The 111,540-nt window shown below is 37.1% G+C and overlaps 12 protein-coding genes and 1 pseudogene across 12 annotated transcripts; 8 read left to right on the top strand and 5 right to left on the bottom strand.

Moving 5' to 3' along the window:
* The first annotated feature begins 3,878 nt into the window (after positions 1 to 3,878).
* On the top strand, positions 3,879 to 8,004 carry LOC137713861 (cytokinin riboside 5'-monophosphate phosphoribohydrolase LOG7-like). Its single transcript, XM_068453213.1, has 7 exons — positions 3,879 to 3,989; positions 4,969 to 5,066; positions 5,792 to 5,822; positions 5,921 to 6,020; positions 6,263 to 6,333; positions 7,080 to 7,223; positions 7,909 to 8,004. Exons 1-7 carry the CDS (start codon positions 3,882 to 3,884, stop codon positions 8,002 to 8,004), a joined length of 648 nt encoding a protein of 215 aa, XP_068309314.1. The 5' UTR covers positions 3,879 to 3,881.
* A 3,683-nt stretch (positions 8,005 to 11,687) lies between these two features.
* Positions 11,688 to 14,162, bottom strand: LOC137712850 (2-Cys peroxiredoxin BAS1, chloroplastic-like). Its single transcript, XM_068452024.1, has 6 exons — positions 13,762 to 14,162; positions 13,341 to 13,422; positions 13,143 to 13,222; positions 12,326 to 12,451; positions 12,103 to 12,216; positions 11,688 to 11,952 (listed from the first exon to the last, which is right to left on the bottom strand). Exons 1-6 carry the CDS (start codon positions 14,056 to 14,058, stop codon positions 11,836 to 11,838), a joined length of 816 nt encoding a protein of 271 aa, XP_068308125.1. The 5' UTR covers positions 14,059 to 14,162; the 3' UTR covers positions 11,688 to 11,835.
* Positions 14,163 to 15,284: 1,122 nt separating this feature from the next.
* On the top strand, positions 15,285 to 16,587 carry LOC137713683 (protein SEEDLING LETHAL 1, chloroplastic-like). The gene has a single exon (XM_068453016.1). The coding sequence runs from the start codon at positions 15,533 to 15,535 to the stop codon at positions 16,568 to 16,570; it is 1,038 nt and encodes a 345-aa protein (XP_068309117.1). The 5' UTR covers positions 15,285 to 15,532; the 3' UTR covers positions 16,571 to 16,587.
* A 2,027-nt stretch (positions 16,588 to 18,614) lies between these two features.
* On the top strand, positions 18,615 to 23,420 carry LOC137713216 (transcription factor E2FA-like). Its single transcript, XM_068452494.1, has 14 exons — positions 18,615 to 19,113; positions 19,924 to 20,107; positions 20,346 to 20,393; positions 20,498 to 20,583; positions 20,679 to 20,767; positions 20,873 to 20,927; positions 21,199 to 21,251; positions 21,336 to 21,386; positions 21,503 to 21,551; positions 21,637 to 21,702; positions 21,793 to 21,869; positions 21,962 to 22,193; positions 22,626 to 22,692; positions 22,818 to 23,420. Exons 1-14 carry the CDS (start codon positions 18,898 to 18,900, stop codon positions 22,952 to 22,954), a joined length of 1,410 nt encoding a protein of 469 aa, XP_068308595.1. The 5' UTR covers positions 18,615 to 18,897; the 3' UTR covers positions 22,955 to 23,420.
* Positions 23,421 to 25,218: 1,798 nt separating this feature from the next.
* LOC137713008 (putative HVA22-like protein g) lies at positions 25,219 to 28,296 on the bottom strand. Its single transcript, XM_068452236.1, has 7 exons — positions 27,926 to 28,296; positions 27,736 to 27,813; positions 27,524 to 27,622; positions 26,466 to 26,522; positions 26,318 to 26,381; positions 25,799 to 26,014; positions 25,219 to 25,578 (listed from the first exon to the last, which is right to left on the bottom strand). The coding sequence occupies exons 2-7, from the start codon at positions 27,765 to 27,767 to the stop codon at positions 25,324 to 25,326; spliced, it is 723 nt and encodes a 240-aa protein (XP_068308337.1). The 5' UTR covers positions 27,768 to 27,813; positions 27,926 to 28,296; the 3' UTR covers positions 25,219 to 25,323.
* A 10,835-nt stretch (positions 28,297 to 39,131) lies between these two features.
* On the top strand, positions 39,132 to 45,172 carry LOC137713374 (uncharacterized; annotated as a pseudogene).
* Positions 45,173 to 45,926: 754 nt separating this feature from the next.
* Positions 45,927 to 46,623, top strand: LOC137712052 (transcription repressor OFP6-like). Its single transcript, XM_068451201.1, has one exon. The coding sequence runs from the start codon at positions 45,956 to 45,958 to the stop codon at positions 46,502 to 46,504; it is 549 nt and encodes a 182-aa protein (XP_068307302.1). The 5' UTR covers positions 45,927 to 45,955; the 3' UTR covers positions 46,505 to 46,623.
* A 16,354-nt stretch (positions 46,624 to 62,977) lies between these two features.
* LOC137711915 (transcription repressor OFP15-like) lies at positions 62,978 to 64,097 on the bottom strand. Its single transcript, XM_068451067.1, has one exon. It carries the CDS (start codon positions 63,986 to 63,988, stop codon positions 63,044 to 63,046), a length of 945 nt encoding a protein of 314 aa, XP_068307168.1. The 5' UTR covers positions 63,989 to 64,097; the 3' UTR covers positions 62,978 to 63,043.
* An 8,730-nt stretch (positions 64,098 to 72,827) lies between these two features.
* On the bottom strand, positions 72,828 to 73,973 carry LOC137713762 (probable CCR4-associated factor 1 homolog 11). Its single transcript, XM_068453110.1, has one exon. It carries the CDS (start codon positions 73,774 to 73,776, stop codon positions 72,928 to 72,930), a length of 849 nt encoding a protein of 282 aa, XP_068309211.1. The 5' UTR covers positions 73,777 to 73,973; the 3' UTR covers positions 72,828 to 72,927.
* Positions 73,974 to 78,010: 4,037 nt separating this feature from the next.
* On the bottom strand, positions 78,011 to 80,537 carry LOC137712780 (ubiquitin-conjugating enzyme E2 variant 1D-like). Its single transcript, XM_068451941.1, has 4 exons — positions 80,368 to 80,537; positions 79,579 to 79,718; positions 78,817 to 78,942; positions 78,011 to 78,419 (listed from the first exon to the last, which is right to left on the bottom strand). Exons 1-4 carry the CDS (start codon positions 80,399 to 80,401, stop codon positions 78,279 to 78,281), a joined length of 441 nt encoding a protein of 146 aa, XP_068308042.1. The 5' UTR covers positions 80,402 to 80,537; the 3' UTR covers positions 78,011 to 78,278.
* A 1,899-nt stretch (positions 80,538 to 82,436) lies between these two features.
* Positions 82,437 to 86,368, top strand: LOC137713372 (uncharacterized). The gene is made up of 11 exons (XM_068452661.1): positions 82,437 to 82,577; positions 82,687 to 82,789; positions 82,966 to 83,041; positions 83,299 to 83,395; positions 83,525 to 83,627; positions 83,761 to 83,894; positions 84,459 to 84,636; positions 85,241 to 85,395; positions 85,443 to 85,634; positions 85,760 to 85,886; positions 85,980 to 86,368. Exons 1-11 carry the CDS (start codon positions 82,437 to 82,439, stop codon positions 86,129 to 86,131), a joined length of 1,458 nt encoding a protein of 485 aa, XP_068308762.1. The 3' UTR covers positions 86,132 to 86,368.
* Positions 86,369 to 90,933: 4,565 nt separating this feature from the next.
* Positions 90,934 to 93,475, top strand: LOC137713901 (G-type lectin S-receptor-like serine/threonine-protein kinase At2g19130). Its single transcript, XM_068453253.1, has 2 exons — positions 90,934 to 92,067; positions 92,104 to 93,475. Exons 1-2 carry the CDS (start codon positions 90,934 to 90,936, stop codon positions 93,265 to 93,267), a joined length of 2,298 nt encoding a protein of 765 aa, XP_068309354.1. The 3' UTR covers positions 93,268 to 93,475.
* A 15,141-nt stretch (positions 93,476 to 108,616) lies between these two features.
* On the top strand, positions 108,617 to 111,124 carry LOC137713825 (G-type lectin S-receptor-like serine/threonine-protein kinase At2g19130). Its single transcript, XM_068453182.1, has one exon. It carries the CDS (start codon positions 108,665 to 108,667, stop codon positions 111,011 to 111,013), a length of 2,349 nt encoding a protein of 782 aa, XP_068309283.1. The 5' UTR covers positions 108,617 to 108,664; the 3' UTR covers positions 111,014 to 111,124.
* The last annotated feature ends 416 nt before the right edge of the window (positions 111,125 to 111,540 follow it).

Below are 111,540 nucleotides of genomic sequence, written 5' to 3'. Positions count from 1 at the left end.
AAAAACAAGTAGAGGGGTCGATTAAACAAAAATACCTTCAATTTAAGGGCGATTTTTTTATGAAATGACTAAAATAATTTATGGTAAATAAACTCAGGGACCATTTCTATCTATTTTCAAAATAAAATACTAAAGTGACACATTATGCAATATATATCAGAAAACAATTTGTCTCTCTTTGTTTGGTTGGTACAAAAAGGATTGTGCTATTCACACTTTCATTTTTACTTTTCAAGCATTTCTTTCAATTTTTTATTGTTAAAATCGAATCAGTGAAGAAGATCAATAAACAAAAATTAACAAAGGTGTGTAGGAGGTAAAACTAAGTGTGGGAATAGCACTACCCTATAGAAAATGAGGATTTATTAAGGGTTAGTTTGGTATTATTGTGCTTTAAAAAAAAAAAAAACCGTTTATGCTGTGTTGTGAGAATAAATAAATGTAAACTAAAGTTTTTGAGTGTTTGGTAATTTTTTTTTTTGTAAAACTGCTTTTAACAAAAACAAAAAAAAAAAAAAAAAACTTTTACAAAAAAAAATGTTTGAGTGTTTGGTAAACTTTTATATAAATTGTTGTGAATATGTTAAATGACTAAAAATAATATGGTCTTTAATGTGATATAATAATTTTCAAAGAGAATAATATAAGGACAATGATTATAATTATGCAAAATACATGGGGGCTATACTTTCTATTTACAATTTTCATTACATTGACATTGATTACTATGCTTTGGGAAAAAAAAAAACACGTTTTTAGAAGTATGAGTCATGTGCAATGGGGACAAAATTTATTCTTAATCGAAATAGATGGAAAAATAGTAGTTTTCGTTAAAACTTTTATTAGAGTTAGTATTTAATTGGAATTTTCCTTTTATTTTTTCACATTCTCTTTTGGCTTTTTTAACAAAAATAGTCCATGAAATTAGCATAACTCTTCATATTGATCTCTAATATTGAAAATTGATACAAGTGGTCACTAGATTTGTACACTCTCAAACATTTTATTTATTCCGAGAAAAATCTCAGTTAAATGAAAAAACAAGTAAAGGGGTTAATTAAACAAAAATACTCTCAATTCAAGAAAGATTTTTTATGGAATGACTAAAATAATTTATAGTAAATAAATTTAGAGATCATTTCTATCAATTTTCAAAATAAAATACTAAAGTGACACTTTATTCCAATATCATAAAACAATTTAGCTATTTTTTTTTTTCACATTGTGACAGCCCGTTCCGAAAATTTTAAAACGTACGCGTGAAAAGACGATTTTGCCCCTAGTGTGAAATTTCGTTGTGTGGGTGTTTTTGAGCTTGGTGTGGCTGATTGTGGACCACACATATATCCTCCCATATTTTCCCTCACCCTTTCCCCTATCCTTGCACCTGTCCCGTGCCATTTCCCTTCCCATTTTCATATCCATGTGTACGGACACACTCCAAAACCCTTGTAATCTTCACAGACCGAAGAAACAAAGTACATATCCATGCTCGTGAGGTCCGTAGGAGTTCAACCATACCCAAGTAAGGATACCTTCGTTTTCACGTCGAACTCGGGATACCTCGATTTTGTTACTGTTCATGCACACGTAATTTCTTATGTTTTTGGGAATTTCAAGTTTGTAGGAAGCTTGGTGAGGTCCTTAGGAGGCTCGGGGTGGTTCGTTTGAAGGTTTTGGACGTCGGGATCGCGAGTTTCGAGGTTGGCCGGAGTTGGGGGTATTTTCCCGGCGAGATTTCGTGGATTTTAGCACTTGAAAGTGGTATGATTTTGTTCCTCTCGTTGTAAGCTTCAATTTGGTACCAATTTTGTGAAATTTGGTTGAAAAACGAAGAAGATAGGACAATTTAAAGATTTCTCGATTTTCCGTTGCCGGAGCCTCGCCGGAGAAGACGACGGAATATTCCGTCAGTTTGGACGAAATATTCCTCACGCCGTTGACGGATTCCGTTAAAGTTAACGGAATATTCCTGACGGCGTTAACTGACGCCGTCAGCGTGCCAGACACGTGCCTGCGCGTGGCCGGCGCGTATGGCCGTGCCTTGGCCAGCGCGTGGGGGTGCGTGTGGCGGTGAAATTTTTTTCTAAAAGTATGGGGATGTTCCTGAGGTTGAGTAGATCACGTTGGTGTATTCATGCACCCCATTTGAGCATTGTATGAGAAGTTAGTTCTTAAGGTTGGTTATGTGCTTTAAAATTAACGTTTTTATAGTTGTTTTGCATATAGATGATACCTATCCCGAGGACGAGCGTGGTCACTCGAGGCAAGGGGGTTACGACCCTTCCACATACCAGTGAGTGGGCTTTTGGTTTTCCGTATATACCTATATACTTATACTTTTCCCAGAAATTGATTTAGAACGTTTATTCGTTTATATACCATGCATTATATTGCCGTTTGTTTACGCATCGTTAGTTGTGTATATATATATATATATATATATGTTTGGTGCTGCGGACGCACAGGTAAGTGCCAGGTGAGTATGATTACGTTTATGTTTACATTTAGTAGTGATTTGAGATGCATAGAGAGCTCATAACCTGCACCCCCGGTGTTAGTGCTCCCTCCCAGAGTTGGGCACAATCCTTCACGTGATGTTCACCTCCCCACCACACGCTCATCTTGGATCCAAGTTAGGTGCACATTCCTGTCGTACAGACCACTTTAGGTGGTTCCGACTCGTAGGTGACCCGCGATTATTCGCCCAGCCTTTACGTGATCGTAGCACTTGAGCGTATATATATATTACACCCAGGCTTGTCGTACAGACCACTTTAGGTGGTTTCGACTCGTGTGCAGGTCTAGCTAGTGAGATGGAGATTTGAGCTCTAGATTCAGCCGTACAGGTCACGTTAGGTGACTCCGGTTGATAGATTATATGGTATTGATGCGATATTACCTGAGTACTTGCATTTTACTTTGAGGTTTTGGCATAGCATATTCCTGAGCATGACTTATATATATATATATTCTATTTTATGGGAAGTATACAGGTTTTACGACGAGGGGTTAGAACTTATTTATTAAATGGTTTTCGAAAAGCTTTGTTTTTGCCCACTCACGCTTTTGTTTTGCGCCCCTCCAGGTTCTAGTTGGCTAGCACATTTGGTGGTTTCCCTGAGGATTTCCCCGGCATATCTGACAGACCACCACCAGTGTAGGACCATCTTCGGGTGTGCTTTTGTTGTGTCGTTTTCTCCTAGACTGCATTAGGCTTTCGTGCTCTGAACTTAGTGTGAACACTTACGCTTGCACTTGTTCGTTATTACCTTGTGTAAAGCTAGTTTTTATTTATTCATACTATTTATATTATTATTTTATTAGCTTCCGTACTGTGCACATGATTATGTCACTTCCACGTGATGCCCAGTATGCCCTGATCTCGATTGGGGTGTGTCACACATAGTAACCATTATATTTATAATAATGCACCGGAAACCCAAAGGTCCAAAGTGCTGATCATATGGCACGCCTAATTTACCCAAAACCGTAATGCCCAAACTGACGATGCGAAGCATGGAATCACTACTCCAACTTATTACTAAATTCCCATCGGATTGAAATTTTTTTTCCTCCCTTGGAAAAACAACTTTCTACAATTCTATTAAAATATTCCTCAATACATTTAATATTTATTCAACCTTCTAAATAAGAAATTGAGTGCTCTGGACTCTACAGAGCCCTATGCCTATATACATACAAATATAAATGTCAATTACTTGGCCAAGGCGTTACATATTCTTCCCATATAAACAAATACTCACTTTGTTTTCATTCCCAACCATCCATCGCCCTCCCTCAGTTGCTCAGAATATCATTATCATTATTCTCTCTGAGATCACAGAGAGAGAGAGAGAGAGAGAGAGAGAGAGAGAGAGATGGAAGAGACAAAGTCCAGATTCAATAGGATTTGTGTTTTTTGTGGTAGCAGTTCAGGGAAGAAAGCCAGCTACCAAGAATCTGCTGTTGAACTTGGGAAGGAGCTGGTAAACAACGTTCAATTCATTTTATAATTTATCTTTCAATTTCTTTCCTATTTTTTGTTCGTCCTATATATTCATCCGTTCGGGTTCCAAAATTCCTGCACAAATTGGAACGTTTCATCACCAAAAGAATGTCTCCTAGAAATTGTTTAATCGTATATATGTGCATATATGCCAAATTAATCTATGTTGGTTTTCTGCAAACGATTCTACTCTTGGGATTCAGAAAAGCCATATTTTCTTTGATATTTATAACAAGAAACAGAAGCAAGCTAAGGGAATGGGGATACGAACGTGGGTTCAGAGCGGAAGGACACTGCTTTGGCCAACTTGGTTGATTTCAGGTCTAAGGTTTGCTTCTATTTCTCAAGTAGTGTGGGGGGTGTGGAGGGTTGCGTGTTGCAACCAAACAAGCGTTCAACGTGGGCTTATGATTGTTCAAGACCTGGAGCTAGCTAGCATTGATCCTGATTAGGGTTTATGTTTGGCATGAGAGAGAGAGAGAGAGAGAGAGAGGGAGAGGGAGGAAGGAGAGTGCAAGCTGTAAACTGGCTGTCAGTTAAGCAGCTTTCTTGCATGATCTGAGTTTTGATTTTAATTAATTCTTTCTCTCCAGGCCAGGAGGGAACCAAACGTGCTCTCTCGGTATCATGACTCTTTTAAGCGTGTTCACAAGCTTCCATGACTGAACCTCATCTCCATGATTTTTGTTTATGGGTTTCCATGACAAGAAATATATATATAGACACACACACATGATTTAAAAATTTTAAATAAATAATTTTCACTCAATAGCCTCTTTTAGCTAGCTAGGGTTTTATTCATTCATTCATTCCATCCACTGAAACATACTATTACTTATTGTTGCTGCCATCTCTTCTAGTTTGTTTCAATCAAATCATGCACTTCTTTTTTTGTATTTTATGATGAACTCGGTTTCTGACACGTGTTGATGGGTTTTGAATTTCGATGTGTTTTGAAGGTGGAGAGAAGGATTGATCTGGTCTATGGTGGTGGAAGCGTGGGATTGATGGGTCTTGTTTCTCAGGCAGTTCATGATGGCGGGCGCCATGTCCTAGGGTTTGTTGTTCTCTCTCTCTCTCTCTCTCTCTCTCTCTCGTACACACACCACACGCATAGGTTACCCTAATGAAATGATTGGCCAAATTGGTTACATTCTTATTTTTTATTGAATTTGAACCATACCATGCAAAATTAGTCCCAGTTATATGTTAATTAACTGGGTTCACAAAGGCAGACAACATAGGAATCTAGGATCAAATGCTCCCCCATATTATATAATGAAATTTGTGCATTCCCTTGCCCTTTATTTTTCTTATTGGGACAAAAAGGTTCACATATTTATGGAAAATTATTGTGTCTTCTAGATATTGTGAACATGGTTCGAAACCACTTAAATTAATGTGATCTAAAGTAAGCCTAAAAGTTAACGTCCTTTTAAGTTCTTACAATGTCAGTTCCCTCTGGAGTTCCCAGTTAGAAAGATTTATAGAACTTGAAAAGCTATTTAGTAAAAGTATGGAAACTTTTAGAGGAAGTGACACTGCATTTTGTGAAAAGCCTGCTTTCCCTGTTATGTAAGAGCTCTTGGTCTGTTAAAAATTTAAACACGTTCTATAAAACACAACCGCAGAAAATTAGTATGGTCCATGCCTCTTGCCAAATGTTTGATCAGTTAATTTTCAAGTATATGTCTATTCGCCCATGTGAAACATTTTGTAAATTCTTTTGTTAATATATAGCAGTTTGCTCGTAAATATATGTTGATGTGGTGTTTTTTGCAGAGTTATTCCAAGGACCCTAATGCCTAGAGAGGTACATTTAAAAACTTAAATGTGATTTGAAGTGATCATTTGGGGCTTTGCCGTCTCTAAATGATTAATTAATAATGTGATTTGATTAAATTATTGTAGATAACTGGTGAAACTGTTGGAGAAGTGAGAACTGTCTCAGATATGCACCAAAGGAAGGCCGAGATGGCCCGTCAAGCTGATGCTTTTATTGCCCTCCCTGGTATGGTTTTGATCCATGAACCGGACATGTCACAAATGTCATTATTAATGTTAATGAATGTTAAAGTTGGTCTTCCTCGTGTGCATAGGTGATTGTTAAATGTTGATGTATGTTGATCTTACTCTGATTTTACATGGATCAAGGGTTGAAAGCCATCCATGTGCATGTGAAGTTGTGAACCATTATCCAAATCAACTCTCAATTGTTTTGTAAAACCCTTTAATTGCAATTATTATGTTCAGGTGGCTATGGTACCCTGGAAGAATTGCTGGAAGTCATTACCTGGGCTCAGCTTGGAATCCACCGCAAACCTGTAAGAAATACTCTTAATATTTATGCACCCCTTTCTATACAAGGGTTTTGAATGTCAAAAATAATTTTATAAAGCATTCAAAACTTTACAAGAAAGCAATCCCTCACATGATGCCATGTTTCTTGTTTGTTCAAATGTGGTTATGATGTTGTAGATGGTTGTTGTTGATATCCTCAAATTTTCTGTTAAACACTAATTAACAATCATTTTCTTCATATTAAAGAATATTTTATCATGTCTCTTGTCTCCACGACTAAATAAGTCTATCATATGTCTATGATTAGTTAATTTATCATGTTTCTAAGTTCTAAGTACACGACTCTCTCTCTCTCTCTCTCATCTATAATTCCATACAAATTAAGCTAGCAAAGCTGAAGGGAGATGATATTGTGATGATGTGAGTCAATCTAATTGTGTGGTATGGATGTATGAGGAGGTTTGATATAGAGAATCAATGCATGTGGTACTTAATTCTAATTCACATGGAAAGATAGCATAAGATTAGGTGGTTTGATTATTTGGAGGATCTCCTTTTGAATGGGAGAAAGCCTCGCATTTCTTATCTTTTTAGGTTTAAAAAAAGAGAGGTTGTTGGTCAAAGAAGGGTGTTGTTGGTCACAAGACAATGAGGACATATGAACAACATTCATATAATATGGAGATTAAATGGATGTTTGAAGTTGGATACTATTAATTAATTGGTTGATTGATTAAATAATTAAGTGAGAATTACTTGTTTTTTGTAGGTGGGGCTTTTGAATGTGGACGGTTACTACAATTCGTTGCTGTGTTTCATCGATAAGGCCGTTGATGAAGGCTTTATTTCTCCTACTGCACGTCACATTATCGTGTCTGCTCCAACAGCCAAGCAATTGGTCAGACAACTGGAGGTATGCTTCGTGCCTCTTTTCATCATATCATATGCATCATAGAACAGAATATGATCATCAAGATAAATATTAACGGACCTGATTCATGTGTTACGGATTGTACACTCCAAGTCCTTGTAGTGTTCAAACTATGCCACATTGATGCTCATGGATTTCCCACTGATCCTATGCATGTGCTGAAGTTTCAGTAATATAAGGATGGTCTGGACAAAGTAGACTTTAAGCTTGGATTTTTTATGTAACCAAAAATGGAGAAATTTCCTTTGTACAATAAAATGAGAACCATTTTTTTACACACTATAACATCATGCTTATGGGTTGGTCCGGTTCAATCTGGTTGAAAATTTGGGTCCTTCCCAACCCTATCCGGCTAACCTTGGCGACAATGCTGGGTTGGGGAAAAGGCGTTCTTGTCACCGGTTGCATGCAATTGGGTTTCTCAACTAAAGTTGGCTATTATCAATACCTAGGTTTAGATTTGTTAGAAGATTTACCAAGGGTTTGTCGGAAAGAGTTGTTGCTTAGTTTTTGTAAGTTGTGCTTGAGCCTTCCACGTTACCGAAAGAAAATGTATTTTCGTATAGTTTCGTCAGGGAAGATTAGTACGAACTAACCCTTTTTGTTATTTAACTACACCTTAATTTACAAATTTACTTAATGATATGTTTTGGTTTTTTGGCCCCAGGAATATGTACCAGAGCTCGATGAAGTAACATCAAAGTTGGTGTGGGAAGAGATGGACAGAATAAGCTATGTATCTGAACCAGGAGTGGCCACGTGATGTGTTTGCTCGATTGATCATGCAGAAGTCTTTATTTTTTGCGTTTTGGTTTCACAGTATATACGGTTAATATACGGTATGACACCGTACATCATCAGCGGCAGCAGCAGCAGCATAGGAACTTTGGGTTTTTGTTTTTGTAGCTGAAGCCAGAAACTCTCTCAAAGTCCTCTTATAATATATTTAGTTCGAAGGAAAAGAGGAAAAAAAAAATTAGAAAATGAAGGAAATGCTTGCCCTTTTTGTAAAACTCTGAAGGAATCAATTCAAGTTTCTTCTTGGCTAGCTACATGGTTATTCTACCGTGTCGATTCTTTTGTGACGATGTCTTCTGGGCATCTACAGTTTCTTTAAATTTGTGAGGAAAATGTCAGGAGAATATACGAAAAGATGTGTTGCAAACTTGTCGTATGGTCCTCAAAACTTCAAAAGTGGATATTGTTGTTTTTGAAGTTGACATGAATGCATATCACAAGAGACTGAATAACTATTTTATTTTCGGTAAAGTATTCAACTACTAGAGATTTGTAGCTCAGTTGATTAGAAGTATTCACTCTTCCAACCATATGAAAAAATAAGAAAAATATTTGACCGATTACGCATTAATCATTAAGAAAAGGGCTTTTCTTTCATGCATATATAGCATATTAAGCAGACTTCTTGTTACAGCAGCTTAAGTAACATGACAACTGAATTGACAGAAGACCACTTAACCAATTCAATTCATAATTTTGAGTTTAAATTTACAACAAATAAGAGATATGACGGTTGATAGTTGAATTCTTTTTTTAATGATTTAAATAAAGGATTCAATTATTAATCGTCACATAATGTGATTTTATAAAATATGTTCTCTTAACATTTTCTAATTAAAAATAGTTTGTCATGAAACTTGAGGACAGTTTGTTGACTAGGTTCTAAAAGCCAGGTGGTGTCAGCATGTGAGGCACATGAAGTTTATTAATGTCCAAATTGCAATTGATTAAGGCTTTAAGATAAGGTATAGATCTAATTGAATCAGAATAAGATCCTCACCCTCAAAGGTCAACTCAATAGTCAATAAATCTTAAGGCTTCCCTTGTTGTTGGTAGTACGAGAGAGGGGGGAGGGGGTGGGGAAGGGAGTTTTAACAAAAGTCTGTGATACTGTTCACTTTAACGAAAAACCATATTTTTACATTAAAAAGTCAAATATGATACTATTCACTTTACCCTTTATTTTGTCCTTACCGTTAAAACTCAAAGTTTCCAAGCTTTTTTCATTAATTTTCCTAAAAAAAAAAGGTTATCTGCAAATATTTTGCTCAAGTTCTTAGATACTTTGGTGGCTTCTAAATTTCTATTACAACTGGAAAAAATGCCAAAAAAGAAAGCGGGAAAATGCGAAACATGTTCATTTTATTTAATAAAAAGAATGACGAGTTCAAGAAAATGTAAGTTGCTTGCTTATGTGCTAATTCAAGGGTGTACTTGATCTTCGTAAGAGACTTGAAATTTAACATAACTATAAAGAGATTTGATTGATGCTTGGTTCCTACCAATCAACGATTGTGAATCACTTGCGCACGGATGCATAGACACTTAACGTGTATTAAATTGTGTTAAAAGTATAATCGTGATCGATCTAGTGAGTGTGAGGAAACACTTGAGTTTGTTCTCCTTCTTCTTTGATGGTGGGAATCTTGTGGCAACTTGACAACAAAGCTCATATTGAGTGAACATCTTAAGTCCTTGTCTTTGTGGGATTGGTTTATTTTTGTATTTCTTCGCGTTTGCATTGTTTTGCACTTATTATATAAAGGGAATCCACATTAGAAAAATTCAAAATCATAATCATGATATCAGCTTGAAATTTCTCTATTGACCTAAGGTACTTTTTAACCACTTCTACGTCGGATCCAAATATTTAGATATAAACACAGAATTTTAAATGCGTGGATAAACGCTCTTAACTACTTGAACAACTAATCCCTTACTATTACAATCGGACTGACATATAAAGTTGTACCTTCTATATCTAGCTTAAATTTCTCTCTGAGAAACATATACTACTCTAATTTGATCGTATGTGGTAAAACACACACACACACACACACACACACACTACTCTCCTTGGAAAAATTTGATACAACTGTTGACTTAAAAATACATATGATTTCTGCCCAAAGCTGTTTTTCTAGTGTTTGGGGAACCATAGACATAACGATAATATAATCTACTCTAATTTGCAAGGAAGGGAATTCAAACTTTGGGTTGTCAGGGAGCGTGCATGCACAAACCTAACCAACTGGCCGAGTCCACATCTGCTGGAAACCAAATTTAAGATAATTTAGCATAGTACAAGTTGCTGCTGTTTTGTGTAAGCTGCAGTGAGTACCTCTAAAAGTTTGCAGGGCTGTCATCCAATTGTTTCTCATCTTCTATATCAACCTCCAAAATTTCCTGAGATCGAACAAGAACAAGATTTTCATCACTGAAAGACTAAGACAGTAATGTTCAAGTGTAAAAAAATAAAGTGATCCTGATCAGTTGGGGTTAACTAACCCACAGGGATCCTCTGCTTCAGATAATTGGCCAGTCTAGCCAGAACCACGCTCCGTTGGTGCCAAAACGGGCCTTTAAGACTGATCTTCACAATGGGTCCGTCCAGTTCCGTGAGTTCTACTTGTCCTGCAAGTCATCTCCTTATCTTAACTGATTTCCCACCACCAGAAACTAAACAAAATACATAGAAGATAAAGAGTTCAACTTGTCATGCCAACTGAAGTGTTGAAGGGCTGCCCGAATTCAACCCTTGCATCGGCTAAGACCTTTTAAACGTTGTCTTCTGTTAGATCAAGAGGCTGCGAAGGCTTAACGGCTGCTGCTGCCGATATTGTTGGGAATTTCTTGCCAGTTTTCGTTCCCTGTGTTGCTGGGAACGTGGAGATCCTTAGCCTTGGGCTTTGTGTGTGGTTGTGGTTTGCTGTTTTCAGGATTTGGGTTTTGGAGATTTGATGACAAGTAATGGGAAGGGTTCGTGTTGAAGAATGCAGGACTCCTTCCATTCCAAAAGCTTTTCCTTCAATTTGCCTTCCAAACTCCAAAGACGAGCTACAGGGATTAGTAGAGAAATGGATAATGGTCACTTCTCTTTCGTGGATACAATTTACTTGCTCAAAGTCTTTAGCACTGCTGCTATACTAAGCAGTCATGTGAGATTCCTCAAAAGTTCAGACTCCACCAGAAGTCGTAAATTCGATTTTCGTGTGCTACTTAACTCACTAGGTATAGAAACCAAGGTGAGGTTGAAACAACGCCAAATCTCAATTGTTTGAAAGTATGAATCACACATCTCAGAACTAAAGGACCTTACATGCGCTTATAAAGATCTAAGTTGCTCCGCATTTTTGCGACTGGCTTTACAGCGGAGCTCCATACTGAACTAACTACTTGAGTAATCAAATTGCACAACGATACTAAAAGTCACCGGTTGAACGTATTCAATGACTATTCAGCTTGTATTATCTTGTCCTCCCTTCAAATGCTGAATAAGATGACGATTTGAAGATTAGTCAGACCGCACCAACCTTTGCCCGGAAAATGCAAAATAGAAGAGGAATGATGATTATTCCATCTTACAAGTTTCAGATCACAAAGTTACATAGGCTTGAATACGCTGCTTGAATACGCTGAACAAACGTGTCGTGCAAGCCCCATCGATTGGGTTTTATTGTGACATGCTGATGCTCAAAATAACCAAGGACTGAAAAAAGAGATTACACAAATACAAAACTCGTTTACACCTCCCTATTTGAATCCGACATGGATAATGATATGCAATGTATTAGCTTTATATTGCCGAGAAGTACTCTTTGCTGCCCTTGGGGTCTGGCTTCATGGACTTCTCCCCAGGCTTCCACCCAGCAGGGCAAACTTCATCCGGGTTGTCCTGCACGTACTGCAAGGCCTGCGGAATCCAACAAAGGCGACGAAAGGAAGCAACAAAAACCGATTATAAAATGTAATAGGAAACATGACGAGGAAATTCTCAGATGTATGGCAGATCTTGGAAACTAAAGCATCCTATTTCTATTTTGGACTTGATGAATATGTTTACCTGGAGCGTTCTCTTAGTCTCATCTACACTACGGCCAATGGCAAGATTGTTGATGGTGGAGTGTTGAATGACGCCTTCCTTGTCAATAATGAAGAGTCCTCTCAAAGCAATTCCCTATCACAGAGAAACCGAACATCTAAATAATCCAGAATATCACAGCACTGAGTATTTCACAAGTTTATCATTCATTAATTTCAGAATCAATTATAATTACATATCATACCTGATCTGGGATCAGCACATCATAAGATTTTGAAATTGATTTGGTGACATCAGAGATCAGTGGATATTTCAAGTCTCCAAGACCGCCAGATTTCCTATCAGTTTGGACCCATGCAAGGTGGGAAAACTACAACAAAAAAAGAAAAAGAAAAAAAGTGTAAGGCCAACATAAATTCATCTTACCAATCTAAGGAACAGCAATTTTAAAAATATTTTACACCGAAGAGAGACACACAGACACACAAGGTAGATGTACATAGGAAAAAAAATTGCAGAAAATACGTAGATTCACATCATTCATCAACCATCAGCTAGAACACAACTCTCCAATGTCGCCAATCTTAGTAACTCTGTTTGATTAACCTCAATTATAGTATTCCAGATGATTCAATTTCTATTTAAACTTTGCTATTATTTTTCTTGGTTGAATATCCTCCTTGTCTATTAACTATTCTTTCTCCACCAATGGGAATTGATCTTTTGGCTCAACCAAAACCACATGCATTGTCTACGACCCATACCACAAGTCCAGTTTCATTTCGAAGTCAAAAATCCCAATGCATAAAATTGACACTTTTAGAACTCATGTTACGGTACTTATTTGTTTACTCATCAAAAGAACTAAGCATGCATATAGTTCAAGGTGCAACTTAGCATATCATCGCATGTGCGTTATGCAGCTATTGACCTTTGCAAGAGAACACGGCTACAACATATCTAGGCCGAACTTTTTCGTGGTATATAGGCAGAATATTGACTTTTTGTGGTATGTGTGGCAAATTGTGGTATTGAAGAAAGTGGGGAGCAGGGCAACATACCACACTGTCAACTGAAACACCCAAGATTTCAGTGTTGAGCTCTGCAAACTCAGCATGGCGGTCGCTGAAAGCGGTGATCTCTGCAAGACGGGTTTATAAAATTTTGAACAAATCAATCAGATTCAGTTAGATTCATCCAGAATCCAATAAAGATTAAAAATTTGTATGCAGAAATGTTGATTGCGAAACCATGCTTACCTGTAGGACAAACAAACGTGAAGTCCAATGGGTAGAAAAAGAGAATCACATACTTCTTCCCAATGTACTCAGAGAGCTTGACCTGAAATCCAAAACCAAATCTTCAATTGAAATGAAACAAAGGGCTCACTAGTCATTTGGAACCCCTTCTATAGGAAGCACTTCTGCTCAGAAGCGCTTATGCTAGAAGTTATTTTATTTGAAACATGTTTGAAGTTCCTATCGAAGTCCAAATGCTTCCTTAAAGAACATAGAAGTGCTTCTTGACGAAGCATCTGGCAGGTCCTTCTCTAGAAAGCACTTGTATGAACCAGAATCAATTTAAATCTCTCAGAAGCAAATACCAAACAGACCGGAAAATCAAAATACAGATGCGATTGCAAAACAAAACAAAAACGATGAATTAAATTAAAGATTGGACCTTGACGAATTCCTGGTCGAAAACAGCCTCGGCTTCGAAATCAGGAGCAACATTTCCGACGAGGGGAAGCTCACGGGCGGAGGCTTTGACGACGAAGGACTTCCTGGCGTGAGAGCCGCCGCGGGAGAGGGAGGCGGAATGGGCGACGCGGGGGAGGTGGAGGCCGTGGATGGATTTGGGGAAGTTCAGGGTTTGGGAGATGGGTTTGGAGGAGGCGGCGACGAGAGGGGTGGATTTGGAGGAGGAGAAAGCGCGGGAGGGGGCGGAGGAGATGAGGGCGGCGGTGGAGGCAGCCATGGTGGTTATGGAGAGCTCAGCCACTCAAGTGAGTCAGTGGCCAATAGTGGGTGATGTGGGGTGAGAGGTGAAGAAAAGGGTTGGGGGACAGTGCGAGGATAAGTAGTAGGGGGGTCGGTAGGAGAGGGAGGTTTGGTAGTCTTCAACTGAACCGGCCAACCGGCTCCATACATCCGGGGCAACCGGAAATCTAGGTAATAATACATATAAAAATTTGGGTGCAACTTTTCATATACTCTTTTTTATCTCTTACACACTTTGTTATAATACATTAATTTTTTTTTTAAATTCATTCAATCTAAATACTGATTTTTCTCTTTCTACCCACATTTTTTTAAAATTTCTTACTATCGAATTTAACATATCAAACAAAAACATCAATCAAGATTAAGCAAACTGGCAAGAGAAATGCTAAGGAGACTATTTCAAAATTAGACTCTTTTATGTTTTTTACACAATGTTTTAATATGTTTGTATAGGAATTGTGCCCACTACATGAGGTGATGGAAAGTCCATAGAGAGTTTCACTTTTGCAAGAGCCTCCTTAGCATTTCCTGACTAGCAAAATATGCAGGAAGAAAAAAAAATGTGCAGTTATCATTTTACTTCAACATATTTCGAGGGAGGCAAATTCTCTGCCCTCCCACTTCTCATGCTCTCCCGTTTTGTGTGGTCACGATTAAGCCACGTCAACATTTTATATTGTTTTTTTTATAGAGATAATAAGATAAAAAGGAATAGTAATATAAAATGTTGACATGACTTAACAGTGACCACACAAATATAAAGGCACGGGAAGTGGAAGGGGCAGAGAATCTGCCTCCTATTTCGAGACTAGTGGTTCTTTGTACACCTAAATTTTGTCTCAAGACATCAATCAAATTTATTTGAAATAAAAAACTCTTATACCTATATATAAAATTACCACAAATAACTTACTGATTTTTTGGAGACGTATATAGAGCCTTCCTTTGTAATATCCGGAAAGAGATCTAGAGATGATCTCTTTCATCAAAGCCTATGGATCAAGTGATTCGGGCCCTTAAAATTTGATTCGACAGTTAAAAACAAAGACCATTTTTAAAATTATAATAATTTTAACCGTTGGATCGAATTTCAAAATTCCGGATCACTTAATATGTGAGCTTTATGGAAGAGATCTCTTTCCTTAATATCCAATCATGACCATCAGTCTATCAATGAAGAATAAAAAGCCCAAAATATCCCTCTTAGGCAAAGTTACTCTGTGGCTGACTAGATTAGACTGGACTCGGGTAATATCCAATTTATTAACCCGGCCCATTCGTGGTAGATTACTGATTTCTCCCTCTATCCCTGACCAATCACATTCTCCACAATGATATTGTTTGGAGAATATTAAGCCTTATCTTCTTCTTCCCTCTTTTCCCCCAAAACAACACTCCTCAGTCCTCCGCCATGACCAGCTGCACCAAAACAACTACCAAGCAACCAAATGCAAGAAACCCACTTCCTCTCCACCGCCATCGCCGCCACCAAACAGCCCCTTTTCTCCTCCATTTCCAATCCCGTTCCCGTTCCCAAACCCCAATCCCCCTCCTCCTCTCACCATGACTCTTCCCATTCCTTTCCGCCGCCGAAGAAAACCCCCCACTTCCCGATCCTCTCAGCCACCAAAACCACCGTCTCCCTCCCCCTCCACTCCCTCAAACCCCCAACCACCCCCAACCCCCACTCCGACTTCCAAGAAAAAGTCCTCTACCTCGACTCCATCGGCCTCGACTTCTTCTCCCTAATCAACCACCACCCTCCCATCCTCTCCTCGCCTCTCTCCCACATCAAATCCACCGTCCACTTTCTCCTCACCTCCATCGGCTTCACCTCCCCGGAGTTCCGCCGCCTCATTGGCATGTGCCCCGAAATCCTCTCCTCCCGCGTCGCCGAAATCGTCCCAATCCTCACCTTCCTCCTTCGGGAAGCCCACGTCAACGGCTCTGATCTCCGCCGCGTCATCAACCGCCGCCCCAGACTCCTCGCCTGCAGCGTCAAAACCCGCCTCCGCCCCACCCTCTACTTCCTCCAGAGCATCGGCATTTCCCAAGTCAACAAACACACCTCCCTCCTCTCCTGCAGCGTGGAAGACAAGCTCCAGCCCCGAATCGACTACCTCGAAAAGATCGGCTTCTCCCGCCGCGACGCCCTGTCGATGTTCCGGCGGTTCCCGCAGCTGTTCTGCTACAGCATCGAGCAAAACTTCGAGCCGAAATTCAATTACTTCGTGGTGGAGATGGGGAGGGAGATGAAGGAGCTGAGGGAGTTTCCGCACTACTTCTCGTTCAGCTTGGAGAATCGGATTCGGCCGCGGCACCAGCGGTGCGTGGAGAAGGGGGTTTGTTTTCCGCTGCCGGTGTTGTTAAAGACGAGCGAGGCAAAGTTTCGCGATAGGTTGGAGTTTTGTTGTAATTCTTCTATTCCTTTGACAACTTCTCCTTTGTGGTGTACAAATTCGGTTTCCGATGATTTAGAAAATTGAAAATATATTATATATAAGGTCTATTTCCAATTTTACAAATTTACTCTAGTGATTAGGGTCGGGAGTCGGTGCAGAATGATTTTTTTGGATTGCTAATCATGATTTTCGTCAACTACTTTATTTATTAATTTGAGACGAAAGTTTGAAGATTTTCTCGGCTCAAAAGCAATGCTTAAGGTGTGTTTGGTCTCCTATTAATTTTTTTTATAATTATTTTTAGAAATATTTCCTAAGATCATGTCTTAGGAACAATTTTTATAAGATTAAAAATCTTGTTTGGTTTGAAATTGATTTTTTTTTTCAAATCTTGAACAATTGAAAAAAGACCTACCAACAACTCCAATTCCTTGGTGGAGCTGCCAAAGGAGAGTGAGTAAAGTGATGACATCAGAAGAGAGATTGTAGAAATTCGGTCAGGATTTTACCGGCGAACGGTAGGGGAACACCATGACTAACGATACGCAAACACCGTGACATACCGTCTTCATCTATCACGTCTCGAGCCGAGGAACTCAACCTCACCTTTGATCGAAGATAGAAGCACATTAGGGAGAGAGAGAATCCCACGTGAGAAATGAGAGATGAGAGATACGAATTGATAATACATAAATTAGAGTATTTAACAAAAAACTCTAAAACTTGACTTTCGTTGTTATCAAATAATACGGGCTGTTTTAAATTTTTTTTCAAGTTCAATTTTGTAAAATAGACTTGTTTGATAATTTGCTACACTCTGAAAGTTAAAAATTGTTTTTTAGTTAAAAAAAATCTAGACTCAAATCAAATACCAAACAAGCCCTTAACTTTCCGTGAAATGGTAAGTTCACAAAAGTATATGTACGTTGTTGTTAGCTGAAGTTAGTTGGGGAAGTTAGGGTTGGAGGAGATGTGAGAGACTGTGAGAAATGAGCCGTCAAGTGATCAGAAAATAAATTATTTAAAGCCAAATAAAGGCGCGGATCGGCGATTCTTCTTGTAGTTTTCGTTTGTTGCCTTTTCTATTAGCACGTTGCACTTTTGCCCCATCCTTTTGGGATAATTCGAAAATGGCCATCCTGTATACCATTTTTCCCCTTTTGGTGTTTTTTACATTTTATTTCTCATTCGTGTCCCTGTATGTGCCTCGACTTAATCAACTAACTTATTGTCTAATTGTATCTTTATTTTAAAATTGAAGGATGTGGCAAATTCGAGTTATAATTAGAATAACATATTTTGGATTACTTTGTTTATGTTGGTCTTGATAAATCTATAATATCTAAACGTAGTTTTTTGTATCTTATTATAGTGTAAATATCGCATTCACGTTAACTTTAGTCATATCTCTTTCGTTTGCTTTGCGGACTAGAAGATTGTGAATAAGTATGTGAAAAAATCCCATGTTTGGTACATCAACAATAAAATTAGAAAACCTACAACATACCTATAAAGAGGGTATTTCATGCGTTTGACCATCTTTTGAAATTTTTTGTCCACGACTTGGGAAGACATTTAAAGCATTTTTTTTTTTTTTGTAATTATCCAAGTTGTTTAATATACCACTTTTGAATGTGAAACGTTCTTATTGAAAAAAAATATACGCATTTGATTCTTATTGCCCCATAAACTAGATGTGGAAATGAAATAAAAATGGTATTCCCTCGTTTACATTTTTCAATTATTTCTAAACATTGAAAAGAAAGTGTTCCCTTCTCGCATAGGAATGAGCATGAGAAGTTTATTCTCGAAGAGCTCATTCCGCTAACCAAATGAGTTCAAGCTACAACTCGATTTGATAATTTTTTAAACCATATATCATGGATCTTCTTTAGTTATATTTCAAACTAAAACTATACAGATGAAGAGAAATTGACCCAGTGACAATTTTGTACAAGTCAACTTTTAATTGTTTTGATATTTTCTTAAATCGTTCTAATTCTACTTTATTATATATTCTCCTAGGGCCACAACACAAATAGGAAAATTGCAGGGGTGGAAAATAGGAAAAAAAGTTAACAAATTAATTTTTTTCGCCGTGTTCCCTCCACATCTATCCGAAACTAAAAATTCCCTCCCTTCCCTCGTTTTCTGCTTGCTCTTCCCCTAACCCCCATAAACACACTTTCCCTCTCTAACCCTCACTTTCTCTCTCTAAACCTCCTCTCTCTTTCTCTCTCTACTCTTCTCGGATCCCATTTCGCCTCCCCATAAACCCTAAAGCCCCGCCCTCCTCCGCCCTCACTCCGATTCTATCCGGATTCCCCAAACCTGAAGATCCACCTCTCTCCTTCTCCGGTCGTCTCTCGGCAATCGGAGAGCGCCGCTAGTTCGAGCCGGTCGATCCCTCTATGTCCGGCTTCGCTCGAGCTCCCAACCGCCAAGCACCGCCGGCGACGGCAGCTACCGGCGGCGGCGGCTCCCAGATTCTGCCGCCGTTGAGGCGTCACCTCGCGTTCGAGTCCACGAAGCCGCAGCCGTTCCCTTCCGACAATTATCATCGATTCGCCGGCGGTCCTCGCAGAGCTGGGGACCAAGAACCTGAAGCTATTCTTGTTCGATCTCCTGTGAGTTGTTGTCTTTTCCATGGATACCATTGTGTCAATCTCACTGCGTTGGTTTGTTTGGGTGAATTGCGTTGTAATTGTTCAAAGAATTGAGGGTAATTCTGGTGATTGTGATTGATTTTTGTGTTTAGGGTTTTGTATGAGATTGGGAACAATTTGTAATTAGAAGATTTGGATTAGCTCATAAATGCTAATTTTTAGGTCATAAGCTAATATTGTTCACTTACCTCTTAAGGTAGTGCTTCTTAAGATATATTGTAACTTGGTGGTACTTCTAAAAATATTTATAATTATGTTGTAAATTTGTAAGTTTGGCTAACCCAAAACTGCAATTGTTAGTCGCAACCGGAAAAAACGACAATTGTAAGTCTAGTGCATAATGCAACTTGTCAAGGTGAAGTATTGTGCTAAATGTTGGCGATGAGGGGCAGACTGAGAAATGATATGGTGTTGAGGTGCATCACACTTAAATGTGTTGCCTAATCTGGAGTGAAGGTACTGATTTGGAAGTAGACTTTCAAGTTGTAGTATTTGGCTCCTTTTTAGAATCAATTGTTGCTCATGGGGTGTGTTAGTTTCTTGATCAGGTGTATAAATCAATATTATATTAGGGTAATTGGGTATAATGACAACGATAGAAGTTCCATTCTCCATCCTCCATTTCATCTAGATTGATTTCCAGTGTTCATCTCACCAAGATCATAATGTCGCATAGCCACTACAGTTTTGCATTTTAACTAGTATGGTTGCTAAGTCGCCTTGTGCCTATTCTTTTAATGAGCATCCTTTGACTTCACTGGTGTTTTTCAGCAACTTACTCGGAAGGACAACAATGAAGTAGGATACAGTGATTGGACCAACAGTCCTGGAAATACTAATGTTATACAGAGTCCCCTTCAGACTCCTGTGTCTGCAAAAGGAGGAAGGGTAAACAACAGGTCAAAGGCTTCCAAGGGCGGTAGATCCGGACCTCAGACGCCTGTGTCAATTGTTGGTGAGTCTTCTTATCTCTTAAGTTTTTTGCTTGACCTCTACAGTTTTGACCTAACTTGAACGAATCACCAAGATGAGCTTTAGATGGAGCCGTCCACGAGAAAGAGCTTGCATAGCATTATTGATATTAACAAAGTCTTCTTTCTCCCTGGATTAAATACAACTTGAACTGTCGACTTATCTTGTTCCGTAGATATTAAGAATCTAATTGGATTGCTTCTGTCAACAATAACATGCAGGTTCCCCTTCTACTCCAGCCGGAAGCTGTCGTTATGACAGTTCTCTAGGTAATTGGAGAATGAGTTTTCTTCTCTTTGACATGTGTGGTTTTTAGAGTTCTCAAGGCTGTCGTATGATGTCACTTTGATATAACTGTGCTTAAATTGTCCAGGTCTGTTGACAAAAAAGTTCATTAATTTGATTAAGCGTGCAGAGGATGGAATTCTTGATCTAAATAAAGCAGCAGAAACTTTGGAGGTAGTCATTTTCTGTCAGGGTGTATATATATACACACTAACACAAATTCTCTGCATTTGGTGGTGTACTGATTGACGGTTTTACAAATGAAACAGGTTCAGAAGAGGCGGATATATGACATTACAAATGTTTTGGAAGGAATAGGTCTCATTGAAAAGAAGCTGAAGAACAGGATACGTTGGAAGTAATCTTTGATAGTTTATTATAAAAATTTCCTTTCATTTTCAAGTTCTAATAAGAATTGGTACACATGGAAACTTACACAAGGATGGGTTAAATGATTGATTAGGGGATTTGATGCTTCAATGCCAGGGGAATTGGATGGTGATCTCTCTATATTACAGGTATTTCAATGTTGCAAGTTCTTGTAATGCAAAGGTCAGGAACTTATTTATTTATATATTAATTATGTTGTTCTTTGAATTGTCACGAGCAGGGATTTGTCTGTAGTACATAAAAACTGCTGAACTCAGGTTCACATAATGTTTCTTAATTTATAGACCAACAATGTCAACTGTTTAGATTGCTACAAAAATCATGGTGTTAAAAGAAACTTTGACAATTTAGTAGCTTCTTTAAGCAAGTTGAAAGCCTAAGTTGTGGTGTGTCCTGCAGGCAGAAGTTGAAAACCTATCCTCACAAGAGCGCAGATTAGATGATCGAATAAGGTTTATGCGGTTAATTTTCTTTTTGGACTCCAATTTTCTGTCTTGAGACTTTTGAAAAGTGCTGACGCCTCCACCTTTGTGCAGAGAGATGCAAGAAAAGTTGAGGGATTTGAGCGAAGATGAAAACAACCGAAAGTATCGTCTTGTCCATTGATTTTCTCATATAATTTGTCTTTCTTTTTTATGTTTGTATTGTTAGTCACTTGCTTCTATGTATACAAATACATTCTTATCTTCTACTCTTACTCTAGGTGGCTTTTTGTGACTGAAGATGACATTAAGGGCCTACCTTGCTTTCACGTGAGTTCCACACATCAAATCTAACACTGATTTCTATGATGGTTTAGTGTTTTCCATTAGGTTAATTACGCCTTTTCTTTTTCAGAATGAAACCCTGATAGCAATTAAAGCTCCACATGGAACCACCTTGGAAGTCCCAGATCCTGATGAAGTAAGTCAAGCATAAATTTTTCTGAAGGTAAATGTTTTATATTCCTTTTCTCTTTGATACATAACTGAATTCTTCTTCAATATGCACCAGGCTGTTGACTATCCGCAGAGGAGATACAGGATAATACTTAGAAGCACAATGGGGCCCATTGATGTCTACCTTGTCAGGTACGGTTTCCTTTTTTTCTTTTGTGGACGAATATCGTTTTACATTTGAGGTCCTCTCCCTTTTTATTTTTTTGTGTATTGTTTTGTGTTAGTCAATTTGAGGAAAAGTTCGAGGATGTGCATGGCGCTGAACCACCTGTGAACTTCCCAATTGCTTCTGGTTCTGGGTCCAACGAACACCCAACAACAGAAGTGGTAACTGTGGAAAGCAGCGGGAAGGAAATTGAGCCTTGGCTGCAGCAGGCTCATCACGCGTGCTCTGACATGAACCCTTCTCAGGAGTTTGCTGGGGGAATGATGAAGATTGTTCCTTCTGATGTTGATGTAAGTATTGTTGTTCTGACTGATTTGTCTTCTTATGTAACTTGCAAAGGTAAAAGAGAAAAACATCATTCCAAGACTGAAAGTCAACTATTGACAATGACAAGAGAATTAGTGTAGCTTCCGTATAAGTCTCAGATTTGAAGATTGTTAACTGGACTACTTATCATATAGTTATACGAAGGTACAACATAAGACGTACGCTTTTATTTGTTTGTATAATGATATCAGAAAGCTGAGCAAAATATAGGAAGACTTGTTACGTGGATGCTTTTGTCGGACCTAGTGCAACCTTTGCCAGAAAAATAGAGCAAGCGGAGTTCCATATGCTCCCGTAAAAGATTTTTCAGAACCATGTATACGCTCAACAACGTATACATAGACAAAATATTTAGAGTCTTGCTAATACTAAATATTTTTTTGTTATTGTTACAGAATGATGCAGACTACTGGCTTTTGTCTGATGCTGAAGTTAGCATTACAGATATGTGGAGGACGGATTGTATCCTTTTTCAAAATTGTTCCCCCTTTTTCTTTTCACTCTCTTCCCGCTCTTTCGGTTTTCTTTTCAATTAAATTAATACTTCACTGTGTGAATGATCAGTTCCTTCACTATAACAACTTCAGCTGGTGTTGGATGGAATGGGACAGACATTCTTCATGCTGACTTTGGAGTGACTGATGTTAGTACTTCAAGGCCGCAAACTCCGCCATCTAGGGTTGTTGAAGTCCCATCTCATGCTGTTAACTTCGCTCAAAGGTGAATCTTCGTTTGTGTAACGGAGTATCCGTAGAAATGTCATGTATCTACCCCATCGGCTGCCTTCCATCACTGTCGAGTATTGCGAGATGCAACACCGGCAATGCATTTGGAAGAAGTTGATGGATGACAAGCTGGGAGTTATTGTTATACTGTACAGTTCAGTATGTCTTAGACCCCTGTTGTAGGAATAAAGAGTTGATCGTTAAACTGTAGAAGCGGCGGATGTTCAGCAAGGAACGAAACATTGAGGGATGGCACATCCAATAACGGTAGGCAGCGCTACATGCGGGAGAAAAGTAATGCTGAATCTAAATGGCATAATCTAGTTGTACGATGCATGCTCATTGTTTACTGCATGCATACACCGTGGGGGGTTCTGTTTGGAATCCTTGTCTGTAAATGCTGTGCTTTTAAACGTGTCGCAGGACAGGCATGCTGGATATTGTTACGGCAGCAGAGATTTTCTAGTCCTGAGTTTAATCTGATTCTATTTTCTTATGAATGTTATTGTCCGGATTTCGCGTCTCTTTATTCCAACACTAATCGGTTTATATCCATCGTGCACCAATGCTGCCTCTATTTTTTCTCTACCAGCACCTGCTTTTACAGGTCCCAACAATACGCGGTTATCTTGTCAAGTGTTTCGACCCTTGAAATACAACCCTAAGGTATAGCTGTAGAACTTGATATACAATTTTCAAAAACATTGATACATTTTAAGTATAGATTTGTGATAATTGTGATAGTTAGTGGTGATATTTGTGCGTGTGATGGTGCTAATGGTGATATGTGGACACCCGTTGACCATCCCTAATTCATATCTAATTCTTTTAGAGAAATGCAATGGGCGTCTTGTGCATGAAGAATTGTTCCATGAGAAATGCTAAAGAGACATTCTCAAAAGCGAGACTTTCTATGGACTCTGCCACCTTATGTTTTTTACACTGTATTTTATAATATTGACGCTTTATTAGGGTTCCCTCATTTGGGATCCCTGAAGAAGATGATCAAGCTGGCCTTTGCGAACAACTTGATGCACTAACTCACTTCAACCGTTTGAAAGAAATGCGGCCAAAAGAAGAAAATCTATGGACATACCCCATCGTCTCCACCCCATATGAACTACGAGGTCACTCCAAGAACGCCTTCGGACAAAAATTAACGTTAAAGGGCCTATATGACATGACTAATCAATATAAATACTTTAACACTCCAACAATTTAAACTCATATTCAAAAGCTTTTTCGCCATACTATCAGTTTCGATATCTATAAAAAATCTAATTTTAAGAGAGTTTCATTAGCATTTCTCTTGTTCCATTAGTTTCCAAGCATCACTTCCATCCTAGTATCGAGTTTAGTTGTTGACTAGTAGTGTGCGCAGCCTCCCTCTGTTTCAAGTTGCAACTAGGATTTGAGCGCATGCGGGTGGCCCCAACCAGAAATTGGCGGGACCGCAAACATCAATCTTTTAAAACAAATAGTAAGATAAGATAGTGTCCTGCGCGTAGAGACAAAAACGACGTTTGTTTTAGGCCAATTATTGCCAAAACGCACCCCGCCGGAAACCCAACCCCGCGTTTCACGTTCCATTCCCTCTCTCTCTCTCTCTCTCTCATTTTGTTGTTGCTTCTTCTGCTTTGCTTTCAGCTGCTCTACTATGGACGATTCCACCCTACTCAGCTCACAACCGGCGGGCCCACTACTCCCGTCAAGCAAGCTCGGCCGCAGAAACTCCATCTCCACATCCGTGGTGGTCCCCGCCAAGCTCAGCCTCCTCTCCGACACCACCACACCCACCTCAGCGACCAAGCATCTCCAGCGCCTCCACAGCTCCACCTTCCCAAACGGTGACGTTTCGCCCCCAGCACCGCCTCAACTGGACCTGGAGTTCCTCTCACTCAAGACCTCCGAATCCTACACTTCTCTCAAAGACCTGCTCCCCTCCTCCGCCGTTAACTCCCCCACCGCCGCCTCCGCCAACAACTCCGGCTACGAAATCTCCATCCGTAACCGCCTTGTGAAGCAGGCCGCCTGGGCCTACCTCCAGCCCATGTCCTCCACCTCCGACCCATCGGGCCCAAACTTCCTTCGCCGCCTCTGCCAAAAGCTCTCCCCCTGCCTCTCCTTCTTCACCAACCGCGTCGTCCCCTTCCTCTCCCGAGCTCTCGGCCACACACTCCTCTGTATCGGTCTCGCCACCTAACCCAGCCTGCCATTTTTGTTCGTCTGTATATATTTTGACTCAAAAGAAAACAAGATTGAATGAAAGAATTTGAATTCGGAGTTCGATGAATCAATCAATCGATTTCTGTTTCTGGGAATTGTACAATTTTTGTTCTTGTTTTTTGTGATTACAATCTAATCTCTCTCACTGGATTGGCTTAGAACGCCTGAGCCGGAGCTTCTCAGTCAACTCGTCAACCTGCCCACCATCCGTTTGATGTCGGGGATGAACCACCTTGGGGGACCTCGGAGTCTCAGACATAGCGCGGTTGATTGTGGTGGCTCTGCCATTTGGTGTTGCTGTTGGGTATTCTGGCTGCCACTTGTTCTTCCCGCTCGGTTTACGTAGCGGCGGTGCTGGCGCTGCTGTATCCAGCTGATCATCATCGACTGTCTGGGACTGCGAGGTTGGTTTAAAAAAACAAACAAAAACAATGAATTTTCAGTAACTTGTTTCCCAGGAGAATTCAAATCTTTGTTTTCGTGTACGAGAAATTGTTTCTTGCTGAGAATTTTATGGGATCACGCATAACATGAACCAGGTAAATAAACGACTGAACGTGCGGTCAAGGATTCTGGGGCATACATACTAATTGTATTGCATTGTGAATGCGGCGTACCTCGTTGGTGGGTTTGGTGGCGAACTTTGTGGAGTTAGCAGCCATGTACCGAAGGGCTTGGAGGAAAGCAGCGTGGCCATATTGGGCGAAGTTCTGCCAGTAGAGTACCGTCAAATCCCAGGCTCTTGCTCTCATCTCCAGTAACTTCCTGTCTATGTCTGTCTCATGCTTTGCTACATATGGCCTCAGGAAGGTCTTGTACACAAAGAAAGTTCCCTGCAATCGCATTTCAAACGCCATTCCAATGAGTCAAATTGGAAATCCGTGCAACTGTCTTTATGTTGTCAGACTGTGAATGTGAACCTCTAATCAGGTTAACTGTTATCTTAATGTTCGTGTGTCGAACTTATAGTCTGCTAGCATAAGTCTAGCACAATGTTTGCACATTTCAAATTGTCATGTTATGTTGTCAGACTATGAATATAAGTATTGCCTAAATATTGATGGAATGTATGGTCGATCGTCTTCAAATTCACAGTTTGCTAACATAAGTCTAGCAGGGCGTTATGTGTTTCTTACCTTGGTCTTTGGATACCATAGGTATATAAAAAGTGCCACCTTCCCTTCACCATACATAGGCAACCTTCAAATTTTCACAATTCAAATGTCAAATTAAATTTAAAATGTGGTATGTAAAATGAGTTTATAGTAAGAGAGTGACTTGTACCATGAGATGAATACATCTCCAATCCTCTCAAGAACTGTGAGCATTGCCACGATTATCCTGTGAAAACGACATGTCGTTATTGCATGTTCAACTTGACATTACCAATTTAGAGCTCAATCAAACATGCCCATAACATGTAACTATACATCCACATAAGTCACAAAATGCTATAATGATATGTTTACAATGATAGGGACTCAGAAAAAGAAGGAACTCGGATAAATAAAAACATTAATTTCATCAAAAGTAAACTTCAAATACGTATAATTATTTAGATAAGGTAAAGTTTATTTTTATGTTAAAATCGAATCTGCAACTTTTTATCTTTTTACTTTTTCTTCTATATTTTTTTAGGCATTTTAGTCAAAATTGTTTTTTAAATTGGCATAACTCCTTACTTTGGTCTCTGAGATTTGGAATTGAGTGAAGTGGTCCCTGAGTTTGTCTACCATAAATTATTTTGGTTATTTGGTGAAAAATCTCTGTTAAATAAAGATAAAATGACAAAAAAACCTTCAATAAGGATAAAATGACAAAAATACCCTCAATTTAGTAAACAATGGGCCAAAATGATTTGACAAAAATTGGGGGTATTTTTGTCATTGTATCTTTATTTAATGGAAATTTTTTACTGAATGACCAAAATGATTAATTGTAGTGGACAAACTCGGAAACCAAAATAAGGAGTTATGTCAATCTCATGGATCATTTTTAGATTTAAAAAAAAAAAAAAACCAACAAATTATTGGTCGAATTGCTACCAAGGATCTGAACTTAACCAATATGAGATGACAACCAAAACATGAAAATACTCTTCCAAAAGGTAACCAAAATGAGTTTCAAACATCAACCATACCAACCCTATAAGGGGAAGAAGAACATAAATCGAAGATGGCAAAACAATAGTGTCCCAAACCTATCACGTGTTGCCTTGTGCTTTAATTTTTTCTCACGTCACATGGTTGGTTTGAAATATCGTCATATTGACATCTTCGATTCATGTAAGTCTCTTGCCATACTGGCATATGACTAAAACGACTGGGTTTTTAATTACGTACCAGTATTGGCACCAAAACCGGAGTTCTTCAATCTCAACTCTGTTCTTCTCCACTGTTTTGTAGCACTCAAATGCTGGGTATGCATACCCAAGAAACAATCTGCACAACCCCAACAAAACATGTCAAAAAACAACCCAAAAACAAAACCAAAGGTAAAGTCGAAGATCAAGATTCAAAACTGGATTAACATTAATTAAACAACATTAACATACATAAGAATTCTGGTTAGCAAGCTTCCCAACATCTTTCAATCCCTTCACATCAAACACCAACACACAGAAATTATATCCCTGCAACACGAAACCCAACTTTTAAATCAACCCCACAGTTGCATTACTTCGAACCCCGAAACGCGTAGAACGTCGAGATTTCAGAAAGACGGGCCAGCGTTGATCGACTCACCTTCTCGTTGAGAACAAGTTAAAAAGGAAGAAATAGAACCACAAATGCCCACCAAGTGAGGAGTTCCAATTAAACAGCAAGAAGGAAGGGATTAATATTATTCTTTGAGAAAAAATGGGGTTTTATTTACTCTGATTCTGTGAAGGAAAATGTATTTCGAGGAGAGAGAAACAAGAGGGGGGGGAGAGAGAGAGAGAGAGAGAGAGAGAGAGATTCGCAGGAGTTTGGGACGGGAAGGATTGCCAAATTTCTAGAAATGCTATATTTGTATATGTATCGATTCCTATATATACACAATGGAGTTTTGGGGAGTTAAGCTGTTAATCCACAACAGGATCAGATTTAGATTAATTAATTAATTAAATTAATATATGAGAGATGAACAGAGATTTGGATTTAAAAAAAAAAAGAAAAAAAAAAGGAGGATTTCTTGCGATGGACGCCTCCTTACGATTTTACACGCAATTCTGTGGGGAGGGAGGGAGGGATTTCTCGGGATTCCTCAATTACCGTTTGGCAGTTGGTTCTTCTTAGGGGTATTTTTGTCGTTTGACATATGTACCCAGTCGCCAGAGGGTGCGAAATTGTTTTTTACTTTTGCCTTTTTTTTATTGGAAGTTTTAATGAAAAATCGCAGTACTGTCCACTTTAACGAAAAATTATATTTTTACACTAAAAAGTCAAACATGGTACTATTTACTTTACTCTTTATTTTGTCCTTATCGTTAAAACTTAAAGTTTTCAAACCCATTTCATTAATTTTCCTTTTTTTATTTCCATCGAAAATAAAATTTGATTTTTCTGTTAGATATTTTGTTTTAACAATTAATTAAGAAAATAAAATTCCACGTAACTAAAATGAAAATAAAGAGAAAAAGAGGGAGGGAGGAGGTTCGTATGGAAAGAAGTAAAAGGTTGCATCACATTGCAAAAAGTCACATATTTGAGATAATTTCTAATATAAACAATATTTATTTAGACAATTTTGTAATAAATTGAAATTATAAAGGAAAATGAGATAATCTATGTATATTATTGAGGAATAAGAGTTTGGTGAAACTGTTTGGACCCAAATTTACATCATCGGTCCGTGTAATCAAGCCATTGAGTGAGCATAGCTCTCAACCGTCGGATGAAAAGTGAAGATAATTTTGTTATTATTGAAAGATAATATTTTGATTTTTATCATAATAATTTTTGTTTAACAAATTATCTTGATATTTTCTTATACGAGATAATAAGATGCAAAGTAAGTTTCCAAGCAAGCAATACAATTCAAATGGACTTGGGGACTCCTATTATCAGAAGCAGGATGGTGATGGTGCATTAAGATGAGGTTTCAATAGTCAAGATGCATGGTTTTGGGATAATATTGAAGTCAAGATAATGATGCAAATTGGAATGTCATTGGTACATGGAATTTGGATGACAGAGATCCATGACATTTAAATATTATAACCAATCTTCCGAGGAATCTTGACTTTGAGGGATATTATCAAAAATGTTCTTTATCACAATATATAGACGCTGAGAGTTAGAATGGAACTGGAATACTTTATTTCAGTGGTTGAGCATTACAAAATCTATAAATAGAGGCAGTGGCAACGACAAAAATGACCTCCAATTCAACACACAATTGCCCTGCGCAAACCTCTCAAACAACTTGAGATTTTTTTTATTTTCTTTTTCCGCCGACACACCTTCAGTTTGGATAAACAACACTGTGAAGGCAACCGGCAAACACATTCAGTTTGGATAAATAGCACTGTTGCGGTAGAATCAATCGTTCCCGAAGCACATTCAGTTTGAATAAACAGCAATGCGTCAAGGCTGACTGGTTATCTATCCAAATCTCGGTCGAGAAGGATTTTCGAATCCTTATTGGCAGAGGTCATCTCATTAGCCTTCTCGGCGAAGTGAGGTGTTACCAGGTTACTACATTCGGCACCCTGAGAGCCGAATTTGATATTGAATTTCACAGAACTAGTAGCCTTGTCTTTAGGCTCGAAAATCCAAAGGCCGAGATTTGTTCCTTCCTTGGCTGCGATCGCAAGATCAAGAAGTCAGCAGCGCACTCAATGCAACATCAACACATTTTACTCCTCGGCCGAGCTCGGCCGACAAGTTGGCACGCCCCGTATTGAACCAAATGACGTAGTTAGCTTATTAGTTACTCGGCCTGCGCGCCACGTAGGCTTTGTAATTTTTAGGATCAACATTTTGGCACGCCCGGTAGGACCCAGTGCTAAAACTACAAAATTCATATGATATATCAAGATGTCAATCCAGCTCCATTTAGCCGATTGCACGAGCTTCTTGTGCAATTGAAAATAATCAGTGAGGAGAATACACAACGCCTTGAAGAGAATAGAAAACGCCTAGCGGAGGATAAAAAATCGTGGGAAGTGGTAAAACTTCTTCGTGGCATGAGAGCCAGGCAAAAATCATTCACCTATATGTTGAGAATAAAGGCTCCTATTACCCTACAAGAGCAATGGGTAAAAGAAGACAGGGCTCGATTTAATGCCTAGCTAGATGAAGAACGTTTTCCTTACGTTTCTGACTATCGATCAATTCCCCTTGAAAAATGGTTAAATCTAAAGGCTGAGGGGGGGGGCAATTTTCCACTTTGGCCACAATCAAAATTTGGCCTAAGAAGATTGTCGAGACGGCCGAAGACGAACCTAGGCCACCTGTTTTCTCGGTTGAGACTGAAATTGTGGTAGGCCTAGAAGAAAAAGTTCCAGTTTCTGAGCCACAAATCAACTTGGAAAATTATTCGTCAGAGGAGTGCTCCAATGACGAACAGGGCCAAGACATGGTCTTAGATGTCGAAACCATGACAGTCGATATGGTTATTGGCAATAAAGCCGATATGGAGAAACCTCGTTTGGCTAAGTTGTTCGAGTTAAGAGCCGAAGTTGGCGAAATTATTATGCCTAGGGGGCATAATAATTGTTCCATACGTTCGGCGGCCGATGATAAAAAATATTTCGTCAAGTCAAAAGTATTTGGCAATGATTTTTTATTCGGCCCTAGAAAAAGGCAAATTGAAAATTTTGTTGTTCCAAGATCTCGACTTGGAATAAAGCATTGTTGGCTTCCTCATTTTCATAGATTGGCCACTTTTATTCCCGTACGTTAGATTTCCATTTTCTTTTTATATATTCTTATCCATCTGGCTTTTTGAGCCGATGCTGCATAAGAAAATAAGGGGGAAGCCAGTTTTGTACCTCGTAAAAAAAAAAAAGAGGGAAGAAACTTTTGGCCGAAGGAGTATAAAAAATGTCATTCGACTGTTGGCCGAAAGAATGGAAGTTGTTGGCCGAAGGTGTCAAAAAAAAAAAAAAAAAAAACGCAAAAGAGGCCGAGGATATTAACCTATTTAGCCGGCTCAGAAGGAATCATTTTGACCGAAGTGACCGAAAGAATGCTTTTGGCCACAGGAACAAAAATCACATGCGTTGCTGACATTGGATATATAGTATCATCACATCAATCAGGCTACCTATTTAGTCATGATTGCTGACAATGGGTTGTGTGTGATGGTCGAGGAACGAGCTGTCAAGGAAGATTTTTCCCTCGGCCCTTCATCCCTAACTCTTCTCGGCCCTCGACAGCGTTCGGTTTTCCTCGGTCCAAATTTTTTCGAGATGGTCGAAGAAGTTATTTATTAAAGTGGCCGGGCCTTGTATAGAATTGTGGCAGCTGAGGAAGACCATAGCGTTAGCAGTGCAGAGATGTTGTTGTCGAGTAAAAAGTTTCATTATCGGCGATACGAGAGTTTTTCGACTGTGCTAATTTCCTTAACCATTCGCCCTACAAGCCGAAGTTCAAGGAAATTGGGGGGCAATGTTTGGACCCAAATTTACACCATCAGCCCGTGCAATCAAGCCATTGAGTGAGCATAGCTCTCAACCGTCGGATGAAAAGTGACGATAATTTTGTTATCATTGAAAGATAATATTATGATTTTTATCATAATAATTATCGTTTAACAAATTATCTTGATATTTTCTTATACGAGATAATAAGATGCAAAGTAAGTTTCCGAGCAAGCAGTACAATTCAAATGGACTTGGGATAAGGTTTGAATAGTCAAGATGCATGGTTTTGGGATAACGTTGAAGTCAAGATAATGACGCAAATTGGAATGTCATTGGTACATGGAATTTGGATGACAGAGATCCACGACATTTAAATATTATAACCAATCTTCCGAGGGATCTTGACTTTGAGGGATATTATCAAAAAGGTTCTTTATCACAATATATGGACGCTGAGAGTTAGAATAGAACTGGAATACTTTATTTTAGTGGCTGAGTGTTACAAAATCTATAAATAGAGGCAGTAGCAACGACAAAAAGGACCTCCAATTCAACACACAATTGCCCTGCGCAAACCTCTCAAACAACTTGAGATTTTTTTTTATTTTCTTTTTCCGCCGACACACCTTCAGTTTGGAAAAACAGCACTGTGAAGGCAACTGGCGAACACCTTTAGTTTGGATAAACAGCACTGTTGTCGTAGAATCAGTCGTTCCCGAAGCACATTCAGTTTGGATAAACAGCACTGCGTCGAGGCCGACTGGTTATCTATCCAAGTCTTGGTTGAGAAGGATTTTCGAATCTTTATTGGCAGAGGTCATCTCATTAACCTTCTCGGCGAAGTGAGGTGTTACCAGGTTACTACATTCGGCACCCTGAGAGCCGAATTTGATATTGAACTTCGCAGAACTAGCAGCCTTGTCTTCAGGCTCGAGAATCCAAAGGCCGAGATTTTTTCCTTCCTCGGCAACAATCGTAAGATCAAGAAGTTAGCAGCGCACTCAACGCAACATCAACAAATTTTACTCATTGACCGAGCTCGGCCGACGAGTTGGCACGCCTCACATTCAACCGAAGGACGTAGTTAGTTTATTAGTTACTCGGCCTGCGCGCCATGTAGGCTTTGTAATTTTTAGGATCAACAGAAACATTCAAAATATGTTAAGAAAGTTTTTTCTTTTTTCTTTTTTTTAGTACATTGATATTTTTACATTAAGAAGAGGGGGAGTTCAGCAAAGTCACACAATAGGCAATCTAATTTGTTATCAAATTTGCCATTCACGAGATTTGAACCTAAGACTTCTCACTTCCAAGTGAAGAGGAATATCATCAGACCATAGTACTAAGTGGTAAGAATGTCTTTTTGTTAATTCAAATTCTAGAAGAAGATGACTTAATTTTTGGCAAACGGGTCGCGTTTCTCGTGTTCAATATTCATATTGTTTTCGTGTCATACACGTTATCTTAATGTATTGTGTTGTGTCAAATCTTTTATCTTAATTAGTTCTTAACAGGTGACCCAACAACGACACAACTTGTGACGGGTTATGTCATTTCATGTCGGGTTTATGGGTCACGCAAGAAATTATTATACCTAATTCGTTAACGTGTTATGTCTCATACCCATTATCTTAACAAGTTCTTAAGTGGTGACCCAATTCGTTAACGTGTTCTTAACATGTAACTCGATAACGACTTGACTTGCTAATAGGTTGACCCGAAACCTGTTGTTTTTGTGTCAAGTTAACGAGTCATACCAAAAATTGCCAAATCTAATTAATAGCAAGATAAATGTATTTCTATTTTGCTAGCTTAATAAATACAAGTTCCTATAACCGTATAGTCTCTAAATAGGGACAACAGACCTCTAGTGGGTTGGAATAGAAGTCCTCAAAGTATCCCATATATAGGGACTCGCCGAATATCTTAAAGAAATCTTCAAATGTGAAGACTATATATAGGGACTCAAAGAGTGAGTCCCACTATGTATTTTGAGTGGGAAACAAACCTACTCATGTATGAATGTTGCACGGCAAATCCTTTTTTGTTTGTTTGTTTGTTTTTTTTTTTTTTTTGAACCCACCCACGTGAATGATTTCTACAACTTCATTTTTTTTAACTGTTGGATAGGTTATTAGTTTTTATTAACGGCCACAATACTACAATGAAGTGAAGAATAATTTTCTTTTAATCCTTATATTTAAGAATTATACCATAAAGACCTTCATTGCGGACAATATTCTTTTAGGAACCCTAATATTCCCTTCAAATGCCTAAATAAGTCTTTAAAGTTAGCGATGTGAGTCATTAGAGATGCTCTTAAATTTACACACCTTGACCTTTGCAAAATCCAATCCAATCCAATTCCATCCCAAATACTATATATATTCTCGTCCTATTCCTTCTGCCACATCACATTGCATAACCTTCTGGTATTTATAAACGTAACAGTTTTAATCATAAAAAAATGCATCTTCATAGAGTGGTTATTGACACAGATGTATACATTGCGATAAAAAGTTAAAAAAAAAAAAGTAGACATTTTTATGTGATACAGTCTAAATTTAATTTATAACGTTGTTAAATTACACGATGATTGACTGGTGAGGTTGAAACACTACTAACTCGTTTGTTTAAAAAAAAAAAAAAAAGAATTATTAAAGAACTAAATACTGCAAATAAACATAATAGCGAAAGACAAGATAAAACAAAACAACAAAAGTGAAGCTGACAGACAAATAACTTTAAAAATCAGACGGAACAAGGGTGTATTTGACATTTAACATTTGGTTGACCTATCTTTTTAAACGTGTAATACTATAATACTAAACTCAAAACATGACTAATAACTAATACTATCTTTGAACTAGTCACATCCACGCCACATCACAAGTTTACAACAAAATGCTCCCCACGCCAAGCCTTGGGTCAATGATCCCACACTAACGAGAGGAAGAAAACTTACATATATCTACGGTCTATCTTTTCTTTTGATTGTCAAACTGATCGGACGTTTTAATATATTTGTTATATTATCTTTATAGTCCCATCATTTCATCTGTATAAACGTATCATTTTTTCTAAATTGGTTAATTGTGCACTTAAATATTATATAATCATTAGAACAACCAATTTCCCTTCTTAAAACAATAAAAAATTCTCTTCAATATGTTCTAATCTTTGAAGTTTACCAACAAAAAATAATTTTTTGGAGTTAAATTGGGGATCAAAGCATGAAGGTTAATGACCTGTTGACCGTCTAAACTCCATTCCAAGTAAGTAAACATAAGTAAACGTTTGAAACGAAGGAAGAATATTTCAAAACAAGTTTGTCATTTCGAGGAGTTAAGATTTGAAGGTATTATCTTCAGCTGATAGCTTCGTCACGATAATTTATCTTTTTGAGGACGTGAAAAACTTACAGAGGCATTTTAGTCTCCTCTTGGCTACTATCGTGTGATTCACTAGCAGTAGGAATCAAACCCAAAATATGCCGTGTAGGCTACGAGCTTAGATATCGTCCCGAACCACTGAATCATCCTATAATGGTTGCAGCTGGAATCGAGTTCAGGTGATCAAATTGATATTGGATTATGGATAAGTGGACCCTTAATTAAAGTTGTTATATTAGGCCAACAAGACAACAACTAATTAATAGTTTTTTTGAACAAATTATAATCTTATTACTAGTCAACATATTATTAAGTAATGGAAATTATTATTACGATTCATAAACTAAATTTGTATAAATGTTTTTATATAAATGATTATGCATTAGTTATACGATTCAGTCGCGCTTGTGCATAACCCACAGTGTAAGACTGAGTAATATAAATTAATGGAATTATTAACTATAGTTGTTCCTAAATATGTATCTTCAACACAAGCAACTTATAGTATATAAAATAAAAAATAAATATAATATTATATGTAGGTGAATGAAACCAAGAAGCAATTGTTGATGTATGGTGTGCATTTCAATTTCCTGCAATTTCCTTGAAGATGAACCGATGAGAGTTCCCTTTTGTCCTTTCTTTCCACTACTCTTCCCCCTTCTATTTTATTAATTGGGTTAATTAAATGGTCTTAAATATAATTATAATAATCCACGATTTCAATTTCCTGCAACTTCCTTGAAGATGAACCGATGAGAGTTCCCTTTTGTCCATTTTTTCCACCACTCTTCCCCTTTCTATTTTATTAATTGGGTTAATTAAATGATCTTAAATATAATTATGATAAGGAAAATTGTATTTGAACCCATATAACCATTCTCTACACCCACCTTAAATTTTAAATGTGAATTATCTTTTTTATCTACCATCAAATACAAGGTGAAATTAATAATAAAACTAAAATTTATTAATAAACTCACTGTTGATTCTAAGGACAACTGAGGGTTTAAGGCTCCTTCGAATTGGGGAATCAGGAATAAAGAACTTGGATTTAAGAATTTGGACAAGCATAAAACCATCCTCTCCTACTCCCCGCAACCTTAAAATCATCACTCTCTCTTCTACCAAAACAATGCCAATGAGGTTAAAACTGAAGACAGATCTCAACGGCTAGATAAATTGCTCTTGCCGGCCTTAGCCCACTTCTACCCACTTTCCAGAAGAATAAAAAATAACAATTAACATCTTCATAAAGATGAGGGGGCTTGTGACAACCCGTTCCAAATTTTACGTTTTTATTTTATTTTAAAAGTGTGAATTTACGAAAATGCCATAGAGGCAAAGATTTTGACTTATGTTGACCATCGTCTAGAGAGACGTATGACTTATTCTTTTAACATATTCTCGTAGTACTCGTGGATGTGAACGCATAGGCGAAAGCCGTTTGCGAGTTCGGATTATAACGGTATAGTTATGTATGTTTGAAAATGACTATTTAAAATTTAGTTATAAATTATTTGAATTCTCACCTTGTGGAAAAGTGGCCAATCTGATTTTAGGCACAAGTAGGAAGGAACCAATTAAATTAGAGGGAGAGAATGAGACCCAATCAGAAATAGAAAGAAGAAAAAAAAAAAAAAAAAAAAAACCCAGCTTTCCCGTGGGTTTTTCTAACCCGCGACCACCCATCTTCCAAGGTCGATTCCTGCCAACTCCAGTGGAGTTTTTTGATGCCACCACCACCATCTTGAAGCTCTCATTCCCCTCTACAAAACCCACCCAAGAACCACCTTGATTAACCATGGTATGTGGCGGTTTGAGGCCACGAAAGTTGACGAAAATCAATGGTGCTCCGGTAACCCTTTTCGATTTTCTGGCAAATCGGCAAAGCGATGGCCGATGCCACCACTTGGGCTTTGTAGCCCATCATCCCAGGAGCAAAATCCAACCAACCTTGACCCCGTTGGACCACCGTAGACAACGAATCGACGTCGGGAAGTTTTAGGCACCCGCTGGCTTTGTGGGCAAAATTGACCATCTTCCGTCCACTTTTGGACTTCGTGTCAAGGACCAATCATTCAGGACGCCTCGATGCGTGCGCTAGAGAATTATAGCGTGGACTCCAGGTTTTAGCTGCTGAGTTTGTATCGACAAGAATCTGTGGCGAATCTTAGTATTGATGGATATTTCTGAGGGTATGATTCTTACCCAAAATACTGTACCTTACCTATACTCTGACATCGCGTGTGAAATGGGTTCGCTCCCACTCGTAGCGCACTCTGGTACTTAGACACTTTTAGATTCAAATTTATTCACTTTTTATACACTATCACATTTTATGGTTTCGTCACCTTCCAGGTGTCGGCCAGCACAGCTCGGTTCAGGGTCCAAGTGGACTTTCTGGGTCAGGGTGTGTCAGGGCTAGCTTAATAAACATTACAAACCAGATAGTAATCATTCTATGTAATTTGTCTTTATGTAATTATTATTACTACTCTGTGTGTATTTATAAAATGATTTTGAGTTAGGGAGTAGAGTTTAATTATTGTGGCAATGGGAGTGAGTGAAGCGGCAATGGGATGAACAATGGGATCCAATTCAGATAAAGCACACTTTGAATGAATTGGGATGAACAATGGGATCCAATTCAGATAAAGCACACTTTGAATGAATTGCAGAACAGTGATTTAGAGTTTTTGTTTTCTAAATGGGTCTAAAGATAAATTTACATATTAAATTGGGTTTGTGAGGGTAGTTTAGGTATTAAATTTGAGTTTAAAGACATATTGATAGTTTAGTTAATAATAATATAGGTGCAGAGAGTAAGTTGGGTGTAGAAAGAGGTTACATGGGTTCAAATAAAATTTCCCTTATAATAATCCATAATTTCATGCAAAACATTGTTTGGTGTTATGTTTTGAAGGACTATGAACAATTTCAATAGCGACCAAAACCGTTTGAAGGTCGTAAACAAAAAGTTTTAGCGATGAAAACCATTTCTATTTTCTTTGGTTTTTATAAATTTTATTTTTAAAATTTTAATAATCACATGCTTAGTATGTGTGCAACTGCTAGTTATAACAAAGCAACGAGTATTATCTATATTTGACAAAAAAAAAAAAAAACAAGTATTATATACACAAATTGACACACCTGGCTGATAACCAAGGGGACACCAAAATCGAGGCATGTTGGCTAACATCAAGAACGTGACGAGACCATAATATGCAATTGGTGTGTAAAAAGTACGAATAAATTAAAACTAAATCTAGAACAAATTTAATACAGGAGTCAGAGACTGCATTGTGGTAAGAACCCTTATTACAATGCATCAACATCGGAAAATAGATAAAAGTACAGCAGAAAAGAGGATATTCCCGTCTTGGGTAGGATAAATATTGTACAACTAATAGGAAATAAATTTCCTACATTGTCAAAAGTAGATTGTCATCCGCCAACAAACTCTTTATCACCACAAAATCCAACTACTAAGTCATAGAGGAGAGCGAAACAAAAAGTGTAAGTGAAAAAAAATGAAATTACAAAAAAAGACCTTTGTTTTTCGCAATAGTAACCCCTTATTGTAAAACGCATGTAGTTTTATAAAACCATACAATAAATAAGTATAAAAAACCAATACGAATAGTATAAAAGTAGTTCTATAAAGATATGAGTGAACCACAAATATTACAAATGTACATAATATGCTCATTAAAATGTAAACACATAAGCCCATGCACAAAATAACTACATAAATAAGTTGAGTGTAATAATCTACACTCGAGTATTACGTATACGTGAAATTAGCGATAAACACGTCACATATAAGTCCTAGATCCAAAAGTAACTAATAAAGCCTGCCACTTAGAAATAACAAATTCAATAAGAAACTCTCGAAGTATATAAAGTAACAGAGATGCTTCTTCGACTCTTTCCTTCCATTAGCCCACCTCTCTCACTCTCCTCCGGTTTCACGTACGTCTCCATTTTCCTCACCTTATTTCTACTTTCCATTATCCAGGATTAACTCTTTTAACAGGCAATAAGTATTAAGTACCCACCCACCCACAAAGCCTAACTTTGGTTTTCACGTTAACAATTAATTGTCCTAAACAAGTACGAGGCTTTCATAATTTCATACACCTTTCAGAGGGAATTAGCTAGCAGTAGCAAATTAGCAATAGGATACTTTAAGTTCTATTGCACTGATATTGTCCTGTAACTTGTATCTTGCCACTTACACAACATGATAGGTTGAATTTTATCACAAAAGGCATTGGCGTAATTAGTACCGTATAAGTTGATATTTGATTTTGTTTTCCGATGTGAGATTTTTGTATTGTCGAACATATAATTGCGGAGTGAACAGTTATTGATGTTCTTATGTAGTTATATAAGGCCAAGGGCAAGCTACAGATTATACTGTGGAAGCAGAGAAATGGGTGAGCAGGAAAATTCAGAATCTGAAGTAATTCAAGTGAAGAATCGTGCCACATTTCGTCCGTGCAATTTGTCAAGGTTCTTACTGTTTGGCTACAAATTCTTTGTGATGTGTGATAGTTTTCGTGACGATTGTTTTGTGAATTGGGTTTTTTTTGTTTTTCTTTTTTGTTTTGTTTTTGCTGTTTGATATTTTGTTCAGTTTCACCACTGATGTACTGCAGATACCTGCAGACAATCCAACATTGCATGTTCTTGTTATACCTGGAAATCCAGGTGGGTTTTTGTGTTTATCTGGCTGGGATTGATTCAATTGTCAGAGCTTACTATTTGGATTTTCGGTAAATTGCAGGTATTGTTTCATTTTACAAAGACTTTGTGGAGTCGCTGTATGATTTGCTGGGTGGAGCTGCGTCTGTGACAGGCAAGAATTGGGTGTTTTTTGTATGTCATTTTCGGTTATCTATTTTGGAAGTTGTAAAGTTTATGCTAATTTGTTTTCAATCTTGTGTCTATCATCAGCTGTTGGGCATATATCTCATACCAAAAAGGTATTACAATTTTCTTATACGAGGTTCGGTCATACTTGTATTGATCTTTGCATCAATTTTCAGTACTTGCCCTTTGTTGCTCATGATTATCAGTACATGGTACTGTAATTTGGTTTCCTTTCCAACCAACTAATCACCTTTAGAATCGGCAAGTATTATGTTCGGGAATATGTTAAATTATGCTAATAGTGAGGTTAACCCTGGGTTTCTAATGTGAAGAAACTGGAAACTAGGGTTCTGACAATTATTGTAAATCATTGAACCAACTCAAGGGCTCTTTGATCTTTGTTTTTTGAAGGTAATACATATGGACAGATCACAGATGTGAGAACCGAAAGCCACTAACAGGTCTTGTTGCCTTTTTCTTGGAGAGAAAAGCTAAACCAAAATGAGTAGGAGTGTCTATGAATCAGTTATATTTTAGAGGGCACAATGATGTATGTCTTCGGTAGTTAATAAAGGGGTGGTGGGCATCTTATGGTCCTCAGGTTCAAATGTTTCTGAATCTGAAAGATACAAACTTTGTTAAGATGGTTGCAAGAGTAAATTTCAACCAATTATGCATGCAAGTGCATACTTTGACCTTCCATTATGTATATAGTAGTCCTTGCAAGTCTCATTTCACCCATTTGTTTAGTTGAAGAATTATTTGATGACTTTCTATCATTTATCATGTAAGATATTTGATCTTGCTTGACACTCTGCTTCGGTGGTCTGGGGCATGGTCATGATTGTTATATGATATTCTCTTCTTGTTAGAACTGGGAGCATAGAAGGCTGTTCTCATTACAAGAACAAATTGATCATAAGGTAAACTGTGCTTGCTTTATGGTTTTGTTTAAATGGTCGGGCAGACAAAGGAGACCAGAGATCTGTGATACATCTTCAAGTTGTTTGCGTGGTTGTTTAATGTCCTGTACAATGAAGTGAAGCATTTTGAATGTCATTTCTTCCGAAATCAATTGCCTTCCAGTTGATCTGCTTGTATTAATAATATCAAACCGTGAAATCCAAATTACTGAATTTAGCATCTGAAATTATAAGTTTTCATGTCATTCCATGCGTTTGTTTTATTTTAAAAGCAGCAATCTAACTTTGACTTGCAGATCTGACTTCTGTTTAGAACACTATTCGATTTCTCCTTTTCCAATACTTTTCCTATTGGCACTCATTCGCTAATTTGTCTATATTGGAACTTATTAATTATAACAGTGTCTCAGGCTTAATAGAATGGTATATTAGAGTCACATATAGTGCTTACTTGTCTTTAAATTTGTGTGCAGATGGACTTCATCAAACAGGAATTGCAAAATAATGAAGTTCCAATATTACTGGTGCGATAATTTTCTCTCTCCAATTTCTGCTGCTAATTTCAGTTTAATGTCTGCTGTGTGGAGAAGAGGGGTGTATACGTGCAATATCTGTTCCTAAATCACCTTAAGATTGTTGGACCAAGTTAGATATCTCTGCATTTGAGTTCTGTAGCATTTGCTTGTCAGCAATGCTGTATCCACTAAACTTTATTTCTAGCATATACATCAGCAACATTGCAAATACACATCCATTGCCTTTACTTTAACACTCAAGCACTCGTTAATCAGAAGCATTTCCCAGTGTCAATACAAACTGTTCTCTTGTTTCAGTTTTTGTGTGTGATTGTTTACTGACAGTAGTATATTTTTATGAACATAAGCATTGTGATTGAGTGCCCTCTCTTCCTCTGTTTTTTTTTTTTGTTTTTTTTTCATTTGGGTGTTATCCATAATGTATTTCTCCTATGTAGAAAATAAAGGGGTTTAATTGTTCAATGGGTGTGTTTTTAATCTTCGATCAATAGTTGGGTGATGAACATCTGTCAGCATTTCCTGGTTCTGAACGAGGATTATTAGTGTACCATATTTTTCTGTGTTCAAATGTTGTTCTTCAGGTGGTGATCTCAACAAATTCTGTGATCACCAATTCATCCGCAGGATTACACGAAAGAATTTGAAAGACTGTAAAAATTGATTTTCTTCAGCTTCTGATTTTTACTATCTTCTTATAAAACAGCTGAGTTTAGTTTCCTGCAGGTTGGGCACTCTATTGGTTCATATATATCTTTCGAAATGTTTAAAAGATCTCCAGAGAAGGTGACAACAACCCTGTAAAATTTTGTCTACTACTCATTTGTCATACTATTACTACCACCCATAGGTTTTTTACTACAAAGAACCTGTTACTTAACATTGTTTATGGAATTTTAGGTAAAATTTTGTGTTGGACTCTATCCATTTTTGGCCTTAAACGGACAATCCATACAGCAGTCTTTCATCGGGAAGCTAGCAGCGTAAAACTCTTTCTTTGTTATGAATTCTTTTGATTTGGTCCCATGCATTAGGGGGATCTTCTGTGCTTGATGGACATGCAAATGCAATAGACAGTTATTATAAACGATATTATCTACACTAAGGGGGAGGGGGTGGGCTTAGCTTCACAATGGGCTAGCAATAATGTAGTTCAAATTCGCCTTTGGCGAGAATCGAACCTAAGACCTCTCACTTACAAGTGAAGAGGAATACCACTGGACTGTAGTACTAAGTGGCAGTACCTTTCTGTTTTACTATTTTATTTCATGCCTACTTTCCGTGGTGTCTCTTAAGGTTTGTAGGTTTCACTTATGGGACAATTAAAGTTGAACATTCAATGAGAATATTGACAGTTGATGATTGTAGGGAACTGTTATTGACTCCAAAAAGTCATCCTCCACTCCTCCAAGTTGAGTTTCTCGTTTAGTGTTTAGGTGGGCGGAGTGCTGGATGACTTATTTATAGTTTCAATAACAGCTCCCGCTGTTTTTCACCATTTATTGAAATTATCACTTGGTCCTAATGTATATTGGCTGGTTCTGTTAAAACTCATCCTAGTGATATTGGTTGTGACAGTCTAACATTAAGGTATTCAGAGGGAATACTATCACAGAATATTATGTTCAGGTCCCGCATTATAAGTGTTGTCTTGAGCTTAATTGTTGCGCTGTTGGGATTGTTTCCTATCCGATTGTTGAGGTTAATTGTGACCACATTCCTTGGGAAGCTCTGGTCAGCTACTGCAGTTGAGGCTACTTGCTCTCACTTGGTAAAGGTAAAGGTTTTTCTTGTAATAGATTGATGAAGTTCGCTTCTTAGGTCATATATATTTTCAAAAACGTCGTAAAATCTTTTCTTTTCTGGTTATTTCTTATTATGAAGGAGCTTATATACCAATGTTCTACTGATTTTACTATTTTGCCACCATAAAGCAGTATGTTTTTTGTTCGTGAATGTGTGCACGCTCACATGCATGTGTTTTGAATCTTTACCGTCAACATTTGATTCGTGTACTTGCAGTACCATACCATGCGGAATGTCCTCTTTATGGCAATGACAGAATTCAGAAGGGTAAAACTCTTGGTTTTCTGTAAATTTTAAGATATTGTAATAGATTGTGAAAGTTACTAATAGTGTTTTGAAAAACTGTAGTTACTGACTGTGAGGATGTGTATTGGCTTTGTGCTACTGCATCTACTGAGTGCATCCTTGATCTGATTTGATGAATGAGTTCTTTCCTAATTGGTATTCATGTATGCATTCAAATCTGTTATCCTCATGTTAACAAGGAAGTTGTAGCACTAATACATTCGACTGAAAAGTTTCCAGTTTCCACGATGGTGTTCGACAATTTATTCTAGACACTATTTTCCTTGTTAAGATATGATACTCTCTTTGCATGTTTTGCATCTTCAGCTTCAACAAACACCAAATTTGCTGCATAGTTCATCTAGGAAAGTTAGAACTGTGATAAACACATTTTGTGCTTACCATAGGACTACACTGTCAGCTTTCAGAAACACCAGATTGGGCATGCATGAGGGAAAAGCAGCACAAAATGGCATTTTTGTCCGGCACTGATGATCACTGGGGTCCACTGCAAATGTTTGAAGACGTAATTTAAATAGTTCTTATCAATGTTGAGTTTGGGAGTCAAGTGTCATTGAGACTTAAGAAATTAAGAGCGATATCGTGTCCCTGCCTGTTTGTGCAAATGGATATGTTGCGAATGCATCTATAGGTAGAAAACATATGTGAAGTCTCATGACCTTCCGGACCCCAGAGATTCCCAGATACCTTTAGCGTATGCTTCTTGCATGAAATTTGCAGCCACTCTCGTTTTCGTTTTTCGATCTGGAAAAGAATATAACCAAGAGAGTAGCTTACAACTCCACCAAGAGTAGGAATCTAGGAAGATCAGGGGCCTGGAAGGTTTTAGCACATACGTTGTTCGCTCAAGCTTAGCGAATATATTTTGATTTATGTCATCGATATCTTTTGGAGAACTGCTTAGTAATGTAGTCACCTATGCACTGCTAACAAGATGAATTTTTTGCTATGAGATAATAAATTGATTGGAGATAAGACTTTTTTGAGACTCCAAAGGTTTAGCATTTCCTATCCTGTTTTTAAGTTTAAACTGTGGGGTAATGTTTTAGCGATAATTCCTTATTATGGTTTTCATATGAGAAAAGTGTATGATCACAGTTTTGGCCCCGATAAACATTGATTGAGAATGCTTAAATGGCCAATAAATTTGGGTTCTCTTAGAAAATTTTCTTTCCAAGCAGATATAAGATATAGTACGAATGAGATAAAGTGGTTCCAGTTCTTGATATTATTGAGTGTTAAATGTGTGTTGCAATTTCTGAACGCCCTTTTTCACTTCCAGCACACTTTTTTTTTCTCTAACTATTAGATTGAATAAATCAAAAGAGAAACAGAAGTTCATATTTAAAAGAATGCATGTGTGTAGAAGGTGTAAAATGGCGTGCAGATTGCACTCCCCTTTGGTTTAGGCATTCTTTTACTTTTGCTGTTGGCACTGGGCTCATTACAACTTTGTATTTCTGTGGGTCCCAGATTTCCAAGCAGGTCCCAGATGCTGTTCTATCAATTGTAAGAGAGGGGCCTTACTCATGCTTTTTGTTGCACTGAAGCAGGCCGATATGGGTTGGTGAGCATGTAGCAGGCTTGATCAAGAACAATCAAGCGTCATGGATATACCTTCCGTAGCCACTAGCTAGCCCACCATGTTCGTCTTTAGGATTTGCAAATATTACACTTTCAATTGGATGGATAAGTCAATAAATAAAATAAATCTAGAGATTTGATTGTTGCCTGATTAGTTATACTATTAGCAGCAACCAATAAATTTGATGAGCTGCCTGCTTATGGACAACGAGGGATTCTTCCGTGTAACCGGTTGTATATCCGTTCTCCTTATCTCTGATATATATATGTACTTAAGCTACATGATCGTGAACAATTGAGACAACCCGTTGATTATATTTTTGTATAAGGTCTTTAGTTGAAACAACAAAACTATTATATAATATTTATTGATTGCATTTCCCTCGCATAAGATTTATGAAGGATTTATCTGAGTGCTCTGCATTATAGGTATTACTCACTCTCTGTGAATTAATTATTAGCTTTCCATAACTTGAAAGCATCTAGTACCACACCATGATGACAAGGAAGCAACACATCAAGTACACAACCCGTGTATTCTTTCTGGTAGTCAAATCGTGCGGTTGAGATCAGACTGTCATAGAAACAGATCACAGGACAGTCATTTTAGCATACAGGTGACCCTTCAGGAGCTCACGTGCAGACTTTATAGAGAGAGAGAGAGATAGCTCCTCTCGCAATCTACTTGGTCAAATTCCCTCATCCCAACTCTCACTTGCTCCTCAACTCAAAACCTCTCTCTCTCTCTCTCTCTCTCTCTCTCTCTAAAACACACACAATGCCTACAACAACCAGAAGAAAGCTCCGGCTGAGCAAAGTCACAGTCGACATAGGATGCGGCAGCTGCAGAAAACCTAGTAAGCTCTTCCAAATATTCAACCCTAAACCTAAACCCTCCTCCAAAACCCTAAAACACAACCACTTCCATCATCCTGCTTCTTCTTCTTCAACCCCACGCAACAATTACAACAAACTCTACAAAGACAACTACCACGCTCCTTTTTTTGTCACAGATTCCGACACGAAGAGCACGCGACCAATCAACGGCTTCGGTAGAATCGGCAACGAGAGCGTGGCCGTGGAGAAAGACTCCGGCGACCCTTATTTGGATTTTCGACACTCCATGCTACAGATGATACTGGAGAACGAGATATACTCCAAAGACGATCTCCGGGAGCTTCTCAACTGTTTCCTGCAGCTCAACTCTCCCTGCAACCACGGCATTATCATCAGGGTCTTCACTGAGATCTGGAATGCTGTTTTCTCTGTCAGGTCCGGAGGTTCGACGTTGCTGCACTTTGCGAGCAACAAGTCATGTGACTACTAGCTGAACCTGTATCTTCTGCACGTGCAGCGGAGTTGGGAGACTGAGTTTCCACTTACATGTCGAGTTAAGAAGAAAGACAATGGAATTAAATCAAGTTATTTAAGGTCTTTTGTATGGTTGTGGGGTGCATGTAACGTAAAGAAATATTTTCCATGAATCAAATATTATATGAATTATGGTTACGATTTTTAATTTGTTTTTTTGTATTAATTATATTTTACCACTTTCCTAGAGTACAAAGTAAATCGTCGGATGAGATAATGTGGGATCATGAGTTTTGTTACATAGTGTAACATGGTAAAAGAATATTTCTATATATGCATTTTTCAGTTCTAAAAAGTTATACATTTTTACCTTTCACTTCTAAAATGTTACTGTACAAAATTTACAGTTACAATGTCTTCGTGAATTTTTTTCAGTGCAACACACTTGTGATTTTACATCTTATGTGGTTATCTTTGAATTGGAATTGGAAGCTTGTAAGTTTTAGTTAGAGTTTTGTCCAACAAAAAAAAATTTTTGATTAGAGTGGACTTAATTAGGATTATTCGAGAAGAGCTAAGCTGCAATAAAATAAAGGACGATACTTCGTACTTATATTATGCCTACTTTTTTTTTTTTTTTGTCGAAGCATACTCTTACTTGTGAGTAATGTATATTAATATTATACAAAAATTATGATCAAAATGGCTCATTTGTGGTTGAACTATCTCTATAAAATAATCAATTAATTTGAGTTCGTTTAATCTTTCATACGTAATGAACAAACCGACAATTCTAATAATAAATATTATAATTATAATAAACTGTCAATTTATTTAATTATGTAAATGACTACATGAACTTAAGTTATTAGAGTTTAAACAAGTGTTGTCCTAAAATAAGCCAAACGATTGACATGATGTGCTGGGTCTTTCTGCAGCAAAAACTCTTTGTAGCCCCTTGTGCTCGATTTATTTGAGCAACACGTGTTTTTTTTTTTTTTTTTTTTACTTAACTTATCTTTAGTTTGAATTATTTATTGAGGAGATAAGTAGAAAAATTAACATTGTAAAATAAGATCGTATCAACAAATAAGATAGATTAGGGGTGGTTCGGTATGGGATACCATACCGAAACTAATATCCCGAATCCCAAACCAAAATTTTTTGGGACAGGAATTTGAAGACCAATCCCAAACCAAATTTTCGGGAATCCCGAAATATTTTGGGGATTTTGGGACAAATCGGGAATCCCAAATTGAAATATGAAATTATGAATTGTTCTTCAAATATATAATTCAAGAACACATTCATGAACTAGGAATTTCATTTCATTCACACTACCATTTAATTGAACACTGGCATGCCTGACTGTTTTTATCATAGTCAAAATTCAAATTAATTAAACCCTTTTTGCAATATGTTGAGAGACAAAAGAATCAAGCCTTCTAAAATCATCAGCTATGGCAGCAGCAATAATAAAATCCACGTGAATATCAAACAAAACATGAAAAATATGAAAGGTGTAGGGCATTCCAGGTTGCAGAGCATGAATTAGAAACTACTAGCATCAATTATAAAATAATAATATATATATAATAATTAATATTATATATTTTCGGTCCGGTATGGGATTCCCAAAATATCGAGAAGCCAATCCCGAATTCCATACCAAAAATTTGGGATCGGTTCGGGATAGCATCCCGAAAATTTCGAGAATTTCGATTTGGGAAATTTTTGGTTTGGGATCGGGATTTTTTCGGTTCGGTTTGGAATTTTTGGGAATTTTTTCCACCCCTAAGATAGATGACAAAAAATTCACAAATTTTGAGTGTAGAAGATTTTAAGCTCGTCACTAGGAGTTTTAAGTTGGGTTGGTCAACTCAAATGAGGATCCTCTCGGAGTCCTCTTTACGAGGATTTCAGAAATCTTTCAATCAAATTTGTTTATCGTATATCATGCGGTTAAAAATTATTATAAATTTTTTTATTTAAAATTAAATATAAACAGTAACTGACAAAAATTGATCACATAATATACAATGAACAGATATAATTAAAAAATTCTTAAAATCCTCAAAAAAATTTTTGAAGAGAATCCTCATTCGGTCAACTAGGGCAAGTTTCAAGAAATTAGGGCATCACAGTGGGAGAAACACAGGCATTGGGATTTGGATTATAATTATTAGAGAGAGTTGGAAGTGGTGAAAGCCAGTTGTTCTATGCATTTTTATTATGTGTGAAGAGAGAATAGAAATGTCTATTACTGAGTCCTGACGTATCTTACACATTTTCCAATGGGATACTCAATATAATTTTTGGCTCCTTGCAATCACGCACTTGCAACTTGGCCTTCGATCTCTCTCCGTCTCGTCTGCTCTGCCGATGTTTCTCTACCGTCAATTATTACCTATTTGCTCAAATCTTCGTGGCTCTCCTCTCCACCTCAGGAAATAAAAACATCCATAGCATTTGAACCAATGTAACTTAGACCATTTCCATTTTTAAAAAAAGATGTCAAAAATATCAAATAGACATATAACAGTAACAAATGATGTACCATTTATTCCAACTGAAATGTCAAAGATAACATGAAAAAAAAAAGACTAAATTGATATGGACAAAAAGATGTCAAATTTAAAGTTGCCTTCAAATTTTATTTTTGCTATTTCCAAAGGCATTTCACTTGACTTACCTTAAATGCTAGTATATTTAAGTATTAGTTTATTATTTTTAAACCAACAACAACCTAACTTTTATTATTTTTGTTTAAAAAAAAAATATAAATGAAGCAATAAATTTTGGCATACAAAGAAAATATTGAAGTTATGTCAAATTACCAAGTTAGCCATCAAATTTAAATCTGATGTTTTGAATTTAACGTCTCTTTTGAAGATGCTCTTGCACGTCAAACTTTGAGAGACGATTTCGCAAGTCATTACTAATCAGCATCAAGTTAATATTAATACTTTAATTATTTACTACTAATTAATATTGATATTGTTAAGAATTTAAGTTGCGTCAAAGTTTAAATACGATCTAGTAACACACTACTAACTAACATTAATATTGTCTTAAACTTAACCACATATTAATTTTATCTAGTAAGTCTGTATACTGAAAAATTCAATGTATAGTAGAATCATTATTACAGAAGAAATTTAACTTCATGAAATTTTATGTGTGACATATGCTTTAACACTTCAATTTAATCGAGCATATAAAGTAAAATATAAAAATTCATGGAAACAGTGGATATTTCAACACCATGGGTTCCTTGAATGCTTGCTAAACTTATTTTAAATGTCATCATGTGAGTATTACTGTCTTATAATATTTCTAAATGCCAAAGTGATCTTTATGCAGCTATCAGATAGGGATAAGCGCACGAGAGTGAAGACCCACTTGACTCTATTTGTAACAACAAGTGTATCCCCACCCAAATCACCAAAACCAGCCATACCAAAAAGGCACAAAGATCTTACTTACTATGGTTTTGCTTTGCAGTGACAAGTACAGTTGCAATCGTGCATCTCTACCTCTCTAACCATTCTCCATATTACCAAGTTACTTCTTTTTTTCCTATCTGTCCCAAAGAAAATTTGATGATGAAAGATGTTCTTCCCCACTGTCTGATAAAAAATCTAAATAAAGATATTGACTAGATGTGAATGTGTAGTTGTTGAAACAGAGATTTGATTTAATGGCGTTACAATCAATTTACTTGGCAGGAGGAGAGGAGACTCAAGAGAGGCATTCATGATATTTGGTTTGTAAGAATTTAATTTTCTGGGGAGAGAGACGTTGGACAGAGTCATGGACTGCTTCCAATTTTAAATGAAGGAGAAGGCCCTCTAGTATTTCCCACAAGCAACAAGATATATAGATTTTGACTAAACCCTTATAGTAGACCACATTCAATTCTTACGTTCATGATCATGATACACCTACAAATACAATAATGAAATTTGCAAGTTGGTGCGTGTGAGAGAGAGATGGTGATTAATTTGTTTTAATAAGAAAATATATTTCATATTATAAGCTTTAATTAGTCCTTTTTTTTAGTACAAACAATAATTTATCTAGTCTATTAAGAGAAGAGGTCTTTTCAACTTTTTGCCCATTTTTTACTATTTTACCCTCACTTTTGATACACAATGTTGACATGAGGAGGGCAAAATAGTAATTTTGTATCTTTCAAACTTTTCCCCTTTTTTCCTATCTTGCCCTCACTTTTGATACACAATATTTACATAAGGAGGGCAAAATAGTAATTTTGTATCAAAATATTTACATAAGATAAAAATATGCACTTATTAAGAGAAATTGTCTCACCATCATTTTGTCATCTACATAAGTGAAATCATGATGTTTTTTGGATAATTTGAATGAACTGAAGCGGTTGCGCTTGAGAAGAACGTGAGAGGAGATGGGCGGTTGAAGAGGCTTTAATTTGGTACCTTTTGACAAAATGACAATCATATCCCTATTTTTCCTATTTAACCCTCATTTTTTGAGAAAATGACAATCATATACATATTTTTCCTATGACAAAATAGTAATTATGCAATATTAAGAAAAAATATGCACTTATTAAGAGAAATTGTTCACACACATAAAATGTGTGCTCTCTGCTAGTATTAATATATACTAAGAGATAAGGAAGAATTTGGACTCAAAACACATAAACTGAATAAGAATACTCTAACAACTAGAGCAGTCCATCACTTACAAGATTTAATATAATCGGACTAATTAAAATTTGGACTCATATCCAGTTACAAATTAGGGTATTTTGGTTCCACAAAAGTTGAAGGCATATTGTCGGACTTCCACCTTATCCGAAGTTCTATCATAAACAATAGACATTGAATGAAAAAAGAAGCTGCTTAATTAATTAACTAATTAGTAAACGGGGAATCTTGTCATGCAACTGGTTGTACATCTTTTTCTAAAAAAATAAAAAATAAATAAAATAAAATAAAATTTCTCATCTCATGACTTGAAGAGAGAGATAAAAAATGTTCTACAAATTTACATCCCGATACTTTGCTCAGTAAAAGATAATAATTGAAAATTTGAAACAAATCAAGCCGAAAAATAAACGGATAAGAACTGTTTATGAGCATACACAGAATCAAGCATCAGCCAAATCACCAACTGGAAAGAGAGCATGGCCATCAGTGCCGATCGACTTTAATTTGTAGAAACCAGTAACGCAGACATACAATATGCCTTCAACTTTTGTGGAACCAAAATACCCTAATTTGTAACTGGATATGACAATTATATGAGTCCCCTTGGGTACTTTTTTAGGCCAATAGATTGGAACATTTTGATTTGAAGCACCAAAATGTGAGCCTGACATGTAAAGAGGGGTACATGGTGGAACAATGAGCATGGGAAAAAAAATGGCGAAATGACTTGACATGTGTCATTGCTCCACACTGACTGTTAGAACCCTACTGCTCCAATCCTGTCTCTTAAAGACATGCCCTTTAAGTGGACCTCTCTTGAAAAGTTTAATCTCTTAATCTTGCTTTTTAAGACATTTTAGGGTTTAAGTAACTCTAGGAATGCTGAAATTCCAATTATTAGTGACTTTTTGTAACCTAGAAGGTTGTCCTTTGGTACAATATCTAGGGTGCACAGTGTGGGGATATAAGTTTGCCATTCTTACTTTAGAAGTTGAAAGATTATCAAATGCTAATCTATGTATACGTTTATGATTGACCAATCGGTTTAGGGTGCTACTAGCTACCCTTTTTAAAGTTCCGATCTGAGTTCAATAGGAGAATGTGCCCTTATTTATATCGGATAATGCTAGAAAGATCTGAATTTAGTCTAGTTATTAGAGCATTGTAGTTTCCCATTTGCGTGCAAAGTTTAGTTCTCACTTCCCAAAGTTTAAAATAAGAATCGTCAATGAGAGATCTAAACTACTGTGGAATGAGCACCTTACATTCTTGTTCGATGAACAAAATTTAAGAATATTCATCTTGACCGAAAAATATAATACAAATGTAAATTTACATATTGTTTACTTCTAAAGATGGGCTCTTCTAGTTAAAGAGATAATAGTAAATAAGATCTCAGATTAACCTCGAAATGAAACTCGCCTTTACTTCCCATAGAAATGTAAATAAAATAGGAAACTTTAATGAAAAGCTCTCGATACTGTTCACTTTAACGAAAAACTACATTTTAACATTAAAAAATCAATTTTAGTACCATCTACTTTAGTCTTTATTTTGTTCTTTTCGTTAAAACTCAAAGTTTTCAAACTCTTTTAATTAGTTTTTCTAATAAAATATTGTGGTTTTACATCTCAACATTACATATTTCTATTAAATGAAATCATAAATACATACATTTTTAGTCTCTCACACCCCATATAATCATGTTCGTTGTTTTTGTTCGATTTGTTCAATCTTATGACTAAAAAATTAAAAACAATTGTGTGAAAAATCATCTCACTTCTTAAAAACGTTCTAAATTATTGCTTGTACTACAAAAATTAAAACAAAGTTCTCTTGTAGTGTCATCCCAAGGACGTTTCTCTGACCCTATAACATAATAAATTTGGAATAATACTCGCATCCTCTCATGACGGGAAATATGCACATATTCCACCATTTGAAGATCATTGAATTTGGAACAATACTCGCATCCTCTCTGACCCTACAACATATTAAATTGAAACCGTTCAATTTCTTAAGCTTTATTTGAAGATCATTCCTACAAAAAAAAAAAAAAAATCATTTGAATCAGATATCATTTATGCATCCAAATGTGTGAAACAAATTGATGATGTGAGTATCCAGTAACATATTCATATTGAACCATCCATTTATTTAATATATTTGGATGATTAAACCGCATCTCCGATTTGAATGATTTTTTTGTCATATGATTTTCAAACGAATATTAAGAAATTGAATGATTCCGTTATAAAATTTGTAGTAGAACAAAAATACATTATTTGTAAATAATGGAATGTCTGCATTCTCCTCATGGGAGAATGCAAGTATTATTGCCACCTAATCTTGGACCCGATCGAACATAATCCTTCATAGAGTGACATTGCAAAGTATCCTAGTTTACTAGTTGAAAAAAATTTGGTTTCTCGGCATATTTATTTCTTCTTGTTTCCAAGTAAAATCCTACAGTACTGTGATTGTTTTCTTTTTAGGGTAGTATTTTGTTTCATTGTCATTTTGTTGATTTTAAATAGTGACTAATAAGTCCAAGGCTTTTGAAACAATTGTCTGCAAAACTATTCACCAGTGAAGTGGCTGATTTAGGGTTTAGGGTTTCAATTACTGTTGAATGCTGGAGCAGTCTCAAGAGGCCGTAGCTAGTGTTCTAACACTACCATCTAAATGTATTTCTCTTTATTTATATGTGGAAGACCTTAGGTTTGATTCTCATAGATTGTGGCTCTGATACCTAATTATCATTGACCTATTTTGTAGCTTAACTCATGTCCCTTCCCCCACAACGTTGTATCAAAAAGTGGGACGAAGCGACTTGAATTAGTTACCCTTCTTTTTTCTATTGTTCTCTCCTATACATATATTTACTGAGTGTGTCTGCTGTTTATGTCCTCCTTCACATATCCTCTTGCTCATGGTTACTGTTTCCTCCTCCTCTACCCAACACAGTGCAATTAGGATTTGAATGTTCTTCTGCATGAACGTAATGAAAAGTCATGATGCAGGTGAGTATTGAATCCTTGATTGGACCTTAGTTGGTGTCAGGGCGTGTTTATGTGACAAAAGCTTTACATGGTTTTTTAAATAGCAAAGATAAAAGCCCAAATAAATGCAAATGCCGGTACGTAAATGGATTGATATGGGCCGTGGTTGGTAGTTGGGGTAAATAAAGCCTGTCCTCAATTACATCATGCTCCATTTAAGGTGCCTTAAATTGACTTGAATAACTAGGCCCTTCAAACACGAAAAGCAACTCATTGGTACCTCAATTTTTATTTTATTTTTTATTATTATAAACGATATTACCACAGTCCCATTCTTCTAGGCTATATGGTATAATGAAATTATACTCCCCGTTCGATTTTAATTCATCTATGGTATCGTTTGGTATGCAGACGGGACGGGACGGGACGAGACGGGACAGGACGGAACGGAACGGAGCGGGAGTAAAGATGCCCTTGGATGGAAACAAAGAGGAAGAAGAAGGAGACGGAGAGGTTATAATTTTTTGTTCCACGGATGTGGAACGAGTCGTTCCAGGGGGGTGAGATGGAACGAAAATTCACCCAAAACTCGTCCCGTGGAACAGCTTGTTCCACCCGTTTTAGGCACACCAAACGTGGGACGGAACGCCTTGTCCCACTCTGTTCCGTCCCGTCCCACGTACCAAACGGTACCTAAATGGTCATTTAACTTTGTTGTTATTGTACTTTCTTGTTCATTGTTGGACTAAGATAGAACAATGATTGACCATAACGTTCTTGTACCAAAAGGGTCTAGAAAAAAAGGTCATTGTAAAGGAAAGGGTCTAAACAATAGACGTAGTGGTTTGAAGAGACTCATATCCATTAGGGTAATTCAACACTTGCAAATGATGTCTTTAGTATGAAATGAATAAATTACTCTCATTGTAATATAATAGAAAATAATAATCACATATCATTTTTCTCAATGAACAAACCAACAGAAACAACAAATAAAATTAAACAAGAGTGTATTAAAAAGATAAAAAGGGAAGTGGTTATTATTTTCACTAATGAACTACAATAAGGGTATTAAGTTTCGTTTTTCATAACATGAACATGTAATTTCTTGCTACTCAATTTAGCAATAAAAGTTAAAGAACAATCGCTCACACACATGTTGGTTCAGTCAGTTGTATATATGCTTGAACTTTGTCCAAAACGTGGCATAGAACAAATGTTCTATTCCAGCTTGCGCGTACTAAACGTTGCACGGAACTTCCGTTTCATCCCATTCCATATCGTCTCACTGTCCCTTCTAAAGCCAAACGCTAACCTATTCCTTTGGCCTTTTTATGCTTTGTTTCCCTTGTTTATATTGGAATTCTGTGTAATATTTGGATTGGCCTAATATGCATAGATAATGGAACCGAGCAATACACTACGTCAACTTTCAAGGTATATAATTTCTTCTCAGTCCTCGCCTCCCTCTTAGATCCACCTATCTCAACTTTTGTACCGTTTTCTCTTTTTAATGAAATTTAATTTTTCGGGAAAAAAGAAGAAGCAGGAAAATACGACAGGCACAAAATTCTATACTAATTTTTTTGTCCCAATTTTCGTGTAAAAATTAAATGTCCTCGGAAAATGAGGGTATTCGCGTGGTGGTTGTGTTTTTCTGTTGGGTGTTGGTTGGTTCATAATTTCACTAATTACCAAACTAATCATTAATTAGTTTCTGGGGAAACATGTGTTGATATTGATTTTCTCCAAATTTGACAAGTTAACGCCTGCAGGCTGTCTGTTTCTTTGTCTGCATGAACACTAAAAAATATGTTCCAGTGCAGCTATGAGCATTCTATCACATTGCTTTTAATTTCATTGAAATCGTTTTAGTTTGATCTCATTCAAATCCATTTTGATCCGACGAGGAGGAGGAGGAAGAAGAAAGTAAGACTGTAAGATAGTCGTGGTGCGAGAGCCGAAAGGGAGGACGATAGCTGGGGTGGTAGGTTTTTGTAAAGTTTAAGGGTAATATTGGATCTTTAGGTGTTAAAATTTTTTTGTCGGGTGAACTTAAATTAGTAGCGGAATGTAACTAGAAAAACTCCTATCGCATGGCTGATGCCGCCTTAAGTATATTGAAAACTCTCAGAGTTTTTAAATTTGGTCATTATATTTTTAACAAAGATTCTAATGAGTCTAGAATAAACTGAAGTATATTAGAAAATTCCTCAAATCAAATGCCATTAGTAAGGTGCAACTCGGGCAGATTGGAAGAGTTAGATGGTCAACCTAACCCTAACCTACATTCATAATTCGGTTTTGGATTGAGTTCGGGTTCATGCGGGTTATTTAAGTTCGGGTTTAAATCGGATTTGGGTTTACTTGGGTTGAATTCGAGTTTGCCCAATTTTATCAAGTTTAATCTTATAACAACTTATTTTGCAAGATTTTCAAAATTTGTACCAAAAAACACCTATACTAGTCAAAATTTAATTTTACACATCATCTTTCACAACGAAAACTAAACCAAACAGTGTGGATACCATTTCTAATTTTTCAAGCATGCGAAGTTCAAAATAAAATAATAAGAGAATACCAAAGTTTTAACCAAAAGAAATGTAAAAAGCAACATTATCACTATAAAAACCAACAAAATTCAATTATAGTCCTAAAACTTGTATCTAATATGAAACATGATGGGCATGAGAGAATTCAAGCTAGATATCGAGTTGAGTTTGGGTTGACATGGATGGATAAGGCATCAACCCAACTCAACCTAATAAATGATTCGGTTAAGGTCACGTTGAGTTTGGGCGAATTTTTACTTCATTATATAACCTCCCAATTAAGTTTGAAAGCATATCTGGATTGGAGTTGACCAAATCCAAATTGCACCCCTAGCCAGTAAGAGATATAATGAGAAAGTGGGTAAACTGCCACACACCATCTTGTATATGTTAAAGTTCTGCTGTTGGTGTTGTCTCTTTTCATTGTACCCAATAAAATGGGTAAACTTATTTTAGATTTTGTTTGTTAAGAGGTAAACTTTAGATTTAAATCGTGGGCGTATGCTAAAAATTAAGATAAAATATAAACTCACAAAAGTTGGATTTTTTGAGAAAAACTCTCAAAATTGTGCTATATTTAAATGTCATAAGACTATCAATAATGTTATTAATTGGACACATAAAACTGACTACACTACTTCAATATGATTAATTTTGTATGTTTAAATAACTCTAATGTCATACTATATTATGAGGTGGACTAAAAATATTAGTGAAAATATCGTATTAAGTTACTATCTATATTTAATTCTAATTAATCAGAGCTAGAGAAGGCAACCACACAGCTCAAATTACTCTAAGATTTAAAATTTTGAAATATGATTATTTTAAATATATCAACACTCAACTTAATTTGCTAATATATATAATCAGCAGTCATTATAAATTAAACATTATATTCATCATCCATCGTTTATTGAGATTGAGCTACGAAAAAGAGAAGTGATTTTGACACATTCTTTTTAGCTTCTTACACATCTGTGTATAATCATAATCATTAATTTTGTTTAATTTATTTAATTCGATGATCATAAATAAATAAATAAATAAAGTGTGTAAAATAAAAATAAAAATAAACAACGTTTGAAAATCAATTAAAAAAATTGAATGGCACAAGGTTTAGAATCTTCGTCGTAAGAGCAAGAATATTGAAGAGGCATCTATATGCTGATTGCTGAGCCAAAAGACTCGAACTTTGGAGCATTGACTAATTTTATACTTATTGGTAAATCACACAAAATTACTTCAATTATTGGGTTATTAACAGTTTCATATCTTATTTTTAAAAAAGTTTTAATGTCATACCGTATTTTCGAATTTGTTGCAATGCCATACCTTACGTCAGTTGTCTGTCAATTCCTCCGTTAAATGCTGACGTGGCTTGTGATGTGGCACACTTTCTATTAAAAAACTAATAAAATATTATTAAAAATCATTTAATATTTTTTAATTATTAAAATAATAATTTATTAAAGAAAAGTTATTAAAAATTAAAATTAAAAAAAAAAAAACCCACCCATGTTCGTCTTCGCCCCCCCCCCCCCCCCCCCCGGCGGGCGCGGGCCAAACCAGTGCAACCGATAAAGAAAGAAGAAGAAGAAAAAAAACTCATCTTCATCTTTCCCGACCCCCCCTTCCTTGCAACTCACCCATTTCTTCCTCCTCCTGTCTTCCCATTCCCTCCTCCTCTGGACCCACTACTTGCAACCCAGAAAAAAAAAAAAAAAAAAAAAAAAAAAAAACCATCTGCATCTTCCCCGATCCCCCGTGCCCTGCAACCCAGATCTCATCTTCCGTCGATTCCACGGGTGGAGAAATTGGGCACAGAGAAAATGGGGGGAATGGGCGTGGATTTAAGGAGAGGGAAGAGGGTGTGTGCGGAGGAGGAGGGAAGGGGAAGACGAGAGGGGGAAGAAAGGGGTGGGTTGCATGGAATGGGGGTCGGGGGAAGAAGAAGATGGTTTTCTTCTTCTTCTTCTTCTCCTCCTTCTTCTTCTTTCTTTGGGTTGCAGGGGGTTGGGGGGGGGGGGGGGGGGGAGGAGAAGGGGGTGGAGGGGGGGGGGGGGTGGAAGACAAACATGGGTGGGTTTTATTTATTTTTTATTATTATTTTAATATTTAAAAAATATTAAATGATTTTTTTTTTTTTAGTTTTTTTAATAGAAAGTGTGTCACGTCACCATTTAACGGAGGAATTGACAGACAACTGACGGAAGGTACGAAATTGTAACAAATTCGTAGATGAGGTATGACATTGAAACTTTTTTAAGACAAGGTATGAAATTGTTCATGATCAATAGTTAAGGTAGTTCTGTGTAATTTACCCTATTTTAATTAAGGTTAACTGCCTTTACACCACAAGATTTTGAAAACCATTTGTAAAATGAGCTACTAAGTTTTATTTTTGTATTTTACACCATATGATTTCTGGATTGCATTAAATTAATTTCTTCGTCAATGTTATTGTCTAATTAGATGTTAAGTGCTAACATTGCATAGACTTGACTCACATTTTAAGCACTCATCAACAGTCAATTTCAATGTTTAGTACTTTACTCTTTTACTTTGTTAATCTTTTTATGAAGTTGACAGTCATGTATGCTTAAAATGTGAGTGCAATATCTGCCACATTAGCACTTAACGTCTAATTTGACAATAAAATTGACAGAAAGGTTAAATTAGTGCAATTAAAAAATCACATGATGTAAAAGGCAAAAACTGAATCTCGTGACTTATTGCAAATGACCCGCAAACCTTATGTGTAAAATGCAGTTAACCCTTTTAATTACTATAATGTCGTTAATTTTCTTTTCTTTTTCGTTTTTACCTTCATATGTTTGCTATTAGTTAAGGTATACAATGCAAGCATTTTGAGTAGGAGGTTATCTACTCCAGCGTTACCTCACTTACAAGATATAAACACTAGTATAATCAACTGACTTAACCAATATTTTTCTTTATATAGTTAACTAGTCTAGCTCTTTCCCCTTTAAAATAAGGAGCTTTAACGAAAAACTCATGGTACTGTTCACTTTAACGAAAAACCACATTTTTACACTAAAAAGTCAATCCTGGTATTATTTCACTTTACCTTTTATTTTGTCCTTATTGTTAAAACTCAAAGTTTTCAAACATTTTTCATTAGTTTTTCTTTTAAAATAAACCAGCTAAGGTGAGTTTAAGACTTGTTTACTTAATTTGTTGAATAAAGTAAAAGATTAATGTCTTATCAGCAAGGTAATTAGACAAAGATTTTCATACTACCATCTATTCTTTTTTGTAATTAGTTTCTAGTGAGTGTAGTGGGATATATATTTATTGTTTGTACAACTCCATATTCGCAACGATGAGAACAAGAAGATAACATAAATCAACATGATAATTGGTAGGAATCAATAATTTTTTTTCAAATCAGACAATCAAACATATTATGTTATTAAAAAAAATAAATTGGTACGAGCAATTTAAACAAATACTACGTAAACGACGTTTAGAGTAACAATCCTTTTTAATAGTTAATTAGGTACGCCACAACATGAAAAATTGTAACTTCCTCATCTGCTTATTTGTTCTATATAATTAGCACTAGATTTATGGTTGCCTTGCCTAAGATACGTAGCAAAAGTGTTACTTGATAATTGGTAGGACAATTTTTCTTTTAAAAGACATTTAATCATATTATGAACTGTTTGTTTTTAAAATAATTGAAAATGCTTTTTGTAAAAGTGATTTTTGTTTACAAAAACACTATAGACATTTTTTTGGAAGAAGCACCATATATGTGTTCGTGCATGGAATACTTAAAGTACTTTCCTATGATCCACTTGGATTTTTACTAAGGTTGATTTCAAAAACATTTTCACCAAAAGCTTCTCAATCATTCTTAAAACACTTCTAAATGAGCCATATGTTATCAAAATACGATCATTATAAGCCACGTATATACATAATTAAATGAGAGTATAGTTAATTAATGACTCAGATTAATAATCTCACATTTGATTAGGTACCACAACATGGGAAATTGCACCTTCATATGTCCTTGCCTAACATACAAAAAGTGTCACTTGAAAGATTGCAACAACAAGACATACATGCAAATACAAGTTATGGAGTATGGAGAAGATCAAGCATCGGATTTAGCATGAGTTGTTCCTATCCAGCATTGGATTTAACTTGGTGAGAGCTTCTTCTTTGCACCACTCAAAAACTGACATTCTTATATCACACCTCCAAAGAATATATATCCCACCATCTTGTATTTTCCCGCAACACCTAGCTATTTGCATGACAGTCAGAAATTCAAATTATTATATGGGCAGGGATGTGATGATAAGGTTACCAAAACAAGAAAACACAAAACAAAATAAAACTGAAAACAAGCATACAAGACATATTCTCCGTCTGAAATTATATAAAGCTGAAGAAGGCAAATGCAGGTGGGTTTGTTTTCCTTTATTAAGCTTGTAGACTCTCAAACGGGTTCGTAATAATCCATCATGTTCGTGTCAATACCATGACTGATCAATTTTTCAGCATACTCGAACAATACCTTTTTTGAGAAGAAAATCTCAACGATATCAGAGGAGTTTTATTGATAAGAAAATCTCGACGATATGACGGTATTAGCAGGACATAAACTTTACCCTTCATAAAATAAAAGGAAAAAACAAACATGAAAAAGACGAGAGGACATAAACCCTAGCCCTCTAGAAATGAAAACAATAAAGATACAAAGAAAAGAGGGGGGGGACATGAAACCTAACCCTCTAAAGCCAAACAAAAAAGTCTAAACCTGCAAAACAAGTCGAACAACACCACAAGGTTAGGAAAAAAAACAAGAAAATGAGACAAACATGCATGGTTGAGATGTACATTAATTTGAGAAGCGAAAGTCAAGTAAGCCGACATAGCTCGAAAACAATGCAGCACGAGCCGCTGGCAGAGGATAATCATGCCATATTAAAGTTGGAGAAGACAAGCCCCTATTAGAGTAATTATACTTAAACTATATTGTACGTAATATTATTATTTCATTCAAACTATGATATGGATCTTATTAATATATATTAGAAACGTGACAGATCAACTGCTTATATTATAACACATAAAATGATAATACATCGTAACTATATTTATGCTACACAAAAAATTTCCTTGATCACTCAAGGACATTATTTTTTGACACAAAATTTCACAGTTTTTATTGGGGTTTACGACGATAAATGATAATTTGTGCAGGTGCAAAGAAATGAGTTTTGGGACCACGCCAAATTTCAGAGCTGGAATGGTACCTATCATTGATAATGACGGTCCATTTTCAAAATCAACGACCTTGATTGCTTCAAAATTTCAGAAATTGGATTGCATAGAGTGGCAGTGGTGGAGTTCACTCATTCACAGTGCCCGTACACTTGTGTCGTTGTTATCAGTTGCAGAAGATCATCTCTTCAAATTCTTGACCGTTAAATTTTAACAGTTGAATTTTTAACCTAGTTTCTAAGAGCTAAGAACCGCATTACGTAGGATACACTGGAGCATACGAAATAGTCCAACAAAATAATATATTTGGAGCTTAGTATATGTCCATATATAATTGACTGAAGATGCTTAATTTTCAGTGTACCTTTTTTCATGCAGTATATTTTAATTTTTATCAACAATTTGATGATGTCTTGACGGTCCACATAAAATTATTAATTTGTCTTACGTATTATGACATATTCAATCTGCCATCAAGAGTTACCAAAGATTTCCAATAATAGCAAACATGACTTTTAATAAATTATATCACATTATTCATCGCATCTCTTTTATAAGTAAAATTTACTCAGACAAGTAGGTGAGTTATAGATAGATTTTATTAACTTCGACGAGAAGTGTAACATAATGAGATAGATCTCAAATCTGCGAAAATTGTGACTAATAAATGTGGTATCTAACGTTACTAAAATAGAAATTAACCCTTGTATAGTAATCCTACTCTAATTAACATGCATTGGGAAATGGGAAACTGTAAACTCACACACACGATTGCAATCTTCACACGAAAGTGAGATTTTCAGTGTGCTGGAAACACAATCTGTTACATCAAGTGTTATAATATAATTTGTTTAAAACTTAAAAAATAAATTAATCATTTATATTATGAAATTTAGTGTACCAAATCATGTTATCATGAAAATTTTCTCTACAAGAATTTGAAAGAGAGAGAGAGAGAGAGAGAGAGAGATTAAGCTTTTTCACTATCATTTCTACTACTACTAGTATACATATGTTCTGATTTTCCATTGAATAAAAAAAACAACTAATTAACTGGCGAAGATGAAGCATCATCTTCGTCGTCCTCGTCAGCTTCTTCTTCCTTAATCTGATCTTCTTCACCTTCTAACAATGAAGATAAACAAGGAGTAGTGGCAGTACTTTCAGACTCTTCTTCTATGGAGGAAACACAAGGAGTAGTAGCAGAAGAAGCAGAAGAAGAAGACGACGACAGCGACGAAGAAGTAGTAGTAATACTATTGTAAAAATTAGATAAGGGAGAAGAAGGAGAGTTAATAACACAAGAACAAGAATTACTTCTGGTGGTGGTAAATGCTAGACCTACCAAGAGATCAACAAAAGCTCCAACAACATATCCATGATTGCTCTTACCATTCACCCTCAAGTACCAGCACAAAAGCTCTTCAAGATTCTCCCAGTCCTTCAAACCATGAGCTTCCACCATTTCCTCCATAGATTTTCTAAAATCCACAATCGGGTCTGTCGAGTCCATTGACAAAGCCACGCTCTCCTTGAATGGAATGACATTATTAACCCCATTACCACCATCATCATATGGTGCTGCCGGCGCCGCCTCCACTAGCACAGAGCTTGTCTGACCAGCTGGCTCAAAGAAGAGCCTCTCTGACCTCAACCCTTTAATCACACTCTCTATTGCGTCCCCTCCTCCTGCTCCTCCACCGCCTCTAGAATCTTTAGAGGCGGTGGTGAAGCTGGGACACTCGTGAGATGACGAGTTCGTGAAGACCGAGTCTGGTGTGCTATCCACCAACGCCAAATCTGTTTTAGGGTTTGTAGTGTCGAAGTAGGCTGAGTTTATGGTCTTGAAAATATCATTGCCAGTTCTGAAAGAAATGGTTCTGGTTTGAGTACAAGAAGGCCAAGGCCATGAGGAGGAAGAAGAAGAGGAAGATCTTGATATCTCTGATGTGTTCTTGGAGAGAAAAGGGAGCTTCATTTTCTTGCCCATCTGAAAAAAAAAAATTTCCTGGTTTTGTTGGAGGGATAGGGGAGAAGAAATGAGGCTTTTTTCAAAACTTTGAAATATGAATTTTTGGAGCTGTCAAATGTGGCATTGATGGAGAGTCAGAGGGGAGGGATGTAGGGGGTGGAAGATTATTTAAAGGATTGAGACAAAAGGGCAAAAAAAAAAAGAAAAAAAAGAAAGATGTATATTATAAATAAAATGAAACTTTATCTAAAAGCTCATGGTATTGTTCACTTTAACGAAAAATCATACTTTTACATTAAAATGTCAATTATGATACTATTTATTTTACTTTATATTTTGTTATTTTCATTAAAACTCAAAGTTTTCAAGGCATTTTCTTTAAAACTCAAAGTTTTCAAGCAATTTTTATTAGTTTTCCATAAATAAAATGGGGGTTGGGGGAAGTTGTGGAATAAGGGAAGAGATCCCCTTTGGACCTCTCTCACCAAAACCTAGGGATCCTTGAAATTTGATTCAACGACTACAAACAGGGGACCTCTCTAAAAGTTATAATAATTGTAGCTGTTGGATCAAATTTCAAGACAAATTTAAACTACATTATTATGGGTAGTCCAATGTGAGACTTAGTCCATTCTCCACTCTCTTAATGTAGATAATATAATTTATTAAGAAAAAAAAAGGGGGAAGTGGAGAAGTTTTTTAGCATGTTGAAAGCACAACTCAATACACTAAGTGTCGTAATATAAGTGGTTAAAACTTTTTCTTTTTAAGTATTTAACCATTTATATTATAAAACTTGGTGTACCATACCGTGTTACACCGAAAAAACCTCTCTAACTGATGGGGTCATTTTACTCCTTTGTGTTATATTTATCTATATAAAAACAACTTTTAAATTTAATGTTTATTCCATGTTTGGTCATAATTTGTTGTGTTTCAGTTGAGCTCATTGAATAGTATGGTACAGGTTATGTAGAGAGCTTTTATTTCCTAACAGTCATTTATTAATTGACTTAAAAGAAAAAGAAAGAGTCTTCTTTTAAGGACATTATTTAGCTGTTCACATGTTCGGAGTTATTACTCTCGGGTACCTATGCATATGTAACTCGTGAAAATCATAAAAATAAAAGTTTATACATAAGTGTTAAAATGCTACTTGTCTAGAAGGATTTGAAGTGTTTTCCCTTTTTCTTTTTCTTAGGTACGTTTGATGCAACTCCTTTCCACAACCTATCATGTTGCATATCCTTACACAAATTTGAATGTGTAACTACATTGTTCGCCATAACACTTGAGCTACAAGCGATACTGGATGAATTTCTAATTGAATACAAGGTACATGCACATGCATCCGAAGTCCTGTGTAGCGATATTGGCCTGGCTAGCATTACACTATACGAAAATATCCACAAAGTAACTCTCTATCACGTGCCTTCGCCCCAAACATTACAGCGACAAGATTGAGACCCTAGAGAGAGAGAGAGAGTGAGAGAGTCATTTATTACTTCATATCTTTCTCATGGATTGGTGGGAATTCTCATCTCTCTCCTCACAACAATAAGGAAAGATCAATCAATGAGAGAGGGGAACAACTGCCAATTGTCATGGTAGGAGTTGTATGAACCCTTCAACAATTATTTATGTGCGTTTAATTTCTGTGTATATAGAATCAGATTATATGACTTTGATAATTATAACACTGTTATTATAGTTGATTCTTATAACGTTGTTTTTGTAGCGTTGAGATCAATTTGATTCATGTAACATTGCTTTTGCTGTTGAAACTTAATTCTGAATAATTTTGTTTTCGTGGTGGTGGATAACAACATATAGCTGTTATAGGTGTATTAGGTAAAGAAACACTCATAAGCAAGCAGTGTTTGAAATTTTTTCGATACAGTCGATATTTCTGTAGGAATATCAGAAAAATTAGAGAAAGATACAGAGGGGGTGATGTAGTCTAAACTTCACCCTATATGGGAGAAATTTTTAAATTTCGCCTAAAATTGACAGATTTCGTCGATATTTCCAATATAGTGTTTAAATATTGAAGAAACTATTATATTTCATTTAAATCAGTATTTAAAATTTCTTAAAATTTCATTTTAAATTTCCATCATTTGCATTGAAAACAACTGATATCAATATTTCGATATTTCTATCGATATCGATATTTTAAACATTGCTCATCAGACTCATATACTAAAGGGAACTTTAACGAAAAACTTCTGATATTGTTCACTTTAACGAAAAACCATATTTTTACACTAAAAAGCCAATCATAGTACTATTCATTTTACCCTTTATTTTATCCTTATCGTTAAATCTCAAATTTTTAAACTATTTTCATTAGTTTTCCTTATACTAAATTCACGACTAAACTAGACTCATAAATTTTGGCCCACAATACAGAAGAGTCCTGGACCCTTGAATTTAATTGTGCATTTGGTTTGTTCTACGCCTCCAAAAGTAGGTTACATCCAGCGGTTTAAAAGTTTAAACTCATTTTCCTACGTTGTACTTGTGCATAAGATTCAACTATTAAGTCAATCCTAAGGTTGACATCTACTGATCTTTGTTGACACACCATCCCCATATCAACTATGTAGTATAATATATGCTGGTCCACAATAACTACATATGCAATGCAAGCACCACAAATTCGATAGCTAGTTGTCATTGATCGAGAATGCTTAAAATTTAGTTGAGGAGATCTCAAATTTGACTCAAATGAATAAAACGAAATGTCTGCCTGGTGAAAAACGTGTTCATTCTCTTCGCTCAACGCATGAGTTCAAGCCACCACCAAAGCGTTCGGTAATGTTAAACCTAGGTATTTGCACAATTATGTGCGTAGTTGTTCTCTTGTTAAACTCAAATAGTACGTTAATTCAACGAACTGAAAAGAGTGGCCCATTACATTAATTATGGAGCCCAATGCTCTTGGGTGGGTTCGTAAGGTGTATGTCCTGCTTATCCATTGTAACAGCGTAACTTTGTTATGCATAAACTTTCTCATTCTAAATATCTGATCATTTGTTATGTGAAAAAAATAAAATCCTCAATTTAACATAACATGTTAAATAGTCTGATCCTTTATCCTTATATGGTATTGCACTGACAAAGAAAATAGAGTATGCATAGGAGGGTCCATTGCATTAATCTGAAGTGTGTAAGTGGTCCCTTGACTATATCCACAAAAAGAAGTTTAACCTAACAATGATAAGATGCTCAATTCACAAAACTTTACCTACACCAAGCAACACAACAGTATAATACAGCCAATCATACCCCACTTTTCTTGTGACTCACCTCCCCCGTGGCCCTTCCCTCCCCTCTCCCGCTCGCATGGGTCATGGACTCATGGCCCTGGTTCTTGGAACCTAATCTAATCAAGCGTGACATTGACAGACTAAACTGCTAAAAGGACGCTAGGCAATTCCAAGACAAAAGTAAGTACTGTTCTGCAGCTTTACATCTTCAATTATAATGCAAAAACAAGCATTTGATAGCATTTTTACTAAATACATCCTTCTTCTCCTCTTACATCCCCATTTAATCTCGAACCCGATTCCTTAATAGTTTGTGTCGTTTCGTGTCTAGATTTCGCAAACGAATGTCTTATCGGGTTCTTAACAAGTGACTCAATAACAACCCGACATGTTAACATGTTCTTAACTGATTAACAAATAACGACCCGACTAGTTAACAAGTTGACTAGAAACCCGTTATGTTAGTATCTTTTCGTGGCCTAATTGGATCTAATGGTTGATTGTAAAAGACTTGTGTGAAAGGGTAAAAGGGTGTGTAAAAGTTAGCTCCCTATCAAAAAAAAAAAAAAAAAAAAAAAAAAAAACTTACCTTGTAATGAGAAAAGGCCACGAAAACAACTTCATAACTACGAATCAATAACAAGGATGACAAAACAAACTTAAACCCTTTTTTTTTTTTTTTTTTTTTTGCTTCGAATATAATTTGTTTTCGGAAAATTTTTCTGTGCAGGTAGGGTTTGGGAGGAGGGCCACCTTATCCTTCTGAATCCTTGTCTTATGGGGACCAAAATTTACAGCTTGTGGTGCACAAGAAATGCAAGAGCACATGCAGTTGATGTGGGTTTTGATTAAGAAACTCCTAACTGTACTTTGGCTGCTTTGATTTTACATTTCTAATTCATGGGATGGAGATGCTTTGTGTGTGTGGCCATGTGGGTGGCTTCGCCATAATTTTCGAGTACTCGACGAAATAAACGGACAAGTCATAACACAACTGCAGTTTTATAGCAAAGAACAGGAGGACATCAATCATTGTACAATTTCATCCTAAACATCAGTAATGTTTTCTCTGTCTGTCTTTCCATAGAAACACGCGAGAATAATTCACTAAGCACTGAAGGTAGGGCGTATGTTAAGGGTGCTATTTCTTGTCCTCCCGGCAAACATTTAGCTCAATAACTCAAGGGAGATTCAAGATACAGTACCATTGCTTCTGGAAAAGTAACAAAATAGCTAGGCTAAGTTAATTACTCAGTCCAGTTATAGATTGTTACCTTTTTCATTTGACCGTCCATGGTGTTCATCTTCGCTGATATCCCTAATCCTAGCGCAACCGAACATCTTTCTTCAGAACAAGTCGCAAACATCTGATTCCACATCTTGTCTAATCTGGCCAGTGGAGAATAAAAAAGGATCATTAATCACAGATCAATGACAGTTCCAAGCGGAGGAAAACATCATTAAGCAAAACAAACAGAAAACAAGTGCCACAGTTGTCATGTAAGTTGATCGAAACAATTTCATGATTACAACTGCAGCCCCACCCAAAATTTTTAGGGGAACATTCCCATTAATATCGGACCCTGTCCCTAATGGAAAAGACCGACCATCCCTCATCCCTCCTTTAATCCCCCACACAGCTCACTTGTGGCTTCAACTTATTCATAGGAAGAAGAAAAAAATCAAGTTATTCGTAACCAAAACATTTTTGTAAGCATATATAAGAATCCTGCAACAAATATCTGAGACTCAGCTTACCTTAAGGATCAAAATGACCATGTATACCAATATGTCAAACCCAAAAAGTAATGAAAATGCTCTAATAGAAGTAAAAGTATATCCCATTTACGTAAACTGACTGCTGCTTATGTACCACAAAAATCAGTGACAGTCTACCGATATCTTTTTCCGTATAAGAAGACGGTCCGGTTCTCTGTAGTCTATGCAGCACCTGCACAATTTTGGCATCCATTACAAACATGTCATCAATCATTTTTCACCCTTTGCACTTCCACATGAAAGGGTGCAGCTGCTGATCCCGTCCAATTCTTAATGCAATGTTTGGATCTCTGCATTTTGGAGAAACAAATAAGCATGAAAATAGAGTGTACAACTTAGCACCAGCCACGACTCCAGTGCCCTGATACTCCAGGCACCAATATAATTTGGTACCTCCGTTGAACGTGATGCGATATTGAAAGCAATACTACGGCAACCAACATGGCCACACTGCACATAAATACAAAAACATATGTTGAAAGACAATTGGAAGAATGGGATCCAGCTACTCTGCAGTTCCCATGCTAATGGAGAAAGCTAGTTGAATCCAAACAATAGAAATGTGGCACATCCGAATTCAACGGGCCAGCGCCTTGTGATGGTTCAACTTCAGCTAAAGAAATGGTCCTCTACATTTGTTGTACAAGTGGAGATTCTTTTCCAACTTAATACAGTTTTTCTTGATGCAACACTTACCCATGCAGGAGAAGGCTGGTTGAAATCCAAGTGTGGTTGAATCAATGGGGCTGGCAAAATTTGAAGGTCCAAAATAAAGAACTGATCATTCTCATTTGTTGTCGAAGTGCAGAGTCATTTTCCATCTTAATAGATAATTGGTTCCGGATCAGCACGAATTTCCTTGGTGAGTACTGAGGAGCAAACCATCGTACCTAAATGAATCTGATTCTAAGTAGCAACAAAACCCAAGCACAAGCACAAGGAAATGGCTTGAATTATAACAAAACCTGAACTTGTGATCAGAATAACAGTCAAAACCCAACAGATATGAGGAAAAATAATTAACGCAAGGGTTTGAGTTACCTTCAACTGCTAAACCAAATTACAGGAACCTTTCAACTATCGGTAAAAGTAGCTGAAGGTTTTGAAAGTTGGGTAATCTACCAGAAGCGTAAGATCAAATCTGGGGTAAATAAATCCAAGTGTGCAAGAAAGGCTACCTTAATTTACCCTAGCATCAATATTTGACTGAAGAAGAAAAAAAGATAAATGTTTTAAGTCACAGATATGAACCTGCTGTGCAGAGTACTTCAAGATATATCCACAGAAGACAGTCAAGGACCCCTCAGAACAATAACTCTGTTAACAAGATAGAGATTACAGAAAGCAAGCAGACTATATATGAACTAAGATTTATGGAGTTAAATGTGACCATAAAAAGTAATAACAGTTAAAAAAGAACTGTCTGCATTTAGAATCAATCGAAAATAACCATGTTTATGGAGCTAAATGTGATAGAAAAAGATATAGTTGACAGGCCTGGTGGAAAAAGATATAGACTTGGGCTCCCTCCCACTACTAAAACTAGACCAAAACGTAAAAAGATGTTGACTACAAATAGCAGGACCTGATAGAAGACCACATCAAATTTAGCTTCAAATTAAAAAAATATTCACTTCAAGTAGATGGCATGCTCAAAAAATCAACCTGTTTATGGTACAGAATTGACACACACAAATGCATATATGGATTGCCTGCATGGATAATCACACAGGTGCATGTGTATTGATATCATATATAAATTCTACAACTTTAGTCAGAAACATTCAGTGCTGTTGCTCCAGTCAAAACCAGTCAAGTCCACAACCGTCCATTTCATGTTTATTTTTATCAAGTGTTTTAATTTTCAATATAGGATACACATGTATCGAAATATATGTGAATGTATAATTGTATGTGGGGGGTGGGGGGGGGGGGGTTACCTGAGGAAAAGGTACAGTTCTAGACGTAACTCAAAACCAATTGGCCACAGAAATTCAAAGAAAATTGACAGAATCCGAAACTACCATTCTTACAAGCCAAGTAAGAAGGATCACGAACTAGAAGGAAACCCCATGTGTCACAAGCCATGACCTTTTAACTTATCATGCTGATGACTAGAAAAGTCAGAATGCATATGTAACGTAAGTTAAACCCCAAGTACTAAACAATATACGGATATGGATGAAAGTTCAACACCAATTTAAGATGCGACAACCAGATTTTTATTGATAGCAATAGCTAAGGGTATTGTGAAGTAAGGGGAGAGCCATTATCAGTTCTGAACACATCATTAGAGAAGCAATGATATATTTGCAGACATTAAAAGCATGCGTCACAAGCAATGGTCTTTAACTGCTCATGCCGACGACCAGAAAATTCAGAAGGCATATTTATGGAAGTTAAACTCAACTACTAGACATCATAATGACATGAGGATGAGGATACAAACCATAAAAAGTGGTTATGTTCTTTCTTTGTGTGTATGGACAACGCAATAGATGATACAATCTGCATTAGTATATAACAGAAATGAGAATGAGGAAAAGGAGGCAGGTAGACTATCACCAAGAGCCTTCATTTGCCTCCATTGCGGTATAACAGGACGTTGCTTTTGTAGTCTAAAGGAAACCTGTTAATAACTCATATCCCCAAATTCCAGATGCAACACTCCTGGAAAGATGATCAGTCATCAAACCAATCAAATCACTATCATCGAAGTTAGTTTTTATACTGGAGCTTTCTATTGCAGTGTTTTCATACTGGAACTATTGCTTTCGCTACTATTTCCAATTCTGCCACAAATCTAATCCTAGCTGCTGGAATGCATTAACCGATAAATTGCTATGGGAGTCAACATCAATATCAAATGTAACGCATCACAGATGTATGATCCAGATTAGTAACGAAACAACAATTGAAAATTAACTGTTATAGGACAATTTCATTGTAGGGAACAGGTGAGGTTTTCTGATACATAATAATCATTCATCTTCCAATAGTTTTGGAAGTCAATAGGCAACTGGAAGGAAAGAGCATATAATTGACATTACAAGATGTGGTCCATATAGAATGAACTATTACAACTACATTGTGAGCAGAGGCTGAAAGGCTGCTTGCTAGTCTTCTAGCCTTGATAGGAACCACAATATTGACTACGTTCAATGATTGACCGAATCATATACGTAATCTCACACTATGTTTACTGACGTCATTAACTAGCGCACTAAGTTCAATCAAGTATAAAATGGTTTAACTGATTTGTTCACATTACTGATAACTACATTTTCCCTTTTGACCGCCATAGCCATATTCCACTCTCAACAACCTTACCAAAAGTCCAAGCATTCTTAAAGAATTCAATCATCTAACTAGTCGACAACAATAGAGTATACAATTCCTATGACAATGACCTGCTTCAGGAACCCATTTAATACTTGAAAAGTATTAACTGTTTCTGTTGTTTTTATGTACCAAGAGAATCCAGCTTCAGGAACCCATTCAACCCATCAGAATTCTCTTCTAATCACTTATATATACTCTAAAACAATTCATATAGAACCCTACAAAAGACCAATTAACCTTCCCTTTCTCTATAATCCCGAATTCGACAGTCTACACTCCAGTGGAAAATTCCGAATTTGCTAAACCCACAACCCCACCACACCACAATCCTTTTTCCAAACATCTCCAAAGTTCCTAATTCTATAAGCTTCCAAACCCATCAATTATCACAAACAGATATGCACAAAAGTAAATTAAGGATCAGAAATACCAAAAGATCGAATGCAAAACCAACAACTGCGAAGAATTAATAAGAGCCTAATAATATTGATGAAACCAAGTCATGTGTACAAAATTTACTTAAAAGAGAGAGAAATCTATAAGCAATAGATTCCAATGAAAATATCAAGAAACCTCTAGACCATACAAAATGCCAGCATACTGCTCGATCCCATTCTTCGGAAAGTAGACCTCTCTGATCCTCTGGAACGCGTGCAGGGTCAGCAGGCTATCCGACCCGGCCTGGTGGCTCTTACCGGCAACCCGCTCCACATTCAGTGTCTGGCAGACCCGGTCCAACCCACCATAGAGGCTGGCGCAGAACCTCGTCAGGTGCTTCACGTCGTACACTCCAGACCCAAAGAAAATCCTCACGTAATTCAAGAACACCGACAACTCGTCCGGCAAGACTCGCTGAGTCAACACCTTGACCAGGTACCCAAAATCGTAGACGCTATGGAACGTGACCCAGTTAACGGCGTCGTTGCAGACGAGCCCGGACGACATCATCAGCGCCGCGAACCGAACCGAGTCTACCCCGAAATCCCGGTTCCGCTCGAAATCGATTCCCTGCCGGCGAAGCAACTCTACAGAATCGTGCGCGTGGGCGTCCCGCGCGACGTCGAAGTCCCGGAAATTGAATTCCCAGATATACAGATTCTTGGTCCCCAAATCCGGCAGATTCCCACTGTCGTCCGAAAGGGTGAGGCCCACCTGGATCAGATTGAGGCGATCAACGTTGGCCTTGAGCATGAGGTAGTGCGCGGTGGGTTCGCGGTGGCGGAAATTGGGGTCATTAGGGTCGGGTCGGACCACGACGCCCGGGAACTCGGTGTCCATGGAAATCAAGGGGAAATCGTCGATGACGGATCGAATCAGTTCGAACTCGGACTCGAGGTTATCGGACCATACCGAACGGATCAGGATGTCTCGCGGCGACGGAGGCTTGGGTGGCGGGGGGCCGGATGATGACATCGCATAGGTTCGTCCAGATCGGATTGCGAAATCGGATCCGAATCGACGATTGTTTGTTACTGAAATTAAATAATAAATAAAAACGATGGCGGAATTTGGTTAGGGTTTGATGGATGATTTTGAAAGAGGAACAAGAAAAAAGGGGGCAGTTTTATAGAGAATCGATAGTTTAGAGAGAGAAAGTAGAGGGAGGGAGACGTGAGACGTGGGGCAATCGTGTATTTTTAATAATTTATTAACCTTTGTTCTCTGATTTGTTGCGGAATACTAGTTTTTATTTATTTTTTATATTTTTATTAGAATTAAAAAAATGTGATTTGTTGGTGATTGGTTAGTTTATATTTTATTTTGTGAATATTGTATGACTGAAAATTAGACTTGAGAGAAAAATAAATAGCTAAAGTAGGGAGGTGGTGGGGCCCAAAAACTGTGGGCCCACTTGGGTTTGTCATGTTGTGGCTGAGTCCAAAGTGATTGGTAGAGAGATTTTTCAATCTGACTAGAACACGAAGTTGTATACTGCGTGTTACTATAACAATGGTAGAATATGTATGCTAAAAAGTTAATAACTTAAAAAATACAATTTCGCACTACTTATATAAAGACATGTGGTTTACCATCCATATTTCCGTCACAATAAAAAAAAAAAAATCTGATTAGTGGGGGGAATTGGGTGACGTGGACATATAAAACAGGTGTGTAGTTAATTATTAAGTGCAATTTATCCAAATAATACATTGAAATTTTGAAGAATGATATGATCAGTCGTCTGCATGTTGATTATGTCTCGAACTTGTCTATTCATACTTGTGAGATATACAAAATAGGAACGAAGGTGTTGCCCTACACATATGAATGCCACTATCATTTAGGCATATTGGTGATGTAGATGGTGTCACAATAAAACCGACAACAGGATTGAAGTAAGAGTTATGGATCTCCTAAAAGAAACGAAAGCCGAAAAATTTTTCATTAGAAGTTTTAGTAGAACGAAAATAATAAGAATCAAAATTTCCAATCCAACTTGTGTTTTTAATTGCGAATGAGAGTGGAAAACAAAACTAAGAGTTTATTCGACGCTAACAGAAGAAAGAAATAAAGAAAAAACATACGTAGAAGAAGCTGTTGACTTTGACTAGTCGGCAGTGTGTTGGACAATGCAAAAAATGTGCTCAGAAATTAACAAGGTAAAGTCGGCACTGAATGTGAAAGTCGTGTGCCAAAATTGCCAATTAATAAAATAAAGTATTTTTCCAAGTTGTCACATGCTTTGTTACCTCGTGTTTGAGCTGTTGCTGACTCATTCTTCATGGATTTGTACTTTTCCGGCTTGTTTATAACATAACAACTTAAATAATATGAATTTGAGAGTTTTAACGAAAAGACTGTGGTACTATTTATTTTAACAAAAATTCATATTTTTACACTAAAATATTAAATCTGATACTATTCACTTTACCCTTTATTTTGTCCTTATTGTCACATCCCGGCCCAGGACGGATCACTTCCCGAGCCCGCTCCACCACCGTAGCACGATATTGTCCGCTTTGGGCTTACCATTCCCTCACGGTTTTGTTTTTGGGAACTCACGAGCAACTTCCCAGTGGGTCACCCATCATGGGATTGCTCTAGCCCCCTACTCGCTTAACTTCAGAGTTCCTATAGAACCCGAAGCCAGTGAGCTCCCAAAATGCCTCGTGCTAGGTAGATATGGGAATATACATATAAGGATCACTCCCCTGAGTGATGTGGGATGTCACAATCCACCCCCCTTAGGGGCCCGACGTCCTCGTCGGCACACCACGGCTAGGGTTAGGCTCTGATACCAAATTTGTCACATCTCGCCCCGGGACGGATCACTTCCCGAGCCCGTTCCACCACCGTAGCACGATATTGTCCGCTTTGGGCTTACCATTCCCTCACGGTTTTGTTTTTGGGAACTCACGAGCAACTTTCCAGTGGGTCACCCATCATAGGATTGCTCTAGCCCCCTTCTCGCTTAACTTCGGAGTTCCTATAGAACCTGAAGCCAGTGAGCTCCCAAAATGCCTCGTGCTAGGTAGATATGAGAATATACATATAAGGATCACACCCCTGAGTGATGTGGGATGTCACACTTATCGTTAAAACTCAAAGTTTTCAAGCCCTTTTCATTAGTTTTCCTTATGAATTTACCATTATCGTGACGTTTCATGTGAATAATTTGCATCATGTGACAAAAAGCTTACACATACTATTTTTTTTATATGAAGCGCCACAATAACGGTATATTGTTGAAATATCTCACATCGACCGTATATATGAAAAAATAATAGCTTAAATATCCTTACTCCACTCCAACTATATCGTGCAAGTAGGGCCTTCCGTCTCTCTGATAATTCTACATGTACCAGTGCCATATAAGTACTTATATGATGAAATGGAGAGAAGAAATCCTCTCCGGATCTCTTCTACCAAGGCAATTGCTAACCAAATGGAGGCTCAAAACAAGTAAGCCGTTAGATGAAATTTCGAAGGCCCAGATCACTTGATCCGGTGACCTTGGTGGAAGAGATCTGGAGATGATCTCTTTTCTGAAATGGAGGGCATAAGTCCAACACCAAGCAACAAATACTAGATATTGGAAAAGGATACTCATCGGATCCTTTTCCTGGAGATCTCATGATCATGACCGTATATCGTGCGGTCAGTTTTCGTTAGGTATTATTTATATTTAATTTTAAATTTTAAATGATTTCTGACTGCACAATGTATTATAAATGAACGGAGAAAAATGATCCGTTTTCCCTATATATTTGCCAGCAAACAAGTTGTGATGATTGGGTCACCTAACTATACACGTTTTCGGATACATCCCACTTAGTTGCAAAAACCCAAATTCAATCAATGCTGACCCAAATTTTGAATTATTATTCACAGCTAAGCTCTTGATTCACGTATAAGCAACAATACATAAACATATATATATATATATATATATATATATGTCCAGAATAAATTGAATAATTCACTAAATTCAGGTTATATTGATATTTTAAGAAGGAAACAAAGACCAACATCTAAATTTTGTTTCAAGTTAAAGCTGAAAGACGAATTACTTAAAAAGTGTTGATATCTTAACGACTAATATATTTTCCACCTATAATACACATTGAATCTAACGAGTTTTCAATATGCCTAATCACCAAACGTTGCATGCTTCAGATCAAATTTGTGTCGAAATCCAAATCCATTATTTTAGGAAAGTGTTCATCTCTAGATCCCTTTCTCCTAATCCACCAAGTCCAAGGATACGAGCCATTGAAATTTGATCTAACTGCTAAAGTTATTATAACTTTTAAAGTGAGCCCCTGTTAGATCAAATCGGATTCTCGAACTTAATGGATTAGGAGAAAAGGATCCGGAGAGGATCCCTTTCCATTATTTTAAATCCTTTAGTATCCACAAAACCTTTAACCTCCAACACGAGTTGAGATTTGAACAATAAAAAATTTGCGTCTTGATATTTTTTAAAAAAAAAATTTGGAAATGAGATTTGAACAAATAAAAACTGTCAATTTCCCCTACAAAACAGTTGAATATCCTACATTAGTTGGCGTCATTGTCGAAAAACACAAAACATACACCCTCGGGTTAGCTCGAGTGGTGAGGCAGAGCGATGGACGAGTTAGAACAATGATAGATCCAGAGTTCGAATTCCTTCAGTATAACCCAAAAAAACACACAAAACACATCCTAAAGCGACCATTGGAATCTACAAAGTGACATTACAAGATTTTCATCGAAACCTCGAAAAAAAAAAAAGAGAAGGGAGGACAAAATGACTAAAGCAGCCGCAAGGGAGTAAACAACCAATTCAGAAAATTGTTCAACGCATCATCTATAAGTTACAATTGGCAATTGCTAACCAAATGGAGGCTCAAACTGATTACAACAAGATCACGGTAGATGGCGATCGGACCTCAGTTGTCTTGAAATCCCATTACTATACATCTCAAACAATGACTAACGCACAGATAACAGATGAAATATACAGTTACCTTTTAACAACACAATGTGTACCCGATTCGAAGCTAAACACGCTTACAGCCGCAATTTTCATTCATGGAACAAGGTGTTTGATTTACTGGCCCACTTTTAAAACATACTGCTTGCAATTCGATAAATTTTACCCTCAAATTAACAAAAAGAAATAGAAAAAATCAGAACGAATAAGATGAAAGATGAGTATATATACAGATAAAGGGTAGAAGATTCCACTTAAAGGGTAAGTTAAACGTTTGACACACATCAAATCCCATTAATGAAACAGCATCCCTTCAACACAGTTCGACAAAACAAGAAATCAAAACAAAGGCGAAGCCATGGAGAGGTAACAGGAGAAACTTTTTGGGCACTCCCCTGCGTGTTCTTAACATAGGATCAACGAGGGCATTACAAGCTATATATTGCATATTGCATATGCAATTGGATCCTTGACAATAACTATACGGTCTTGAAAGCTAGAAGTAGGTACCTTCTGGAGGCTGGACCAACTTCCGGTTATGTGGGGCGGCCATCTCCTTTTTCAGCTGTGTAAGTATATCCTCCATGGTGTACTCTCGCTGCCAGTTTGCAAGAAGTCCAAACTTCTTCGGTTCCACCTATCAGATATGATGCACTCAAATATTGTCAAATCAAATATCACTAATTATATCCATGCAGACTGAATTTTCAATAGTCAGACACCAGGTCCAAAAGTCACAGGTTTACTGTTCTTATAATCATACTCGAAATCTTTACAATCCCGTGATTGTAAATGACCATAAAGTATCTTAATTCTTCTTTGCCCCAAAACAAAAGACAAATATACATAACATAAGGCATGGGCGTAACCCTTCTATCTCCTTTTGTGCTTGTGAAAAGGAGAAGGGGGTTTGACCACCAGAAATGGGTGTGAATAATGCCAAGTGTAAATCACTAGATGTCGTGAGAAAAAGACAATGCGAACCACGAAGCAATAGATTACAAGCCAAGTATGTAATAAAATTTTAACCATACCACTCCAGTTTCATGGTTAACACAAGTCATGTTAACCCGAGAATGAAAACGAACAGTTGGTGCCTTCTCTGGGTAATCTTTATCACAGAACAGTTTCAGCTGATAGATCCGACCTTCATGTACAGTCTGGAAAAAAGGAGGAAATATTGCATTAAACAGAAAATACATAGAAAAGCATATTTTATTGTTTTGGTATGCTAAAACACCTTTGGGAAAAGAAATGTTGCCTGAATAATAGAAAGAATTATCTCCAAAAGGTTTTCTGTTATATTTAAAGGTGGCCAAAAAAGGGCTTCCTTCTTTTATTTGCGAGATTTGAAAAGACCATGTCCAATTCCCGCTCCCAGAAATGCACCTTCCTTTACCAAAATAGATAAGTAAAGAAAAAAGAGACTGGACAAGTAAAGTCGGTTTTTAAGCGGGAACAAGTAACTTGCACCAGCTGTGAAAACAGTGATTTGTACTCAGCATTTGCTGAAATATGCAAATATATTAGTTAGTTTAGCCCAAGATGAACACTAAACAGAGATCCTATAACTCAAATTAGTTGGTAGAATCTGGTCTGCTTTCCACAACCACAAGTCCCTTCAAAGTCTTAAAGCAGGGACTACTTCCACCAAATTTAAATAGACTTATCTTAAATTTGGGAGAGATCACAAATGCAACACAATCTTCTCCGATAAGCACACATGAAACACATAATCTGCCAAAACAAACTTTAAACAGGAACATGACATAATCTAAAAGAGAAGTGAAATTTACATTGTGGGGACCGATGATGGTGCCAGTCCAAGAACGCATGTAGATGTCATCTCCGTCATCCATCCCATAGCTGACAGTGCCGTCCCCAATACCCTTTTCTCCACGTTCAAGTTCCTCCAGCAATCTGAAGTTTCGTGGAACTGCAAGAAAACTCAAGGGTTATACACGGTTGAAAGTATAAGGGAACATAACCTAGCATTATGAATTATATATTCCTTTATTCACAGTTTTCGGAGTGATAAACACAAACACAACCACAAACCTATATGCAGAGAAAACAAATCATGCTTGGATTGAGCGCAAACTTAGTTGGAAGCCTCAAATTTCAATGGATAATAACTAGAAAAAAAAGTTCAAAGACAAAAACTACTTTGGTTTATAATCTATACAAAATATAAATTGAATATACAAAAAAAATTGATTTTTCCTCATAAATGCTCTATACAAAGGCGAACACAAAGTTCAATCTTACATTTCAGAGTTAAAATACTGCATCCACAAAATTATTCAGAAATGAGCTTAATATTTTGATTGCAATAACACGAATTAATAAACATTATAAAGAAAAACACACAATTAAATGAAATTTAACAAAAACCCCGGGTGAAAAATCAATAATTTAGTCAACTACAGGCCAAGGTCACCTACCCACATGCGAAATCACATCAAACGGGGCATAAACCCCAAAATCAACAAAAACCCATTTGCACACTCGGTCAAAATTACACAAGAACAAAAAGATCAACACAGAATTCAATCAAACGACGACATGGGTTTTGATAGACTCACCCACGACACTCGATCCTCCTGAGCCCAGCGTCATAGATGATGATCAGTTGGGTGGGTGGGTGGGGGTGGTTTCTCAGATGAAGGTGCCGAGATCTAGCGGAAGGGAGAGATAACGGAGGAGGGCGGAGGGGGTCGGACCGGCGGAGGGTGAGGAATTTGAGAGAATCTGGAGAGAGACTAAAGCGACGAAGGCAAAGTGGGAATAAAAGAGAGTCGAGGGCAATAGGGATTTTGTTAGGTTACGAAGAAAGATGATGGGTTGGGATTTTATGCATTTTTGGGAATTAAGTGCGACTCTTTCTTTGCAACTTTCTTAGAGAAGTATTATTAATATTTTAAAAATCTTATTATACATTTATTGTGTATTTTTTTTTTTCAAATATAAAAAAATTTAAAATGTATAATATAATTTTTGAAATATTAATAACAATTCTCTTTCCTTAATGCTCATTTTATATTTTGAAAATAAAATAACATAAAACAAAAGTAAAATATTGTTTTGAATCACAATTTTACATAATTTGAGAGCATCTCCAATATTAAAATTTAAATAAAGTTCCCACAGCCATATAATTCTTAAATAGAAAAATAAAGAGCAATGGATCGAATAGTTATTTATTATTTTAATATGTAAAGAGATTCGTAAAGTACTTTGAAGTTGTTATATTTGAGGGATTAAATTGGAGGCCACCAATCCAATTTTTAATGGAAGAAAATGCTCTCCTTGCGCAAGCAGCCATGAAGAGAAAGCGTCAAAAGCAGCCATGACGAGAAATTTAATTCTTAAATCAAGTTACTATTGTGGTAAATGATTACTTGTAAGACATTAATTAATAATATTATTTTACAATAGATTAGCGAACGATATCAAGAAGTCTCTTATTATAGAAGGTAATATTCTTTTAAATGCAAGATGATCTTTTGATTAAAGAGTCCTCAAATGCTATTACAAACTTTATATCAATGTGTCAGTCATTTATCCCAAAAGCGGCTATAACGGTAACAAAAGACAGCATTAACGTTTTCTAACCGAGAAGCCAAATCTGATGTGGCATGACATAGATTGACATCTTTCTCCCTTGCTGCCAAATTTGACAGCACCTTCGGATTTTTTAATTAATTATTAAATGCTTTTTATTAATTTTTTATTGGTTTAAACTATTATCCTTTTGTTTCTTTTCATTCCCAATGTAATATATATGAATTATTATTTTATGTTTAAAATTTGACATATCGGTTGGAGATCAAAAATTTAAAAGATACCCAAGTGCCACGTAAGCCTTCAAATTTAAGGGGGTGTATTCAATTGGGATTTTAAGAAATTTTAATTCTTTTAATGAATATAGGGGTATTCAATCAGGATTTTAAGTAATTCTCTAAAATTCAAAGTGTATTCAATTAGAATTTTAACATAGTTTATTAAAATCCTTAGAAATCCAGTTGTATTCAATTAGGATTTTAAAGAAGTTTATAACATTTTAGGTGTATTCAATTAGAAATTGATTTTAAAGAATTTGTGAAAGTTGAGGAATTAGAGGGAATTGGAGAGATTTCGTAATGTATTTTAAGCATCCACAAATCTCACATTTCCTCATGAGATTTCGAGGGAATTGAATTAAAATTTTATATGAAATCTTTACAAATCAATTAAACTGCATAAAAATCTATGAACTTATAAATCCATTAAAATATCTCAAATTCTCAATTGAATTCACCTACTAAATTTTAGATTTAAAATTTGATATCCCCTTTTGAGATGATCTTATTATTGAAGGCAATATTCTTTTAAATGCAAGACGGTTTTTTGATTAAAGAGTCCTCAAATGCTTTATATCCACGTGTCAGTCATTTATCCAAAAGCGGGTGGCGTTATAATTTTTGAGCCTTTGGATTAGACTGACGGTTGAGTTTTGGTTTTTGCTGTGTCGCGGAAAACAAAACCCTTTCAGAGCATCTCACTTTTAAGTTTGCCGTTTGCCGCCGAAAGCCAAACCGTCCACGATCCACCCACCCGCCCACAGTCCCACTCTCTCTCTCTCTCTCTCTTTCTCTCTCTTACAGTAAGAGGGATGCTCGGTCTGACTGCCTCTCTGGCCGCCGCAACGCCACCCAACGCCACCGCCACAAATTCTTGTATCATTCCAAACACCCGTCCTCTCCTGCTGTCCTCCGACGCGCAAATACGAACCAATTCCTCATCGTCTTTCGCCGTATGCAATTCCTCTGTTTTCATCATATTGTTATTCACTTACATATATATCCATGAATATATATATATATATATATATATCATATATGTGTGCTTGTTTGTGTATACAGTGTTGCTCAGTGAGGAACTTGCACTCAAGTTGCAGAATAATTAAAGCCATGGCGGCGGCTGAGGAGACCCTTACGGTCACTAACCCTCCCTCACCCCTTTCCGGTATGCTCCTTGCTCCTTTTGCGTTTGTTTTGATAGTTTATTTATTTATTTAAGAGTATTCTGTGTTCTTATTTAATTTTTGTGCTTTAAAAAAATAATTATGCACATATTTATTAACAACGTGTTTCAAGAGAGATTATTTGTGGGAGTTTTACGTAATTAAATATTGGTTTCAGGTAATAGGCAGGCTCTGATATCATTGTCAGACAAGAAGGATCTTGCTGTTTTAGGAAATGGGCTTCGGGACTTGGGGTAATTTCAGATGTTCTACTTTTTTCGCTAAATATTGATAACGTTTGGCGCAGATCTTTAAGGAGATCGCTTTGTACTGTTTCCAACACTTTTGTATTAAGGAGCTCTTGTTATGAATCATTGTCTTTACCTGTTAGTCTGCTTTCAAATTATATTTTCAGTTGCATTATTTGAGTAGGATATATCAAATGCTGATATTTTAGCTTAAATGGTGAGTGCGATATGTTTTTCATGATGGTTGTTTTCTGAAACGGTAGATATAAAATTGTTTCGACTGGAGGAACTGCATCTACCTTAGAAAGTGCTGGCCTGCCCGTCACTAAGGTGGAACAACTTACTAGTTTTGGTAAGCCTGTTATTTTTCTTGTTTGGAAATTGCATAAGAGAGGTTTTCCTTGCTTGAAAACTAACACTGTGAAATATCTGATATTGGGGATATTAACTCTATTGTGTATTAAAACATGACTAAGATTTCGGTTGCAGCTTGATGGTTGTGTAAAAACTTTACACCCTAACGTACATGGAGGTATCCTTGCTAGAAGAGACCAAAAGCATCACATGGAATCTCTTAGTAAGCATGAAATTGGTGACTTCTGCTGTAAACTCCAACGCGCACATGCACTCTCTCTCTCTCTCTCTCTCTCTCTCTCTCTCTCTAATGCTCTGTTTGTTGGCAATAAGTTATGACAATAATAATATATCTCCACAATATTGTACAGGTACATTTGATGTGGTTGTGGTGAATTTGTACCCCTTTTACGAGAAGGTTACTTCAACAGGAGGAATAGAGTTTGAAGATGGAATTGAGAATATAGATATTGGTGGTCCTGCCATGATAAGAGCAGCCGCAAAGGTTGTTTATCTGAATCAAAGTGCTAGATTATTGTTGTTCAATAATTTTATATATCATAATAGGTTTTTCTGAGCCATGAGTATTTCCAGTCATTGTCATGAATCAAGTACTTTCATCGAAATATCATTTTGTAATTCTCTCTTTTATTCCATCAATGTGAATCTCATTATTTCGTAATTCTCTCTTTTAATCCATCAATGTGAATCTTATTTGTAGGTACCTAGATATGAACTCTGTACTGCATCCTTGGTGCTAGTCTCCGATCCAACCTAGTCTCCGATCCAACACATCCATAGAAATCTTGATACATATTGATCCTAGAAACAGTGATGCAGAATATATCGGTTATGCATTTGGCTTAGCAAGGAAAGTGAAATACATTTTAACATTATGCCTTGTCCAATGTATTACTGCTTATTGTTGTTTAATGTAGTTACACTTTATTTTTGTTGTTCAATGTATTTCCCATTTTCTTCCCAACACAATCCTTGTATCACGAGTAGTACCTATACTTGTCTGAATATCTTTATCTGATATTCCAAGTTAAATATGTTTGTCAATCAGAATCACAAAGATGTCTTGGTGGTGGTTGATTCAGAAGACTATCCCGCACTTCTTGAGTTTCTTAAGGGAGACAAGGATGATCAACAATTCCGAAGGAAGCTTGCATGGAAGGCTTTCCAACATGTAGCTTCTTATGATTCTGCAGTTTCAGAATGGCTTTGGAAGCAGACTTCTGAAGGTACTACGTCTTTGATGATCTTGCTTTTATTTATAAATTTTCTTTGATAAGGCAAGGATTAACGATGAACTATACAGTCTAGACTCTAGGTTGATTTTTATTATGTGTATTTGTGCATTTAATGTCTAAGTAGACAGTAGAATCATAATTAACATGCCACATCATCAGTTAGGTTGCAATCTGTTGAGTCAACATTTTTCTTTTTGAGTACAGATATTGTACACTAATCTACACTAAGGGGAGTGGGGATGGTCTGAAAACACAATGGGTTGAAGATCACCAGGGCAATCCACCACTTGCAAGTCAACAATTTGATATTCATCAAAATGAATTATGAGTTAGCTGGAAACGACCTTGAAGAGAGAAGAGGGAAGTTCATCTAAGTACATTGCAATAATATCTTTAATCACCATTTTGATGTTCATGATAACCTTGGGGGATTTAGGGGCAAAGACCATGGTGGTGAGGGGGGAAGGGGGCACGGAGAGGGAGGCTGGGAGATATTAGTTTCTATGAAAATGCACTTAAATAAATTTGCTTCTGTCACTTGTTGTGATGGGATGCATTGATGGACAAACTTCCTTTTTTTCTTCTTTTCCTCAAGATAAATTCCCTCAGAGCTTAACCGTGCCTATGTTGCTTAAAAGTCCCCTCCGTTATGGTGAAAATCCTCATCAGAAGGCTGCATTCTACGTTGACAAGAGTCTTTCTGAGGTGAAGGCAGGTGGTATTGCAACTGCTATCCAACACCATGGGAAGGTAAGATGGACATCTTCCTTCAGCTATTCGATTCCACGTAAAGTAAGGAATTGCTAGGGTGGGTGGTTAGACAGGTTGGTGGTGGGTGGTTAGCTCAGGACTTGGACGATTTGACCCCTCTAGATATACAGTTTAAAGCTGTTTCACAGAAGGCTCCACAAAAGAGTGAGCTTGCTGATGCAGAGTTCGCATGGTTGTGCGTCAAGCATGTCAAAAGCAATGCAATTGTAATAGCAAAGGTTGTCTTTCTTTGCTTCTCCTTTAAAACCTCGGCTTGCTAACATTTACTATATTTTTGGTATGCCACTTTGAGTGAATTGATTGGTACTTTCTGAAAAATATTGGATCCTTGACTTATGAGCAGAATAACTGCATGCTGGGCATGGGGAGCGGGCAGCCTAACAGCCTGGAGAGTTTAAGAATAGCCTTGAAGAAGGCTGGAGAAGAGGTCAAGGGTGCAGCTTTGGCCAGCGATGCCTTCTTCCCATTTGGTAATTACTAGCACATGCATTAATTTTTGTTTATGTTATTTAAGAGTCGAGTGCAAGCGGAAGCTTAATGAGATCATTTTCGTATGCATGCAGCATGGAAAGATGCAGTGGAAGAAGCTTGTGAAAGCGGAGTTAGTGTAATTGCAGAACCCGGTGGGAGCATTAGAGATGGTGATGCTATATACTGCTGTAACAAGTATGGAGTTTCACTTCTTTTCACAAACGTTAGGCACTTCAGGCATTGATAACGATTTTTGCCCTTGGTGCTTCCACCTTAGGACCTTAGGTCTGAATCTGTTGTTTCAATAAGATAACTAGGTTTTTCTTGTGGAGAAGTTCCTATAGACATGCTTGTTTGATATCGAGGCAAATCATAATATATGTTTATGTAATTTGAATGCTGATTTCAGGTAACGTAGATTTATAATCTACGTATGCTTGTTATATATTGTTGATCTTCAGGTGTAGTTGCATGAATTTAATTTGTTTTCAGTTTATTCTTTTTGTTGGGATTGTTAGCTAGAATCAATGTACTCGCAGAGGATACTGTCAAAGAAATTCTCGTGTCTACCTAGAGGGTAACGCTATTCGTAGGCCCACACACAACCAAGTGAATCGTCTGTATGAGATTGGTAAAATCGGCCTAGTGTGGTCCCAAGTACAAAGGCAGTCTTGCTTAGTTGTGTGAGTGGGCTTATGGATGACATGATCCTCTAAGTGGACACAAGATTTTCCCGTAATGCCGTGGTTGATAAACTGTCTGCATTGGGCTTTCTGAGACTTTTGGGATGATACATGGTTGAGTCTCTGCTGATATTCGGTGACAAATTGGTCTGTGAAGATATTTGTAGGGCTCTTAAGGATGGCTGTAGTCCTTGTTACATTCATAGTCTAATTGAAAGCTAGAAAAATATTACAGCCCCAAAGTAAGACTTGGAGTCTTAAGGGTTTGCAAGCCCATCAGCTGCAATATTTTGTTCACATCTCTTTTACATGCATGCGAATACGTCAAGAAAAAGATAGAAGTGCTCTCTCTGATGTGAGATTTTTCAAGATATATGATATGTAGGTAAAATATTATCTTATGATTGGCGTTTAAGGCATATTTCTAACTGAGTCTCTGAAGGTATTCGCAACAACGAATCTTGGAAAGACAAGCGAGTATCTGCATTGGTGGGTAATTAAAGTTAAAGGCCAATCATTTTATAATTTGATCTTTCTGAAAATGAAAGTTAAGACAAGTGAACATCTGCATTGGTGGGTATGAAAGTTGTCACTCAATATTACGATCTAGTGATATTTCTTTTCACTTGGAAGTGAGAGTTCTTAGGTTTGAATCTCGTGGATGGCGAATTCGATACAGACTTAGGCTACTTATTGTGTGGCTTTGCTGAACTCCCCCTGTTCTTAGTATAAAAATATTAATGTACTCAAAAAAAAGAAAAAAAGGAAAGTTAATTGCTTTGTTTTTACCAAATAGTTTGAAGCATTATTTCAAAATAATATCTTTATTTAATCATTCTACACATTTTACAACACTTTGCACAAAAGTAATCAATACTAAAAAACGGAAAGGGATCCTCTTTGGATCCCTTCGACCAAATCCTTCCAATTCGGACCCTTGAAATTTGATCCAACGGCTAAAAATAGGGATCCACTTGAAAAGTTTTAGTAACTTTAGTCGTTGGATCAAATTTCAAGGGTCTAGATTGATTGATGTGAATGATTTGGTGGAAGGGATCCGAAGAGGATCATTTTCCCTAAAAAACTGCTAATTGTACGTACAACAAATTTAAAATGGAGTTTATGACACAACACAAAGTGATGAAAGAATTACCAACGTAATCCCTTATAGAACAAAGTCTAGAGTCCACCAGAAGTTGAGAAAATCCCAAAGGATAACTTGATCAATTGATTGAAAGATGAAAGATGCTTACAAATGAGAAGCCAAATGGCTTAAATAAACAAATACAACCCCCTTCAACATCTCAAAAGACTTAGGTAATTAAGACGAAAACTAAAAAAGATAATAATGCACTTGAAACCCCAAAAGACAAATAATAAAGGGAATTATTATTGGCACTCCAAATATCTCATTCTACACTTCAAACTTTCTATATTTGAAAAGAAAAGTACACTTGTGAGGAGTGTAAAATGAGATTTTTGGAGTGTCAATAACACTTCCCATAATAAAAAGCTCCATTTATTAGTAAGCTACTACTGTTGATGAATTTTTGCAAAAGATGACTCAAGCCACTTTTGCTAGAGAATTACACACCACTTCTATGACCACATCATGGTCCCAATTCTGACACCAGAATATTTGTTGCGGCCATTTATGTTGCCATATCGAATGATCCATCATTTTTCCAACTTTAATCCTTGTTTTCCAGAATTTGAAACATTTTATTTTATTTTTCTTTTTATGTTGGAAGTGACCCGTATCTTATCCTATATCAGATTTGTAACAACCCGTCCCAATTTTATCAGAACAAATGGGGTATTTTCGTGAAATTTCACCTTGGGCTAGATCTTCTTCTTTTAAAATTGGTTTTTGGGTCTTAATTGGTGAGCCCAAGGGGCACACCCCTGTTTTGTCCCCCGGTTCCCTTTCCCTTTTCTTTTATTTTTCTAAAAAGTCTCTCTCTCTCTATTCTCTCTTCTCCCTCACTTCCCCTCTCTCTCCCTCGCGAGCTCACCTCTCTCTTGGGCTCTTTCCCGATCGACACCCATACATACAAACACACACACATACGCACCCATACGCACTTACATGGATGCACCAAGTCACCATCTCAGTGGAGGAAGGAACGAATAACAACCTTCGAAACCGTAAGCTCGGAGAACAACTCCCTCCTCCGGTGAACCCTCAAGCTTGGTAAGCTTTGGGACTCTCTCTAATCTTCCTTAGATCGATGAAACTCTAGTTAGTACTCATTTTATGTGCTTTGGTGAAGGTTTGTAATGAGGAACAACTCGGAGGATGTTTTCCCAGTTTTACCAGGGAGTCCGACGGCTTTCGAGCCAATTTCTGGCCAAACCATGGCGAGTTAGACGTTGTGTGAGGTACCATTCTCTTCGTCTCTTCGAGAGCTATGATTTTTATTTTTGATTCACTTAATTTCGTTGAGTATTGACAAAGTTATGGACGTTCAAAGTTTATCCAATTTCCGACCGAATTCCGGCCTTCTTCCCCTGTGAGTAATGGGCTCCCAAGCCCAACCCTTCAAACCAGGCCCTTTGGCCCGTTAAAATCAAACCCAACCCATTTATTTATTTTATTTGTTTTTCTGAAATTCAAAAGGCTTTGGCCCGGGCTTTTAAGCCCTAACCCTAAACCCTTCTAAGCCTAAGCCTTTAAACCCTAAACCCTTTGTGACCCAAGCCCAATCCCTTTTAAAACCCAACAGAACCCAAACCCAAGTCCAAACCCTTTAACCCAATCCGGATCCAAGCCCAGACTTGGTTTGACCCGTTGACCCGGACCTGTTGACATTGACCCGTCTGACCGTTGACCCGGTCAACTGTCACGGTTGACCCGGTCAACTGTCACCGTTGACTTTAACCGGTCAATGTTGACTTTTGGGTTGACTTTTTGGGTTTTCGTCCAAGACCCTTTTAGGTTAATTTCAACATCATGAATCCGTTTCCGACGTCCGTTTTCCCAAAATAAGTCGTTTGAGTAGATTTTGATTAAATGTACGCTTTATGTGCTTAGGGGCAATTAACTGTGGCGTTTCTGTCTTTACTAGTTGCGTGGCTCTTCAGCAGCTAAATACTGTGAGTGGACCCCTTCTAAAAATGCATGTTTTAATAGTAGAAATGCATACATGAAAAACATGATTTGATGATTATGTTTATGAAATGTTTTATGAGATAACATGTTTACTGAGGCTAGTTTGAATTATTACTATTTTTCCTATAACCCGTGTTCTTATAGAATATCTGATGGATAACGATATGATATTTAGAACATGTTTAGAACACTTCTTTATAGTATAGATGATGGATGACTTTATACTATGAAGTTGATTTTTAATATATGTATGTTCACTGGTTTTGTACTTACCTAGTGGTCATTTCCGCTACGTAAGGATTGATTCCGGTCTGTCCTGGACGACAGTTTGGTGTTGGCATAGGGCCTGAAGTGTGTTTCTTCTAGCTATTTAGCACAGGGATGAGGAGCCGGCATAGGGCCTGGAGTGTATTTTCCTCTGACTGTCTGCTCAGAGACAGGGAGCCGGCATGGGGCATGGGAGTTATCGGACATTCACTAGTGATTATTATATATAAAAGTTATGATTTGAGACATTGCACGGTATGCTAGGTTTCAGAAAACCTATGTTTATCATAATACAGGTGTTTTTATAAAACCTGAGGGTTAGTATGTTGATAACTGTTTTATTATATATATATATATATATATATCAACTTGGTCCACTCTTGTTTGTTTTGCGCCCCCTTCAGGACTTAGAATCGAGGCATACAATCCCGACGTCAAGACACTTTCACATTGGCATCTTCAAGTCCTCTTGGTGCATGATCCATTCTTTTATTCATTAAATTTGATATTATTTCTTTTAGTGTTCTAGATTAGATGTGTGCTTTGAACACATTCCTTAAATGCATATTCATTATTCTTTTATATTTATAAGCCTTATCTATCCCTTATTTTCAGCATTTGCACTCAATAAATGACTTTTGTCACCCTTGGGCGTGCCTATCCTGGTATTCGGGGAATATCGGAATTGGGGCGTGTCAAGATTACCAAACGCCAGACCTTTTTGTTCCACCATTAATTTCTCACACCGCACTTTCAAAAGTGATTTTTCTCACAGCACAGTCGAACTAATTTTATAATATTAAATAATATATATATATATAAAGAAAAAAAAATTGTAGATGTGAAGTCGTTTGTTGACTTGTAAGTCAAGTCTATTGTATTTTGATACAGCATATCTGGTTAAGATCCAATCATTCAAAGGAAGGAGCAGTTTTGGCTTCTGCTTGCAGCAATCTCTTTCTTTTGTTGCAATTTTATAAAGACATGGATGCGAAAATTCTACTCTGCTATACGTTGAGATTTTTGTTATGCTGTACCTTCATTGCTTGTATTTCCACGGGTTCTCACACCATCTCTCCAGGTCAATCTCTCTCCGGGGCACGAACAATCACTTCTCCAAGTGGAACATTTGAGCTCGGTTTCTTCACACCAGGTGATTCTCGAAACAGTTACGTAGGCATTTGGTACACAAATGATACCACCGTAGTTTGGGTCGCAAACAGAGAACAACCTGTTTCTGAACTGAAACTTTCAGTATTAGCACTTGTCGAAAATGGAAACTTGATCTTAAGTAGCCCCTCCGACGTTGCAATATGGTCGACTAATTCAAGATCAAAGGTCTCTAATTCGAGTGTAGCAAAGCTTCTTGACAATGGGAACTTTGTCATAACAGATGCATTTGATTCATCTGTTGTTATATGGCAGAGTTTCGATCACCTGTCGGATACTTGGCTGCCGGGTGCTGAGCTTGGATACAATAACCGTACCAAGAGAAAACAAGTTCTTACATCCTGGAGAACCCGGCAAAATCCTGCACCTGGTCCTTTTTCTTTTGATCTAGATAAATTACCTTTTAATTTATCTCACTATCCTGATGATTTCTATCCCTTTAGAAAAGTCACGCTTGAAAGCAATGGTCAGCTCGAGTATTCTGCCTGGGACCCAGACTATAAGGAACGGTCTTTTTTTTCCTATGAACCATCGGACGAGTGTGCGGTCCAAAGGTCGTGTGGTGCTTTTAGTATTTGCAACAACCTGAGCGTTCTTCGTTGTGATTGCCTCGAAGGATTTGAACCCAAAGTCAGGGAAAATTGGGGACTATACGACTTCTCAGATGGCTGTGCGAGGAAAACTCCTCTTCACTGCAGTCCTGGAGACCTATTTTGGGCGATAGCTGTTGATGAATATCCTAAGAACTTTAAGGAAATTTTCGATGTGAGCATTGAGCAATGTAGATTAGAATGCTTAATAAATTGCTCATGCACTGCCTTTTCGTATAATTTTTCGGGTAGTTGTCGGGTTTACATGTGGACAGGGGATCTATATAATAGTCATTCTCTAGACAGCATAGGATTGCATTTCCGGATTGTGGATTCTAAAAATGAGACGACGAGAAAGGCTAATAATGAGACGACGAGAAAGGCTACGAGAAAGAGTACTTGGATTGTAATTGGAGTACTAGCAGGGTTATTTTCCATATTAAGTAGTACTTTCCTTGTCATGGTATTTTTTAGAAGGAGATGGTCAGCGGGAGCATTGGCGACTACCGAAGATTCTTTGGTGCTTTACAAGCATAGAGATTTAAGAAGAGCAACAAAGAACTTCTCCCAAAAGCTCGGGGAAGGAGCCTTTGGTTCTGTATTCAAGGGGATGTTGCCTCATTCAACAGCCATTGCAGTGAAAGAGCTGAAAAGTGTGAACCAGGGAGAGAAACAATTTCGTGCTGAAGTGGGAACTATCGGTTTAATACAACACATTAATCTTATTCGCATGCGGGGATTCTGCGCTAACGCTTCAAAGAGGTTTTTGGTTTATGACTACATGCCAAATGGTTCTCTACAATCTCTTCTACTTGGAAACAACCCGATAATGTTAGATTGGAAGGCTAGATATCACATTGCAGTAGGGACTGCCAGAGGATTGGCTTACCTCCATGACGAGTGCAGAGACTGCATAATACACTGCGATGTTAAGCCGGAGAACATCTTGTTGGATTCAGAATACAGTCCCAAATTGGCAGATTTTGGTCTTGCAAAACTCTTGGGGAGACACCACAGCCGGGTTTTGACAACCATGAGAGGAACTGTGGGTTATCTCGCACCAGAATGGTTTTCGGGTGAAGCCATCACACCAAAAGCCGATGTGTTTAGCTATGGCATGTTGCTGATTGAGGTCATATCAGGAAGGAGAAACAGAGAAGGGTTAGATGACGGAGTAGAAAACTTCCGTCCCATCCGTCTCACGAATGCAGTTAATAAAGGGCAAGATCTTTTCGCCTTGTTAGATTGCAGGTTGGAAGGCCAAGCCGACGGAGATGAACTAAGCAGAGCATGCAAAGTGGCTTGCTGGTGCATTCAAGAAGATGAGAAGGATAGGCCAACAATGAAGCAGGTGGTTCAAATTCTTGAGGGAGTTTCGGACATCGGTGTTCCACCAGTCCCCCAGTTCCTCCAGCGCCTTATCGGAGGTTCGTCAGAAGGCATTAACAACCAGGAGACCACATCCGGTTCGGGTTCATGGTCATGCTCCAATGTCCAAAGTGCATTTCAAGCCCAAGTCAGCAACTGTGCAACGAAAAGTCATGAGGATCAGATGTAGAACGCGAGGGTTCTTGTTTTATTATTGTATGTACAAGCTTGTCCTGGAGGTAGTAAGTTTTTGAATATTTCCAGTTCAATAAATGGAGGTTCTTGTATTATTATTGTATGTACAAGCTTGTCTTGGAGGTAGTAAGTTTTTGAATATTTCCAGTTCAATAAGTGTTGGTGTAATGAGATAATAAATAAAAAAGAAATAATTTTCGCATTCACCCACCAATCCACCCGCCAACCCATTTCTTTGTTTTTGCCTCCTAATTTTGCTTGAATTTATTCAATTTAACCAATAAGAAGAGGAGTTGCAGCACATAGAGAAAAAGGGAGCGCGAAAATTATTTTCCTCAAAAAATGAGTTGCACATCTTATAATGTATAATGGGGAGCTCCAGTTCTTGTATATCTAATTATATACAGTTTAGTAGAAAAAAGAACCCTGAGGATAAATATGATGTTTATACAGCAATTAGCTAGTTGGAAGTACCAGAAAGTGTCACTGTATTAAACAACAGCTCTTATCTGCAAATCATGTGGTTGGGAGTACTCTCATATTTTTGCCGATCAGTTTCAAGGATATGCTCCGCAATCGTCCTTTGTATGACAGCATCCGGCATGATCCCGCTTATGAACATACGCCCATACAACATGAGGCCTTCTACCGTTCTTCCTACCTTGCAGTAACCACGAATCAGAATCCCGTACGCTATTACATCGGGCACCAGGCCCCCTGTTTATAGCACAATGAAATGCAAGGGATGCTTTCTCCACAAGTCCTCTTTTGCAAAGACCGTCAATGAGGATGCTATAACTGACTATATTTGGAGAGACGCTTTTAAGCATCTCTTCGTGTAGTTCAAAGGCACTTTTCATGTTTTCAGACTTGAAACAACCGTCAATCAGACTACTATATGTGACCACATTAGGTTCAGGATCCTTTTCCAGCATTGTATCGATCATCAACACTGCATCTTCCATTTTACCTTCTTAACAAAATGCATCAATCAATATAGTGAAAGTAATGGCATTGGGTTTGCACTGCCCCTGTATCATCTCTTCAAAAAGTTGAAGAGCCACGTCTAACCTTCTCTGAGAGCAATAACCACAAATCATTGTGTTGTATGTAACAACATCAGGTTCTGGACCACTTTCAGCAAGCTGCTCAAAGACTTCCTGCGCAGCGTCTACACAACTTCTTTGAACAGCATATTAATGTGCAATACGTTACAACATCGGGCAGGAAACCCTTTTACTGATTGGAAGAAAAACACCAACGCATCGCTTAATCTCCCTAGTTCAGAAATACCTTTAATAGCACGGTATACATCACCAGATCTGGTCCTATGTTATAAACTCCCAGTTTGATGTACACCTTCACAGCATCCCTCAATCGTTTCAATCTGCAGCAACCATCTATTAACATGTTGAAAGTATAGACATTGAGCTTAATGCCCCTATACACAGCTTGAAAGAAGAACCTAAGAGCATCACCCATCAGCCCATTTTTTGCAAGGGCCATTTAATAACACACCGCAAAGAATAATATCAGGTTCATAGCCCGTCTTGATCATACTCTCGTACAGCTGAAATGCATCTTTTAAATTACCTATTCTGCACATTCCGTCAATCAAACTACTATAATTAAGTCAGAACCGATGGCACACAACCACACTCCAAAATCTGACCAGATAATCCACAAGCCTCAGCGAACTTCCCATCCTGACACATGCCGTTTAAAAGAATGGTGTAACTAACAGAGTTTGGCGAGATCCCTTGTTTCAGCATTCTTCGGTAGAACTCCACTGACTTCGCCAAAACTCCAAGTCTCACATATGCATCCATAACGGAAGTGAAAATGACTACATCCAACTTAATCCTGCTATCCAATGCCACCGAGAAAAGCCGAAGCCCCTCTTCTAATCTCCCTGCCCTAAAATAACCATCAACTAGAATACTATATACAACCAAGTCAGGACTGATACCTTCTCTATCATAACCGTATAAAGCTTGTTTACCTCTTCCAATTTCCCGTATTTACAATATGCGTGAATCATCGTGCTAAACGTGACCACGTTTGGCTTCGGACCAATCCTTAGTAATAAAGTAAAGAAATCTTCGCCGCCTTCTATCTGATTTTCTTTACAAAGACGTTTTGAACTCTTGTTACGAGCAACATTGTCAAGCAAAAAGCATATGTCAATTTATACATACGATACGAATGAATGTATCAACAGACGAATCCAACATCCCATTTCGACAAAAAATCTCGATCAGAAACCTACAAACGAGACTAAAATCGGAAATGTGGTTCTGAAAACAATCAGAAAATGCATCAAAGAAGTGAAACTGAGTCCCGAACTGGCCTACCGATGTTTTGAAAAGGCGGGAAACCGGAGCGAGCATCCGGTGGCGGAGCAGCAGGTGAAGGAGGGTGCAGAAGGACTGCGGGTGGTGGTGCAAGCCGAGGGAGCCGCAGGCCCAATCGAAGAAGCCGAGGGCGGTAATGGGGTTGGATTGGAGGGAGAGGAGGACGGGGTGGAGGTGGTGGGGTTGTAATTTGGAGTGAAAAAGAGGGTTTAAGAGTTTGGGGTCGTCTTGGAGGAAGGCGTTGGAGATGTGGTGGATCAGGGTTTTGGATAGACCTGGCAAACGGGTCGTGTCTGTCGTGTTCGTGTCATTCTCGTGTAACACCAGTTATCTTAACGGATCGTGTCGTGTCACACCCGTTATCTTAACGGGTCCTTAACAGGTCGTGTCACTTTACCCAACGGGTAAAGTGACCCGACCCGTTATGACCCGTTAAGAAAAAAATATATTTTTTTTAAAATTTGCACATACTACACATTGTGACATAAATATTACTTGAAAACATTAAAACATTTCTCGTTCAAGTACTATATCTACACTCGAAAATGAAAGCCTAATAAAAAAAATAATACATACACTACTAATCTATTACAAATATTAAATGTGCAAGTATAACATAAGATTTTGTGGTATCCACTTGTGTAAATATTTTAAATTGAAGATCGAATTCATTCATTGTATTCATATAGGGTCAAGGAGTGTAGTTATAAAAAATCATCAAAATCATAGTTAAAATAACCGTTAAATCGTGATTTTTCGTTTATAACCGTTGAAAAGCTTTGTCCCGTTACTTGATCTCTGAATGTTTTTTTTTGTGATTTTTTGCTGATGTGATCTCCAAGCATATACAAACAATTTTGATGGTTTGGATCGTTGAAATTAGTTTTGGAGAATTCGTAAAACGATAGATTGACTAACACTTCGAGTTTATTTATACTTTTATTAAGTATAACATAAGATTTTGTGGTATCCACTTGTGTAAATATTTTAAATTGAAGATCGAATTCATTCCTTGTATTCATATAGGGTCAAGGAGTGTAGTTATAAAAAATCATCAAAATCGGAGTTAAAATAACCGTTAAATCGTGATTTTTCGTTTATAACCGTTGAAAAGCTTTGTCCCGTTACTTAATCTCTGAATGTTTTTTTTTTGTGATTTTTTGCTGATGTGATCTCCAAGCATATACAAACAATTTTGACGGTTTGGATCGTTGAAATTAGTTTTGGAGAATTCGTAAAACGATAGATTGACTAACGCTTAGAGTTTATTTATACTTTTATTAAGTATAACATAAGATTTTGTGGTATCCACTTGTGTAAATATTTTAAATTGAAGATCGAATTCATTCATTGTATTCATATAGGGTCAAGGAGTGTAGTTATAAAAAATCATCAAAATCGGAGTTAAAATAACCGTTAAATCGTGATTTTTCGTTTATAACCGTTGAAAAGCTTTGTCCCGTTACTTGATCTCTGAATGTTTTTTTTTTGTGATTTTTTGCTGATGTGATCTCCAAGCATATACAAACAATTTTGACGGTTTGGATCGTTGAAATTAGTTTTGGAGAATTCGTAAAACGATAGATTGACTAACGCTTAGAGTTTATTTATACTTTTATTAAGTATAACATAAGATTTTGTGGTATCCACTTGTGTAAATATTTTAAATTGAAGATCGAATTCATTCATTGTATTCATATAGGGTCAAGGAGTGTAGTTATAAACAATCATCAAAATCGGAGTTAAAATAACCGTTAAATCGTGATTTTTCGTTTATAACCGTTGAAAAGGTTTGTCCCGTTACTTGATCTCTGAATGTTTTTTTTTTGTGATTTTTTGCTGATGTGATCTCCAAGCATATACAAACAATTTTGACGGTTTGGATCATTGAAATTAGTTTTGGAGAATTCGTAAAACGATAGATTGACTAACGCTTAGAGTTTATTTATACTTTTATTAAGTATAACATAAGATTTTGTGGTATCCACTTGTGTAAATATTTTAAATTGAAGATCGAATTCATTCATTGTATTCATATAGGGTCAAGGAGTGTAGTTATAAAAAATCATCAAAATCGGAGTTAAAATAACCGTTAAATCGTGATTTTTCGTTTATAACCGTTGAAAAGCTTTGTCCCGTTACTTGATCTCTGAATGTTTTTTTTTTGTGATTTTTTGCTGATGTGATCTTCAAGCATATACAAACAATTTTGATGGTTTGGATCGTTGAAATTAGTTTTGGAGAATTCGTAAAACGATAGATTGACTAACGCTTAGAGTTTATTTATACTTTTATTAAGTATAACATAAGATTTTGTGGTATCCACTTGTGTAAATATTTTAAATTGAAGATCGAATTCATTCATTGTATTCATATAGGGTCAAGGAGTGTAGTTATAAAAAATCATCAAAATCGGAGTTAAAATAACCGTTAAATCGTGATTTTTCATTTATAACCGTTGAAAAGCTTTGTCCCGTTACTTGATCTCTGAATGTTTTTTTTTTTGTGATTTTTTGCTGATGTGATCTCCAAGCATATACAAACAATTTTGACGGTTTGGATCGTTGAAATTAGTTTTGGAGAATTCGTAAAACGATAGATTGACTAACGCTTAGAGTTTATTTATACTTTTATTAAGTATAACATAAGATTTTGTGGTATCCACTTGTGTAAATATTTTAAATTGAAGATCGAATTCATTCATTGTATTCATATAGGGTCAAGGAGTGTAGTTATAAAAAATCATCAAAATCGGAGTTAAAATAACCGTTAAATCGTGATTTTTCGTTTATAACCGTTGAAAAGCTTTGTCCCGTTACTTGATCTCTGAATGTTTTTCTTTTGTGATTTTTTGCTGATGTGATCTCCAAGCATATACAAACAATTTTGACGGTTTGGATCGTTGAAATTAGTTTTGGAGAATTCGTAAAACGATAGATTGACTAACGCTTAGAGTTTATTTATACTTTTATTAAGTATAACATAAGATTTTGTGGTATCCACTTGTGTAAATATTTTAAATTGAAGATCGAATTCATTCATTGTATTCATATAGGGTCAAGGAGTGTAGTTATAAAAAATCATCAAAATCGGAGTTAAAATAACCGTTAAATCGTGATTTTTCGTTTATAACCGTTGAAAAGCTTTGTCCCGTTACTTGATCTCTGAATGTTTTTCTTTTGTGATTTTTTGCTGATGTGATCTCCAAGCATATACAAACAATTTTGACGGTTTGGATCGTTGAAATTAGTTTTGGAGAATTCGTAAAACGATAGATTGACTAACGCTTAGAGTTTATTTATACTTTTATTAAGTATAACATAAGATTTTGTGGTATCCACTTGTGTAAATATTTTAAATTGAAGATCGAATTCATTCATTGTATTCATATAGGGTCAAGGAGTGTAGTTATAAAAAATCATCAAAATCGGAGTTAAAATAACCGTTAAATCGTGATTTTTCGTTTATAACCGTTGAAAAGCTTTGTCCCGTTACTTGATCTCTGAATGTTTTTCTTTTGTGATTTTTTGCTGATGTGATCTCCAAGCATATACAAACAATTTTGACGGTTTGGATCGTTGAAATTAGTTTTGGAGAATTCGTAAAACGATAGATTGACTAACGCTTAGAGTTTATTTATACTTTTATTAAGTATAACATAAGATTTTGTGGTATCCACTTGTGTAAATATTTTAAATTGAAGATCGAATTCATTCATTGTATTCATATAGGGTCAAGGAGTGTAGTTATAAAAAATCATCAAAATCGGAGTTAAAATAACCGTTAAATCGTGATTTTTCGTTTATAACCGTTGAAAAGCTTTGTCCCGTTACTTGATCTCTGAATGTTTTTTTTTGTGATTTTTTGCTGATGTGATCTCCAAGCATATACAAACAATTTTGACGGTTTGGATCGTTGAAATTAGTTTTGGAGAATTCGTAAAACGATAGATTGACTAACGCTTAGAGTTTATTTATACTTTTATTAAGTATAACATAAGATTTTGTGGTATCCACTTGTGTAAATATTTTAAATTGAAGATCGAATTCATTCATTGTATTCATATAGGGTCAAGGAGTGTAGTTATAAAAAATCATCAAAATCGGAGTTAAAATAACCGTTAAATCGTGATTTTTCGTTTATAACCGTTGAAAAGCTTTGTCCCGTTACTTGATCTCTGAATGTTTTTCTTTTGTGATTTTTTGCTGATGTGATCTCCAAGCATATACAAACAATTTTGACGGTTTGGATCGTTGAAATTAGTTTTGGAGAATTCGTGAAACGATAGATTGACTAACGCTTAGAGTTTATTTATACTTTTATTAAGTATAACATAAGATTTTGTGGTATCCACTTGTGTAAATATTTTAAATTGAAGATCGAATTCATTCATTGTATTCATATAGGGTCAAGGAGTGTAGTTATAAAAAATCATCAAAATCGGAGTTAAAATAACCGTTAAATCGTGATTTTTCGTTTATAACCGTTGAAAAGCTTTGTCCCGTTACTTGATCTCTGAATGTTTTTCTTTTGTGATTTTTTGCTGATGTGATCTCCAAGCATATACAAACAATTTTGACGGTTTGGATCGTTGAAATTAGTTTTGGAGAATTCGTAAAACGATAGATTGACTAACACTTAGAGTTTATTTATACTTTTATTAAGTATAACATAAGATTTTGTGGTATCCACTTGTGTAAATATTTTAAATTGAATATCGAATTCATTCATTGTATTCATATAGGGTCAAGGAGTGTAGTTATAAAAAATCATCAAAATCGGAGTTAAAATAACCGTTAAATCGTGAATTTTCATTTATAACCGTTGAAAAGCTTTGTCCTGTTTACTTGATCTCTGAATGTTTTTTTTTTTGTGATTTTTTGCTGATGTGATCTCCAAGCATATACAAACAATTTTGACGGTTTGGATCGTTGAAATTAGTTTTGGAGAATTCGTAAAACGATAGATTGACTAACACTTAGAGTTTATTTATACTTAGATTCACCACTTCTATTAATTTTCATTTTTCCCTCTCTTTTTTGTTTCCTTTTCAACTTTTTCTTATCATTTTCACTTTTCCCTCCAACATCTTTCCCTAATTGAATTCCCTCACTTTTTTGTTTTATTTTCAACTTTTCTTAACATTTTCATTTTCCTTCCATTTTTTTTTTCAAAAAGGGCGGCAAGTTGGCAAATGGCAATGGCAAGAAATTGATTATTGAAATTTGAGAATGGAAACAAATCACATATGAGTCCTGACGCATCAAATTTCAATGGATGCAAAATCATGCAAATATGCAATGCATGATCATGCATATTAAATTATTAATTAATAATTATTATAGTTTTTATAAAATTTAATATATATATATATATATATAATTAGTATAGATAGACTTAATATTTTGGGGGTATAATTATTATAGTATATATAATTATTATAATTATTATAAATTTTATAGTTAATTTAATATATATATATATATATTTATTATAATTTTTAGGGGTATAAAATTGTAAAATTAATGTATATAATTATTACAGTATTTTTTGAGGGTTATAAAATTATAAAAATAATATTCTGCTTATCGTGTATCGTGTTTACCCACATGTATACCCGACCCAACCCGTTATCTTAACAGGTGCTTATCGGGTTACCCGATAAGACCCGATTCGTTATCGTGTCGACCCAAACACCTGTTAATTTCGTGTCGTGTCGTGTCGGGTTATCGGGTCGTGTCAGAAATTGCCAGGTCTAGTTTTGGATGAGAATAAGGGCGAAGTTGTAAAAATGGCGAAGTGTATGTATGTAGAAAGAATCGATTTCCAACTGATTTGAACTATCATACATTTACAATACTTAAAAGCCTTATGGGAAGGCATACTTATATACAATAAGATCAAAGCTTTACACCTATACTACATGAGGAGAAAGCTTTACACCGATGCCACATGCAGCAACAGCACACATGCAGCAATATTAAAACGTTCTCCCTGCTGTCCAGGTGCAACAACACAACAACCACATGCAACCTTCCTTTCCAGAAGTTAATGTCCTCCCTGCTGTCTTTCCTTTATGGCAATGATTGTAATGATGGCAGGTACATACACCCATGCTTGCCAACTAAGATTCTGCACTGCATGTGGTGCATCAAATCATGGAGTGGATGAACAATTAGTACAAGGATTTCAACACTCCCCCTCAAGTTGGAGCATGAATGTTTTGAATGCCCAACTTGCTGAGAAGAGAATGAAACGATGCCTTTCCTAGTGCTTTTGTAAATATGTCGGCCAACTGATGTTTTGAAGGTGTGAACCTTGTTGCAATCATTCCTGAATGTAACTTTTCTCGGACCAAGTGACAATCTAATTCGATATGTTTAGTTCGCTCGTGGAAAACTGGATTAGCTGCAATGTGTAGCGCTGCCTTATTGTCACAGTAAACATGAGCTGGAGCTGCATGGGAGACCTGTAAATCTTGTAACAGATAACGAAGCCACGTAAGTTCACAAGTGATTGCAGCCATTGATCTATATTCTGCCTCTGCAGATGATCGTGAAACCGTATGTTGTTTTTTAGTCTTCCAGGAGATAAGTGATTTCCCCAAAAACACACAATAACCTATCACAGACCTTCTAGTCGTTAGACATGATGCCCATGAAGCATCACAGTAACCACTCAATTGTAAAACATCTGTAGATGGAAAAAATAGACCTTGTCCTGGAGTCCCTTTGAGGTATTTCAAGACTCGCATAACAGCTTCAAGATGAGGCTTGCGTGGTTGGTTCATGAACTAGCTAAGATTTTGGACAGAAAATGTGATATCTAGCCTTGTTATAGTGAGGTAAATGAGTCGTCCCACGATCCTTCTATATCTGGTTGGATCCTTTAATAATTCACCATCCGTTGGCCTTAACTTCAAGTCTTGTTCCATGGGAAAATCCACTGGACATGCCCCTAATAGTCCAACATCGTCCAGTATGTCCAAAACATATTTCCTTTGTGAGATAGAAATGCCTTGCTGTGAACGAGCCACTTCAATCCCAAGAAAATATTTGAGAGGTCCGAGTTCCTTAATACGAAACTGATGATGAAGAAATTGTTTTAAACATTGAATGGCCTCATGGTTGTTCCCTGTAATGATCATGTCATCAATATAGATAAGAACCACTGTAATGGAATGCGCAGTAGTGCAGGTGAACAATGAATAGTCTGCAGTTGATTGTTTGAACCCCACGAGTTGAATAGCTTGAGAAAACTTTGAAAACCATTGACGGGAAGCCTGCTTCAAGCCATAGAGGGATTTATGGAGTCGACAAACCAAGTTCTCCCCCTGTCGACGAAGTCCAGGAGGTGGAGACATGAAAACTTCTTCGTCCAAATCACCATGGAGAAAATCATTCTGGACATCGAGCTGATGGAGAGGCCAGTGGCGTTGAGCAGCCACGGCCAATAAACAACGAACAGTGGTAAGTTTGGCCACGGGTGCAAATGTTTCAGAATAGTCCAGGCCTTCAATTTGCGTGTAACCTTTTGCAACTAAACGCGCTTTATAGCGCTCGATGGAGCCATCAGAACGATGTTTGATCTTGTAAACCCACTTGCTGCCGATAGCACGTTTTCCAGGAGGCAGGGAAGTGAGTGTCCAGGTATGGTTCTGTTCAAGTGCAGCAAGTTCAGACTGCATGGCAGCTTGCCAATTAGGATCAAGGTTGGCCTGGGCAAAAGAAGTAGGTTCGATGCTACGAGTGATATTATTGATAAACACTTGATGAGATGGTGATAAATGTGAAGGAGAGAGATAATGAGAGAGGGTATAGCGAGTACCTGACCGCGAAGAAGAAGTGGACGTGGAAGGCGCCGTGGTGACCTGTGAACAGTCATAATCCTTTAATAAGACAGAAGGTTGCTTGGGGCGGAGGCCACGACCAAGGGCAGGTGGTGGTGGGGGCGACACAGGTGATGGTGGCGACACAGGTGATGGTGAGAAAGGGACGACAGTTACGGCAGGTGAAGGAGGAGAAGTGTGCGGACTAGAGATGATGGGAGATGAGGGTTCTTGTGGAAAGGTGGAAGAATCTGATATGGTATCGGTGAGGGGAAGAGGAATGACGGGCACAACTTCATCAGGTTGGGTGTCGGGAGGATGATGAGCAAAAGGGAAGATGTGCTCATGAAAAACCACATCACGACTAGTAAAAAAATGATGAGTGTGAAGATTGTAGAGACGATACCCCTTTTGTCCAGAAGGGTAACCAACAAAGAGACACTTGTGAGCCCTAGCATCAAACTTGTGTTTAAGGGAGGTGTGTGTAGCATAGCAAAGGCACCCAAAAACCCGTAAGTGCATATAAGTGGGGGGGCGCGTGTAGAGCATTTCATAAGGTGTTTTTTTTTATAAAACGATGATGGGTGTGCGATTGATAAGATAAGTGGCAGTGAGAAGACTTTCTCCCCAAAATTTGAGGGGAAGGTTTGCTTGAAAACGAAGTGCGCGACCTACATTAAGGAGGTGTCGATGTTTACGCTCCACCACCCCATTTTGTTGAGGTGTGTGTGGGCAAGTATGTTGAAAAACAGTGCCTGAGTTGGCAAAAAATGAACGCATGGATATGAATTCTGCGCCATTATCAGTGCGTACTTGTTTAACTTGACGCTGAAATTGAGTGTTGACATAAGCAAAAAACAGTTTGATTTTCTCTTGTGTTTCAGATTTTAAATTCATGAGAAAGAGCCAAGTAAATCGGGAGTAATCATCAACTATGGTTAAGAAGTATTTAGCACCTGATGAAGATGGCAAACGATGCGGACCCCAAATATCACAATGTATTAACTCGAAAGGTTGCAGACTAGAAGTAGAACTTAAGGGAAAAGGTAACCTTGTTTGTTTGGCTACTGGACAGACATCACAATGAAAATCAAAATTAAAAGAGATATCAGGAATGGAACTAGATAAGACACGGGCTGGACCAATGGAAAGGTGTCCAAGGCGTTGGTGCCAGACATTGGATGATGCGGATGCAGAAGCAGTAACGACCCCAGGCTTATTTTGTCGAAAGACGAAGTCTTCTGTGAATGGGACTAGGTAATACAGGCCATCACGCTCCTTCCCCAATCCAATCATCTTCTTCGTTGCCAAATCCTGTAAGAGACAAAAAGTAGGGAAGAAAACGATCAAACAATTTAATCCCCGAGTAACTTTGCTAACTGACATCAGGTTAACTCGAAAACCAGGGACACAAAGGACATCTTTTAGGTTTAAATTTGGAGTGAGTTTGATTGAACCAAGACAAGAAATTGGTGCTTGTGACCCATTTGGCAGATTGACAGAGGAAGAATGTGGTCTCCTTTTGTCGTGTAAATTGAAAGAAGAAGAAATGTGATCTGTAGCCCCACTGTCAATAATCCAAGAATCTGAACTGTTTGTGGAAAAAGAATAGCATTGTGTATTAGGTATACCTGCTGCATTTGCAAAAATTTGATTTTTACCATCACCACGAAGAATAGCCTTGATTTTGTTGATCTCATCCACTGTGAATTTCAAATCAACAGGTTCTTTGGTAGTGCTCGACTTGGCCTCTTCTTTGTGGGCATTATTGGCTGCTGCGCGCCTGGTTTTGTTGGGAGGCTTTACGTCCTTCCCGTGAAACTTGTGGCCAGGAGGGAATCCGTGAAGGTAGAAACAGTAATCAACTGTATGAGTAGTTCCATCGCAGTAAGTACAATGAAAATCCTTACCAGTGTTTGCCTTGCCACCATTGTTCGGCTTTGGAGGCTGCTTATTCTAGGTGGTCTTGGATACGTGCATGGCATGTGTAGTGTTACTTTCACCACCTTCTGCCACCTCTCTTTGTTTTTCTTCTTGTAAAGTCAAAGAATATACCTTACGAATGTTTGGTAGTGGCTGCATTAAGAGGATTTGTCCACGAACAGCCGAATAAGAGTCATCCAATCCCATGAGAAATTGAATAACCTGTTCCTGTTGTTCTCTTTCATTGATCGCTTTCATCGTTCCACATGTGCAGGCTGGAATGGTATTGTAGGACGCTAGTTCATCCCAAAGTCCTTTGAGTTTGGTATAGTATGCCGATATGGATCGTTGACGCTGTCGATGTTCAATGATCTCTCTTTTAATTTGAAAAATGCGAGAAACGTTTCCTTGCGAGAAACGTTCCTTCAAATCCTCCCATATCTCAGAGGGTGAATCCGTGTATAGGACGCTGCTCATCAAATCATTACCAACAAAACTAACGACCCATGAGAGGACCATATCATTGCACCGTTTCCAAAGAGAATATTTGGCGTCGGTTTTTGGCGGGGCTTCTATCGAACCATCCACAAAACCGAGCTTGTTCTTGGTGCTGAGGCTGATTGTCATCGCACGACTCCATGTGGAATAATTGTCACTATCCAATGGTTTGGAAACAAGGTGTAGACTCGGGTGATCCGAGTGATGGATGTAGAATGGATCAGTGATGTCCATTGTTGTTGTGAGTTGTGGTTTGTGTTTAGGAGTTTCTTCGTCACTCATGATGAACAACGAGATCGAGCGGAAGCGTTTCAGGCACCAGGAAGGTGCTCTGATACCATGTAAAAATGGCGAAGTGTATGTATGTAGAAAGAATCGATTTCCAACTGATTTGAACTATCATACATTTACAATACTTAAAAGCCTTTTGGGAAGGCATACTTATATACAATAAGATCAAAGCTTTACACCTATACTACATGAGGAGAAAGCTTTACACCGATGCCACATGCAGCAACAGCACACATGTAGTAATATTAAAACGTTCTCCCTGCTGTCCAGGTGCAACAGCACAGCAACAGCACAGCAACCACATGCAACCTTCCTTTCCAGAAGTTAATGTCCTCCCTGCTGTCTTTCCTTTATGGCAATGATTGTAATGATGGCAGGTACATACACCCATGCTTGCCAACTAAGATTCTGCACTGCATGTGGTGCATCAAATCATGGAGTGGATGAACAATTAGTACAAGGATTTCAACAGAAGTCGAGTAGGGAAGGAGAAAGCGGCACGCGACGTCGAAATTGTCGGCGTTTGGGGACTTGAAGTCGATAAAGTCGATGGGGGTTCAGAGGAGAAGCACTTGCCAGCATGACATACGTTGCTCAGGTCACCGTCACCACCATTACCAAGGACCAGTTGCATGGTTATAGGTGTGTGGCCATTACCTGTTTGATGAAATGCCCAGAAAAATTATATGATTTGTTCATAGAAAGAAATGGCCTTTTGAATTTTTATTCAAGTGATACTTTACTATTTAATATTGAAATTATAATTTGGTGGATTCACTTATGGCAGTTTAATTTTAAAATTTACCCCATAAACTCAACAAAAAAAAAGAAAAAAAAAAGAAAAGAAAAAAAAAGTTTAAACGAAAAAAAGCAAATGATCATTTTGCTGGCGTTGAATGTCTGGCGAACGTGATGAATTACTTTCTATGTTTTGGGTTCAATGGGATGAAATTATCTTTACTGGTGAATTAAGTGTTGGTATTTGTTATCTGATTGAGAACTTGTTCTATAACATGACTGCCCGGAGGAAAGATGTTACAAAATTCTGCTGATGGTTATTCAAAGACTGTAGATTTGCTAAGCCGGTTTGCAATTCATCATATGAATGTTAGCTTCTCCCGCAGAAAGGTAGGTTGCTGTTTAACTCAGAATTACGATTCAGTAGTATTTCTTTTCACTTGGAAGTGAGAGTTCTTAGGTTCGAATCTCGTGGATAGCGAATTCGACGCTAAATTAGGCTGCCCATTGCGTGGCTTTGCCGAACTCCCCCTCTTCTTAGTGTAAAAATATTGATGTACACAAAAAAAGAAAAAAAGAAAGTTAAGTGCTTTGTTTTTACCAAATAGTTTGAAGCATTATTTCAAAATAATATCTTTATTTAATCATTCTACACATTTTACAACAGTTTGCACAATAGTCCAAATCATTCCCATCAATTAATTCGAATCCTTAAAATTTGATTCAACGGCTAAAAATAGGTGTCCACTTTAAAAGTTATAATAATTTTAGCCGTTGAATCAAATTTCAAGGGTCCGGATTCATTGATGTGGAGGATTTGGTGGAAGGGATCCGAAGATGATCATTTTTCCTATAAAACTTCTAATTGTACTTACAACAAATTTAAAATAGAGTTTATGACGTAGCACGAAGCAATGAAAGGATGACTAGTGTAATCCCTTATAGAACAAAGTCTGGAGTCCACCAAAAGTTGAGAAAATCCCAAAGGATAACTTGATTAATTGATTGAAAGATGAATGATGCTTACAAATGAGAAGCCTAATGACTTAAATAAATAAATGCAACCTCCTGCAACATCTCAAAAGACTTAAGTAATTAAGACAAAAACTAAAAGAGATAATAATGCCCTTGAAACCCCAAAAGACAAATAATAAAAAGCTCCATTTATTGGTAAGCTGCTACTGTTGATGAGTTTTTGCAAAAGATGACTCAAGCCACTTTTGTAGGAGAATTGACACCACTTCTATGACCACATCACGGTCCCAATTCTGACACCAGAATATTTGTTGTAGCCTTTTATGTCGCCATATCGAATGAATCCATCATTTTTCCAACTTTAATCCTTGTTTTCCAGAATTTGAAACATTTTATTTTATTTTTCTTTCTTTGACCCGTATCTTGTCTTACATCAGATTACCAAACGCCAGACCTTTTTTTTCCACAATTAATTTCTCACACGGCACTTTCAAAAGTGATTTTTCTCACAGCACAGTCGATCTAATTTTATAATATTAAATAATATATAAAAAAATTATTTTAATTAATTAAGATGTTGAATGTAAGCAATCGAGTCATACTTGTCTACCAAAAAGAAAAAAAGAAAAAAAAATTGTGGATGTGAAGTCCTTTGTTGACTTGTAAGTCAAGTCTATTTTATTTTGATACAGCATATCTGGTTAAGATCCAATCATTCAAGGGAAGGACCACTTTTGGCTTCTGCTTGCAGCAATCTGTCTCTTTTGTTGCAATTTTATAAAGAGATGGATACGAAAATTCTACTGTGCTATACGTTGAGATTTTTGTTATGCTGTACCTTCATTGCTTGTATTTCCATGGCGTCTCACACCATCTCTCCAGGTGAATCTCTCTCCGGGGCACGAACAATCACTTCTCCAAGTGGAGCATTTGAGCTGGGTTTCTTCACACCAGGTAATTCTCGAAACAGTTACGTAGGCATTTGGTACACAAATGAAACCATTAAGACCGTAGTTTGGGTCGCAAACAGAGAACAACCTGTTTCTGAACTGAAACTTTCAGAATTAGCACTTGTCGAAAATGGAAACTTGATCTTAAGTAGCCCCTCCGAAGTTGCAATATGGTCGACTAATTCAAGATCAAAGGTCTCTAATTCGAGTGTAGCAAAGCTTCTTGACAATGGGAACTTTGTCATAACAGATGCATTTGATTCATCTGTTGTTATATGGCAGAGTTTTGATCACCTGTCGGATACTTGGCTGCCGGGTGCTGAGATTGGATACAATAATCGGACCAAGAAAATACTAATTCTTACATCCTGGAGAAACGTGGAAAGTCCTGCACCTGGTCCTTTTTCTTATGAGCTGGATGAATTACCCCTTAATTTGCCTGACTATCGTGGTGCCCTTATTAGAGGCACACTTGAAATCAATGGTCAGCTCAGGTTTTATGCCATGTACCAAGGCTATGGGGGATGGACTTTGATTTCAGTTGAACCCGTGAACCAATGTGAGGTCGATGCTTTGTGCGGTCCTTTTAGTTCTTGCTACCAGTTCGGTTCTCCTGCTTGTGCTTGCCCCGAAGGATTTGAACCCAAAGTCATGGAAAATTGGAGACTAGAGGACTTCTCAGATGGCTGTGTGAGGAAAACTCCTTTTCACTGCAGTCCTGGGGAAAATTACTCATTTTTGGCAATAACTGATGCTGCATATGGATATCCTAATAAGTATGAGACAATTTTGAATGTAAGCAATGATCAATGCAGATTAGAATGCTCAAGAAAGTGCTCATGCGCTGCCTTTTTTTATAATTCTTACGATAGTGGTCGGTGTTACATGTGGATAGGGGATGTATATAATGTACAGGGAACACCCGAATCAAGTTATAATCCGGACGGCATAGGATTGAAAATACCGCTTGTGCATCCTACAAGTGAGACGAAGAGAAAGACTACTTGGATTGTACTTGGAGTACTTGCAGGGTTCTTTTCCATCTTAAGTGCTGCCACTCTCATCGTATTTTTTAGAAGGAGATGGTCAGCGGCAGCATTGGCGACTACCGATGATTCTTTGGTGCTTTACAAGCATAGAGATTTAAGACGAGCAACAAAGAACTTCTCCGAAAAACTCGGGGAAGGAGCCTTTGGTTCTGTATTCAAGGGGATGCTGCCTAACTCAACAGCCATAGCAGTGAAACAGCTGAAATGTATGGACCAGGGAGAGAAACAATTTCGTGCTGAAGTGGGAACTATCGGTGTAATCCAACACAATAATCTTATTCGCATGCGGGGATTCTGCACGAATGCTTCAAAGAGGTTTTTGGTTTATGACTACATGCCAAATGGTTCTTTGCAATCTCTTCTACTTGGAAAGAACCCGACAATGTTAGATTGGAAGGCTAGATATCACATTGCAGTAGGGACTGCCAAAGGATTGGCTTACCTCCATGAAGAGTGCAGAGACTGCATAATACATTGCGATGTTAAGCCGGAGAACATCTTGTTGGATTCAGAATACAGTCCGAAATTGGCAGATTTTGGTCTTGCGAAACTTTTGGGGAGACATCACAGCCGGGTTTTGACAACCATGAGAGGAACTGTGGGCTATCTCGCACCAGAATGGTTTTCGGGTGAAGCTATCACACCAAAAGCCGATGTGTTTAGCTACGGCATGTTGCTGATTGAGGTCATATCAGGGAGGAGAAACAGAGAAGGGTTAGATGACGGGATAGAAAACTTCCATCCTATCCGCCTCGCAAATGCAGTTAATAAAGGGGAAGATGTTTTTGCCTTGTTGGATTGCAGGTTGGAAGGCAAAGCTGACAGAGATGAACTAAGTAGAGCGTGCAAAGTGGCTTGTTGGTGCATTCAAGAAGATGAGAAGGATAGGCCAACAATGAGGCAGGTGGTTCAAATTCTTGAGGGAGTTTCGGACATCGGTGTTCCACCAGTCCCGCAGTTCCTCCAGCGCCTTATCGGAGGTCCGTCAGAAGGCATTAACTACCAGGAGACTACGTCCGGTTCGGGTTCATGGTCATGCTCCGATGTCCAAAGTGCATTTCAAGCCCAAGTCAGCAACTGTGCAACTAAAAGTCATGAGGATGAGATGAAGAACGTGAGGGTTCTTGTATTATGATTGTATGTTTAACCTTGTGTTGAAGGTAGTAAGTTTTTGAATATTTCCAGTCCAACAAATTTTGGTAATGTAATGAGATATTATTAAATAAGGGAAACGATTTTCGCGTTCTCCACCCGCCCACCCCTTTTTGTTTCATTTTCTTCCGAGTCATTTCTTTGTTTTGTGCCTCTAATTTTGCTTGAATTTGTTCAATTGAACCGCTAAAGGAGAAGTTAGCAACACAAAGAGAGCGCAAAAATCATTTTCCTTCGTTGAGAAAGAAATTTCTTGATTAAAGATGGGTTATTGGAGTTACAAATCCTAGACAGACATGAAATCAGAAATCATGTCTTTATCAACTTTGTCAAAAGGTGTTTGGCTTTATCAAGTATGTCAAAAAGTGCCATGACTTTGGCTGCTCACTTATTGTCAACTTTGGCTGCTCACGTCTAATCCCGGGGATTAACGTGTAGATCACTTCTTAGCATTGTGTTTGATGTAATCCCTTAAATTAAGGAGTAAAAAGGTGTTAGATGTAATCCCTT

Source organism: Pyrus communis, chromosome 13 (genome assembly GCF_963583255.1).
Source record: "Pyrus communis chromosome 13, drPyrComm1.1, whole genome shotgun sequence".
Taxonomy (NCBI): domain Eukaryota; kingdom Viridiplantae; phylum Streptophyta; class Magnoliopsida; order Rosales; family Rosaceae; genus Pyrus; species Pyrus communis.
Note: the sequence above shows the minus strand (reverse complement) of the source record. Positions and strands in the feature narration are given on the sequence as shown.

What these genes read in the sequence shown, in the direction of transcription:
- LOC137711915 (XM_068451067.1), bottom strand. Translation starts at nt 63,988, where the DNA reads ATGGGCAAGAAAATGAAGCTCCCTTTTCTCTCCAAGAACACATCAGAG.
- LOC137712850 (XM_068452024.1), bottom strand. Translation starts at nt 14,058, where the DNA reads ATGGCTGCCTCCACCGCCGCCCTCATCTCCTCCGCCCCCTCCCGCGCT. An exon ending in CACGTTTGTTTGTCCTACAG is followed by an intron (nt 13,223 to 13,340) that starts GTAAGCATGGTT and finishes CCCGTCTTGCAG; the next exon opens with AGATCACCGCTTTCAGCGAC. An exon ending in ATGTGCTGATCCCAGATCAG is followed by an intron (nt 12,217 to 12,325) that starts GTATGATATGTA and finishes TCTCTGTGATAG; the next exon opens with GGAATTGCTTTGAGAGGACT.
- LOC137713861 (XM_068453213.1), top strand. Translation starts at nt 3,882, where the DNA reads ATGGAAGAGACAAAGTCCAGATTCAATAGGATTTGTGTTTTTTGTGGT. An exon ending in TGCTTTTATTGCCCTCCCTG is followed by an intron (nt 6,021 to 6,262) that starts GTATGGTTTTGA and finishes TATTATGTTCAG; the next exon opens with GTGGCTATGGTACCCTGGAA. An exon ending in AATTGGTCAGACAACTGGAG is followed by an intron (nt 7,224 to 7,908) that starts GTATGCTTCGTG and finishes TTTTGGCCCCAG; the next exon opens with GAATATGTACCAGAGCTCGA.
- LOC137713008 (XM_068452236.1), bottom strand. Translation starts at nt 27,767, where the DNA reads ATGTTGGGAAGCTTGCTAACCAGAATTCTTAT. An exon ending in GGAGATGTATTCATCTCATG is followed by an intron (nt 26,382 to 26,465) that starts GTACAAGTCACT and finishes GAAAATTTGAAG; the next exon opens with GTTGCCTATGTATGGTGAAG. An exon ending in TATGGTATCCAAAGACCAAG is followed by an intron (nt 26,015 to 26,317) that starts GTAAGAAACACA and finishes ATGCGATTGCAG; the next exon opens with GGAACTTTCTTTGTGTACAA.
- LOC137712780 (XM_068451941.1), bottom strand. Translation starts at nt 80,401, where the DNA reads ATGACGCTGGGCTCAGGAGGATCGAGTGTCGTGG. An exon ending in CCATCATCGGTCCCCACAAT is followed by an intron (nt 78,943 to 79,578) that starts GTAAATTTCACT and finishes CCTTTTTTCCAG; the next exon opens with ACTGTACATGAAGGTCGGAT. An exon ending in TTAACCATGAAACTGGAGTG is followed by an intron (nt 78,420 to 78,816) that starts GTATGGTTAAAA and finishes CATATCTGATAG; the next exon opens with GTGGAACCGAAGAAGTTTGG.
- LOC137712052 (XM_068451201.1), top strand. Translation starts at nt 45,956, where the DNA reads ATGCCTACAACAACCAGAAGAAAGCTCCGGCTGAGCAAAGTCACAGTC.
- LOC137713825 (XM_068453182.1), top strand. Translation starts at nt 108,665, where the DNA reads ATGGATACGAAAATTCTACTGTGCTATACGTTGAGATTTTTGTTATGC.
- LOC137713372 (XM_068452661.1), top strand. Translation starts at nt 82,437, where the DNA reads ATGCTCGGTCTGACTGCCTCTCTGGCCGCCGCAACGCCACCCAACGCC. An exon ending in TTACTAGTTTTGGTAAGCCT is followed by an intron (nt 83,396 to 83,524) that starts GTTATTTTTCTT and finishes TTTCGGTTGCAG; the next exon opens with CTTGATGGTTGTGTAAAAAC. An exon ending in TGATAAGAGCAGCCGCAAAG is followed by an intron (nt 83,895 to 84,458) that starts GTTGTTTATCTG and finishes TTTGTCAATCAG; the next exon opens with AATCACAAAGATGTCTTGGT.
- LOC137713216 (XM_068452494.1), top strand. Translation starts at nt 18,898, where the DNA reads ATGTCCGGCTTCGCTCGAGCTCCCAACCGCCAAGCACCGCCGGCGACG. An exon ending in AAGTCCCAGATCCTGATGAA is followed by an intron (nt 21,703 to 21,792) that starts GTAAGTCAAGCA and finishes AATATGCACCAG; the next exon opens with GCTGTTGACTATCCGCAGAG. An exon ending in AGATATGTGGAGGACGGATT is followed by an intron (nt 22,693 to 22,817) that starts GTATCCTTTTTC and finishes TAACAACTTCAG; the next exon opens with CTGGTGTTGGATGGAATGGG.
- LOC137713901 (XM_068453253.1), top strand. Translation starts at nt 90,934, where the DNA reads ATGGATGCGAAAATTCTACTCTGCTATACGTTGAGATTTTTGTTATGC. An exon ending in AAAATGAGACGACGAGAAAG is followed by an intron (nt 92,068 to 92,103) that starts GCTAATAATGAG and finishes GCTACGAGAAAG; the next exon opens with AGTACTTGGATTGTAATTGG.
- LOC137713683 (XM_068453016.1), top strand. Translation starts at nt 15,533, where the DNA reads ATGCAAGAAACCCACTTCCTCTCCACCGCCATCGCCGCCACCAAACAG.
- LOC137713762 (XM_068453110.1), bottom strand. Translation starts at nt 73,776, where the DNA reads ATGTCATCATCCGGCCCCCCGCCACCCAAGCCTCCGTCGCCGCGAGAC.